Here is a 144,179-nt window from a genome sequence, read left to right on the forward strand (position 1 = left end):
CCATTATGGGAAATCTTAAGCACAGCAAGTAAAAACGTACTGTAAGATGATCAGCAGCCTGCTACACTTAGACCAAAAAGTTTTTTTAAAAAAAGAACAAGGGCATATTTAAACTGAAATTGGATTAATGAGTCAGACTGTGGCTACAGGATTCTAGTTTCATATAGATGTTTCACGTATATATTTGTTTTTATCACACCCTTTTCTGTTCCTAAAAAAAAGTCAGGCTAAACACACAAACAACAACATATTCGTTTCGTCACAATAGTTACCTCATTTCCTCTACCCTTGCCAACTCCTTCTCTTGCTCTTTCAAGGGTGTAATTCAAAGCAAGCTTTGGCCATGAAATATGATCCAGCTTCTGAGTTGGAAAGCAAACATCTCATTCAAAATGCAGCCTTTTGAAAGATTATACTAATTTGCACCCTCTTTTCTATCAGTTTTAATCTCTAGGTATAACTTCCAAAAACAAACAGGTTTGGTAAGTTTTAAAATACAATGAAAGTTAAATACTTTGCAGATTTCATGTATCCTGCTATTGTCAGAGCAAATTTAACTTAATTATAATAATTGTGAAAAATTCAGTTATACAAAAGCCACATTTGTGCTGTTTTCTTGTATGTATCTCTAATTTTGACACATTTTCAAAAGCGAGTTCTCTTGTAGACCATTATTGTTTGTGTGTATATATGTTTGTGTAGAGCAATGACTCAGTTGGCATTCCGTGATTAAAATAATCTTAAATGAAAACAATACAATAGAAGATAATGAGACAGTTTGTGCCACATCCGAGGAAGTTGTTGGTTTTTCAGTTGGCTTTCTGTTTTCTTTATATTCTACATCATTTAGACGCAACAAAATAAAGCTGATTTGTTTTGAAAATATTTGCGAGGATATTGAACATGAATTGTTTTTTGACTGGACTGCCCAGTTCAAAAAGTATCTTCTTAGAACAAATAAAGTAGCTTAAAATTCTTTGATGAAAATAAAATAGAAGCAAGTGAGACTCAAACCACCCTAGAACTTATTTTTATCGTAAGAATTTTAGATAACGGTTTTTCTATCTTTGAGCTTGGGGAAAAGGCAACTGATGTCATTTCAGCACTGACTTAATGCCTGGGGATGAAGGGAATTAGAAGTCCAAAACATCTACAGGATACCAAGTTACCTACTGTATTTCTTCCCAGCTATGATAGAAACATGTATCTTCTGAGCTCAAGGAAGCATGCTGTGCATTTTCCTCTATAGTTTCACAACAGTGTCAGCAGGTAAACTTAGCAGCTTGTATCCTGAAATGGCTGGTAATGTACAAAACAACTCCCTTTATTCATAGAAGAGATTCTAAACCAATGGTGATGTTTACTGCAGAGAAATTCTATCAAGTCAGTCTTACTTTAACACCATTGGTTACCTCAAGAGACTCCAGAATTTCACAATTCAGGGCCTCACAGAAAGTAATTTCACTAGCGAAAGCAACCTATGAACTCAGTTCTATTCCAACTTCTTCTTTCTTTCAGCAGGCATCTTATATGTAAGCCTGCAGATCACATGTGTTTTCTACAGCTTGCAATGTTGCTTTGGAGGGAATGGGTTAGAATGATAGACAGTGTCTTGCTCATGGACCCTGCTTAGAGTGCTGCTGTGGATGTGACATCAGCTTACTCAGCTTGGCTGGTTCTTTCTTGGTATAGCAAAAGGACATGCTTCCACACCCAGGCAAGGCAGTCCAGGAGAATTGCTGCATTACTGATGGAACAGCAATCTCCACAATGTCTTCTTCTCATTGCAAATTTGGGGTGAGGATGTCTCAGTATTAGAAAGTTGATCAGTCCAAGAAAGTGGCTGTACATCTGATACTTTATTGGAGTAATCTTCAGAGGAGGGATTAGAGCCTGTCAGCTTGCTGCTAGTGGCAGAGAGCTATGACAATGACACGAGTAGTAGATGGAGTTGTAGGGTTCTAAAATTTAATTAATTTGATGAGTAGGGCTTTTCTGGAAGTGTCAAGTTGCATATGATTCCGTTTCAGAATACTTTTTAATAATTGGATTAAATTAGTGCTTGATTGTGTGATGCTATTTTCTTCATTTTTGACTTCAATAGTTTTATGAAGTGAGAATGGAGCTTCAGTGTTTTATCTCTGGGATGGTGCCACAAGAATCTCAACTTTATTACATTGTTTGTCTGACAATTAAATACAACTGCTCAGAAGAAAAGAACTTTTACAATGGATATGTTTCTTGCTCAAGGTATGAATATATTATGTGTTGACTTCTTTCCTCTGATGTTCTGAGGACACCAAAGTCTGCAGAGATGGGTTACAAATAATCATGGGTTACAAATAATATCATCCTATAATCATAAACTATTAAATGCTATTTCACAGCATAATTTTCTACATTTTAAAAATAGTTACATAAATTCCAAAATACTATCACAAAAAATGTTCATTGTAAGTTACCTTCAAAGTTCAATTTGCTTAATATTTTTCAAGGTGGAGCCCTTAAAATTACTTTCAGTGCTAGGAACAAAACTTGGCCAAATAAAAACTGATTGTCTTTCACCATGCACCAAATAATTTTTCTTCATTATTTAGCATAATGAAGAAAATATTTAGAAGATAGAAGCCACTTCTATCAAACCTTTCTCATTTTGAGATTAAAACAGTTTGTCTTTTGAATGGTATTGTGTTCTTTCTGAAGACCCAAATTCACAATGTTTGTCTATGGTCAATCACCCTTGGCTTTTCTAAGCAGCCCTCACAGCATGTGAAAATGTAGAAAATTCAGGATATTTTGATTAGGGGCACCTCATCCTTTACACACCACTGTGATTCTTTGGGAAGATCTTATCTGATCACACTTATTCATGTCTTATTTACTGTTATTTTGGTTTTTTCAAGTCAGTTTTTATTATTCATGAACACCCATTATTTCCTGCAGTCTCCTTGACAATATTTTTGGAAGTGATTTGTCTTTGCCTCTTCCTAGGGCTAAGAGGTAACAGCTGTCTGAAAGTTGCACAGCTGGTTTTGTGCTTAAGGCAGGACAAGAAGTCATGCCCTTCTGATTTGTTTCTTTCTGGTGACTTTACCACTACACCCAAACTGGCTATTTATGCCTTAAGTACAACTCCTTAAAATACTGCACTGCATTCCTTTGTGCCCTTTGAAATGAATATAGAGCACTGCTCCTGAATCAATATCACATTTCCAGATTGTTTACAAGCATAGCATGAAGTGTTTCCTTTAATACACAAAGAAGCAGTTTGTGATGAGACTATACGCTGTCTTCTTCTGTGAACTGCTTTGGAATTAACTCTGTTCTAAAGAGTTCCAAACTCTTTGAGCCAGTCTGGTGTAGTGGCACCAGGCTAGAAATTGGGTGGCCGTGAATTTTAGGCTCATCAAAGTTGTTTGAGTGACTTTGGACCAGTCAATTTGTCTCAACCTAGGGACAAGGCAGGGGCAAACCACTTCTAAAAACCTGCCAAGAAAACTAGAGACTGGTCCAGATGGTCACCAGGTGTCAGCACAGATTTTAAGGCACATATTGAATTAGAGGCAAGAGTTGTAAATATACAAAAGGGTGTCATTTTTGTACCAACTTACTCTTAACACTCCTTCTTAGACAATTCTTGTTGCTTCTATCTCTACCAACTTTACAAGGTCCAGTAATAGCTGCCGTTTGCTGATCTTCTGCTTGTTGCAAAGAAGAATTTTTTTGTCCTTTTGTTTTGATGACTGGTTTGTGGGCACAGATGGGCGGTATTTATAAATACATTTTAAAAAATAAACAACAGATTTACCATTAAATAAGGTCTAGCAACTATTACTCAAAGGAAGTGGAGATGCATTATAAAAAGTTAGCTTTGAAGAATTACTAATGGAATAGTAAATTGCTTGGGTTGGTGTGCTGAGAGCACCTTATCATTTTTGCATAGCTTACAAATAGATTTTGTTCTGGGACTTTAAGGTCAGTTCTTCTGGATATAAGTATTACATCTCAATCAGCATTTTCTTCTGTCAATGACATCTGCTACTGATCCTTTTATCCTGGTATGTAAGTTCTATAACCTGAAAGTAAAATGAATTAAATGTACAATAGATTCTATTGTATCTACTCTCACTCCCTGGAAATAACTACAAATCCTTACTAAAAGCGACTGTCATTGATCTTGGCAAATTCATTTATCCCAAACCCTGTTATTGGCCACTGAATCTCAACTATGGTCTATCAATACCTTCAGTGAAAAGACAAGCTGATTGCTACAGTTGGTTTTATGAAAAAAGCATTGTAGGTAATTTCAAAACTAATTAGGTCAGAATAATATACCTATTCTAATTATCTTCAGAACCACAACATTGCTTTGTGATTACTTTGAAGAGAATAAATAATCTAGTGCTGTGCCAACAGTTCCTCGCATTTCTTTCCTTTAATCCGATGTAAAATACATTCTGATGAAACGGTTGACAGACTCAGGCCCTTATTTTAGTTATAAGATGGCCGAGGGATATGTATGAGTGCCCTGCCTTATTATATAACTATTTCTTCAGTGGTCTATAGACTATCTGTAAGCGCAGCAATCACATCCTGCATCATCAAGCAACAATAAAAGAACGTCAAACATTACCAGAAGTAATTCTGAAACATACAGAGAGAAAAAAAGAGAAGCCTATTTTGCAAGGCAAAAAAAGTTTGGGGTTAGACAGTTTTTTGCAAAATGTTTATAATTATTATTCAACAGATGCTCCTGGCAACCATTGACCCTGGCAAAGTCATTCAAAGTTTTGAGTGCTTTAAGCAGAATGTTTTATTCAAAACATTCATGAAAATATCATGTTGCTCAGTTTCTAAATGTACATTTTACAGCAGACTGGCATTAGTACAAGGAAAAAGGCTACTAAGAAGAAGCTGCAGTTTCCATTATAAGGTGTCCCTACTTAAAAACAGGCTGCACCCTTACTATGCAACTGTACAATTTCTATGCATGCTTCCTGGTATCAGGATGCCAATATATTGTTTCATGGCAAAAAGAAAAACACAAGTCCTTAACTTTATTTAAAAAACAGTAAAAAGTTGTTCACAGAACAGTGGTAGTAATCTACTCTTCAAGAGTTTGCAAACAATGCTAGTCCATACTGCACATAAAACCAAAGATCAGTCAGTTCCATCTGAGACAGAAAAGTTTGACTAAGAGGAAATCTTCACCTGAAAAGGCACAGTGGAAACAGGTCTGGATGCTCAACGTATAATAGAAATCATTCACAACAATAGGTGAATATTCCTGGGAACTTTTTTTTTGTTAAGATAACATGTTTGTTCACAAATAATAATAGCAATAGTAATAATCTGTTGATTTGTCTTGGCAATTCTCATACATCAATGATGGTAACAGCATAACAGCTTTGTTCCCATCTGACAGAAATTAGTGGCATGTTCTACAAAGCAAAAGTTAAACATGACCGTATGTATTTATTAAATTCCACAGTGTTTTGACAGATTGCGATTCAAAGGATGCTGACACGCTCACTGAGGGCTTTCAACTCTGCTTCTTCTGGTTCAGGATTTTCATTGTGGTTAGGGCTTTGACCCATAAGGTGTGCTGGATACTGCAAACTATTGTCTCCTGCATATTGTTCCCATCGGGAATCGTCACTTTCATGGGTGATATAACGCTTGCCTATTTTGCATTCAAGTTCCCGTAAATCTAGCCAGGCTTGGTAATCCTGTAAAATGAAATAACAATCTTAATTAATATTCAAAAAACCCACTGAGAATATAAACAATATTGTAAACCCTTCATCTTCTAGTAATAAGAGATACGAACCCTGCCCGCCTTACTTTTTAAATGTTCAGATATAGATTCATCTCAATATGAAGATGGACCATTAGTTCAACTGTTTCAGTTTGCTCTGTGTTCCAGGATTCCTAGGTCACCAAGGCTTGGGGATGGGATTTGAAATCCAATCATGTCAGAGATACCAGTCTGAAGAAAGATGGTGTATCTAAATGGCAACAGTCTTCCAGGATTCTGGCAGTTCTGAACCCAGAACATGTAAAGTATGTGGAGCATTGTAACTTCTTGTAATCTAAGCAACGCTGTATACAATTCAAGTAAAATTACACTTGGACTCTGGAAAGCTCATCATATCTACTGGATCAACCTGGACATAACGCTATTAGTATTTAAACCAGCCCCTTGTTTTTCCCATGTCCAGGTAATTGTGCTAAACTCTTGTGGTAAACTCTTATCTTATCTATAAATTAAAGAAGAGGTAAAAGGCATGAAATTGATAGCATTACCTGCAGCCAGGGGTGGCTTAATGTCTTATCCACACTGTAACGTTTTCTCATTTTAACTTGCAACAAATTATTTATGAGATCAATAGCTAGAGAGAGAGAAAATACAATTTCAGAGAACATGATTCTCTAATATATGCTCGAGGATCATGCAATAACAAAGTCAAAACAGGAAGGCCAAACTAATAATTCCATTTTTGTCATCCATTCTGATCAAATGCTGTAACTTAAATGTATTAAGAAGAGAAGTTCAATTGAATAGAAAGGAGGCAATCATATCAGTCTTATTTTGACATTTTGATTCAATAGTCTAATGGGCAGGACCTTAATATACAATATGCAACTTCTTGTTTTGGCTTTTCTCTATGCAGTTTTCATTGCCAGACAAGCTGTTTGGCTGGAAAACTGTAGGTGGCAAAAAGTGAAATATGGTCTTCTTGTGTGCTGATATATCTATTCTCTACAGACAAATCAATATTATTATGCTAGCATTTGTACCAAATAGGAGATTTCAAAAGATGGTTTTATATATAGAATATGATACTGTAATTCAACATAGGGCTTTTAAAAGTACCTTATTCTCTTAGATATTCCATTCTCTTAAATCAATATTGCAGTGTTTTGGAGTGAGAGGACAGTGACAACTGGAAAAATTCCAATAGACTTTATTGATTACTCATATGATAAAATATTATAAAATGAAAGTGCTAGCACTGTTAAATATATCTTACTTCCATGCATTGTGTAGATTTGGTTCAAAGTAAAGAGCTATCATATATTAGGTATTCTTCTTCAGATATTCACTCTCAACACATACCCATTACAGCTAAAACAACCAATACCAAACCACCTCCAGGGCCATATTATAAATGCTCTCCAACCATCACATGGTTCCTTTTTATATCAGGAAATACATGAAGGTGGCTTGTAATATATTGCTCCCATGAATACTTAGTTCTGGCTGTAAAACTTGTACATCCATATTTAACTTTTAACATAATTTAACTTTTCTTGGTTAAATATAATTTGCTATTCTCAGTAAGAGAATTAACAATGTGTCTTTAGCATAATTTGTCTGCAGCATTATATTAACTTTCCACTTTAGAAGTAATGAAATGGCAAGGAACACTCAGCCATTGTGAGCTTGCTGCATTACATTTTACATTTTTAAAATAGTCATTTCTGTATTCAGTGGATAATCAAGTTTGTCATATACAAGCTGTCAACAACTAATAGAAGCTCCATATGCATATTAGCACATGCAGGAATCTTTAATCAGAATAATTAATTTAATTGGGATAATCAATAATAACTATATTTTTGTGATCATTGGTCATTCATGCCCTGGTCATTTCCTATTGGACTATTGCAATGTGCTTTACGTGGGCTATCCCTAAAAGTTGGGTTATCCAGAAGCTTCAGATGGTGCAGAATGCGGTCATGTGGTCCATAGTGAATGTCTGAAGAAGGGCACATATAACACTCTTGCTCCATGAACTGCACTGGGTGCCAGTTTGCTTCTGAGCCCAATTCAAGATGCTGGTCATCACCTATAAAGCACTATGTTACATATTGAGCATATAAAGTGGTGTTAGGCCCTGCTAAAGTGAGACTAACCTTTAGATGACCCCAACTGTTAACACCAACTGTTTTGGAGGGAAACTTAGAACATTCATATTTGGGCAGGGGTTTTGTGGGCCCAGGGTGTAAAATTACAGGTCTTTGTCTGAAATTCCTCAGTTCCAGTTTAGAGTCAATAAATGTTGTTGTATTATGCTGGTCTGCTTCTTGCCTACTGAAGCCCACTACACAACATACTACATGGCATAGAACCAGGTTACCTACAGAATCAGCCTTGCCCTATCTCATCAGCCTGTTCTCACTCAATCAGGCAGGGAAGATATAATGCAGAACCCATCAGTCAAAGAATTTTTATTGGTAAGATTTAGGAAAAGAGCCTTTTCTGAGCTACTTTATGGAACATCGCAACCTGAGAGAGGAGGGAAACCCCAATCTCTTAGTCTTCTGCAAAGAGGTCAAAACCTGGCTCTGCATATTTGAGGGGTGGGGGTCACAGAAGACCATTCAACTGTGCAGCTGGCTAGTCTCATGAGAACTGCCCCCTCTACCTGTAATAGCAATTCTTAAATGGCTATTTTAGGATTTTTTTTTCTTTTTGATGTTGAATTGTCATTATTCTATAATTCTAAAAGTTTTGAACCTAATTTTTATGTTGTTTTATTTATCGGTTATATTATATTGTACACTACTCAGAATCCCTTTTGAAGGAGATGGGTGGTTTAGAGATATGAAATATAAATAGTAAATAAATAATTGTTGAGATCAATACATTTTTATTGTCTATTCCCATCAAAAGCATCGTAAGGTTTTGAATAAAATACTAATACAATATTTATCAGGACTAGTACATGATTGTAAGAGTTACATTAAACAATGTCATAAAATGCCCAGGGATATGTGTCTACCATTATTATTCTTTTCCTTTTTTATATATAGTATAAGCTTACAAGCTTGAATAATTTTTACTGATTATTCAGAAGCCAGATTAAGTGCATTGACAGCTAAAAAAAATGAGACTGCAACAAATAAGAAACATCCTATAGATGGAAAATGTATGTTGTATTGTGGGCCTATTTTTGATCACTGAAATTATTAAATTACATAATTCTATTTTATTTCTATATAGCCTTTTGTCAACTGACAGGCAATTGGTGCCGCAGTGATTAGAATGCAGTATTGCAGGCTAATTCTGCTCACTTCCAGTAAGTTTGATCCTGACTGGCCCAAAGTTGACTCAGCCTTCTATCCTTCTGAGGTAAAATGAGAACCCAGATTGTTGGGGGCAATATGCTGACTTTATAAACTGCTTAGAGTGCGCTATAAAGCACTATGAAGTGAAATATAACAGTGGTTGCCAACCTGGTGGGGCGCAGCTCACTGGTGGGTTGTGAGAAAATTTTGGTGGTCCACAGAGAAATGCCACCCCAAAACACTCTCCAAAGCAATTAATCCAGGCTGCAGGGAACACAAGGCTGCACTGCCCACATGGCCCGTGGGAACACAAGGCTTGCATTGCTTGCATTAGGAACAACACGAGGTAGTGAGGGGAGGGAGGAAAGAGCAGAGAGGGGAACTTGCCTGGCCACCGGGTTGCTTCTTCTGCTTCTTTCTTCTGCTTTTGGCTGCATGCAAGGAAAGCAGCAAAAGTCTTTCTTTCTCTCCCCAAAACTCTGCCAGAAATGAGTGTTTGGGACCCTGCAAGGCATCCTGCTCCAAGAGGCTGTGCTGGCAAAGACTCATTTCTGGCAGAGTTTGAGGGGAGAGAAAGAAAGACTTCTGCTGCTTTCCTTGCATGCAGCCTGAGAACGGAGCTCAAAAGCAGGCTAGGAATGGGGCTGCCTTAGAGGGGGTGTAAGGGAGAGAGAGAAAGAAAAAGAAAACCAATATCAGTCCCCCCCCCCCCCCCCCCCCCCCTCTAGAAGGTTAGAACAGATCTTTCTTCCTCTCCACCACCAGCAAGCCATGTCAGTCAAAATTCACGTTAGTGGTCCCTAGGATTTAAAATAATGAGTTTGGTGGTCTCTGAGGTCCAAAAGGTTGGCGACCCCTGACATATAAGTTTAAGTGCTATTGTTATTGCTATCAGTAATTGCTAATTCCCACATGTACTTTCTGAAATTCCTAGCTTAACATGTTGAGAGCTGGCTTAACAAATCACACGGTAACTATGAATTATAAGCCTACCTATTTAAGCATGGTACTAGTCCCAGGAAAACTAGATCCTCATGAGCTTAATGTTAATTTCCAGTATAATAAGACCATATATGTTAGTTTTAAAAAGCTGGACTGTTTCATCCCATAATTCAAGAGAGGCATTATATAGACCTGTAACCATCATAGAATTATACAAAAATTATACAAAAATAGTTTTAGTTCAATAACTTTAATGTACTGTGTTTTCCATTTCTACTTTAAGAAGTGTTCCAATTCACTTTTCCTGGAAAATTCTGATTCTTTTCAAATATACCAATAGAGCACTGTCAATGTTACCTAGTTTGGTAATGAAATGTCTGCAAGAAAACCACAAGCTCAGTGAACATAAAGAACTCCACTTTTCAAATGTCTAAGTGTTCCTATTCTACATTACTAGAAGAAGCTATCCTGCTGATACATACTGCAGTGTGTCTCTGAAAATGTACGTAATTTAATGTACATACAGAGAGATTCAAACATGGAAGGATTCCATCTCTGGTCAATGTCTTTGTAATGTTGGCAGTAAGTCAATGTTCACTGGTATGTTTGTTGAAGGTTCAGATTCAGTCTCAAAAAGTTCTTTGGAGAGCAGTCTTAGGAAAAGGTTAAACTACTTTAAGGCATTGCAGACATGTTCTCTTTGTATTCCAGGGCTCTCAGAAACAGTTTTTGTGAAGCAAATAGGAAGTGCCACAAAGCTCTATTCTAATAAATTGATGTAATTCAATGAGACATGATTAAATATTTTCAGTGATAAAGCTAAGTGAGAGTACAGCAGGACAGGACCCTATTAGATCCATTGAAAGGATAAATTGTTATATATCATAAAGTCTCACTCTAGAGGAACTGTACTTCCAGGTACACAAAAGGAAGAAGTCTGCAGTCAAGTAACTTCTTAAATGTTTAGTTTTGATTTCTGATAAAAAGGAAAGAATTCACCCACTTTCTATTTAAAATATAATAAAATCTTAGAATAAATTGAACCTCAGTAACAATATTCTCTTTAATTTTATAACTGTATCTTTTTAATCTTTGGATCTGATTGTGGATAATTGGGATTCTTATTTTTAGATAATAGATATATAATATGTATTGTTGGAAATCATCTATGGAATAGATGATAACATCTATGGAAAGGCAAAATATATTTAATTAATAGATATATAAGTACAATAAATAAACAAATAGAAAAGTAAGTAAGTAAGTAAATACCTTCATGAGAGATTTCCTTCCAGGGATTAGGTGGGTACATAAAAGCAGCATTCTGGATTTGATCATGAATATCCTCATCTTCATTGAATGGAAAAGTACCACTGAGGCTAACATAGATAATGACCCCGACAGACCACATATCAAGTGATCTGTTGTATCCTTTGTTTCTCAGAACTTCAGGAGCAAGATATGCTGGTGTACCCACAAGTGAACGTCGGAATGACTTCTCTCCAATAATCCGTGCAAAACCAAAATCACAAAGCTTCACCTATTTGGTACAAAATTGATGACACAACTCTTATGAAGTAGAGCTATATCCAATATCAGATAAATTAATTTTTACTTATACAATGGGATAACTGATATTCTGATAACTGTCCCCCTCCTTTCCACATACATCCCACTCATTTGTTGTAAAAGATACTCTCATCTACTGGAGAAAAATAGTAGATTTGGTATGATGTCAATTTGGTAATGGACAAAAATAGTTGGGAGCTATAATCCCTATAGTTTTGCTAACTTCAAAAAAAGAGTGATATTATTATGGTTCATTATGGTTCATCACACAGCCAGATGTTCAGACTGGATTTGGCATTTTATCCACCTATCAAGTCTTTCCCAAGGATATGGGACAGGCAAATGTTGATCTTATATAGTTTTTAAGATGTCATCACAGCATGTAAGCTGTTCTGAGTAAAGCTTTTGCAATTGACTGGTGGTGGATTTGTCAAGCCAATGGTGTTCAAGTGGAGTTTTGGGATTGCACCCAAAGAGCCTATTACGATTGGTGCTATCTTTGCTTGCTTTTGCCACAGTCGTTCTATTTCTATTTGCAAGTCTTTATAATCTTCTCAGATTCCTTCTCTTCTGTTCTGCAGTCTCCAGGTATTGTCATATTGACTATCCAGACTTTTTTTGTTTTTCTTATTGACAACTATTAAGTCTGGCATGTTATATGACAGAATGCCTGTCTGTTCAAATTCTAAATGTGGTAGTAGTGGCAGTAGTAGTAGTAGTAGTAGTAGTAGTAGTAGTAGTAGTATTGAAACAACTTAAGTATATTCAAAGCCTTACAATGTAAGCAACAACTGTAGAGCTAGAGAGAAAAGGAAGGAAAGGAATAGTAAATGCAGTTTCTTATAAAATGTGTATGATGTACTAATATCAGGCCACAGATTTCCCTAGCAATATTAACAAACTAGTTTCCTCATATATTTGAAATACAAGTGAAGTTGTACATGAATTTAGTTGATTGCTTTACCCTTCATCCAAGCCCAACAAGCTTTTTTAAAAGAAAGAAGGAAGGAAGGAAAGAAGGAAGGAAGGAAGGAAGGAAGGAAGGAAGGAAGGAAAGAAAGAAAGAAAGAAAGAAAGAAAGAAAGAAAGAAAGAAAGAAAGAAAGAAAGAAAGAAAGAAAGAAAGAAAGAAAGAAAGAAAAGAAAGAAAGAAAAGAAAGAAAGAAAGAAAGAAAGAAAGAAAGAAAGAAAGGCATGTATGTTTTCTAACTTGATTAATTGTTCTTTGTTATTCAAAACTCACATAGATGCATTGCTTTAAAGCTAAGAAAATTATTCCAAGAGAGTATGCTGCTGCTTTATCATCATTGGAAATCAACCAATTGCCACTAGAACTTTGGATTTGGCTACAATCAGGAAAAACATGTTTCATTTATACCCAGTCTCTATATTGGCTATATTGTTTATAGCACAAATTATGTAGATTTAGATACACCAATACATTTCATTTTAGTTACAATCTGGAACTCATCTTCACATAACTTAAAGCTTATATTATAAGAGTCATTGATAATGTCAGAATTCCCCATGATAACTTATATATAGATGCACACAAAGAAAATCTAGAAAATCTCATTTGTGTTCACATACAATTTAATCTTCATCCACATAATTCATATTAAAATCAAGATGCATTGATTTAGATTTTGCAATTTATAGAGGTATAAAGTGATACATTTTACTGATTCCTTAGTTGTGTTATGGGACTACGGTCATGGAAAGCATTATTGGAACAAAGAATTAAATCATACTTTGAGGAGCTCTGCTTCAAGAAAATGAAACATGTTTTCTTACGTTATTTTCTAAAAAAAATAATTTCATATTTCATTGAAAAGCAATTAAAGTTTGAGTGTTATAAATCACTTTCTGTAACTTGTGATTTGTTTTAATAAAGGATTGAACTATATTCCTGCAAAGAAAAATATTCCTACTTGCCTGTGGAAAAGGGTCAGCTGATGCTAGCAATACATTCTCTGGCTTGAGATCACAATGAACAATGTTTTTAAAATGAAGATGCCTCAAAGCAACAAGAATCTGTAAAGAAACAAATTAACTGTTCTGCAACATAGAAAAACCATTCCATGTTTATTTTACATATTAATGTGTTCCTAGAAATGTGATATAACATCAACAAACACAAAGATGGTGATTGGCTTCAGCTGATTTTAAAGGTTTTATGTTATTCCAAATTGGAGCAATAACTTATAAAATGAGAGGAATATAATATTAAGTTTCCATAAAATGTCATCAATGCTCTATTGTTATCACTGACTCTACAAAAACCTTGGCCAGCACGTACTGTCATACTAATTCAGGAAAAAGCAGTTCAACCATTTCTTTGCTTAACCTGAATTGCACTGGAGAATTTGTTCAGTTTGCATTTTAATATCCAATTACCAATTCACACCTTCTGAATCAATATATGAACAATGCCACAGTCATTTTTGGTATTCACACTTCTTAAGAGTTTTACACAGCAATTTCCCAAACAAAAATATGTATACTCGTGAAATACTATAAAAAAAGCTTTTAAAAAAATGTGTCGACGATGCAAAAATGCCTACAAAATGTGTAAATTAGGAGAAACACACATGAAATATCCTCATAGACTTTTTAAAAAAGAAAAGAAACTGCAAACTAATGTAGAAATAGGACAGACCAATTAAGATATGAAAACACTACAAACTAAACAAAGCCAAAATTGGCTTGTACATTCATCCTCTAAATGACTTATTTTATACATAAAGAATTTTTGAAAATATATTTAATATATAGAATTGAATCTCGCACAAAATGAAGTATCATATTTGATGTCTATCCTAATGGACTCTTCTTACCTGGGTAATTAAAAACTTGGTTATCCGCTCTGGCAACCTTCCTTTTTCACTTGACAAAATCATTTCCAACATATCTCCATGGAGTTTCTCCATAACAACAAACACTCTTTCTGGTGTCTCGAACATGCATTCCAGATTTACAACGCCCAGGTGATGCAGATTCTATAATAAGAGATAAACACTTTTAAATGAGCCAATTTGTCTCCATCCAATTACAAGATTTCAGAAAATATTAGGTTATTGTGGAGCCATTCATTTTTCAAGTCCTTTGGCACCAGTGAAAGTGTAACAAGGCGGGAAGAAAATACATTAGGAATACCCAGGATAGCACAAATCTGCTTAGAACTTGTCAAAAATTTGTTCTGACACATCAACATTTTTCTCCAGGTAGAGAACTGGTCTATTTTGTTTAATCAAACTACAGATAGTTCTTGATTTACAACAATTCATTTTGTGACTGTTCAAAGTTACAACAGCACTGAAAAAAGTGATTTATGATTGTTTTTCACATTTACGACCATGGCAGTATCCCCATGGTCACATGCTCAAAATTTGTATGCTTGGCAACTGGCTCATATTCATAACGGTTACAGTGTTTCGGGCTCATGTGATCAACTTTTGCGACCTTCTGACAAGCAAAGTCAATGGGAAAGCCACATTCACTTAACAATGTGTTAATAATTTAACAACTGCAGTGATTCACTTAACAACTGTGGCAAGAAACATTGCAAAGTGGGGCAAACCTCACTTAACAAATATGTAACAGACCAATTGTGGTCATAAGTCAAGGACTACCTATATTTTAAAATTTACAAAGTAATGTTCCTTGCTCTTTAATATTCACTCTGGAGATCTGTAGTGATAAGCATAATTTCCAGTCAAGAACCGGGCCTAAAGACAAGCTAAAATGTGTCTGTGAAGTGAACTATGATGAATTAGGATTGACATTGGGAGAACATGTTCCCCATTTAGCATCCATCACATAAAATTCTATGAATTTGCCATGAGTATATCTGATTTATTAAGATTAACATTTAGAAATAGAGCTTGTCTTTAGCCTCTAGGATGTAAAACTTATGCCATTAGTATCTAACTGTAAAACCACATATATTGCCCCATTTAAGTTTAGTGTTCAAGAACCAGACACAGGAAGGCTGTCTTGCTGTAAACCCTGCTGCTAAAACTGTAGATAATTCTGAACATAAGATGCCATCTGCCTGTGTTGACTCGTTCTCTTCCCCCCCCCACACACACACACTCCCCCCCCTCACAAAAACATTCAACAAGTCCCTCTCTTTTTTAAAATAACTAATATGGGTTAATCTTACATTGTTACATATAGTGGTACAAGTAGAAACAGAACCTTAATATGTACAGATATATATCTGAATTATAATTGTCATAGGTTATCTTACAAATATATATTAACCACTATAAATACTGGTCATTTTGATTTCCAGATTCGTGTATTTAAAAGATTAGAAATTATCTTAAAAAGAGACATTACTTGAGAACTTTATCTGGTAATTCAGCGTAAAATTAGTTCCATAGATTTCTCCTGCTGGAGCCTTTCTCAGTAAGTTTTATTACCCTGCTCTAAATTAAATACATACAGGATATAATTGGTAATTAAATAAAAGATACCTGTAAAATTGCAACCTCATTACGAAGCTGGCTTTCTTGCTTAGTTGGAAATCTCAGTTTGTCAATGATTTTAATTGCTACATCTCTTCCTGTTTTCCGATGTTTTCCTGTTTGATGAAAAATATGCCAATTAACATGATCAGTTCTAAGAAGCAGAAGCTTCTTAAAATTCACCTTTTTCTTTTATTAAAATCTAAGTTTTGCCTTTTATAATGGGAATTTTTGTCATCCAATTAATGGTTAACCCAAAACAGGTTTCCCCAACTAGACCTTGGCATATTCTAGGATTACAATACGCAACAGTCTTAACTACATTTTCCACATCAAATATAAAGATGAAAGGCAATAAATCTCCTTCACATTTAATCCTTTTTAAACATTTCTGATGGGGCAAAAACAGTACAGTACTGATACTAAAACTGTAGATAATTCTGAACATAACATGTCATTTGCCTATAAGGAAAAACTCATTCTTCTCTATTTCTCTCTTTCTCTCTCTCTTTCTCTTGTCTCTCTCTCATACACACACAAAAGAGAATAGGATAAGAACAAACGTTTTGAACTATTCTTTTTTTCTTGCTCTACACAATATTTTTATACACATTTGCAAGAACAAAGGGCTATGAAGCTATCCGAACTACATAACAGAGTTTCATTTGCGAACTCTGCTTCTACATTTTGTAAAATGTCAATAAATTATGAAAACTTGTTTAAAAACTATAGTTTATATAGTCCGTAATTTTGCCACACAAACCAGGGCACTTGATAGAAAATGCCACTAGCCGTAGTCCACTATGCGCACGTTTCCCACAAACTATTACAGAAAAAGAACTAGGTGAACATGAGGCTCTCAAGAGAAGCCAGTTTTGTTCAGAGACTAGCAGCCTGAGTACTTTTTTTAGTTTTAAAAAGGCAGCACAGTAATACTTACAGGGGAGTAGATTTCTCAGAATTCAAATTAAAAAAATTAAAATGCAAAAGAAAGTACTGCAAAGTACTGTAGTTTCAGAATACTAGAATCATAGTGTATCTCAGATCACAAAACTTTGGGCCACTTGCTGAAAATGACTAAATAATTATTCTGTCTTCCATACAATTATCTTTTGCATAACTTCCTATTTATATAACTTAAATTTTAAATTACTAGAAATCCTGCATTTACATTGCATTTTACTTCCCCCAATGTATAGATAAAGAGTCTTACCCCCATAAACAATTCCAAACTGTCCAGATCCTAAAACTTCATCTGGAAATATTTGATATACTGCACTGATATCCTGTGGATACAAATATTTTGTAACTTGAATTGATTTCTTGAAACTTAAAATTTAAAAAAATAGCAAACAAACATGCCACTGAATACCGCACAAAGGGCAGTGCCCTAAATTTTGGTAAAGGAGGTTTAAATCAATTTTGGAGGAGGTTCAATTGTTTTACTCTACACTGCCAAAAGGGGTCCAGATAATTTACCTCCTTCAAAGCTGCTATGTGCTTCTCCATAATCTTCCCCTGTATGGGGAGGTTAGATCCTGGACAAAATTTGTCCAGTATAGTGAGGTCCAGCGAATGTTCCTTGAGGAAGGGATGAACTAAAATCTCAAGAGACAGGGAAACAACCCCCTCACCCAAGGAACAACTCTCACCACTAGAACCCATTCACATGACATCCCCTGATCAGCTTTAATTAGTCAGGAGGGGATGGACTTAAGAGAAAGTGGCCATGCTAGCAGAAATAAGGACTCTGTCCACCTATAGGCCAGCCAGTTCAAAATGTTCCCATATAACAAGTCAAGCCCTAGGCACCTTCTTAGAACATGAAACAAGACTGGTGTCAAAAGCTCAAATGAATTTGAGTGACTTAATTCAATAGAAGCTGAGAAAATTCTTTTGCATAGCTTTGCTGGGGTATTTCTGCAGCCCCTCTACCCAAGATGGTATGTGTCATCTAAAATACTATTTGCAGGTACATAAGAGCAGAGTAGTACTGATGCTTCACTGTTCTTATCACTACAAAGTAGGCCGTAATAGCATCTCTAACCATGTTTAGATGAGTTCATCCCTTGTTGGGCTCAAGGAATGTTCTAGGGCTTCTCCCATTTTATCTTGCCCAGTTCCTCTATAAACCATGGATCCACAAGAGGGGAGAGGTTTGCATAAGTTCAGTCCTATCTAAGGTCTCAACAGCCCTCCTGTTCAAGGTGTCAACCAAGGCCCCAAATGAACTGTGCAGCAGACTGGCAGCCACAATTCCCAACTCCCTTGGAAACATAGTATAAGCCTATGACTATCACAGTAGCCATGAACTTCTGAGCTGCATCAGACCTCATACCTAGAGAGAGCAGATTGATGCCTTCCAAATTTGTAAGTCTACAAGAGGAATTCTACCACCAACCTAGAAATGAAGTCTAGAAACCCAGGCAGGGAGACTGCTGTGCAACAGGAAGGTGGATATAGTAACAGTAAAAACTATAGAAGACTAAGGCAGGAGCTTTCCCTTGTTACATTAATGTCTTCTATAGTTTCTGAAATTAGTGTAACTAAAATACATAAATACATATGTCACCATGAATGGAATTAAGATTTTATTTGAGAATTTCATTTTTTAAACTATTCTCAAATGTAAGTAAAGAAGGGGGGGAAATCATACTGCCACAATAAAATATGAAAATAATTACCACATTTTCTTGGACTTCGCAATTGGATACAGAAATACTTATGGATATATTTCCTAGAAAGAAAAGATCCCATCATTATTTTATAACATATAATATCAAATAAAAGAATATTACAGTACTGTAAACTATAACAGCAAGTAGGCATATATGCATTTGTGAGAACTTGCCACATGCAAAGAAGAAAACAGAAATAAGAGGAAGGAATAATATATCACTTCTATATAACCAAATTAAGTTAGAATTAAATTGTAATGAAAATATATTTAGATTTTTTCTGACTCTGCCCTCTGCCTTCTGCCTTTACTTACCTGATAGCACACTGACTTAAACCTCTGCTACTGGTATGGACTTAACTGCTGAGGTAAAATGCAGAAACTCATTTCATTCTTTGCACTCGTGTATCCACTATACTGTTTAAACCAGGGGTGTCCAACCTTTCACCTTCCCTGGGCCACATTAGAAGATGAAAATTTGGTTTGGGCCACAAATATAATAAATTATTATAAAATTATTATATAATAAAATTATATAATAAATTATAAATTATTTTTATTATTTATTATTAATTATTTATTAAAAATTATTTATTATTATTAATTTTCCGGCCAAATTTTGCGGGGTGGGGAGGGAGGGGGAAGAAAGCTTGCCCACCTCGTGCTTACCTCTCCTCCTGCAAATGGCCCGGCTGGATGCTGCAGGACTGGAAGGCGAGGACCGGGAGGCTCGGTGCAGCAGCAGCAGCGGTGGGGGGCAGAAGCGGCAGGGGCAGAAGCGGCAGCGGGGCAGAAGCGGTGGCGGCGGCGGGGGCAGAAGCAGCGGTGGCGGGGCAGAAGCAGCGGCGGCGGGGGCAGAAGCAGCAAAGGCGGCGCCCGACTTTTCTGTTGCTGCTTGGCGTGGCACTCGCCTCGCCCGCCTCGCGCCTGCCTCTCCTCCTCCTCCTCGCTGGCTCTTGCCAGAAGGTTGGGGTGGGCACTGGGCCACATTACGAGGCGACCTGGGCGCATGCGGCCCGTGGGCCGCGGGTTGGACAAGCCTGGTTTAAACATTAGTTCACAACCCAGCAAACGGTTTCTAATAAATGTCTCTTGTTGTTATGAGATGCTTTAGTGTTGTGGAGATATCAACTGAGCCTTTAACTGGTCTGGGATGTTTTTGTGTTATACATGAATAGGGGTCAGAGACCTCAGACTTACTGTGCAAACTTGGTCCTGAACCAGTGGATGCTCCTTTGGTAATGACAGGCATCAGGGCATGCTGGATTGCCATCTCCCACATTCTTGCCACATCTGGGCCACAACCATTTGTGAGTACGCTGTTATTAACTGAAGGACTTGGTAGGTTTTCAATGTTTTCCCCAACATAATAAACCACATTAGCTGTCATTATTTCAAAGCAGTGGGGATTTGCTTCTTGTGGTAAAAAACTGAAATTTTTTGCAGGTTCCAGGGATAGTATTTCAGACAATGGAATTTCCTGTGAAGAACAGTTATTCATGTTATTCCATGACTTCTTTTCCGAAGTTTGTTTATTTCTTGCAGGACTGTGTTCTGCTTATTTTATATATCTAAATACTGATTTGTTCTCAACTTTTGAGAACTTAGTGAAATCCAGTTCTCAGCTCATGAAGTTCTATCTCTTCTATGATTTTCTGGTCCTTGCATCTTGGCACTCCACCTGGGGAGGAAGCTAAATGTTCTTTACAGGTCATACTTTGAGAATCAAGAACTTAAACTTATCTTCTTCTTAGCAAACTAACTTCTAAATCAGGAGTTCTAAACTGTTTGCCATGATAGCTCCCCTGAATCTTAATGTCACATTTCCTTTAAAAATTCAAATACAAAGTGAACACAAATGAAAAATGAAAACAATACAATGAAACCTTGGGAAAGATAGATTATGGTAAGGTAAAAGTAAAAAGTAAATGTTCCCTGTCCTCTAGGGGGAAGTGCTTATTTCCATTTCTTAGCTAAGGAAGCCCATGTTGTCTGAAGATATTTCCATGGTCACATGGCCAGCATGTCTGCTGAGGTACACAGTACACTATAACCATCCCATTGAAGTGGTACCTATTTATCTGCTTTTATTTGAGTGCTTTGCATGCAGGAGCTGGGGTAAGAACGGGAACTTATCTTGTTATGAGGTACCTGAATCTGGAACTGCCAACAAGCCAGCATCTTAACTGCTAGGTCACCCTGCCCTATAGATTTATTCTAACAACAGACAAATAAGAGATTCTTCACACCTCTTCTGGACATGGTATATATCTCCCTGTGGGAGATATACCTCACAGTTTGCAAAATACTGTTCTAAATAGCAACAGCTCAATCATACCTCAAACACACACCCCTTGTTCCTCACAATCTACATATCCCTAAAGTTTTTTTTTACTTTATTCATTTATTTATCACATTTTTAAACTACCCATCTCCCTCACAGAGGGACTCACAAATATTCTGCTAGAATCCAGATAGTACTTTTAGCCAAAATCATGGTTCATATTAGAATAACTGAAAAGATAATTACAGAGAGCTTTCTTTACCCTTTCTTCTTGGAAAAAAAAGCTCAGAGAAGGGTTAGGTTTAAATATTACCTCCTACATTTTTCATGGCATCTGCCGGTTTAAATATTATAATTATGTTTAGTAATTAAATGATAAATGTTGGCATCAATAGTGATGTATTAGACATTAGGTTTTCACAAATCATTTGATGAGCTGATTTGCTAACTACCCCACTGGAAATGTCTTCTGGGCATGCAGATGCATGTTCAAAAGATCTCAGGAGGACCTGGAACCAGTTGATCTGAGCTTTAAAAGCAGCTGCAGCCGCTTCATGGCTTTGAGAAGCAGATCTAGAGGGATGTTTAATTCATCAGTGAAGGCTCATCAGATAATTTGCACAGGCTTACTAGAAACATTGGAGAAACCTGGTAAGATCAAGTTTAATTCGAGGTTTGGAAACCCACAATTTCCACACTAAGTATATTTAAAAAAAATATTCTTTCTTGCTCAGATTCACACTGGAGCTGTAGTCTGATTCTCCCCAATCACTGTACTGATGGTAAAAGTAAGCCAAGTTTGTTACATGTGAAAGAGAAAAGGGCCTTCCCCACTCCTAGCAACTACTGTAGATAATCTACTTCAGAAGACAACTCTCAGTAATGTTATTAGGCTGAATTTTTTTATGATGTGCCCATCCAGAGCCAATTAGAGTCAGGCAGCATCCAAGCCCAGATAAGTACTGGTAAGTATGTAATTAAACTTTGTCTTAAACTTGAAACCATTTTTACCTTGTAATATTTGCTTTCAGTTTCATTTTGAAACAAAGTGATACATTTGCTGTCCAATCTCCAGTAATGCCGCTTCCTCTGTATGGAAGTAGAAAATTAAAATACTTTAGTTAATAGTAAAGAACACAGCTATAATGAAATGAAATAATGCAATAATGCAGATTTAGACAAATAAATGGTTTGTAGTTAATACAGAGAAGTGCTTCAGAGCATCATTTTATATTGCCTAAAAGAAATGTGTTAAATCCAATTTCTAGTACTTCAAAGCATCATTTTATATTGCCTAAAAGTAATGTGTTAAATCCAATTTCCCTACATGTTTTGTTATGTTATTCTCTGAAGACTGCATTTTCCACTGGGTAACATTTGTCAAATGTGTCTTTCCCTTCTCTTATAAATATCTATCAATAAAATAAATATATATCAATAAAATAAAGTTGGCAAAGTTTAAACTGTACAAAGTTTCTATTTATCATTCCATGTTAATTGATCAGAAACAGACTGATTAACATACATTTTGAGTCAAAAGTGGTATTATATCTGAAATTATATGTGTTAGAAAAAGGATATTTATTAATTTATTTATTAAATTTATATATTGTTTTCCAATTATACACGAGGCACTATTCAAAGCAAGAAACTGGGACCTATCAAATGACACTGCATCAGGCAACCAAGATGTTCTTGACCAGCTGTAGATCGCCGATGGCAGTAGGGGAGGAGAGGGAATGGTTATGTGTTTATCCCATTTGCACAAATGCAGCTTCATGCACTCATCCACTGCTTGCATGGTCCGGTTCCCAACAAGCCGTGGTCTGGTACCAGGCTGTGGCCTGGAAGTTGGGGGTTCCTATTCTTGACTTCATACTAACCAACATAAGCTAATGGAAAGTAACCATGAAATATGTGGTGGAAAATAACTATTTTTATAGATATCAATGAAAAAAGATTACTCAATCTATATATATAAAAACGAAATACCACTCACGCATCATCACACAATCTCCAGAACCATAAAGCCTACAAATTTGAAATTTGGCATGTATGTTCCTCTTAGCTTCTAGATGCTCACTAAGTAAGGATTTTTTGAAAAGACCATCAGAGCATACGTATTTCACATATTATTATTAATACAGTCTGATGCTAAGGAGTTCTAGCCCCCTCCCCACCTGAAAAGAAATCTGTTTCAAATGCAAAACACAAGCAGAGGAGAGGAGTTTCAGTTTCAGTTTCACAGCAGCAACCAGCTTTAGTACAGAACAGTTGAGCTAAGCCACATCCAGGCTCCTTGCTGTCTCCTTCTTGCTCACACAGCAAATATTGTTTCAGTTTCCATGTTTCAGATTCCAAACAGCCCTCAACTCTCACACACTGACAGAACGCTAGCCAGATGAATACCGATGGATGCTGGTAGGCAGAGGTACAATTTTTCCCCTTATTTTCCTCCCCCAAAATTAAGCCCAATCACACAGTTTCATAGTGAAGCACGGGCATAGAGCTAGTACCTTTATAACCAACACTGAAATGAAATGTTACAGCTTAGAAAAAAATAGATGTTATTCCAATACATATAATAGGAAAACTAATTTGTGGGAACACCTGAGTGTCCCTTTGTACACTACCTAAGTTCTCTGAACACCATCCCAGGTTTGCTTTTTGTGTGACTCTTGAAGCACTTTGTATACATGGAAATTAAACTGCAGCATACACAATGTAATCATGAACAATGAAAGACTTCTGCAAAGTACCCTGAATGTTCTTTATTTCAGTGTTAAATAAATGAATAGGTTCAGCTAATTACTTCCTTACCAAACTGTCTTTGCTTGTGTAGTGAACCATCCATCCTTCTTTTATTACTGTACTACTTCTCCTTTTTGCATGTTTGACAGATTGTACCACTCTCATTAATGGGATATTATTGCTTGTTGAAGGGCTTGAAAAAAAAAGAACAGCAAACTGAATAACATTATTTGAATGAAACTTTCAAAGAGAGACAATTTAAAGGGTTATTTGTTCAACTCATGTAATTCTGAACAGCTATTTATTGCAGCATAATAATATCTAGAATCACATTCATTTGTTATATTTATGAACTTACATAGCCACCACAACATAGACATGTCACTAGAAGGTTTTAAAAGGAGCTACATTGCTACCTGTTTTGTATGATCTAATTGAGTTGATTGATCTAGATCACGGGTATCAAACTTGCAGCATCACTGCTGCTGTCACGTGACATTTTGCAAGGTTTTCCCCATTTCCAGAACTGGAGTGGGCGTGGCCTGCGCATGACACATCCAGCCTGTGGGCCACTAGTTTGACATCCTGGATCTAGATCATACATAATTTACCTTATATCTAAATGACACATTCAATTAAATAGAACATTCAAATTATATTATAATAAAACTAACATGGAATTTAGACACATATCATTTGATCTCAGTATGATATTACTTGGAAAAAAAGAACCAAGAAACTCAAGATGGCAAACACATCCAACAGACCTTCCTCCTCCTATTTTCCCCACAACCACCCTGTAAGGTGAGTTGGCCTGAGAAAGTGTGATTGGCCCAAGGTCACCCACCTGGCTTTCATGGCTAAGACAGGACTAGGACTCAGTCTCCAGCTATCCAGCCTGGTGTCATAGCCACTAGATCAAATTGATCTCTCACTAAGCTAAACCTACCTGATCATTCTGTTACTCTCATCATGGTCAAGATCAATGTCCTGCATGTCTCCATTGTCACCTGGATTCACAGTCACCATCTCAGTATCAGCCACCATGGAATCTTCCATTTCATCTAAGAGGCCACTGTTTCTTTCACTGTCATTGTCATCACTTCCCTCTTCCATCACTATATCAGTCTCCGTTCCAGGGCTAAGCAAGTCTGGAATGTTTTTAAAAACTACATTGTTATAGCAGTCCAGAAAAATAGTTCAAGCTGAATTGGCAACATTATCCCACATCACATAAGTAAACCTCATCTCATCTTCAAGTCTCTAAATCTGCTTTGGAGGGCTTTTTATATTTGGAGCAGATTTTGCAGTTGAGGGAAGGAAGAATAAAACTCCCTGGCTCATTGGTGAATACAAATTTAGTCATTGGATGAAGCTAGTTGAACAGAATGTTATATCTAAACAGTATATCTACTGTTATGTCTAAAATAAATGTAGAAAATCAGTAGTGAAATTACATCAAGAATATTCTCTAACTTCTGCAAAAATACTATATTGTACTTGTGACCATACATTAGCATGTTAGCCAATGCAAAGCATTTTTCCTATTAATAAGCAAGAAACAGCACAACTTTTATATACAATGTAGGCATACGTATTGATCCATTTTATCTGTGGGATGAAAAAGCCTGATGAATATAAGGTAAAGATAAATTATTCCATGGACACAAATGTATTGTTTTTGGCAACAATATAGAAATAGTTTGTCATGGTCAAGGACATTGACTGCCTTCAATGATATTTTTCAACTCCTCTGCCTAATATGACACCCTGTATTTTCTTGTACATCTCTCATTTGTCTCTATTTTTTTAGCTTTTTAAGATCGGCTAATATTGGCTTCCATCTGCTATAATCAGATGCATATAGGTGAAAACAACACAAGTGAGGGGAAAGAATGAATAATAAATAGCATGTCGTGTAGATAGATATAACAAGTTTTTAATCTCAGTTTATCTAATTGTATAAATTACAAAATCAGATTAAGCCAAAATCATGACAGAAACAGAAAGGAGAAGAGGGAAAGAAATTATAAAAAAATAAATAAAGACAAAGACATTGGTGAAGTAGCAGATCACCAGGTGTTATTAAGGAGATGGGAGTAAATGATGATTAGTAGAACTATTGACAAAGTTAAACAACATTTTAGCATTTTGCTGTAGCCCACAATGAATAAAATAGAGCTAAGCCTGTAAATATATAAAAATATCCACAGATTACAACAAATATTTTATCAAATCAATGGCAACCTATAAAACTCAAATCTTTATCATATAGTGTCTTATATATTCATTTTCTAAGCATTTTCTTTTTCGCTTTATTCAATATTGAAAACACACTAGGGGGATTTGGCCATTCCTCTAGTATCTTTTTCTGTAAGTTTACATGTTTTGTGCCAGAAAGAAATTGTTCCCTTAATTATCTTTATAATACAGTATTATAATAATACTGTAAGTACCAATACTGTAATCTTGCCTCTCTCTGGAATGAATTTTCAATAAACTTTTTTCTAATCCTTGGCTGATTGCTTAAGGATGGCAAACACCCTCATGCAATTTCCTGAAAGTCATTCTCCTAACAATTACAGAGGCAAATAAGGTTTGCCTACAAATTGATTCATTTGGGGGAGATTCTTCACAGAAAAGGTTGCTTCTAAATACTGAAAGTCTGCACTACTGAAAAAAGTATGTTATAAAGACAACATTGATCAGTTGAGTGGGGATAAGGTGCATGCACAAGGGTGGGCCGCATGTGAAGGGGTGGGGTACATGTGTGGGATAAGGTGTGCATGCGTGGGGGTTATGGAGGTCAGACACGCATGTGCGGGGGTGCAGGGGGTCACATGTGCATGTGCAGGGGCATGGGGGCATGCACGGGGTATGGGCATGCATTGCATTTTGGGGGTGCGTGTGCATGTGTTTTGGACACTTGGTGCCAAAAAGGTTAGCCATCACTGCCTATACCATTTCAGACAAATGGTTCTCCAATCTCTTCTTAAAAACTTCCAGTGTTGGAGCATTCACAACTTCTGGAGGCAAGTTGTTCCATTGATTAATTGTTCTAACTGTCAGGAAATGTCTCCTTAGTTCTAGGTTGCTTCTGTCCTTGACTAGTTTCCTTTCTTTGCTTCTTGTTCTGTCTTCAGGTGCTTTGGAAAATGGGTTGACTCCCTCTTCTTTGTGGTGACCCCTAAAGTATTGGGACACTGCTATGATGTCACTAGTCCTTCTTTTCATTAAACTAGACATACCCAATTCCAACAACTGTTCTTTATATGTTTTAGCCTCCAGTCCCCTAATCATCTTTGTTGCTCTTCTCTGCACTCTTTCTAGAGTCTCAACATCTTTTTCCATCTGTTTTTTTTTCTTCATCTCACTAATAAATAACTGCTGTTTTTTAAATAGTTTTTAGGGTACAGAATACTAATATATTTGATGCAACTTACCTCCATTAATGGCCACTTCTCCAAGGCAATTATTCGGTACTTTTGGTGCACAACGTTTGTGACAGTTGAATCTACAATCTTTTTAAAGAAAAGATGCACAATTTGCACAAATTGCTTGATTATAATGTGACAGTTCCAGATACAAAGAACCTTGTTAAAGTTGGATATGAGACAGTGGTTCTTGACTTAGACAGCAGATCTCAATTCAAGCAAACCAAGGTTTGATGCTATGTGAAAAAGCTGCAAATGAATTCCAGTTATTTTCTCCTCTTCCTGGAATTACTTCCCTGCCAGCTATTCCATGCAGTTCAATCAAGTGACTGTTCCACAGTATAGGATCATATAAAATACACTGTAAGCCTATTTTTAGAAGGCAGTGATAAAGTAGATCCAAATGATGTATGACATTTTACCTCCTAAGAAAGCTTTGCTATATTTGAATCCCAGCAAGAATCCTGCACTAAGAACATCTGAATTCTATTTGTATATTTGTAGCATACTTTTGCATCATATAGTCATAATCCTTTAATATTTTGTATCCTTTATTTCAATTTTTCTACACTGTTACAGAAAGTTGCTATGACGGACACAGTAGAATTTCAGTCTAATTACGAGAAATCTTATTCGTGACTCCTCTACAGCATATGAAAGTTTCATAAGCAACAGACATACATTCAGGGACACATTCAAGCATGAAAGTTAAAATAGCTAACTATCTTTCAGTAACATATTTCTGAAAACTTGTTCAAAAATTCACACCTATTCACTATATGATACACTAAATCATCAATTGTAGAAAAATAATGCCATAATCACACATTTCGTAATGAGTTGCCTGAAAGGCTAAATCTGGTTTGCACGTGTAGTGCCCAACATTAAACTATACTGTACTTCCAAATAGCAATAGCACTTAGATTTATATAGCACATCATAGAGCTTTACAGCACTCTCTGAGTGGTTTACAGAGTCAGCATATTGCCCCAACAATCCGGGTCCTCATTTTACCAACTTCAGAAGGATGGAAGGCTGAGTCAACTTTGAGCCCTGTCAGAATCAAACTATTAGCAGTCAGCAGAGTCAGCCTGCAACACTGCATTTGAACCACTGTGCCATGGCACAGCTCATGGGCAAAATTTGCCCATTGTCATATCTCATACCATGCCACCAAAGTTGAGAAACACTGCATTAGAGTATAATAATTGGGAGAGACATTGGAGATATTTAATGTAAGCTCTGGTATTCCAAGCTAATGATAAGAACAGTTGTATAGTTTAGCATAGCTGCAAACAAATTAATTAAGATTTTGTTCTCCAAAATACATACTATCTTTCAAGCTGACATACTGTTGTCTGTATCCTATCAGTTCAGAAAAATATCAGCATATAACTCAGGACTCAGTAGCAACAAATAAAATATTAAAATGTTTTAAAAATCTTTAAAACAGATGCATTATTATCATGCTTTCAGTTCTAAATTGCTTACCTTTGCACTGTAAGCCTTGTCTAAAAAGTCCTTTAAGTAACTTCTTGCAGTACTGACAAACTGTTGGCCTTGTATATGAGTGAATGACAAAAGTATGAGGCACTTTAACCTTGGAAAGTAAAATCTTGTCAAGCTGAATAGGTCGCCCAATGTGTGATTGTGAATTCAACCTCTTCTCTCTTCCAAGTGAAAAATCAGGTGGTGATTTCTGCTACAATAGGTCAATAAGATACATAAAGTCATTTTAGTATGGAAGGTGTGTGTGTGTGTGTGTGTGTGTGTGTGTGTGTGTGTGTGTGTGTGTGTGTGTCTTTTTAAAAAAAGAGCTTAAACCAATACTCTAGTCTCTCAGGCTCCTTACAGGAATTCCTTTTTGTATTTTCTCCTAAATGCTTTATGGGTAAATAAAGCATTTATAGTGAAGCAGCCCCGAAAAACATCAGAAATGGATTGTCAATTGAGACTTCTGGACATGAAAAATTCTACACTTGACCAAATGAACCTATGTTCAATTTTAGCAATACAATTAATGTTAAATCCTATTAGTTCTCCAGCATATTATATAGTAAATATGAGTGTGTGTGTGTGTGTGTGTGTGTTTATAATACTGTAGAATACATCCATAAGAACACTGCATACTTTTAAATACGGAACAATTATATTCTTAAGTCATTGCTTGGAATTGACCAGATAAGTTGAAAACAAAAACAGACTTAATCTTCGGCTTTGTGCTTCTTGGAGTAATGTGAGCTTGCAGCTGTTTTTTCTTTTAACTGCCAGAAAGAAACTAAAGAAAAAACAGCTGCAAGCTCACATTACTCCAAGAAGCACAAAGCCGAAGACACAAGCCTGAAGATGACGAATGAGATTTCGTCGAAACGTCACCAAAATACTTCCAATTTTACGCGGGAGAAAACCCAAATAACCAAAGATCCACATACAAATACCCGTGAAAACCTCAGAATATATATATATATATAATATATATACATGTAAGTACCCGCGAAAACTTAAGAAAACACACACACACACACACACACACACACACATATATATATATGTAACATTTCTGCATTGTATTTAATTAATCAGTTTGCTTAATCAATAAGAAATATTTAGAATAGTTTCTGAATGTATCCTTATATATTGGGACAGTTCAGTCCAATGTAGTTAATGTGTAATATGCACTGCTTCCTATGTCATTTAAGAAGATTCACATTCAAGTGACTGAGAAACATATATGAGGCAGTTCTAGAATATTCCCTGGCAATGTTTTCTATTAATGAAAAGCAGACAATAGAAGCCCTAAAACTGGAACTAAAGGTTAAAGCATTGTGTCCCATAAGAAAGTAAATAGATGCCTTAATTCTTTCTACAGGTAGTCCTTGACTTACAACCATTCGTTTAATGACCTTTCAAAGTTACGGCAGCACTGAAAAAAGTGACTTTTGACCATTTTTCATACTTATGACTATTGCAGCATCCTCATAGTCATGTGATCAATATCCAGATGCTTGACAACTGGTTCATATTTATGATGACTACAATGTCCCAGGGTCCTGTGATCACCTTTTGTGACCTTCTGACAAGCAAAGTCAATGGAAGAGCAAGATTCACTAAACAACTGTGGTCTTAAGAAAGTTCTCAACATGGGGCAAACAAAACATTTGAGCTCAATTGTCATAAGTCAAAGACTGCCAGCATTCTTTCATCCCCTGAAACTCTAGGAATCTACAGTCAGAAATAATAAACAAAGAACAGTGTAAAGTAAAAAGGTGATTCGGGGCATGCAGGAGTCCTTATGTTCATAAGGAGCTGCAAACAGGTGATACGATTCATGCATTCAATATAATACATTTTGCAGTTGAACCCAAATCAGCACAGAGCCCAAATGTTATATATACATCCCTATTGTTATAAATCAATCTTCTTTTTCTGCAGGGAACAAGCACAATTTCCCAAAAATGAAATACAATTAGTGAGCTAGGAATGTTTCATTAGCATGAAAGGTAGCACTAGGTCTGAAGTTTTCAACACAAAATTATATTATATTGCAGACATATCTGCTAAAGCTCAGGTTTCTTGTATCAAAAGCATAGGGGATTTCTTTTATCCAGTATGTTTTAGTTAGCTACAGTTTTCTTTGGCCCCGCCTCCCCGAATAGCTAGCCAGAATTCCTGACTCGGGAAGCTTGGATTCTGACCAGGAAACAATTGCTCAGATTACACTATGGAAAATACAGAAGCCAGCTGTTTGTCAGGCAATAAGAAAAATGCTCCAATTAATTTGCAGCAAGTAGACTGAGTCTGGGCAATAATATCCTTGAAATACTACAAGAACCTTTTGCAAATACTATGGAGGAGGCATTACAAGTGCCACATTGCCAAATGTTTCAGAAAAAAAATGATTAAATCTAAAATACCCTTTCAGCAGCAAAACTTCACTATGCAGCAGTTCAGCTTTGGCAAACTATAACCAAAGTTGAAAACAAAAATATCCATAGATCTTCCACTTCCAAATACAGGATTGTCTGCCACAAAAGGAATAAAGTTGGTGGAAGCTACTAAATCCAAATAGGCAGCCTTAGGCCTCTGAGCCACCTGTGACCTTCTCATCCCCACTTTTTGGCTCCCAAAGCACTCAGATCAATGCCATAATACAAACTGGCAATTTTTAATTTTGCTCCTTTTCCCCCTCAGAAATAAAACCTTTAAAAAAGTATTGTTAAGCTGTAGATCCATCCTTGACCTAATGTCTTGAAACCTAAATGTTTGAAACTGTCTTATCACCATATACACACCATTGGCTCTGAACTCTGTTCTTTTCTGTTGTCTTCTTGTTTAAAATGAAACAATAGAGAGCTAAACAAGCAACCTTTTGGGTCATGGCAGCTTCACCCACCTCTGAGAAAACATGCTTGGCATAAACAGAGTGTTCTTTTTGGAGCCATAACAAACTCTTCTTGTTCCTTGGGGTTTCAAAGTAATGTTTTAAAATAATACCTTATAGAGTCCTCTTTTATTTGCTAACTATTTGAATTATGTGGTTTTGTTCCTTGGAATTTTCGTTTTGTTAGTGAGTGAGTGACCACATTTCATGAAGGTATACAAAGGATTTCAGTAAATACACACACAGAAAGAGAGAGAGAGAGAGAGAGACGTGATTCTATGTATGAGAGAAAGTTTTACATAGTATATTTATATACACTACGTATAGTATAGTATATTTTTGTTTTGTTTCAAGATATCAAAGTTGAAGTATCATTTGAAACCCCAAAACTTCCCAAACAGTTTTCTCCAAATTTCTATCTCTGTCAATACATCTGCTTTCAAATTTAGATGCTTTCTGTTCACTGCCACTGATCCTATTTGTTTGCAAAACCTCTAATGCCCAAAGCATTTTAACCTTTTTAGCACGGGGCTTCATCTCTCTCTCTCTTTCTCTCTCTCTCTCTCTCTTTTTTTTTTTTTTTGCTTGCATTGCGTTTTCTTCCTTTAAACTTTTTAAAACTAATTTTTATTAAAGAATTTTTTAACAAAGTAAAAAAATAAAGGAAAATAAAGAAAACAATAAAAGGTTAAAAAAGAAAATAGAAAAAGAAAGAAAAATATTATATAATAGCGGCTTCCAATTTTCTTGAGAACAGTTATAGATACATTTAAATTTTGTTCTCTCTCTCTAAAGTTACATCATAATTTCCTTCTTTCCATAAACTATCCCAGTCTCCAAACCCATTAATCACAAAATCATTTTTCTCTCCTTTCAGCTAAAAGGGCATAATATTTTAAACCCCTTTCTCCAAGCACTAGAGGTATAAGCCACTTTTCTATATTGAAACAAGTTTTGTTTCAATTTGATAAATGCGTACATAAAATAATATTTGACAATGAAAATGAAAGTTTTTGATGAATTAGGCTGCAATGTACCACCTCTTAAAATATCAATATTTTCCATTATAAGCCTTGTCTCCTGGGCATTAGCTATGTTATGATACAGCATAATGAAACCTTAACACATTATCCATATCCCTCTTTCTGGCTGATACATGGTAAAAATATACCTTTTCCATTGTGTTCTTAAAATAGCGCAGCATAATGCATCTGGAATTATAGGAAAGTTTCTCAATGTTTCATTTCTGCACTGAGAATATATGTTTTAATCATACCATTATCATTATTACAACTTACAGTTGTACAGAACTAAGGAATCATGATCTATCTGAAGTCTTACATGAAATTTACAGCAAAACTAGAAAGGCCAAATTCCTGATATGTTCTGATTTGACACTTTAAAGAGAGAAGGAGAGGAAAAAAACAAAAACCCACCTCAAAACTGGGGCTTGCAGGAATCTAGAAAATGAAGACCACATTCAGAACAAGGGAAAAAGAAAATGTAGAGCAATATTATTTAGAAAGTAAATATAAAGTTTAGAACAAAAAGTAACAAACTGAAACATGCCTGAAATTATTTAATATGTGCATTTTCATGACACAATTGTTCATTTATAAAATATGTACAGATTCTATAAATTAATTGATCAACAAGTTCAGAATTGCCCCCAATTGCACTCATCTGCCAACAAAGTAAACACATAGATTTCCTCCTTTTCCTTGCTGCCCCTTATAATCAACAAGAAAAGAGAGAGAGAATTGTTTTGTAAAAATTAAATTCTGCTCATACAAAGTTAGATTTGCTATTTTTAAAAAGCTAGGAAATTATAGTTGGGTAATTTAAAGTTTGAACTTTAATACCAAAAATGAACTACTGTAACTTTTCAAAGTTCAAAAGAAAAGAATGGAAGCAGATTAGAGCAGAAGGTTCCACGTGCCTAAAAAAAACCCTAAGGAATGTTTTTGATCCCAAACATGTTTACCTTGCTAGAACAGTTTGATACAAAAGTTTGGAGAATTCTCCCACACTGAAGAAATAAGAAGCAACTAAGATCCCTCACCTACATTTGTAGAAATTATTGTGCTGTTTCTACAATGAGTTTTGTTATGGGATCCCAAAAGCATTTATGCTGGGACACACATGTGAAAAGCCCATCTACACTAAAAAACACACATTCAAATATATTCGTTTACTCAGCCTATTATTCTCAACATTTAGACATTCTGTACCTGGAGTCCTTCATCTACAAGTGTAGACGAAAGTTCAGCAGACATTGTTCTGATATTACCAAGTCCTGTTAATGAAACATTTGATAATCGCCTCTTCCGGACACAACTACAGTTGTTAGGGATTTTAAATGCACATCTCTTGTGATAGTTTAAGCCGCATCCTGAAAAGAACATAAAAATCTATTTCTCCATATTACAATATAATATAATGTATTACAATATGAGTGCAATGAATACTAGAATTTGATAAAAAGACTACTATCTTTTTTAAGTTTGCATTTTTAAATAAGCAGGAAAAGTAAAATGTACACGTTCACCAATATTCCATGGTTTGTTTCTGTAACACAGTCCTTCTCATCAAAGCAAATTTTTATACTCTGGAATATGCTAATGAATCTCTAATATGTGGAGTCCATTTATGCTGTCAAGAGCATGCATTAAACAGCAATTAGATTTGAAAAAGATTCTTCACTTAGGGACGATCTAACACACCTTATATTAATTAGTTTCCCTTGAGCGCAGATATTTTTCTTTCTGAAGTAATCCAAATTCAAAACTATAGTTAGTAAGTAAAATAAATATGCAGCTTTTCAACAACAGCAATAGCACTTAGACTTATATACCTGTCACGCCCTTGTTGGAGTCTAATTCTGAGGCAGAGATTGAGCAGCTGACAGGGAGTGGGAGTGTGGCTCTGGTGGCTGTGGAAGAAACGGGGGAAGGGCACAGTCCAGCTGGGCATTCAGAGGAAGACCCAGGGCCACCCCCTCTTCATCCTAGGGCACGCAGGGAGGAATGGAGAAGGGAACAACGTGGCTTGTGGGAGAGAAAAGGGCCCTGATCCCTTTCATTAGTTGCAGCTGGGAGAATAGGATATAAGAAAGACGTTTGCACACAGCACCTTGCTGGAAGCAAAGCGTGCATTATCTTTGTCAAGGCTTATCTGGGTTTTGGCGTCCTCCCAAATGTGTGTGCTTCATTATCTTTTGGAAGTCTGCAATTTATTATCCTGGCCTGTCATGTTAATTACTTCAGCATGGTTTGTGTTGGTTTTTTTATTTTTAATTTATCTGTACTTTGGGTCCAAACTGCATTTCTTCCCTTTGTAGACTGTTTTTGGAAGAGTTTGATCTCCAGCCGAGGATAACTGGACATTGGGAGCCAAGTTGGAAGCATTAAAGGGACTTTACCTATTTTTGTGAGTTTGTTGCTTTTGCGCCATGCCCCGAGTCATCACAATACCATTTCACAGTGTTTTACATCTCTCTCTAAGTGGTTTATAGAATCAGCATATTGCTGCCAACAATCGGGGTCCTCATTTTACCAATCTCAGATGGATAGAAGGCTGTGTCAATTTTGAGTCCTGTCAGGATCAAACTGCTGGCAGTTGGAAGAGACAGTATTCTAACTACTGCACCATCACAGCTCCTAATATCCTTTTTTTTTCTTTAGTCTTTCTTGGTGCTTTATCAGTGTAGTAAAAAAAATGTTCTGTAGTAGCTGTGGTTATAAAATTGTTTTTACTATCATAGAGCTTTAGTTTCTATGCCAAACCAAAATCTGGCTAACTTACTGATCGCCATCAAAATCTAATCTTCAACCTGTTTCTATGAACTTCTGTGAACCAGCATGAAAAATATTGTTTATGGGAAACCAGCTAACAGGCAAGGTTAGCATATCTCTTACAGAGAGTATCTTTGTCCATTGAAAAGATTGATGAAAAAGATGGGGAGGGATGTCCTTGAAATAAAAGCACTGACCACAGGAAAATATTCCCAAGAAGCAGAAAAATTCTGCAATAACCATGTTGTGTAAACAAGAATTCTCCATACTTTGCAAGCACACAGAAAACAACCTTTTCAATGTATTTTATTATTTGACTTATGTTTGCTACAGGTTCCACAGTGTATGCCATTCAGTGCCCTTGTCCTGAACCTTGTGTGGATAAAACAACTGGAGTTTTCATGACCAAAATTAGAGATGGTTTGGGCATCATAAAAAATACAAAATGGGAACCCTTCTGGAGAAAAATGCACTCATATTTCAATGAAACCCCACTGAGCTTATATGACAGAGTTATTTTTAAAAAATAACAAATAGATTTTAGTACTGAACAATCCTAACTACAGAAGGAAAACATTCAGTAACTTTTTTTATTTAAACGTATTCCTCTTTAAAAGTTTGCCCTTGCAGCTCATTGCTCTCCTTTTCACTACAAATTGCCAGAACTGCTATCAACATTGGTCAGTTTTATAGAGTACACCAGTCAATTAGGATCATGGACATTCCAGAAGTTAAAACAATCCTATGCTTAATTCTGTGTTTCTGGGACTCTTTTTTATTCAGAATTTAAATGAAGTAAATTTTATTTTTTATTTAGAAATAAATGCTTGCTACATATTCTAAAAATGTCTATGACATTTGTAGATAACTGTTTTTGTACTTGTTACAGCAACATTCCTATCTTTAATAGCTAAGTTCAGCAAACAGATACATTATACCTTTTTTATATAAATGATTTGAATTTGTAACATAAGACTATTCTGTTTTAGACCTTTACTGACTTATTTTGAATATACACAAAGAACAGTGACCATTTTTAGAAATGTTGTTATATATAAGTTGCAAGTCATTCTAGTAAAAAGGACTACACTTTTCAAAACATGTTGGGCCAAATAAAATAAAAATGATTGGAACTTGGAATTCCTCACCCTCTCTTTTGTTTATCATCAGAGAAGCCAGGAAAGACTATTGTTTGAAATAAAATCTTGGACAGCTGTTGTATAATTTGATGAAATACAAGGTAGCTTTCTATATTCTTATGGTTTCTCTATGGCAGGCAAAGCCTGAATAGAATGGCAAAGATAGATTGGAAGTAGAACTAGACTGAATTGAGAATAAACTTAATTGCTTGTACTGATTGAGCTAAATTGCATATAGAACAAGTATAGCAAGTTAAAGGATCCAATACTTAGGTCGTGCCCAGGTCGTGTATCCTATTGTACACTTCAAAATTTCACTGTTAGATTTTCTTTTCCTGGTGGGTGTGTGTGTGTGTGTGTGTGTGTGTGTGTGTGTGTGTAATTTGCACTACATTTTGAAGCATGCCAAATATGTAAAGGTAGATCTTTCACTTGCCTTCACATTTTAGTCCTTGACGTACCAGTCCCCACAGCATTTCTCCACAATGGTCACAGAAGGCTGGTGCTCTGTAGGAATGGACAAATAAAGCATGTGGCCGAATCTGAAAGTCTTCAAAGGTTGCAGAAGCTGGTTTATGAAATAAAAGATTATTGAAGATTTTAAAAGATGGTGATTTAAGAGCTACATTTATATTATTACTGTTTATTGCTCCTCTAAACAACTGAATACTTGAGTCATTCTGGCAAAGGAGTATACATTTGAAGACTTTTTTTAAAAAACTGAAATACAAAACAAAGATTTACCATTTCAGGAGGATAATAATAATGAGTGGAGCATGTAGAACAGTTTACTTAGAGTTTCCAAAGTAGTTGTCAAATCGTTCTATAGAAATCTTTTTTTGGGTTATTTTAGCTAAAGATGCTCCTAAACAATATTGTAAATATTAATACTGCCCTCAAATGTATAATCTAAAAGATACAACACCAAAGGAAAACGGAAGAGAAAGACTTAAGAAATCCAAAGCTCATATTTAACAGGGAGGTCTTTTCCCACTCCAACAACAAAGGTATGGCTTCTTCTCATCCTACTTAGTTCTAGAAATTAAGGAATAATCGAGAAATATATGTCCCAATGAAGATGGAAGGATTAAATCATTTTATCCAAAAAGGCTGAAAAAGCAGCATTTTATCCCTGATCTATATGAGGCAAATCGATTCACACAACATAAACTTGCTGGCCTAATGGAATAAATAATGTTTAGGTCAACAACTAAATGGAGGATAGTGTGAATAAATTGAAGGGCTCAGAAAAAAATATTTCTAGGACAACTGCAATACTTTGAGGGGAGTACATTTGAGGGGACATCACTTTGAGGGGAGTACATTTGTTTTGCATCATTTGCATTTGTTTTCTAAGAAGACATCTAACTTTGTGTAAGTTAGACATCTCCTCAGAAAACAAATTCAAACTAGTTACTAACTAAGACAATGTCATTGATGTTAGTATCAGGTTTGTTCCCTATTTATGACAGACACAGATTTCAGAGGATAATTAGGACTGCAGAAAAAACAGTTACTACCTACCTGCCTTCAATCGAGGACCTGTATCCTGCACGAGTCAAAAAGAGGGCTATGAAAATATTTACAGATCCATCACATCCTGGACATAAACTGTTTCAACTCCTTCCCTCAAAACGATGCTATAGAGCACTGCACACCAGAACAACTAGACACAAGGACAATTTTTCCCAAACGCCATCACCCTGCTAAACAAATAATTCCCTCAACACTGTCCAACTATTTACAAAGTCTGCACTCTATTACTATTACTATCTTCTCATCACTCCTTATCACCCATCTCCTCCCACTTGTGACTGTATGATTGTAACTTTGTCGCTTGTATCCTTACAATCTATAGTGACAGTTTCCTAGTATGATTTGATTGCTTATTGTACCCTATGACTATTATTAAGTACCTTATGATTCCTGATTCTTGACGAACGTATCTTTTCTTTTATGTACACTGAGAACATTTGCACCAAGACAAATTACTTGTGTGTCCAATCATACTTGGCCAATAAAGAATTCTATCTATCTTGTACCGATGTACACTAGGCTGCCCTGCCAATATAGGTGGGAGTGTGATAATTCCATGATTAAAGTATTGGGTTTGGTTTGGTTTATATATTTGTGTGCTACCATGATGTATCAAATGTACCATGTAGGGAATGCAGGTGGCCCTCACCTATCATTTGTTGAACAACCATTTGAAGTCACAATGACACTGAAAAAGGAGACCTACAATGGTTCTCACAGGTGCAACCATTACAGCATATCCATCATCACATAATTACCATTTGCAATCCTCACTGCTGACTTCCAACCAGCAAAGTCAATGGGGGAAACTAGCAGGAAGTTGCAAGCTGCAGTCACATGGTGCTACACTTAATGACTCAAAGTGATTCACCTAATGACTGGAAATAACATGAGTTGGGTGTGTACATGATATTTCACTTTCTGAGCACATTGCTTACCAACAGAGTTGCCTGCCCCAATTGTGGTCAATAAGTGAAAACTACCTGTATACTCCAAATATGATCAGGCATAGGAGATTAAGGAGTTTCTTTCTCCTGTGAAGAGAACATCACTTCTAATCAAACAATAGCTTGGGTTTTTTCAAGGGTTTCAACTTTGGTTCTGTGACTATTGTGGCCTTCACCAATTCCAACAGTAATTTCTACTCCTGATATTAGAGATAGCATATTTGAGTTAAGCTATCAAGGACTTGTTTAAGTTTTGTTTTAAAACATGTTTTTGTTATTAAACAATAAGCCATAAACAACTAAAATATGAATGTTTAGTTTCTTCTCTTGATGTACAACTGTGTTCATTTCAACACACGGGATCATTTTTCAGATAATATACGAACATATTAGTTTAGTTTTATGCACCTATGTGTTTTTAACAGGCATTCAAATTAAACTGTTCTGTTCATGATAGGCACACAATCCCATTTATGCTGACTCATAAATAAACATAATAGGAATAACTCCAAATACTGCAGCCTCCATTACTGTAACTATTTTATTATTATACAGCCTTCATCCTATTATTCCAAGTCAGTTGAAGGGGAAATAACTAACATATATTTTATTAAAGCCACTGTTTGTCCAACAAGGCACTCTGCACATTAATTATGGGATTATCACAACTGCTATCCTTGACATAAATTCAGAATGAGTAAACAGACTTGAGGGCTAAACCCAAACAAAAGTGGCAACTCTAAAAAAAAGTTAAATTAATCAAACATGTTTCCTATTACTTTATCCCTTTCTGCACAATCCCATTGTTTAATTAGCAGAATCTAGGTTTTTTTCAGCTGCAACATGTAAAAAATAATAATTACAGTGCATTGGAAGGCATGCAGAGTGCTTCTTTCTCATAAATGAGTAATACACACCAGCATTAAAACAGGATGAAGACCAAAGAAGAATGCTTTTGACATCTATAAATCAGCTTTTGTTACATTTAAAATAATTTGAGCACAAATGATGAATACAAAAAATCATTTAGGTTAACAGTGCAAACCACTAATCCATAAATGTACCTGTAATGCAATTTTACTTGTTACAGGAATAAAAAAAAAAAGTAGTATCACAATCAAAGAAATTCCAGTGGAAACATATCCATGAAATATTATTCAACATAATCCAAGAGCACTGAGAATCACACAAAGATTAATTTCTTATGTTAACTAGTCCTACATATTTTTCTAATACAACCTATGCATTTGACATTTTAACCTAACTTAATTTAACAAAAATGTAGTTCTAAAGTTCCTCAGCAATATTCCAGGGTGAAAATTTAAAAAATAGTTGTCCATACTTGAATATATCCCTTTCAAGGGATGTGCAAAGCTTTAAGTGGACTGCTTTGATTCCATAAAGCTTCCATCAAATTACTTCAGAGAAGCACATTCATAAACAGAAATGTGGACATATGTATACAGTAACATCAGTAAGGCACAAACCTGATCCTACCACTGATGAAGGGTCCCTCTCAGAGGGCTCAACTTTACCAGGTAACAAAGCCATGCCTAGAAAAGTCAATATTCAGCTACACTACCACACAAGGTAAAGTCAGGTATCCTAGAAAAGAAAATGGGAAAATTACAGCATACCTTTTAAACAACTTTTGAAAGGGTTTAGTGTTAAGTTGGGATAGAACTCATTACATTAGTTCAGGATAATTTAGATTCTTTGCTGGGCAATTCAGAGGCTGTTGTACTATCCTTCATATCCCTGCCTGAAAAGAGGTGCAGTCAGAATATTTAAAAAAAACTAAAGAGGAAAACAGGAAGACATCCAGTGCCACATTACAGGGCCAATTTCAACTAACAAATTCACTGTCCTAGCTATTCTCATCCTTCTATATCAAAAGGTTATGCAGTTGTAGGTGCTTTGAGGCTTCCTTATCACAACCTATGGATTTTTTAAAAAAAAAAAACACAGCATTTTAATCCTGAATTATAAATTTAAATAAAGTCCTTCTTAAATCTCTGATCTCTAGTTTAAATCCTATCAGTGTAATTCACATCAGCAAAATGCTAATTCCATAAATCTATCCTCTTTACCAAGGATTAAGCACCATTAAGCTCTTAGAACCCACTTTTGACTAGAAATATATTTAGGATTGCAGTGCAATTGTTTCTTCCCATTCATTTGAATGGTAAACTGCAGTAAATCACTTTTGTGCCTTATTTATGAGTAATTTAGAAGACTTTTCTGCCGAATCATACACTGTGTTTTACTGTAGTCCCCAATTTATTTTATGATTTCTTTTCTTTGAACATTTTTAGTTATTTTACCTTAAGCCTGTGGATAAAACATTAAACTTTAAAAATCTAACCAATACTCCACTATAAAACTAATACACTTGTAATGTTTTATTGAATAATTCCTTTGGAAGGGTTTATGTCACTGAACCTATATACTACTAAAGGTTTCATATTTAGTTGTTTGTAACCTTAAATTGGGTGAAATTGGAAGATGCAGGACAATAATTATTGAACTAAGGAAATCCAAATAAGTTAACTTACAGAATGCTGGAACATGAGTCCCAAGGGAATGAAATTTGGGACACTTGCTGCCTCTTCAATGCCACTGTGCTAATGCTGTTTGCTGTCAGAACTACAGTGGTCAACTATGGTCAGATGATTCTCATTTTCAACATTCCCTGACAGCTTTCCATAAGTAGATAGGGAAGCCAAAAGGAACTTATGTGATGCTTCTTGCCACCTTCCCACTAGCAAATTCAGTGCTTGGGGGAGTAAGTCAATGGGGAACCTGGCAGGGAAGGTCACAAGTTACTTGGGTAAGTCTCCACCATTTGTGTACCATCTGGCAGACCTTCTGTGCTTGCACTGCATCAACTACTTGCACATTCCCTCCCTCCCTCCCCCAACTGACAGCAGCCACTTACTTGCCAGCTGGAAAGGGAAAACAGAAGGAGGAAGGGAGGAACATTTCCAACACTCCCATCCAGCTTCCCACAGGCAAAGTCTATGGGGAAGCCAGCATGAAGTCAGAAATCATTCTCACTCCCAATGCATTTTGCCCACCTATGGTCATTAAGTGTCATGCTCTAGGAGTGTGAGTTAGCTGCAACATGGGCTACTCCAGGCACTTACTTTCCCCCTTCCCAAGCAAACCCTTCTAGGATCTCTGCACCTCTCTAAAGTGTACAACTCAGGAACAAGCAGCAAAACACTGCACTCATCAGCGAAGTATATGACAACAGCTGTGCATATTAAGCAGGTAAAGAATCTAAGCTTCACTGAAACATTATTCCCTTGCTAGAAGCAACTGCAGCATCTGGCTTGCATACCATACCATACCATGACTCAGTATATCCAGTTATTTACACCCTGCCTTGCATTGTAAATCATCTGCTTGACTTTGTACTGTTGACTTGGAATTCTCACCTAAGTCCTTATCTACATCTGACTGCTTTTTTCTGCTTCCTTGCTGTCATAAGCAATTCTTCCTTCTAACATTATGTGGGCTTAGCAACTGGATCTGGTTCCTGAAGAAAAGAAGCAAAGAAAGCCAGGACATCAAATTCTGTTTCATTCTTTAGGTAGAGAAATATCTATGAAATGATGACCCAACAAATCACGGTCTGTCTAGTTTTATCTAAAGAGGATTAGAATATATCATGTATCCTTATTTGAGAAATAATTTTACTATTATATTGACTGCAAACCATTGTATTTCTTATACCATTTTCCTCTATCAATTTCCCTGTCTGAAAAGAGGTAAACTGAAATCAGCCTTGAATTAAGATCATTTTCAACGAAAACTTGCCAAATGTAACTGCCCCACCCTGTTTCTTCTTGTTTCTCTGTGGCTTGGTTGAGTCATAATCTTTTGTTCTGTTCGAAAGGGCATGACCAAGTAAATGGCAAGACATATTGTTGCTAGAGATGTAAGATCTAGGTACTCATAAGTAAATCAGGAGCTCTATAAAATTCTTAAAGCAACCTGTCATCACAAAATATGAGAGGGACAGGGCATTTTAAAGAAAAAAATTATAAATAAAGAAGTTGCAAGTATTCTTGCATGTGAAATACTTCTGGAGATATAAGCACACCTTGTCAACAAAAGTATCTTCTCTTGTTTTCTCTTGCTGGCAATATCCTCTGTATGTGCTAACTCCATGCTCACATGTGCTAACTCCATGCTCACATTACACTAACAATCCATTTCAGTCACTCTCATTGGAATGTACATCCTAATTAGTCACAGCCATCAACCACTATGGTTAAGTTCAGAAATATCAATTGACAATGAATAATCAAGAATAAATGAAGTTCACCACAACTGGCTGTCAGACTTGAAGTAAGATTCCTGGCTTGTCATCCTTCCACAATCTATTAAAAAGGATTAAGCTGCTATGTCAGAATCCAAGATATACAAAGAGCTTTCAACTTGTTGCACATCAATTGTTTTCCCATGACACAATGAACTACAAATCAACAAAATATAGTTTGTAGCTATAAAGTTATTTACCTACAGCTTATGGCTCAGAACATGTAACCTAGACAAATATGGTAAATTGAAGAGACCATATTTAAGTGCATTATCAATAAGCACGCTATATAAACATAGATATCAGAAAAAGACTGGTTACATCACATTCAATTTGATTTTTTTAATATATTCTACAATAAATATGTTTCCACTTTGGAATAATGTTTTTTTTTTTTAAATTAAGGTACAACAACCTATATTCTACTAATTTAGTCACCTTGTCAAAGAATGAAATAAGATTGGTTTTCATTATCTGTTTTTAACAAACTCACACTGACTTCTAGTTGTTACTTTATTTGTTTCTAGATGTTCAGAGATCTATTTTTTTTTATTATCCTTTCTAGTATTTTCCCGGGTATTGATGTCAGGCTGATTGGTCTATAGTTTCTGGGTTTGTTGTTTTTGTTTTCCTTTTTTGAAGAAGGAACCACATCAGCTCTTTTACAGTCCTCAGGGAGTTTCCCCGGTGCTCCAGGATATTTGAAAGATATGGTACAATGGTACAACTCCTTAGGACTCTAGGGTGTAATCCGTCAGATCCCAGTGATTTCTATTAATCAACTTCAGACATGTGTTTTATTTCTAGTCTATCTTTTACAATTATGTTTTTGATAGGTTGATAGTTTTGATAGTTTCTTTTCATGTGAAGACTGAAAGCTCTGCTTTCTATCTACTGCCTGTTACTTCCTTGCCATCTTCTCTCTTTAGTGGACTGACTATTTCCTTGATTTTTTTTCTTGTTATTTGTATGTTGAAAGAAACTTTTTAAAATTATCTTTGACTTTTCTTGCAAGTCTTTGTTCATTCTGAGCCTTGGCTTTGCTGACTTCATCTTTGCAAATTTTGGCTATCTCAGGGGTGTCAAACTCGCGTCATCAAGGTGCCGTCACATGACGTATCACGACTTTCCCCCCTTTGCTAAACTAGGCATGGGCAAGGCCAGTACGTTACACATCTGACCTGCAGGACACGAGTTTGACAGCCCTGGACTATCTGCTGAAATTCTACCTTTCTTATGTGTCCCTCTTTCCATTTTTTTGTACTTATCCTTTTTATCAGAGAGATCTTTGTGCAACCATGCTGGTTTCTTCTTGGATTTCTTGTTTTTCTTTTTCAGTGATATTGTGCTGGACTGGGATTTTATGATCATATATTTCAGAGTTTCCCAAGCTTCTTGAGTTGTTTTCCTTTTAGGATTTTCATCCAAGGAATCTTTCCCAAGCTTTCTCTGAGTTTGTTAAAATTAGTTCTTTTAAAATCTAAGACCCGATATCATTATGTTCTATTACTTGTGTTTGCATTATATTGAATTCCAATATGACAGGGTCACTCTCACCCAAGGTTCCTTCAATTTCAACTCTCTCTTCTCTGTTCATGAGAATCTCATAAATATCATCTAATTAACTGCCAGTTTGCTTTTAGTTTGATTCATAGAGGTTTGACATAAGTATGAATCACAAACTGACACACAGGTAGAATAATTTTAAAAAAATTAACTGTCACCATACGCATACCCTTATATTCAGTCAAAATGTGAATTTGGGTGAATAATTTCTTATTTCTTCTTCTATACAATAATCATTGCTAAATTTTCTCCATATAAGAATAATTACTATATTCTTGGAAGTATAAGGAAGAATGGGTTTTTTAAAAAAGAAATGTACAGAAAAATAACCATATTTTTAGACACCACAGAATAACACCATAGGAAACTTATCAAAAGTAATCCCATATATGATTTGTTGTACCATGACTACATATAGGTTGTAAATGATATGCTTACTAGCCCTAAATGGTAAACTTACTAATCCTAAAAAACTACTATTTTTCATTTCATCATCTCAGACTAATCTGGGATAAGATTTATTCATTAGAGGTCTACACCTTGAACAATTTAGAATTTTCAGCTTACTTCTAGACAGTTATTGGTGCAATGTCATTTCACATGGTCCAATCTAGTACTCAGATGCAGAAAAGGACTAAAAAATCAGTTTCCATCATTGGGTACAAAAAAAAGAGCTCTTATTGGAATTGTGTGCAAAAGCTCAATAACCAGTTTACCTCTAAAGAAAAATGCTGGTATGAAATGTCTCATTTTCTCTCTGATTATATTAAGTTGATATGCAATGATTCCCATGTGCCTTCAAGAATACATCTCTAAAATGTAATTTTATATTGAATCAGTGCTGGTATAAAATTTAAGATTTCGGGTAAAACTATTATATAATAGTTTTCATTTCTTTCAATTATGTGATGCTGTGAATTTCACTGGCAGGTGGGATCAATCTGACTTTTTAAAGAAGTTTTAATCTATTAATGCCTGATGGAACAAACCTGTGAAAATATCTCTGGTGTTCTACTTTTTTACATTATATAAGAAACCTGTAATTTTACACGCCAGGGAAGACATCATCTCAAATTGAATGCCTATTCAAATTTTATAGAACATCATTTTAAATGTACTTTTCCTTTCTGAACAAAAAATAATCAGATGTATGAAGAAACACATGAGTTCTCATCCAACTTTACTAAAATGTGCTACTAACTATAGAGCACACTATTCTTTGTCTCTTCAAAAAAAGAAGATGCTTATCCCTGTGGGATCTGTCAAATTCAGGATATAAAAATCTTTCACATAGTACAATGTTTGGTAGGAAAAGAAAAGATAACCTCTACAACAAAATATGGATCTTTTAAAATAACATATTTTTCATATTATTTGAATGCCTTAATGTCTTGCATCCCATTATGTATCATAAACATAAATAGAACCAATTTTCCTACATTTATTGCTTAAATTTCACTGGACGATATGCTCAAAAATGACTAATCTAGATTTTGACTACATTTCATTATATTGCAAACAATTTTACTCAAAATACAATAATAGATAGATTTATCTGGAAATAACTCAAATGAACTCAAAAGAACTTATGGAGTGGATTGGGCGTTGGTACCTACCTGATACACCCGTTCTCATCGAGCTGCGTAGAGCATCCAGACAGTGGGAGGTGCTCCAGTCTTCACTCTAACAGGCTGAGCTATAATTGAGGAATGCTCCTCCTCCTCCACGTGACTCCTCCACGCATTCCCCAGTTTTACGAAGACGAGAAGACAAAAACTATTCTCTCATGTCAACTATAATACAAGTCTCAACTGCGAACTATATACATCATTGGCCGAAACAGGATTCCCTACCAGATGGACCAATTAGGGTGGGGCTGGATGCTCTACGCAGCTCGACGAGAAAGGGCGTATCAGGTAGGTACCAACGCCCATTCTCCGTAGAGCTGCTGCAAGCATCCAGACAGTGGGACATACCAAAGCATGGCCTGTCCTACGGGAGGGACTCCGTCTGGTCCGGAATCACCTCTGGTTCTCTTGCCACCTGTTGAAGGACTCACCTGCCAAAAGATGCCTCAGCTGAGGCGTAAACATCGATTTTATAGTGGCGTATGAATGGAGATGGAGACGCCCAGGTAGCTGCTCAACATATGTCCTGAATTGATGCCTGAGTAGCCCAGGCAGCCGAGGTGGCCGCACTCCTTGTAGAGTGAGCGGTAATGCCACTAGGGACAGGAAGAGCCTGTGTCATATAGGCCTTGGATGTAGTAGCCCTAATCCAGCGGCCAACGGTAGACGGGGATACCTTGCAGCCCAGCGTCTTTGGCTGAAAAGACAGGAATAAAGACTCTGACTTTCTGATTGACTGTGTACGATAGATGTAGATACGAAGTGCCCTTCGCACATCGAGAGTGTGCCACTGCCTTTCTCTTTCTCGAGAAGGCTTGGGACAAAAATTAGGCAGAACCAATTCCTGAGCTCTGTGAAATGCCGAGTTGACTTTAGGCATAAAGGCGGGATCTGGTCTCAGAACCACCCGATCAGTGTGGAAGACACATACGTCCTTTCTCACGGATAGAGCTGCTATTTCAGATATCCTTCTTGCCGATGTTATCGCCACAAGGAACACCACTTTGAATGTGAGAAACTGAAGTGGCGCCTCCCTGAGAGGCTCGAAAGGAGGTTTAGTTAATTTCATAAGAACTTTATTAAGATCCCAGGTAGGATATCTGTGGATCACCAGGGGGTGCAGATTAGAAGCCCCTCTAAGGAAAGCCCTTATGCGATGATGGTGGGAAAGTGAGTCAGAAGAGCTGCCAGCGACCACCGTGGACAGGGCTGTGACCTGCCTTCTCAGAGTGTTGGGGGAGAGGCCCCTATCTACCCCGACCTGTAGGAAGGCCAGGATTTGTGCAATTGAAGGAGAGAGCAGATCGACGGCCGACTTATGGCACCACTTACAAAAGATGTTCCAGGTTGCGTTATAAATGCGGGTAGTCGAAGGCCGCCTTGCTGCCAGGATGGTATTGATGACCTGGACCGACAGGCCCTCATTTTTTAGCCTTTCCCGCTCAACCTCCAGACGGCTAACTGAAGCCACTGTGGGTCTGGATGTTGAAGAGGTCCCTGGGACAGAGAGATCCTGTCGAGGGGGATCCTCCACGGTGGGGCCACTGACAGATTGCGAAGATCCGCAAACCACGGTCTCCTGGGCCAATACGGGGCTATCAGGAGGACCTCCACCCTTTCGAGTATCAACTTCTGAATCACCTTGGGTATCAACGGTAGGGGGGGAAAGGCGTACAGAAGCCCGGTGGGCCAGGGGCAGCGCAGGGCATCGTGGTTCTCTGCGCCGTCGGCAGGGTAACGAGAGAAGAATCTCGGTGTCTGGGCATTGAGTGGAGATGCGAACAGGTCCACCAAGGGCTGACCGAATATCGCTGCTGCCTCCCTGAACAAGGAGGGGTGCAGGCGCCATTCCGATTGGTCCAGCGTGGCCCTGCTCAGCCAGTCTGCTTGGACATTCGAGACCCCCGAGATGTGTTCCGCCCTGATGGATAAGAGATGCACCTCTGCCCATCGACAAAGCCGCTCGGCCTCCCTCATGAGGCGAATGGAATGAGTGCCCCCTTGACGGTTGATGTGGGCTTTGGTAGTAGTGTTGTCTGTTAAGACCAGAATGTGACGGCCTCGTACCTGAGGGAGGAAGGCGTGCAGAGCTAGATATACTGCGTGAAGCTCCAGCCAGTTGATGCTGTAGCGCCGCTCGGTTGCTGACCAGGTTCCCTGGGCTGAAAGCGACTGCATGTGGGCTCCCCATCCAGAAAGGCTGGCATTTGTTGTGAGAGTGACCCTTTGGGGCTCCTTGAAGAGATGACCTCTGTTGGTAGAGGGTCTTGTCCACCAGAGGAGGGAGGCGAGAACCCTTGGAGGAGCCTTCACCACGAGACCTGAGTTGCTCCTTCCGGAACGTTGGTAAGGCAGGAGGAACCACTGCAAGGATCTGGAATGTAAGCGTGCCCAGGGAATAATTGATATACATGAGACTAACTTTCCAAGCAACTTGGACAAGTCCAGCAACGAGGCCTTTCTAGTCCGTCTAATTGTCCTGATAGCTTTTTGGATACTGCTGAACCTCTCTTGGGAGAGGAAGACCCTCCCTTCAACCGAATCAATCACAGCTCCTAAGTGAGCTATACGGCTGGAAGGGTTAAGCTGGCTCTTCTCCCAGTTAACGAGGAATCCGTGAGCCTGAAGCACTGAGAGGGTGGTCTTAGTGTCACTCTCAGTCTGGTGTCGGGTAGGGGACAGAATAAGAATATCGTCAAGGTAGCAGTGAATGCGGATAGGGAAGTGCCTGAGGTGAGCCGCCAGGGCTGCCAACACCTTGGTGAAGGTCCTCGGGGCCGAGATGAGACCAAAGGGAAGGGCTATGTATTGGAAATGCTGATTGTTGTAGCAAAATCTCAAATATTTGGAATACGAGGGGTGAATGGGTACATGGAGATATGCCTCGGAGAGGTCAATGGATGTAAGCCAGTCTCCCTTCCTGGTACCCTGTAAGATCGACTGAAGTGTATGCATTTTGAACTTGTGACGGATGATAAAATGGGCCTCCAACCCCCGGAATGCTTAGGGACCAAGAAGAGGAGGGAATAGAACCCCCCTCCCCGCTGTGAAAACGGTACAGGCTGGATGGCCTTGATATCAGAAAGATGAGTGATAGCGGCCGCCATGAGAGCCCGCTTAGTCGGGTCTCTGGAAAGGGGAGAAACCATGAAGTGCTCCGGAGGAACAGACTGAAACTGAAGAGGGAGACCAAACCTTACAGTGTCCCTAACCCAGGAATCTGAAGTGGATGAGTCCCATTGGTCGGCAAAATACTTAAGGCGACCGCCAATGGGATAAGAGGCTGAAAGACTACCTGGGACGGTGGGGCGCCTTATTCCCTGCACCCCGGAAGGGTCTCCTGTAGGTGCCTCCCCTTCTATTTCTGTCTCCCAAATTGGCCCGGTCCTGATAGGCCGACCGGAACGTCGGGGAGCTCTGATACCTAGGGGTGAAGGAAGGTTGGAAGGAGGTGCGAAAAGAGCCCCTCCGAAAGGGCTGAGGCCAACTTAGTTTTATTCTTAACATCGGCCTGCCAGTGTCTAAGCCAAAACAGCCTTCCGGTAGTAACGTGCGATGAGATGGCCCTAGATGAAAACTTTACAGAATGGAAAGTGGCATCAGCCGCGAACTCCGCTGCGGCCGTGAGTTTGGCAATGTCCTGATGGGCCCTAGTGTTTGACGGGGGAACATGCTGTTTCAACTGTCTGAGCCACCTGATGGAAGATCAAATGAAAAATGACGCGGCTGTGGCTGACCGGATGGCCCAAGCATCCGACTGGTGTGCTCGCCGCAGCGCCATCTCTGCTCGCTTATCCTCTGGCTTCAGCGCTTCCAGAGTGTCAGTGGGATTGGATGATGATGCTAGCCTCACTATGGGGTCGTCTACCTCAGGCGTGTTTAGCATGGTAGAAAATTCCGGGTCGAGATTAAACAATCTCTTGTCTTGGCTGGAAGGAGCAGAAGGGGGACCCGCAGAGGCCAATTGCCTTGCGACCAAATCGGAAAAAATTGGGGGGGTTGGAATAACCTCAGTTTCGACCGGTTGTCTGTATATCGAATCTTCCGGTCCCCCCCGGGGTCGCTGGAGATGGTTCAGAGGAAGACTGGGAAGTCAGGCCCGAAACATTCTTTGCCTTGAATAGCAAGGACTTAAACAAATGAGGCTTAAACAGGCCTACAAATGCAGGTTGGTCAGGGGAAATGCCCTCGTCCTCTGACATCTCCCCTTCCATGGGGTCTACTTCGAAAAAGGGTTCTGAATATTGTAGAGATCCCCTATCTGAACCTTCCTCTTCCCTGAAGGGTTCAAACCCCATTTCTTCCTCTTCCTGGGCCTCCTCCCCTTCCGGGAAAGGGGCTTCCACTTGGGAAGGTACCTGACCGTGATGTGATGCCGGTCTGGAGAGGGATCTTCCGGACATAGATTCGACCTCGGGCGCCATCATTTGGGAACCTGGTCTGGATAGCTGCTGGATGCCCTCTCCTATTCCTTGCCTGATGGCCAGTTGCATCCACTCTCTAATGCTGTCCGGAATAATGGTTGAGGACGGGTCTTCTGGACGTAGGCCCGCTGCAGTCGGTTTGAAGGTCGCCTCAGGCATGCGAGAGGCCTGGTGACTTCGGGCGGGTGAGCACCTGGAAGGAGAGGGTTGACCTGAAAGGGTTGAGTAGAGGTAGAGGGCGGGGCAGGATTTACAGAATGCGAGTCTTTAGATCGTTTGTCGAACTCCTTCTCCAAGGCCTTATGACACCTTAAGGCATCCATTTGAGAGGCCCTGGAGGAGTCCTTGTCCCTTTTGCGCAAATAGTGCGTCTTTGACTTCGCCTTCAAAGAAGGACCGCTGGGATTGCCTTCTGCCATGACACAAAAAGGATAATAGACAAGAAAAAAAGGGCGGTTGGCACGCCTGAGAGTTCGACCTACAACGTAGGCCGGCTTTCCTATAGTTGGGCCACGTCCCCCTTTTGGATAAAATTTTTTTATTATAATTTATTTTATTATTTTATTTTATTTTATTTTATTTTATTTTATTTTATTTTATTTATTTATTTATTTATTTATTTATTTATTTATTTATTTATTTATTTATTTATTTATTTATTTATTTATTTATTTATTATTTTTTTATTTTTTTTGTGGGCAGAGCCCAAAAGGTGCCAATCAAGTACAAACAAAAAAGGAAGCTTAATAATAATGTGCTTTCAACTTATTGTTACCAAGAAGAAAGGAAATAAATTTAGAGCTAAATCCTAAACATCCAATATACCAAATGAACGCAGAGGCCAGAAAAAGGAAAAGAATAACCAACAAGGGAAAAAAGGTGGGCCTCCTGAGGCAGCCTCCCAACAAAAATGGGAAGTAAGTGCCTGCGTCTCTGGGCGAGCTGCGGAGAAGACAAAAAGCCAACTAGAAGTAAAATTAAAGGGCAACCGGGCACTGAACCACACTACCCTTAAAATCACGGCTCCACACGGCCTGTCGGTCCTGCTATGGGCCTTTAGAAACCTCGCAGCCCGATCGGAATGATAGCAAAAAAATTCAAAATGGCGGCCGGCCACGAGGCGCACCCAAAATGGCCACCGGCCCCGGCGCGACTACCACAGAGACGCACAAACCCTCTAAAGCACACAAACGGCTGGAAAATGACACAAGGGCTGTAAGAAGAAGCTCTCCTTCTTCTAGGCGTTCGTGGGGGGAAGGCGCAATGCAGCGCTATCTACAGCGCGATCTCAAGCCGCTGCTCAGCTGTAGCGCGGCTAGAAAAGCGGCAGAGGAAAGGGAGGGGTGGGGGGGGGCAAAGGGCTCCAAATCCCCCTATTTCCCCCCTTGAGGGGTGAAAAAACGCTCCTAAATTAAATTTGGGACGAAAACTAAATGCGCAGGGGACAAGGAGAAAGGAGAGATCAAACCTGATTTTTAGAGAAGAGAAAAAAACCTGGATCAGCCAAGGAGTAAACGAACAAGCTGCCTGTCTCTAGCGAGGCTGAGCTAAAACTGGGGAACGCGTGGAGGAGTCACGTGGAGGAGGAGGAGTGTTCCTCAATTATAGCTCAGCCTGTTAGAGTGAAGACTGGAGCACCTCCCACTGTCTGGATGCTCGCAGCAGCTCTACGGAGAAACTGTAGGACTGGTTATAGTACAATCACATATTATGTACCAATTAAACTCTTGACTTGTGCAAATTGTGAAAGAAAGGTAATTAGGATTTTTTTTTCTCATGTGGTTCTGCAGCAAGACATTGTCCCTGGTATCCAAACATTTAATCATGTGACAATACTTACCACATCATTTGGTTGAAGAACAATTAAGCAACCCTCTTCAGCCAACTCTCTTTCCCAATATAAAGCCCTCAATGTGTCCCTGTTAGGTTTAGCATTTTAGCCATGATTGTTGGTGAATTTTCCTCATTGCAGCAGTACTCATTAATTAACCATCTTCATATGACTCACCTAATAATTTATTAAACCTGCATGACACCCAACTCCCAATGACTCTTGGTAGCTTACAACTATTAAAGAATTTGCAATAAAATCTACCAAAGATAAAAGATGACAAGCATGGCAGAACAGATGGAATAAAGCAAGTGGTCTCATATGCCTTTGCCAAATGTCTAGGTGAAGAGCCAGGTCTTTGTAACTCTTCTAAACAACATCAGAATCAGAGACATCTAAATCCTGGGAGAATCTTCTTCCAGAGGGCAGGGGTTGCTACATCGAATGTGCACTTTCAAGGTCTTGATAGGTGACATTGTTTAATCAGAAACCCAAGTTACACCAACCCTGTAAGACTGAATTGGCCAGGCATATAGTATGGAAGATAAGCAGTCCTTCAAGAAACCAGGGCTAAGCCACGTCAACAAACACCAATGTGAATTGTACTTGGAAACAAACTGGCAACTAATACAGCTTGCAAAGAAAGGTATGACATAGGCATACTGGGGCATATCCATTGCTGCTCATGCCACTGCATTCTGAATCAATTGAAGCTTCACATGCAGCCCATATAGAGCATGTTGCAGTAGACATTTATATGGAAAGGTTGTTTCTGGATATTTAGCTTCTAATTCTAATTTTAAAAGAAATGATCTTCTCTCACAGAAGAATTGACTTCTAGTTGGCTAAATGTTCTCCCTTGTTAGAATTTTATTTATTTATTTATTTGATTTGTCAATCACTTACAAGATAATAGGTATAAGTATAAACATGAATAAGAATACAGGAAATAGGTATGAATAAATGGGGACAATAGAACAGAGATGGGAGACACGATGGTGCACTTATGCATGCCCCTTACAGACCTCTTAGGAATGGGGTAAGATCAATAATGGATAGTTTGAGATCAAAGGAGTGGGGGTTTGAAGATGTAACAACAGAGTCAGGTAGTCTACTCCAAGCATTGACCACTCTGTTGCTGAAGTCGTATTTTCTGTAACCAAGTTTGAAGTGGTTAACATTGAGTTTGTATCTGTTGTGTGCTCTTGTATTGTTGCGGTTGAAGCTGAAATAGTAATTGACTGGTAGGACACTGAAGCAGATAATTTTGTGTACTATGCTTAAGTCCAACCGTAGGCGGCGTAGTTCAAGCTTGTCCAAGCCCAAAATTTCAAGTCTGGTGATGTAGGGTATTCTGTTGCGAGCAGAGGAATGTAGTACTCATCTCGTGAAATACTTCTGGACTCGCTCAATTGTATTAATGTCCGATATACAGTGTGGATTCCAGAAAGATGAGCTGTATTTGTTATATATGTTAGTTGCTACATGCAGTCACCTCTTTCTGAACTGTTCTTTTCTTTTTAATATGATTGTGCATTTGTTACAGTACATTACAAATAAATCTTTCCAACTTAGGATTTGTATTTTTACTTGTTTTTGCACTGCGGGAAAGGACAGAGTGCCACCTTCTTTCTCTCTTTTACTCCCCCCCATAATTAGTGGACCTTGAATATATTTAAAATATATTTAAAGTTTTCAGGAAAAAGGAATACAAATAAGTATTTTACCTGATAAGACAACTTCAACCAGATCACCCTCTTGAATATCAGCAGCCGACTTCACCAGCTGGAGTATATTTTCAGTAGTTGAGTCATGACGAAAAAGCAGGATTTTATCATACATCCCATAGAAGCCACACTCAGGAAACTGTAAATGGGTAGTATTGAGACTTAATTATACACAATATTAAATATTACTTTTTATTAATAAACCCCCTAAAATTATTATTTTAACCCAGAAAAATCAAAAGTAATGCAGTCATTAGTTGAGATGCTCATAATGAACTGTATCTCTTTCCATAAAGCTGCAGATATAACTTCTACAGTTTCAGATATAGAGATATTTTAGATAGCACAGTTCATATATATTCATCATGAAAACATACTCTTAATTTTTTTTTAAGTGAAAGCACTTTTCCAACCACATATATTACTCATAAAATCCAAAAGTATTTTCTGGGACTATCTCAGATATATATTTGTTCTCTTATACAGTAGAACTTTCAATCTCAGTAGATTATCAAGTCATTTTGATGTATAGTAAAACATATAAGCTGTAGTATTTTGTAAGACAATAGATCCACCTGTTTCTTGACAGCTCTTCATGATTTCAGTGGTTCCAGGCCCTTCTCAATTATTTATCTTTAATATGATGGAATGCATCAAAAGTCATATAAATTTTACTTGCATAGTACAACTTGCTCTTTCCTCTTCTCCACCCTGTATTTTCCAATATGATTCAAATCTGCTGTGGTAATATTCTGGATCATTCCTATGGTAGCACTGAACCATGTTTCCCTTCCATGTACAATCACATCTGCAGAGTCCACCTGATTTTGGCAGGTACAAATTGATGGAAAATAATACAGTCCTTGAAAAATGTTGTTCAATCATATAGAACTATGTTTCTTGCCAACTTAAGAATTTGTAATGTAAAATAGTTAATCATGAATAAGGGGTGCCAATTAGGGAGGGAAATATGTTTGTTGAGTAAAGACAGTTATTTGTTAATTTCATCCCCTATTATTCTACTATCTTTATTTCAGCTGAATAAAGTTGTGCTGATGCTCATACTTTCATACCAAATAAACTTCCATCTAAGAGCTGTTTTGCTTTTCTTCCATAATTTTTCAAAAAATAAATGATAGGTCTTAAAGATTATTTGGGATACTTCCCTATACAGACCAAAAGCATAACGTGGTAAGCTGGCAACTAGTTCAGAGCCAGTTCTACTATGGTAATAACTGTCCTCTGGCAGAAACAGAGTGAACAGATGCAAAGGGAAGAGCTTTCCCTTGTAATTTTTTTCTTCCCAGTTATCTATGAGTCTTCATCCTAAATCCAGAAAGTGGTAAATCACCTTCCCATGCAAAAACAGATATTTCAATATTCATAGAATAACATATGATCTTGAATTTATCCCAAAAGATATCTGTCAAGAAACCTTTGCATCAAAACATTTGTTTAATGTTTTTGTAACAAATAAAAATAAAAATAAAAAAATCTTCCAATTATTCTACATCAAGAATCTGGTAACATTCTAGCCCCAAGTGTCTAATTCTCTCACAATTTCAAATTGCTCTACATAGTACAATATTAGAAAATAAATCAATTATTTTGCCATTTATAAAATTGTGTAAACCATGTGAAAAGTCTGAATATCAAAAATATGACAGTGTGATTTTTGTCATTTAATTCTTTAAAACATATAATTTAATTTTTGGGACTCTAGTTACTATTTTGCTAACCTTTAATCTCAAAAATGGTTTCTCAAAACCTTAGTCATGAAAACAATCTACTTTGGAGTCAATGAATGGAGTCTATAAGCCCAGTCCTACAGGAAATGTTTTAGGATCACGACCAAAAAGAGACTTCAAGGGGCTTGTAATTGGTCTAATGATAAATTAAACACTGTAAAAGCTAATTAGTAAGTGACAGAAGATAATAAACTCCATTTACATTTGATACTGTACATCAAGGGTCTTCAAACTTGGCAAGTTTAAGACTTGTGGACTTCACCTCCCAGAATTCCTGAGCTAACATGACTGGAAGAGGGATTCTGAGAGTTGAAGTCCACAAGTCTTAAAGCTGTCAAGTTTGAAGGTCCCTGCTGTACATCTATCTCTATCAAATTTATATGGCTGCCCTTGTGGCAGAAATTGACTCTGGGCAACATACAACACTCCTGAAAAAACAATCTATGGCGATTTCAATCATCCAGGTCATGGTTCTGAATTAAACAAGCTTCTTGGTTGAGAAACAAAACATTTTCAAAGTGGGGGTGGGGAGAAAATCCAGTTACCTTTTGGAAAAAGGTCTTGAAAAAACAGTAAAAGTAACAACACTGAAGCAGATTCCATTAAGAATTTAAGATTAATTTCCAAGTAATTAGGCCCAGGTATAAAAAAAACCAAACAAAAATGTATAGATCAGTAGACATAACTATATTTACAGAGGCTTAAATATATAAAATGCATTTTGTGAATCTCTGGTCTTCAAAACTGAAATACTGTCTGTGTTGACTCCATTCATGATATGCTATACATAGATTTGATTTCTAAAAATACTAACTTTCAACTTTCAAGAGAGTATATTTTAGCACTGAATACACAATGAAGGTCTTTTAAAATGCAACTGAGAACCTACAAAGTCAAAATGTGACATGAATTCATAGTTTTCATTTTCTTATCCACTGTGTATTACTTGGAGTGTAAATGACCCCTCGGTTTGCATGCACATAGAAAACACATCTCCCTTTTCTAAGAAGGCAGGGAGGCTTTACAAAATGTGTTCTCTCTTTTAAGATAAGTGGTCAATTCTTTTCATGTAGAAGAACATCAGGATTTTCCACCATTATAATTTTATATAGCATTGCTGGGATTTTAGTGATGGTATTCTATACTGCATTCCACCACTCATTTTTATTGTTCAGCTGGCCTTTCAATTTTTCTCTACCTCTCATTTTTCCACCTACCTTAGCTTATTAGTTCCCTGCTGATTTCATTCAGTTTTCTAAAGTTAATTACTCTCATTGAGTTCTGCTGTTGCCCTGTTTTCATGAAAGCTTCATAATTCTCTTCATTCTTCATGCTTTGGTGATATAGTACTTTCTTTGTTTTAAGGTGTTTTCCCCCTGTAAGTTTTAAATTATCTGTTGATTGGTTCTTTTCCTCTCAATTTCCTTCTTCCCTTGGCGTCTTTCAGAGCCAAAGGCTTTCCTTTCACTCTTAGCAGGGCAAAAACCTGCAACCTCTTTTCTTTCAGCCTCTAAATTCTTTCTTTTGGTAGGACAAGGATGAATTTGGCTTGTAAAAGTGAAAAGCTTTTGTTCTTTATAGTGCTGTGGCAAATTTTTGCCACCTACTTTCAGGCAAATCTTTGGTCCTTTAAAATACATTGTTTTCTACTGGCTTTTTTGTAGACAGGGAAAAATTTCTTTTTAAAACATTGCAGAGGTGGCAAGAAAGGTTATTTTTGCACTGTTAAATGCACAAGGTGGCAAAGAAGCCTTTCCTCTCTCACTTTAACACTAAAAATGGCTCAAGTGTGTTTAAAGAACAACAACACTTCACTCCTACAACTTTTTAAGTCAGAATAATACTTCTCAGAGCAATCACATAAAGAGAATTGAACCTGAATATCAACATTGAATCTTCATACTTGGCTCCCATTCTTTAATATCTTGCAATGATCTTGTGATTTCATGTTGTGTCATGAACTGGCGAGTGCAGAAAATATTAACAGAAGTTCTTACCACCAGTAAAACACAAGAAGCAGCTTTAATATAAAAAAAAGATATCCAATCACTGAAGTACAGTACACCTCTCCATTTCCATTGGACATTTCTAAATAAATTATTCTGTTTTCACTTCCCTTTATGCTTTGAGTGAATAATCCAAATATTGCAAATTACCTAAAGCTCCCAGTTCAATTTTCCCCTTTCACTGTGGCATTGTATATTTAAAATGTTGTTTATTCCAGCAGCCTAGCATTGTGTAAGATTATGTAAGAGTTGTTTCATTACAAGATGGGTGACGAATAAATTAAATAAATAAATATTTAATATGCAAATATCTTACTGTATTCCTTTTTTCTGTCTATTAGTTGTTACAAATAGTTATTCCCAGTTCCTAGGAATTCTCAGAAGGTCTAGGATTTGAATGTTAACTTTTATCCTTTCACTTTTTTGCTCCACGTACCTAAGTTAATGAAATATGCCAATTCAGCCCGTCTTTTCAGAAATTATTCTCATCTATTGACCTATTAAAACCTTATGCTTCCTAGTCTTTTCTTTTATTTGCTAAAGGCTGCAACTCTGTCCCTATTTTACTTTGATGCAAGCTTCTGTGAATTTAATGAAAGTTATTTTTCACATAACTTTATTTCAACTCAACTGTCTCTTCTATGTATCTACTTGCTTAATTTTAATTTGTGCTTTTAATGTATCTATTTATCTACCTGTAAACTTTTCTTTAAATTGTGCCCTTTATTCCCTCTGTGTCAGGCTACAGAACTTTTCCCATTCACTCAACTAGAATGAACTTCTGAAAACGTATCAAAACGTATCAAAAAGGAATCCTTTATTGAGATGAGAGAATTCCTGTAGGAGTTCAAAGCAGCATCTGAGGTCTCTCAGGCATACAGGGAGTGTTAGGGATATACCCTAGCAGAATGTGCACAGGAGTCAGGCATTCAGGCGAATATGAGAGAAAGTGTTTTTTAGTTTACACACTCAGTAAAAACGGATACACTGTCTTAGTTGAATAGTTTATTCCATTAAGAGTTTAGCAGGGTCAAACAGTCCAAATATCATTCACTAGTGTTCAGTCAGTTCAGTCCGGAGATTGTTCAATTGCAAAAATCCAGTGTCGAAAAAAAAAGGTCAGTTAACTTACAATGTCAATCCATAAATCAGTCCAGTAAATATCTTCTCACAGTAGATTAGATATGCAGCATTCAAAACTCTTTCCTCCTTTGACGTCAGCAACAGGGAACACGCAGAACAATCAACCATCAATCCAGTAGCAGTCCAGGTTCTCTAGCTCCCTCTTATGGCAGTTTCTCAACCGCACCCAAATTATATCATTTAGAGTTTAAAGTGAACAACACATTTAAACTTTGCTATCATGGTTATTATTTACCCAAACAACGTTAGGTAACTATGGTTATTCCTAACAGATACATAAGGGAGTTTAGAACCCCTCCCCTTATCTCGATGTGTATTTAGTGAAACAAAAGCCACTATGTTAATTCCTCCCCACCCCCTTTTTTTTAAGGAACGATCTTTTTCACAGTTTCCCAGGGCATACCTAGTTTCCCCCCCACACACTTTTTTTTTAGAACGAACTATTCAAGAGATTTCCAAGACACATCCCACTGTGGAATTTTTATGATCTTCTCATTTCCTGGTTGTGCCTCTCAAAGGTGATAGTTCTGGCCATCTGGCTTTTCTCCCTCCATTGTATCATGTGTGGGTTATACAAATTCGATATAAGATTAAATATATTCAGGTTACATTAAGAAAGGATTTCTTTATCAGCCTCCCCCTCCCCTTTTCTTCTTCCACTGAAGAAATGACAGATACACGGATCTGACACTCTGTCCCTTAAATATTAACCTGTGCCCCTTATGCTATTTTGTATGTATGCTTTCATTCTGTCTATCCCTTTCTACCTGGAAAAGTCATTCCCCTGAGAAATTCAGAAAATCCCTTTTTAGCCTTTTTTAAATACAAATATTACAACTTTTTCCCTTGCATTTTGTTCTTTATTAGATTTATCATCCCCTATTAATCATTTATTTTGTTTTTAGCATTACATAAATGTGAAATCCATCTCTTTTTTTCTCAAGTTTTAAAATATTAATTGTAGGATTACAGGCTGGGGCTTCTACATGCCTCATAATTTGGGTATAAAAACAATGATGACAAGCTAATAGAGATGGGAAATAAGCATCCTGTGTATGAGTAACTTGTTTTTATTTGTTTAATTTTAAATGTAATTTTCTTACTCCATTTTTAATCTTTGGCACCAAAACAATTCAAGGATTTAATATTTTCTTCCTTTCAGTTTTAAAAAACTCCTTGATATGTTATTTCTAATTCTGTGATGCTAGGAATCATAAATTGTTTTGCAGTTGCATCTCCATTCAGTTATCCAAATGAAATTCTAAAGTGCTGGCAAGTTCAATACTATACATACAGTATTCAATATCCATGTTTTGATAAAATATTATCACTTATCCAGATACCTAACACCCACACAAATTAAACAAAACCTTTGATTCAGAAAATATGATTGTGGCCGTATCTGATTGAATCAATAGACCATCTGTCATGGCACAATGGTTAAAATGCAGCATTGCAGGCAAACTTTGCCCATAGCTAGGAGTTTACTCAGCCTTCCATCCTTCTGAGGTTGGTAAAATGAGCACCCAGATTGTTGAGGGCAATATGCTGACTCTACAGCACTCACTTAGAGAGCACTATAAAGCACCATGAAGCAGTATATAAGTCTAAGTGCTATTGATATCCACCTCTAGATCCTGTTGCAACAGTGCTCTGTGACATACCTTTCAGGAAAACCTTGTAGAAAATATAGAAGCTCAAAAATAAAAGGTTTCCCTGCTATTTGGGCCCAATTAATATTCTATGATACATTTCCACTGAGTAAAAACCCATTCACCATGATTCTGTTTCTTTTCAAGCCAACTAAACTAAAGGCCAACAACACACTCTTAAATTAATTATGTGCTGTAAGGAACTTGCTGTTCCTCTGCAGAATGTCTTGCCAATCCAATATCCTCATTAGCAATGCCGCCTGAGAAACAACCTTGATGTCCCTGATGCTACTAATGGTCAGCAAGTATTGTCTAAATTATAACTATTTCTGCCCCTGTGTCTGGAAAATAGAAGGCAAGGATAACCATGGGAAAACATTTGTATGCTGATCTCTTTACGTAAGTTTTCACATAAAGCTGGTTCTCTATTCATTCACAACAATTCCAATTCCATTTAGTCTGCCTTAATTTTCAGAAGTTTCAAAGTAATAAATTGGAAGGTTGACAAGTCATTCTGACAGTGGATTTCCAGTCATCCTTTAGTTTCCATGGAAGCCAAAGCACAAGCTTTGTAAAATATTAAACATTTATAAGCAGAACAAACAAACACATCACTTGAAAGCAGAACAAACACGTCACTTGAAAAGACTCAATAGAAAAGGTATGTGTGTGTGTGTTTTCCTTTTAAAGAATTTCAATTAATAGAATAAGATATTATAAATAATGTAATAAAACAGTACAGAAAACAAGACATAATTATATCATCTGATGCTAATAGCAAACTCATTCTTAGGGAGAAAGAGTACACTCTTTCCAATAGTAAATTAAATAATTCTTTAGTATTTATACATTCTTCTGAACTTTGCAATGCAATTTTCTGACAAAAAGTACCTTCAAAAATGTTGATATTAAAGAGAATTGTCATACAAATGTATGTTAGTGAAACTGATATATACAAATACCTTTGTTCGGTAAATTGCTTAGAACATATATCTATTAAGCAAAGTATTAAAAGAAAAAGGCTCATATTAGAAAAAAATAAGTACAATAAGCTTTAAAAGGAGCACAGACAGTGGTGGGATTCAAAAAATTTTACGACTGGTTCTATGTGCGTGGCTTGGTGGACGTGGCAGGGGAAGGATATTGTAAAATCTCCAGTCAGAGGTGGTATTTTCTGGTTCTCCGAACTACTCAAAATTTTCGCTACCGGTTCTTCATAACTGGTCAGAACCTACTGAATACCACCTCTGAGCACAGATAATTTATAATGATTTCAGAGAACTGCAAGTTTGGTACAATGTCTGGGAAACAAGCTTTATGGAGAATAGTAATGTGTATCTTGTAAAGGGGAAGACTGAGAGAAGATCTGCAACTATCTATAAAGGTTTCACATGCAGAAAGGATCTATAACCGGGAAGAAATCACCTCATAGTAAGATCTATTAGGTAGTGGAACAATCTGCCTAGTAGTGGTGGATTACCTCCTCACATGAAGTTTTCAAACAGGGACTAGAGGACTCTCTATCAGGAATGGTTCTCTGAATTAAACTAAATGAACAATAAGGTCATGTGAAAATCATACATTATATGATACCTATCCATATTTCTCAATATTATCCACATGGAAAATTATCAACCGTATGATTTACATAAATGTAAGGTTAGCAGAAGTGCAATGAACAAGAGTAAAATAATGTTGTGAATAGAGGATTAAAGCAATCAGTAAAGTGCTGATTATTTAACAGGACAAGATTGGGAAAACAACAGTGCAAGAAGTGAGAAATTGTTAGCAAATGAGAGGGTTGCAAGTTTTTGAGATAAATTAACAACACCTTTATATTATAGCTGGAGCACTTTGTATGAGTCCAGAGTAGTGTCTGATCCCAGACCATGAAATAAATTTCAGGCGCTGTAACTTAAGGATACAGACAAAATTTATCATACCAAAATAAATAAATAAAAAGTGGCTCCAAGTACCAATTAAAATTTATTTGAGAAAGAAGGCGATCCCACATTCCTAAAAAATATCATATTTTATGATAATAATTATACTTTAGTCATAAATTTTCTCCCATAAATAACATGGGTTGGACTAATAAAGACACCCCATATGGTAGTGCTTGGCTGAACAGAGATGAAGTAACACAGAAGATTGGTTCTAAAAAATCAAAGCCAGTTTTTGTTTCACATGCTTTTTAGAGCTAGGCCACAGGTGATTTACATAGCTAAGGGCCCACAACATTAAGATCGGGACCATACACAAAACAAAGCCATGCTCTCCCTCCAAATAAAGCATAGGAAGACTTCCCTCATAAGTCATTGCAGTCATCAGGTGACCAGATCAAATTTTGAAACCAATTTTTACAATTGTCATAAGTTGAGTCATGCAGTTGTAAGTGTGAATCCAGATTAACCAATGGCAGGTTTGCAATCACAATGTCCACAGGATGCTGCAACAGTCCTAAATGTGAGCTGGTTGCCAAGCACCTGAATTTCAATCTTGTGACCATGGGGGTGGGGAGATGATCATAAGTTCAAATATAGATTTGAACAGATGCTGTCATTAATTTGCATCATGAGGGTTCGAGGAGTATCTGCACTAGAAAAAGACCCAATTGCAATAAAATGTAAGGGTTTCAAAGCACTAATAATCATTAAATCACAGTTTGGCTACCAAATATCAGGCCAAATCCTAGGACAACTGCAGAGGAAACTTTAGGAGCTGTAGAAAATGTTGGGAAAGGAACTGTAAGAGGTACCCAATCACATAGTACCCAGGGAAAAGAGATTACTCGCTCCTGAATTCAACAAAGCCAATATATTATATAGAAGAGATTGAAGAAGAGAGAAGGAAGAAGTTGTTTATTTGATTTTTGAACTCCTCTAATCATGTCATTACTGGTGCATTCAATCTGAACAGACAAATCCTTGCTTCCTGAGAGGATACAATCTACCTATGAGAAAGCAACCCTGAGAAAAAGGAAATAATGTGGCCATCTATATCTCTATTTATAGATCTCTCTATTTCAAGCTTGAAACAGTAGAAAATAGAGTTTAAGAGGAAAAGACCAAAATTACACAGGAGAAATCAATTCGGGAAAGTCTTGAAGAACGGAGAGGTGGCACCATATAAGGGTTCATACAGGCATGTAAAGCAAAATGTATATTATGTTAGTCACCATGTTTGTATTAAAACGTTAGAGGAGTTTTTGTTTTCTTTTTAAACTTTAGATTACATTTAAAAGTCCTTTAATGAACAGCTTTGTAGTAAATATTCTGAAATGAACAGACTTAAGCCTACACATCTGCATTCAGCTGAAACTATTATTCTTAGTTGATTACCAAAAAGAATAGAAGCACATTCTTTTGGTACAATGTAATTCTCTCTCTCTCTTTTTTTTTTTTTACAAAAACAGGACATTTATGCCACATTCTTTTCTGCCCTTCAGTGTTTCCTTGGGGCTCACAAATATTTAAAATTTGTGTTCCTTTTCTTCCCAGGACTATTCATACAATAAAACTGTTGACATATTATATATTCAGTTTGATGGTGGGTGGAAACACAGCCACCCCTAGTCAAATGTCACTGACTTCAGAATAGTTGACAACAAAATACCATTTGTCCTGTTTGTGAATCATGCTATGAATCTTTAAAATTATTTGTAATAAGTAAATTCAGACAGTTAATCTCAAATGAATGGCTGTATTTTAGTATTCACTAATACATACTTCAGCCTAACACCCAAATAGCTTCATTCTGCTGATATTTTACATAATAATTTATGCACTTTATTTAATTGTAATTCATGCTTGTTATGTCTTATTCTTTCTTAAATAAAATTGGGATTGGAGTTAACAAAACTCTGTAACAGAGAAAAATCCCACTCTATATTTCTTGTATGGTTCATTAATCTGAACATAAATGTTAATATGATTAAGGCAAGAGGTTAGTAATTTATATCAAAATGAGTCAGGTACATGCTTTCTTAGCAGGACTTTTGACATCTTAAAATGATCCATTTATGTTCAATTTGGATACAAAAAAACCAGTTCCATCAAATCAGGATGAAAGGAGGCAAGACTATAGCACATATACATGTAGACACAAAATAGCAACCTTGTATAAGTAATTACCTTAATTATGGAATCAATGTATTTATTGCAACATACGGGTATCTCATACCAATACAATAATTTCATTCACTCATTTATTCATTTTGTATTGCTGCCCAGTGCCCACCTCAAAACAAATATTAGTCTGATAATTAGTTGATTATAAACAAATTTTAAAATGTTCTCCCAAATAACATTGTCTAACTAATAATTAGCATCTTGAACTGCACTCATTTTGCTCTAGCAAGCTTTGGAAACATTGCTTTTTAAAATTTTACATACATAGTCATTATTTTGTATGATCAGCCTGAAACAGAAATGCTTGGAGGCAAGCATTCAACTTTTTGTTTGAATTTTGCAAAATTCAATTTTTATACCCAGCCAACTTAAGTATGTGACCCTAAGTGACCCTAATTATAAAATTTAATAAAATTAAATTATAATTAAAACAATGAAAACATCCATAAAATAAATGAATACAACAGCAACTCTGATTATATCCTATATCTTATACATATGTAAGCCTTGCCATTCAGCCTAGTCAAGAAGAATCCATTAGGAACTACCGAAACAACATATATATTTTAACCTTGATGAAATAAACTCACTTTGTATTCATTCCATTACTTTTAAGAATTTTGAATTTTGCTCCCTACAGAATTTCTCACAAGTTGATTTCTTATCATTTTCTCTTTATCACCACTCAGAAACTCCTTCACTAGTTACAAAACTCTTCTCCTTTGTAAATCTAAGAGAAGAAAGCAATCCAAGTCGTTCTTCTGATTTGTTATTTCTGTATCTCCTTTAATTTTCAAGACATCAACTGGTTTAAATCCAGCATGTCATCTTTTACCAAATTATTCTTTTCTAACATATTTAAAATTATATTCAAATCCATATTCAAATCAGCCTCACTCTGTTTAATCCAGTAAAATTGGTTTTTCTCCCATAACTTCATTTGGATCCATTTTTTATAATAGCAGACAATTTTAAGATTAATTTCTGAATGCACTGTTCCCAAATATCCTTGGAATTCTTTCACACCAAAATAATGTTGCTCTATTCTGTATTAATAGGTCTCTACTTCTTTAATTATGCACTTTATTTCTTTCTGGTTCCCTCTTGCCAACCTTCAAAGAACCTTATCACCTTCATTATCCATTCACCAGATCTTCTTTCCAGTGCAGTTGTTGCCTCAGCATCAGTCCATCATTATGCTCCATTACTTTGTCGAAACAGTTTCTTTTCTTATGAGTAGCTACTTGCCTTGCAATTGAGTTAATTTTTGACCACAAAAGCTTTCTGCTGTACATTATCATAATGTAGCAGGCAGGAAATATGTAACCTCATATGTTACATTGCATTTTTTTTTAAGCTAATGCCTTTTCAGGAGGATGTGTGCTTGTTAATCATTATGCCAGCTTAAAATGCTCCACGCATGGTCCTAGGCTTTAACTCACCTTAATTTATCCAGCACACATGTCAGTCCAGAGCAAGTATTTTGAAATAATTGTATCAAATAAAGTCATATCATCTTATAATGTTCTTACTTTCAACTTCACTTCATGATTGTCTGAATACAAAATGGAGCCAGGAGATCTCTGCATCCATCTCTTATGTAAATCTCATTTCTACAGAGTCTGAGCCCATCATAATGACATTCACAACTGCATTCATCATAATGTGGAAGTTTTTTCTTATTTTGTTTTGTTTTGGTTGGTAAGAACTGAGGTTCTTACAATGAACCTAGCCGCTGTAATTTAAAAAGTGTAATTTATAGTCAAGTGTTTAGTTAACAATTATAACATCTATGGGAACCATGATGTTCATTATGTTTTTAATTACTTTAAGAACAAAGTTTTGCAACATCAGAAAATCTTATGAGAGTTCATTGTTCTCATGAGATATCAAGGTTGAGATCACTGAAATCTTTGGTGATGTATTCCATTTCAGGATATTTTAACAAAAAAAGCCTGGTAACTATACCATGACTTAAGATTGCATAATAATAAACCTGATGCTAAAAGATTATTGAGTTCTATTTAGGCATTATTTGTCAATCCATTTATTATGCCTTACTTAAGGGACTATGATTTAACATGAAATGTGAATTCAGCCCTAAATTCCACAAATATTAATTAATGTGAGAGGTTAAACTGGTTAAATAGAATGTTAATGATCTCAAAGATATAACAAGATTGAACAGAACTCCATCTGCATTACTCATGCAAATTCAAGGGAATATAATAGAACTGTTACATAGCCAATATTCAACACACATAACATTTCCCAAAATATGTTTAAAAGATTCAACATGATATAGTCCCACTGTTATATTATTTCCTTGGTCAGAAAAGGTCAGTCACAAACTAGGCAATGCAGTTTTAGTGCCCAAATCAAAACCATGAAAGTCTAAATGCACTATGAATTTTGAATCAGCCTTATTTATATTTATACAAGAGAACCAACAATTCATGACTGGCAAAAAAGAACAAAAGCTATGCTTATAGGAAGAGTATACAATGAGTTAAATTCACACATATCTTTTTTTTAAAGCAATACATTTTCAATCCTGAAATATTAAAAAATAAAATGTTCTGCCAAGAATGAGAAAAGTTCATTTGAGATAATATAAAACATGGAGAAATATGTAAACTTAACAAAAGAACATAGGGTTTTTTTCTCCATTGTGAGAGCACTATAATTTTAGCCAACTAGTAGGTGTTACTTTTGAACAAAATAGAGCTGATAAAGCCATACATTTCTCTGCTATAAATATAACAGTCATTTTTCAAGAAGGCTTCAGAATATCAAGCTCTTTTTAAAGCTTTCAGAAATTTGCATAACGACTCATGCAAATAAAAGGAAAATCATATATTTTAAAAATTAGTCAAATTATAAAATCTGTACTAAGCTTTAATTTTAACATATTTTCAATTTTATGATTCAAAGTTCTAAAGAAATATGCATTTATAAGATACATATAGTATATACATATAAATGCCCAAGTATATACTACCACAATTAGCCTATATTAATCATTCTACACAAGTAGAGCCAAGGCATATCTTTTCAGAATGTAGTGCATCATTTTTCCAATACTGTAAGAGCTCCAGAAAATAACTTAAACTAGTAATTTCAGAGGCAAGACCAAAATATTTTGCTTTATTTAGAATGTCCAAAGTCATTACATGATATTCTTGGCAAGTCATAAGTTCCTTTTTATATTATCCATAGTTTTGCACAAAAAGTGAACTGACCTCTGGATACAGTGAATTGTAATGAGGTATACCTCTACTAGTTTCATTAGAAATGATGAAATAGTTTCATTAAAAATGGTAATTCGAACTGATTTTTCCTGAATATGATAGAAGTGTCATGTTATCACCTATGCTGGTAAAAATACAAATTGGTACTTCTTGATGAGAGATCATTCCAAAGTTTTACAAACAACCTCTATCTTTGTGGTAAGGCAGTTAAACTATGTATTGCCTGATGTCTATATAAGCAACATTAAAAAATAGAAAAGATATGATGCAGTAGAATATTAACTCTACATGTATGATAAGACTTAACTCTACATGTATGATAAGACCATCAGTTTCTGCTGATCAAAAAATGGCAACAAAGACAGAATATAGGGTGTCCCAAAAGTCTTAGTACAATTTATGCTTCAATGTTTTAAAATTGCATTAAAGCTTTGTATAGTCTATATGCATTCTGTATATAAATCCTATTTCTCCTGCTTTAAAAGTATTGACTCCTTCCAATGAAACTCAACCTCTGATAATCATATCAACACAATCATGCAGTGCAGTGATTGCAGTGCAGTGTACAATCATGAAAAAATGTTTAATACTTCTTCCAAAATGTTTTTCAACTTCCTACTCAAGCCTATTCCCCAAGCCTTCCATGGTGACCTCCGATCTAAGTATTCAGTGGAGTGGATATTGCTTAGCTTCAAGCCAAACAAAGTCAGTTACAGTAAGTGTTGGCACCTGCCAAAACCTAATAGAGGTTACATATTTTATGACTGAAGAGGATATTTTCAGCATATTTCTGCTTGGAGCTATCCATGGTCCTGCAACCCCAGTCTGACCCCATCTGCCTGAGTAAGTCAAAGAGGCCTTTGATGAAACTCATCTAATGGAACTTTAAAAAAATGGATGACTTTGTTTTACCAAGCAATTGTTCTTAATATGTTAATCAAAATTCTTTCTTTGTTAAAGAATAAACTCCTGCAATATTGGTAAGCTCTCCCTGCATACCCAAAATCTAGGTCAATGGTTGGAATCAATCTTCCTTTAGACCAGGGGTGTCAAACCTGTGCCTACACGTTGTCGCCACATGACATATCACAACTTTTTTCCCTTCACTAAACTGGGGGTGGACATAGCCAGCCAGTGACGCATCCGGCCCGTGGGCCATGAGTTTGACACCCCTGCTTTAGACTGAATTTCATTTCATTCTATTATATCAAATAAGAAAGTTGTAAATCAAACTTGGGGGAATTGCACTGTCTAATTGTCAGCATTTTGAAGACTGTAAATATCTTCAAGACAGTCTAATATCAATGTCCAAAGGTGATTTTTTTCAAGAGGCAACTGGACTTTCTGGTTTTTATTTGAAGATGTTTAGCTTCTCATCCAAGAAGCTTCTTCATCTCTTGGATGAGAGAGCTTCTTGGATGAGAAATGAAACATCTTCAAAGAAAAATTAGAAAGTCCAGTTGCCTCTTGAAAAAAGCACCGTTGGAACAACCATGATCTGGATGACTGAAAATTTCCATAGACAATCTAAAATCAAGCTATTTAAAGATCTCAGACTTTTGCCATATTCAAGCATAAAAAGATGCTTAAATCCCAGGTAATATGTAGCTCAGAAGATTAAAGTTGCATGAAGTATGCTCAGAAAAAAGGATCAACTAGTGAAATTGTATAAGAATCTATGTCACATATTCAGTTTGCCCAGTGCCAGTCAACAGTTTCAAAGCCATAGTTGGGTTTAATAAAATGTTTAGAAAATATTTCTTAAAGTTGGTCCTTGAGAAATTATTTGTCATAATCCTTAGTGTCTAATCCCTAGAAATAAAAGAAGGTTATTGTCTTGATAATAACCCATCAAAGTTAGCATAATATCACAGCAAAAGAAAATATCATTTAGATGTGATAGTTTTAATATTAAAATGCTGTTGGATTTGCATTAAATATATCAAACCAAACACTATTTAGGCAAGATAAGGTACACAGGCAAATAAAATAATTTGATTCTAAAGAAAGATCAGTTCTATACTATACTTCTCTCGGTATATTTTAATTAAGTTTTAACATGCATGAATTGGTTAAATAAATATTTTATACATTTGGAGATGCAAACTTTGTAATCCACGAAATGTGCATTCAACAGGTGTTCAAAAGCCACTTAAAGCTACTTTCTCAAAATATGCCTGTATAGTTTAACAATATTTATCTTTTATATGGTTGTCAAATACAATGCGTGAAGTGGATATATATTTATATACAGGTGGTCCATAGTTAATGATACTAACTGGGACCAAACTCTTTCATTGTCAGAAAAACCACCTGACCATGCAACTTAGAGAAGGCAATTCCAGCAGACCTTGCTGCCACTGTTAAGCGAGGACAGAGCAGATCATTAAGTGAGGACCTCATGTAACTGCAATTTCCAAATTCCTGCTTGTTTCCCCGTTGATTTTGTTTCTCAGAAGCCAGCAAGGAAGATTGCAATGATCACATGATTTCAGGATGCTGCACCAGCCAAACAGATGCAGACCAGTCATAACTACCACTTGGTTAATGCCTTTATAAGCTTTAAAGGTCACTGGTTGAAGGGGTCATTAAATGGGGACCACTTGTACATAATGTACATTTCAGTGATAATTCTGAACATTTTAATGTGAAATATTTTGTGAACAATTATGTCACAGTAGAATTCTAGATAATTGTATTGCGTATGAAGGAGAAAGAATAAAAAAAAAAAACCTGAAAACAAGAAATGTGCCAAATAATAAAATTACTTTTTTTAATCTGTTCTTTTTGAAATAACTTGCTAAAGGATATTACTAGAGTAGTAATTATTAATCTCTAAATAATTGTATTTATGTTCTTATAGTAGGTAGGTATGAGAATGCAGCTGCCAAATTTTTAGTATCCAAAAAGAACCATAAAGTTGTTTTTTCTTGCACTGTAGCCACAGTAGTGGCACAGATTGATTTTGAAACATATGGCAGTTTTCAAAAATATTTTCAAACACTGCAAGAAAGTCATCCATCTGAAGAAGAGAAAAATTAAAACATTCTACCGGAATAGCATAAATCTCCTAAGCTGCTCTTTATATCCCAACCTTGAATTCTTTAATGTGATATCCCAAAATGGATCTTTGATATTGCAAGGTCCATCTGTATGTCATATAAAGAGCAATCGACATTCCTTTTTATATACATAATAATAGAGCCAAGAAAGCTAAATGAATGAACAGTCTTGGATAAACAATCCCATTTTAAATTGAAACATAATATAGAAAGTTAATCATGATAATTGGGACCAGGTTACCTAAGTGACACATTTGTATTATGTGACCATGCCAAATTATGACAGTTCCAGTTGCCATCATTAGGTGAATTCCTTATGGTCATTAGGTATGCCATCACATGATCACCATCTGTGACATTCTGCTAGCTCCCCATTGACTTTGCTTGTTGGAAGTTGGTAGTGATGATGATCATATGACCGAGGGATTCTCTTACATCATAACTGCAAGCTATTTGCCAAGCATCTGAATCACAATCATGTCACATGGGGGCACTGTGCTGAAGTTATGACAATTGCTTATAAGTGTCCTCATTCAGCACTGTTGTAACTTTGAACAGTAGCTGAACAAGGAGTCAGTTAACAAAGGCTACCTGTACAATACAGTGCAATACAGTACATATACAGCACAACACAATACACACAATAGAATAAAGTAGCGGAACAAAAATAAGGATTAATACTGAACAATATACTTTACATTGGAGTTATAGCATATCTTCCACAGCTCATGGACACACAATCTTCCTTAAGCGATTTCAGCAAAGCAATGAGTAGCTATGGGTTTTCAGGATGCATTTCAATCTGAATATTTTGTGTAATATTGTTATAACTGTAGCAAACATTTATGGGAGTTGGGAACAGGGGTGGGAGCCGACCGGTATAACTACCGGTTCAATGATTTACGTTTTGGTTGGGAGGTAATCTGGAATTTCATAAAATTGTGATTTGATATTACCTGAACAACACATATTATAAAATACTGTATTTGAATGGCAACAACTATATATAGGCAGTAACCTTCTAGTTCATATGCCTACATTAAATTGTTGTTTTTAAATATAATGACCACTCATTCAGTGACCATTCAAACATCAACAGTGCTGAACAGGTGGTAGTTACAACCAATCTTCATACATATATGGATTTGATGTGTGTCCCTGTGGTCATGTGACTGCCATTTATTTGCAACCTTCTGATGTCCTTGCTAAATCTGGTATGATTCACTTAACAGTGAAAATCAGAATATCAGAATTTCTGCTACTAAGCAACATGGTCACATGATGTTGCATTATATTGTCATGTTGCTTAGCAGTAGAAATTCCAGTCCTAATTGCCACTATTAATCACGGACTACCTATAATGATCAACTCATACAATGGAAAGCATGTTGCTTTAAAGAAAGAGATTCTACTCTGAATTTTACTATTGTGGTGTCACAAAGACAAAGAGAAAGGGATGGAATGAGAAGAAGTGAAAAACCTAAACTTATAAAATTTCATAGAATTCTGATCTACTCTATTAGGGGAATTTTCAGAACTGTAAGCTCCCAGCAGGATCATCCACTGTTTGAATGAAGTGAAGTTCTAGTTCATACTCTTTATAAATACCAAATTTAAATTTCCATTATATTATCAAAGTACTATGAACTTATGAAATGGGTTTAAGTGCATAATAGAATCCTAAAATATCTGTAATCATATTATACTTAACAAAACTACATGGTATTATCTTATTTATGGTAGTATTATGTTAGGCAGATTTATAAATGCCAATATTATGTGAAATTATCACCCATTACTTGTAGTTATATAATTTTAATTCTCCTTCTCTCATCTTATATACAAAGTCTATATTTGAAACCTACAGAGATCCACAGATTTCTCAACTCATGTTACCTTACATTCAGAGAAGTATTAGTGATTCCCAGTTGTTCATTAACTGTTAGTATCAGTTGTTTGCATTCATATGTTAACCTTCAGTATCGTAACAATTACCAGTATATTATTATAATTATAAAATACCACCCCTAAATTTACTTCTGTGATTGCAAAGCACTCATTGGCTTTAACCAGGAATGTATTCTAATGAATAGTTTTGGACCAGCATAGAACACAGAATACTGGTATTCAAAACCAATTACTGGCATAGCTAAAAATTACCTAATTGCTAAACATGATTTAATAAAGGATAATTAAGTTCATACTAACCTTCCAAGTTTTAAGTATCATGGTTATCAGCAGTGGGGAATAAATTTGATGACAACTATAATAGAAAAACAAAGTTGAAAGGGATCTTGGAAGTCTTCTAGTCCACCCTTCTGCTCAAGCAGGAAGCCCTATACCATTTTCAGATGAAGGTTGCCCAATTTCTTTGTTAAAATCTCCAATGTTGGAGCACCCATAACTTCTTGAGGCAAGTCATTCCACTGATTGTTTTCACTGTCAGGAAATATCTCCTTGGTTTGACATTTGTTCTATCTTTGATTAGTTTCCATCCATTGCTTCTATCTTAGTGTATACATGGCTAATGATACTTTAGCAGTATTTTGTGCTAAACATCTTTTTATATCTAATACCTCCTCCATATTTTGGTACTATGCTCTGAAGCAGTCAAATCACCTTTTGATTCTTACCTAGATATATAGATACTGTACACTCTGTGTACACCTTTCATTTAGGTCTCCTCATCTTCATATTATACAAAACTTCATTCATTCTCCAAAAGACCTGCATTTGGGGCTATCCAATGATTGTGTACACAGTGCCATTATTAAACAATTAAATGGATCTTTAATTAGGTAAGACTATCAAAGAAGACAACATATTTTGCATAAAAAAACTGTTACATATTAAAAACAGGGACTGTAATGCATGCAAAATAACAGATGTTCTCATAGATATTCTGGGCTTTTCTCAATTTAATCTTGAATGAAAAAGAGAGAGAAAATTTAAATTGTGCTGAATCTTATCCTCCTTTAACTACAGTTACCACAGATAAATGTTCCTAATTTTCCCCATCGCTGTGATTTGAAATGACATAACTGCATATATAGGGAGCCATAGTTATCATCTTAAATAGTCTTACTGTATCTGTAACTATAGGACTTTACTGTAATCATAGGCATCAGGCCTATCACAGCTTGGGAATTTAGAAAGAAAGACCCTTGACTCCAAGAAAGTCTACTAAAGCCAAGTGGTTACAGTATAAGAAAAGCCAGATCTGAATATTCCTATGTAAAGCCAATAGTTTTCCCTTCTCCTAGACCCTTTGACCATTTAGCTAGTGTCCAATAGAGTTCAAATTAGTTGTTTTGGTAACAGTCTTAGAGTTGGTGCCTCTTTGGTGGATGTTAGTGGGTGTGTCCTTTGGTGGGTGTGTCCTTGATCATTCAGCCATAGTCTCTGGTTGCAATTTTTGGTTCCAATCATCCCGTTCTCCGTATCCTCCTCCCCCCCCCACATAATTTATGGAAGACTGCCATCAAAACAAAGTATGGCCATAGCAGTGTAATGACAGATCTGATAATAGGGCTTTATTGTTCATTCAATCTTCTTTTTTTAATTATCCATTTATTATATTTGATTTTAGATATTAGACAAAACAATTCTATTACAATGGTTTTTAATCTTGAAAACATAGAACACACACACAAAAATCAGATTTTTGACAAAATACTTTCAGCTACACAGAAAATAGGACATGTATGGATTTCCAATAACATATTAACATACTGTATTATTCAGAATCTTGCATAATGGTTATCATAATATCAGTGCTAGATGTCATATTTACTTTTTTGCTACTCTAAATAATTTTGAGTAAACTACAGAATAGCAGAAGTTAAAACCTGTTGCATATGCATGCATTAAACCAGGGGTGTCCAAACTTTTTGCAAGGAGGGCCAGATTTGGTGAGGTGAAAATGTGTGGGGGCCTACCATTCAGCCTGACATTCACGGGAACTGCTGTGCAGTGAAGAGGCAAACGCCAGCTGGCAGGGATGAGTGACAGGCTGAGCTGGTGGGGAGGTGAGGCTGCAGTCCACTCGAAATTTGAAAACGGGCCACAATTGGCGCCTGGGCCAGACTTTGGACATGCCTGCATTAAACAATGTATTTGTTGTCCATAAAGGAAAAACAAGATGAAAAAAGTATGTGAGGGAAATTAAGAAATGAAGGCTTATTTTTTTAATCATTATATATAAACTAGGAAATGGCAAGGGATTATTTTCTTGTGAAGAATCTCAATATCTTTCTAAGCATTAAATTAAAAAATAAGATATAAATTTCTCTGAATGCAAATTATGCAATTCTCACTTTTTTATACAGTTACTCTTTTTTTCAAATTAACACTAAAGATTAAATAAACTGCATTGTTGGTGAATTACTCAGATTACTGCTCAATTAATTTTGGTGACAGTTTAGAGTGGCAGATTGTAGATGAAGCAATCAGTATGACAGTCCCTTTTTTAAAAAAATCAATAGGAACTTGAACTTGCTATTGAAAAAGAAAATGACATATCCACAATGCAACCTCAACATTATTAAATGTGTTCCAAGCTCTCATAATTTCTTGTAAATTCTGTTAAATTTGCAAGACAGCTTCACTATACAGCTGCTGCTTTGAAAATACCTGAGTTACTATTGTATCTTTTGAATATCTGTATATACAATACAATCACAACAGAAAAAATATATACAAGGGAAAGAAAACATGAGGTTGTCTGAATGATACTTATTTGCAGTGTGGAAGGCTGAAGTACAAAATTATTGTTTACATTCTTTACATAAAAAGTACATGGTTCAAGAGCTCGGCAGACAAAACAAAAACATGTTTGATCAAAAACAAAAGTTATCTTGAACTTTAGCTTTAATAACTATCAGTTAACACCTACAAAACTTCTTTCACATTTTCACTTTATGAATACTTGTTCCATGTATGTATTGAAGCAAACAACCATAAAAATCAAATCTTTGCCAGCAACTTCCGAAATTACTAATGAAAAAGCAACATTTATTTTGATAAATTTAAATAAGTTTATATTCCAACTTTCTTTGGAAAAGAAAATATAATTTTAGTTGAAACAATATGCAAATAATAATTTTAAAAATGAAGGTGAGAACTTTGAAGCCTTAAAGTAGCAATTATGTTAATATTGATTTAAATAAGGATTGCATGGATGGTGCTGTTACACTTCTAAAATAGCTACATTAAAAAAGGAAACAAGTCAATAGGCAGATTTTATAAATTTGAAAAAGATGACAACATAATACACTTAACATCTCATTTTAAGTTTGCATAATATAAAATTAAATTGAATTACAAATATTAGACTCTTATCCATATGTACATATCATGTTCAGAAATAGTAACCAATTAGAATTTACCCAAATTATTAAGAGATTAATATTAATATGATTAACTTCCCCCAGTTTTCACTAGTTGCATGAAACAGTTGGATCTAGACTTACATTGAAAAAAAACTAAAAGCAGTCCAATGAGACACATAACATAAATGTAGTTTTTCCAAGCCACAAAAATAGTTCCAAGACTGTATCTGCTAAATCAGGGGTCCTCAACCACCGGGCCGTGGACCGGTACCAGTCCGTGGAGCACTCTGTACCGGGCCGCAAAGAAAAAAAAATTAAAAAATGGTGGCTTTCTTCGCCTTCGGTGAATGCTGCTGGGATCGGGGATCAAGGACACAAATGAAAGAAGGGGAGGGAGGAAGCAACCGAAGCCTGTCCTGCTCTCTGGCTCAGCAGCTTCGGTTTCCTCCCGCCTCGTTCCTCCCTCAGTCGCTCTCTCGCTGCTCCACCAGCCCAGGAAAAAACTGCTTCAAAGAAGCCGGGGCGGGGTGGCTTTTCCTGTCGCCGCAGCTCCTCCGAAGTGCCCGTTTACCCCCACCCCACCCGCCCGCGTGCACTTCAATTCAGTGCTCCGTTCTGCCTGCCTGCCTGTCTGGTTGTTTGGGAGCAGCTTCGGCTGAGAATAATAACTATTCGCCTCTTTTTATCAGCCGAAGCTGCTCCGAAATGAAGGCAGGCAGGCAGGCAGGCAGAACGGAGCACTGGGTTGAACCGCGCGCGGGTGGGCAGGGTGGGGGTAAACGGGCGCTTCGGAGGAGCTGTGGCGACAGGAAAAGCCACCCCCCCCGGCTTCTTTGAAGCAGTTTCTTCCTGGGCTGGTGGAGCAGCGAGAGAGCGACTGAGAGAGGAACGAGGCAGACACCTGAGGGAGGGAGGGAGACACCTGAGGGATGGGGCTGAGGGAGGCAGGGCCGAGGCGCTCCCTGAACTTGGTGGTTTGCTGGCAGACGTTTTATTACCCAACTAGGTAACAACATCAGATGTTACCTAGTCAGGTAATGAAATGTCTGCAAGCAAATCACCAAACTCGGATTCTTTCCCCCCCCCTCCCCCGGTCCTTGAAAAAGTGTTTGTGCTTGAAACTGGTCCCTGGTACAAAAAAGGTTGGGGACCACTGTGCTAAATGTTAAATGTTAAGTGGTAATTCAGAGCAGAACGGAACAGAACAGAAGAAAACAGAACAACAAAGTTGGAAGAGACTTTGGAGGTCTTCTAGTCCAGGGGTCTCCAACCTTGGCAACTTTAAGCCTAGCGGACTTCAACCCCCAGAATTCTGGGAGTTGAAGTCCGCTTGGCTTAAAGTTGCCAAGGTTGGAGACCCTGTTCTAGTCCAACCCCCTGATCAGGCAGGAAACCCCTTTACTATTTCAGCCAAATGGTTGTCCAATCTCTTCTTAAAAACTTCCAGTTTTGGAGCATTTCTGGTTACAAGATTAATATTACCAAATCAGAAATAAGCACACACACACACATATAATTTGCAGATGATACAACAGTGGTGGGACTTATCTCCAGGGGTGGGGATGAGTCTGCCTATTGAGATGAGGTGGACCGGTTGCTTCCGTGGTGTGGAGACAATAACTTGGTCCTCAACACCAATAAGACCCAAGAGCTTATGGTGGATTATAGAAGGAACAGATCAGACATCCAGCCCTTGCTTATCAATAGAGACCAAGTGGACCAAGTGGCCAGTTTTAAGTTTCTGGGTATTAACCTAAAAGAGGACCTGACCTGGGATGCCCACATTGCAGCCCTGGTCAAAAGGGCCCAGCAGAAATTACACTACCTGAGACTTCTCAGAAAACAACAACTAAATGAAAAACTGCTCGTGACCTTCTACCGCTGCACCATAGAGAGCGTTTTAACATACTGCACCTCTGTATGGTTTGCCAATTGCACAATGGCAGATAGGAAAGCACTCCAGAGGGTTAATGTCATTGCCCAGATGATCATTAGTTGCCCTGTCCCCTCTTTGGAAGAGCTTTATAGCTCCCGCTGCCTTAAGAAAGCTCAAAACATTCTCAAAGATCCATCTCATCCTGGGAACCCTTTTTTGAACTATTACCATCCGGCAGATGGTACAGAATAATAAAAACAAGGACAAATAGGCTGAAAAACAGCTTCTATCCCAGGGGAGTAGCTTTTTTGAATTCTGCTGTATAGCGCAGTGTTGGTGTGGTATTGGGGTTTCCGGTTCAATGTGTAAAGGGTGATGGATGTGTGTTTGTGTTTATTTTCATGGTCATGGTCATGGTCATGATGTGCACTGAAGATGGTGTTTGATTTCATTGTACGAGGTGCAATGACAATAAAGTAAACTAAACTAATACATATACACACATTCTAATCCTATAATTATGATCTGGAGTTAAACTTTTTATCCTAAGATAAAATTTGACCCAGATAATTCAATGGATATGCCCAAATCATTTTCTTGGGAACAATATGGAAACGCTACAGTCATCCTTCAGGGTTTTTGTCTAATTCCCCTGACCCTAAAAAAAACACACCCAGTTATTAATTAAATTAAGATACTTTACTTTTGATTTAATCAATGTATTCAATCCTAGTTGCCAATTATAAGTGATATTACTAAGTTTTGAAAATAAATTCACTAATATTAAGAGCCTGTTTTACTTTAGATATTTTCCTATTACTATGTAAATTCTTAACTTTAAACTATATTGAAATTTTGTGCTTATTATTTGTTCCAGGTTTTAAAAAAAACAAATTCCAATATTCTGCACAACACATTTATCTACTTGGTTAATATTTATTATTTTGCAATATGTGTAATCCATCCCAATTTCAAATAAGTGTGAGTGGCATGCAACATCAAACAAAACATCAAAAAAAGAAGCCATATAAAATACTGAACCCAGAACAGTATCACAAAGAATAAAAACCTCCAGTAACAAAAAAAGTTTAGCAACAATAATTCAGCTGTTCCCAGCAACTGGGACTAAAACACATTGGAATGCACCTGTATTGTGGGAAGGTGGAATTTGTAGAGAGAATTCAATATGATGGAGCTGTGAAAACTGCCATCTCACCCACACCTTGTAAATCTCACAAAGGAAGTTAACTTTCACCTGAACACACTGGATAGACAAATTAAGTTCCGGCAAGGTGTAACCTGAAGTCTCCCAGATTATTTTCCTATTTACAGAGAGCTACCAGGGTTTTAGATGACACATATATCTTGATCCTTGGCAATGCTAGCTGGACATTTGGCAGTTGAAATCTATAACTGAAATCATCTAGCTTTTAGCCCAAACTTATAGCATATCTTCAATCTGCTATGTTTTAGTAGATAGAGAATTAATCATGTGACCAAATTCAATTATAAAAAAATAGGTTGTATATTAATATGATGCCCCTTTAACTGCTTATTCAAGTTCATTCCACAAGCCTTTTTGTAGATACTCTAAGTAGGAGACACTGTGAACTGATAGGAGAGAATATCTGTAGTTCAGAGTTTATCTCTGGGGTTTATTTCTGAGCTTGATGGTTTATCTCTGAGCTTGATGATTTTCTTGCAGATGTTTTATTTCCAAACCAGGTAACATCATCAGTACAAGAAAACCACCAAGCTCAGAGAGCAGGAAGGACCCAACAAACTGTGAACTGGGTGGAAACTAAAATCCTACTCAGAAATTTACCCACTTGTGCAAGAGCTCCAACAACTGTAGAACAAAGTCTTACTTTTATATTCTATATATTATATTATAATCTTGCTTTTATATTCTCCAGTTTCAAAAATTGGATGACTTGTATTTATCCAAACACTAATAAAATGTTATGTGTGATCATCCAGTATAATACAGCTAGACCTATAATCTTGGAGAGCATTCTGCTACTGCAACATATTCAAGCAATGGTAATTTATAATTGAAGCCCTGATGGCTTCATAGACACAGCTATATTGTTTTCTTGGCAAAAATATAGAAAAGACTTGCCATTGTGTTCTTCCAGGAAAGTTCCATATGTTCCACACTGAAAGGGTGTACATCAAAGAATATAATGGTAACAGTTATAATACGTTTTTCTCCAGGTAAAATCAATAGGATTCCAGTTTGACTCATTTACTCTGAATCCAATCCAGCAGGGTTCATTTCATATTAGCCATTAAACTGTACTGGTTTCAAAGCTGAGCTTGCTTTTTCTGCACTCCATATTTTACAGCATCAATTTTCCAAGAAAATGTCAAATCAAAGCAAGGTCTGTGTCACCTTTTATTTCACCACCAACAAAATCAGCCTTGAAAAATGCTTCAGGTCAGGTTAAAACCATTGACTGCAGCTGTCAAAACTATTCCTTGATTTCATATTAGAGAAACTGTGTATCCAAAAATAAAATCTGACTATAGGAAAATGGTGGGTTTTAAACAATGTGTAAATCAAGTAAGAAACAAAATGTGTGTCGTATCTTTTGAAAACAACTCTTCAGGAAGCAACAGATGAACAAATAAACCTGGAATGCAATCATCTTAAAGCAGTGGTGGTGAACATGTGACTTTCCAATTTTTGCTAAATTGCAGTTTTCATATTTCTTCTCCATTATTCATGTAAGCAAGAACTGCTAGGAGCTATATAGTTCAGTAACATCTGAAGAACCATAGATTCCCATTATGGCTTTAAACAAACAAATATAAAATGAGTACTTATGTTTAATTAACCAAAATAAAAACATATCTGGAAAGAAAGTGGTGTTCATTAAAACAGTGCAGAGAGTATTCATTTGGTTCAGAGAACCAATCAAGAGCTTCAGAAATGCCCAATTCTCTATCATGGGAATATAAATGGGTGTGATTTTTATTGGCATTAATTTTATTGGCATTAATTCAACAGAAATACAGCTTTACAAGAGTATGATACAAATAAAATTTCACAGGAAGTACATTAATTTTTCAACTTGATAATTGACTATGGTAGGAAATGTTCATACCACATTTCTGAGAGGCAAATTAAGGAGGTAAGGATGTATAAACTGAAAGGAAGGAATCTCTTCATGAATCCATGTTTTAGGAGCTGTGGTACAAATATATGGATGAATTTGCTAGTACCATATAAATGATTGCATTATTTCTGGTTTCTAAATTTAAGCAGCACAAAGAACTTGGTGGATTAATGTTCAGGTAGGTGTAAGACAGAAAATATGCAGTTCTTTCAGGCAGATAGACTAGTATAGCAAGGATCAGGTATGTCAAGCCAATGATTAAACAAAGTTCTCTGAAATCCAAGATATATTCACCCATTCAACAATTCATCGTAATCAGAATAATCAATGGAATCCTGATTATTACAGGTCTTTGAGAATGTTTCAGACAGCTTGAAAAATACCACTTGCGATGCATATATAAATTAGAAGATTTAAATAATTTTATCTTCATTCCATTTCTTACTTTGGTCACTTGAAGTTTACTGAAACTTGATTTCTAGAATTCTACCTATGAGATATAAGTCCTCTATTATTTTTAGATATAAAATGTGAACCAACGTACATATTAAAGATTTTGATTCTTAGTTTATTCCATAGTCAGATCTTCAATGACTTATTAAAGAAGCTAAATCAAATTTATACAATATACAAATGAAAGCAACAGTTTTGGCAAAATAAAAAATACATACATTTAGCTTACAAATCAATTAATGATTTTTATCTCTTAAGAAGACCAAACTGTCTGAAGTTTATATTATTGTTTACAGTAATTATCTTCATTTCAATTATGGTAAAATGTGATATACATACATATTTGATATGTCTGTTGAATGATTAATCAGATATTAATTCAGCAATATTACAAAATTAAAAATTTAAATTTATATACCTAAAAATCCCAAATTTTCAACAGAACATAGAACTGAAGACAGTACTGCTAATTCAGGCTATCCACATTTGCAAGTATTAATGATGTGGTGGTATTTGAATCCTGTACATATTATGCACTATACAAATCTTAAAATAGCAGTTCTTATGTGTTACAAGACTGGCCTGTGAATGCAGTAGTTAAAGCACATTGTCTAAGCATCTGGAAAACTAAAATCTCAAAGACCTCTTCTTTCTAAACATATCATTAGATAATAAGGGTAATCTCAAATTTATTTAAAGTCATGGTAGTGAGCTGCATGTAGAAACTTGTATATTTGCTTGTATTATTTAGCAACCTGCAAACATTAGCTGTCAATCTAAAAATCTTTTATTTAAAAGAAAAATGGCTAAAACTATTGAATCATCTTGCATGATTCATTTGACTTTATCATTGTAAAAGTAACATTCTGATTAGTGTTAGACAGTAATCACTTAAGAGTTTTGTTATTTCACCTACAAACTTTTTAGAGATCCTGTTAAGACCTCAGGACATTTGTATACATTGTCTTGTTTACATATCCTATGTTTAGAAACAGCGTACAGGGAGAGATTCAAAAATTATCCTCATGGTGCCTAGAAAGCAACCTGCACCTAAACATCGGCAAGACAAAGGAGATGGTGTTAGACTTCCAGAAGAAGAGAGGAACCCGCCCCATTTTACATCAAGGGGGGCTGTGTGGAGAGAGTTTCCTCCTTTAAATTCCTGAAAGTCTACCTCAGTGAAGATCTTACCTGGAAAATCAACCCAACCCAGGTGGCCAGAAAGGTCCAACAGAGTCTCCACTTCCTTAGGGTCTTGCAAAAGAATAAAGTGGAACAACGACTGATGACCTCCTTTTACCGGTCCACAATAGAAAGTGTCCTCACATATTGCATTATGGTGTGGTATGTTGGCTTGACAGCCGCAGATAGAAAGACATTAAGAGAGTGGTGAGCACCGCACAAAACATCATGAGCTGTTCCCTGATACCACTAGATGACATAGCTAGGGCTCGTTGCCTTAGAAGAGTGAGGAAAATTCTCAGGGACGACTCACATCCTGGTCAGCATTTCTTCACTCTCCTACTATTGAGTAGGAGATATAGAAGCATAGCCAGCTGCACCAACAGGCTGAAGAACAATTTCTACCTGTGGGCTGTCAGACTTCTGAATGGAAAATAACTTCATGTCAACATAGTATGTTAGACTTGCAGGACCGGCGCGTTGTGCAACAAGGTGTAATAAGTGTAATAAGATTGGGACTGAGTTAGGGACTTCTGTCCTCACTGTGAGTTAACAGATAACAGATAACAGATAATCAGAGTTGGAAGGGACCTTGTAGGTCATCTAGTCCAACCCTCCCTCCCAAGCGGGAGACTCTACAGTTGTGTTGGGGGGGGTGCACGAAGGGAGGCTCAGCCAATCTCTTTGTGACAATAAAGTAATAATTAATAATTAGGTCCTATAATATGTCAGTTATGCTGCTCTAACTTATGCAAGTTTTCTGAATGCCAATTAATGCAATTTTTCTTCATGAAACTTTCTCACCAAGTATCTGAATTATGTGCCTTTCTTTTGTGCATTCAACTTCTGGTGAGTGGACACATTCCTGCAGTTTTCTTGGCAACATTTTCAAAAATGCTTCACCACTGCCTTCTTCCTAGAGAGAGGAAGTATGAGTGCCTTGCCTGGCTTCATGAAAAGTATACAAATGTACAGAACACGGTACAGGTAGTCCTCAACTTACAATAGTTCACTTAGTGTCCATTCAAGGTTACAATGGCATTGAAAAAAGTGACTTATGACTATTTTTCAGACTTATGACCTTAGCAGCATCTCTGTGGTCACATGATTTACATTCAGATGCTTGTCAACTGACTCACATTTATGACGGTTGTAGTGTCCCGGGATCATATATCCATGTTTTGCCACATTCTGGCAATATAACTTTTGGGTTCAATTGTGGTCGTAAATTGAGGACCTGTATAATCTTCAGTGGTGAGAGATTCATCCTGCAGTGGATTGATGTGGGCTGATCATTCACAAACATATACAGAGGAAGCATAGAACCTGACTGGTGGTAATCAAAATATTACAAGGTACTTTGGAAATCTTAAAATGCCACATTGGGAATTCTGTTAAAATATTTGGAAGTAAATGGCTTTCCAGCACCATTATTCTACTCTTTCTCCTCTTCATCATCTGTCTTCCTCCATATATTAAACAGGCTTGTAGATATTATAATCTCATATATTGAGAGCTGCAGTTTCCTTCCTTCCATCATATCAATATTAGAGAAAACTTGTAACACCTCTGGGAATGATTCCTGTTGGCAGTGCCATTGAATACCACTGTAGTAATCAATGTTGAAAGTTTTCATGCGATGAAGAATTTTATACCTATTTACAGAAATAAGAGTATAGCATACAAATGATCATATTTTCATGGGAAATTCAAGACTTCCTGAGCATATAAACTCATCCATGCAAAGAATTTAAAAAAAATTTCACCATAACTGCATTGCTGCTGAAATGCCCCAAAGATATGTTCAACAGTCTTTTCACTTTCTAAAAAAGATGTGTTATAATCAACTTCATTTTAATTTCTTTTCTTTCTTTCTTCTTTCCTGCCTGTTCCAAGAGGATTCTGAATAAATCCCTTAAGATGCAGTCCAACAAGAAATGAAGTCTTTTTCCAAATTGCTGAATAGAGACGGAGCAGAATGATTCAGAATGGAGATCTGAACTAAATTTCATGCCCTATGCACCCAATAATATATTGTGCTTACATGTTCAATTATTTGATGTACTTTCCAATATGGATGCCTATGTTTAGTTTATGATTCTACATTCCCTTTAATCCCCCAAAATGTTTTAAACCCAGTGACATAGCACCTCAAACTGAATTTATCATAAACAAATAATGAATAAATAAATAAATAATTTTAATTAAAAAGGTAGCATTTTGTACCAACATTAGAGACATGAGTATATATCTACAAGTTTATCCATTGAGATCAAGGGACCTCTGTCTAGAGCAGTGATGGGGATCTAGATCAATGATGGCTAACCTTTTTGTTGTCATGTGTCAAAAGTGCGTGCGTATGCATGCCTGCACCCATAATGCAATCCATGCATGACCCCCCACGCTCCCCCTGCCCCCTGCGCATGGGCATATGACCCTCCCATGCTCTCCTGCGCATGCACACATGACCCCCCCCATGCTCCCCCAACCCCCTGCTTCCCTGCGCATGTGCATGCATCTTCTGCATACTCCTCGTTCCCTGTGCATGCATGATAGATACTCGAAAATCAGCTGGCTGGTGGGAGGCGTGCGTGCATGTGCAATGGAACTGAGCTAGGCCAACAGCTCATGTGCCAGCAGAGATGGCTCTGCGTGCCACTTCCGGCACGCATGCCATAGGTTCGCCATCATGGATCTAGATCAGGGGTGGGCAAACTACGGCCCGCGGGCCACATCCGGCCCGTTGGTCTGTCCAATCCGGCCCGCCCCTGAAAAACAATCGCTGGGCGTGGTGTATTGCCCTGTGCCGCGTGGCCCCCAAAGCTGCAAAACAGTGCGGAGCGCTCTCGGGGTAGGAAAGAAAAGAACTTTGCAAAGGCCTCGGCTGGGAGTTCGAAATCACCTTCAAGTGCGACCTCTCCGAAGGTGAGTCCCCGCCGATCCCCCCTTTTTTTCTGGGGCTTCCAGGCTTAAACTTTGCAAAGGCAAAGTTTGCAGGCTGGAGCGTCTTCCTGCCAAGGAGTGGGTGGGCGGGCTACTTAAACTTTGCTCGGGCGGCACTTTAAAAGCCTGCTCCCAGCACCCGAGCAACTTCCCAGCAACTTTCGGCTTCCTTTTTCCTCACGGGCGCTCACGCCTGGCCCCGAGCCGCGCGGCGGAGGGGAAACCCGGAGCGCCGCCGGTCGCCTCCTCCAAGCAGCCCGCCTGCCGGGCGGAACCCTTCCGCTCCTCGGCGGGAAGACACTCCCGCCTGCAAACTTTGTCTGTGCTGACCCGGCCCGTCTGTCAAATTTTAAAAGTCAATGTGGCCCCCGAGCCAAAAAGTTTGCCCACCCCTGATCTAGATGGTTGCTGTTGATTAATTAATGCCAATGCATCATTGGCAATGCTGGCTTGATTGTAGTTCAACAAGATCTAGATGGCTTATAAAAGAGCATTGTGCAGAAATTCTCTTTCTTCTGCTGGCATATGATTTCAAGACTTACTGCCAGCAAGAACAAAAATATACTGTTTAACACTCGATATTAATGTAGTTGTAAGTTGAAAACCATTATAATTTTATTAATTTAGCAAATATATGCTTTCAGGGGGATGACAATAAAAATGCAGTTACAAATAACAATCTCACACATGAAAACCCTTTTTTTAACAAACTTTATTTAAAAATATGAATTTTTAGAACTTGTCACTGTTTTAGAATTGATGACAAATCTTCCTCACAATTTAAATAATAAATTTCATAGTAAAAGTCTTACTCCCAAATCTACTTATCATATCATTTTCAACCTTTCTAATTCCTATTGGAGCTTAGAGAGATTGATGGTCATTCTTTGAAAAACTCAGGATTCAAATTTCCCCTACAAATAAAAGTTACAATAAAATGGTTTAGTTCCTTCAGTTTCAGAAGTAACATTTTACAATGAAGAATCCCAGAATATTTGGGTCTGATTCTTGCAAAAGAATAAATGTATTTTATCTATGCTAGTGGCATATAGTTCACAGAACAGCAGGGGCGCCAAAAATCAGGATTAGCTGAGGTCTCCCAGTGAGAACAATTTTCTTATTCATTTTTCTAAACTAATAATTTGTCTGAGGAATGTATTACCAACCTCATGAAGCCTTTACTAACTTGCAAGACTAAAAGACAATGCTCTTTATAAGGGACATTTCAACAAATGGATCTCTACAAAGCCATTATCAGTTAGTATATTATGAGCCATTATTTTTCAAGAGGCTTAAAAGTTGCCTCAGCTGAAACGCTTTGTTACACTTTAGGTTGCTCATACTTAATCCTCTTTAATTTTGCTACATAATCATGTTTTATCTCCTTTGTGAACAAAGGAATACAACAATTATTTCTTCATCAATCTGAGGTATTAAAGAAAGATACATTAAGTAATGCCCACAATTTTATGGTTACAATTCTCTTACTAATTCAAGTTTAACTTATCCAATAATGTTAGATTCTTGTACAGTTACTTAACTAAATATCTAAAATTTCTGCCTTCGTGTTAAAAGTCATTACAGGATTTTTAATTACTTATAAATATTTGGGAGCAGCCACATGAAATTTCCTAATAAAGGGGAACAAAGGGACTCAAATACAGCAAACACAGACTTTGAATGCATACCGGTAATAAAAATATAGCATCTAGAAAAAGGCCTGGTAGCTAAGATAGTGATAGAAGAAGCAAGCTATTGACACAGGCTTCTTCTTAGAATATTTGTAAATTAAACTTTTCTTATATAGTTCTTACATTCAGGGAATAAACAGTAGAAGTCAGCAATGGTATAGTTTAAAAGTAATTGCACTGTATAGCAGGGGTCCCCAACCACCGGTCCACGGACCGGTACCGGTCCGTGGAACAAGTCCTACCGGGCCGCTGGCTTGCTGGCGCCGCCATCTTTTTGATGAAAAAGTGCTTCGGTGAGCTTTTCGGGTAGAAAGCTCACCGGAAGCACGTTTCATCAAAAAGATAAGCGGCCAGCGCTTCGTGAGCTTTTCCGGGTAGAAAGCCATTTCTACCTGGAAAAGCTCATCGAGCGCAGCGCCGCCATCTTTTTGATGAAAAAGTGCTTCCGGTGAGGTCACTGGAAGCACTTTTTCATCAAAAAAAGATCGCGGCGCCCAGCTGATGCCGGTACCGGGCCGCGGCACCCAGCTGATGCCGGTACCGGGCCGCGGCGTAAAAAAGGTTGGGGATCACTGCTGTATAGCATCGCAACCATGCCAAAATAAAAATCCAGAATAAAATCACAGCAGCAACAGAACACTGTGATGACGCATAAATAGTACATAGTCTAGAACAGGGGTGTTAAACTCATGTCGTCATGTATCAGGACTTTTTCCCCCTTTGCTAAACTATGCAGGGGAGGGACCAGCATGTGACGGATCCAGCCCACAGGCCATGAGTTTGACACCTCTGGTCTAGAAAGACTTTATAGTTATGATGGAAGTTCAACATGTAGATGTAAGTCACTGCTTCCTAACTCAATACAAAAATGAAGAGCTATTTCATTAAACACTTTCTATGGAGGTTTACTTTGTTCTCCTTTAGGCAACAGATAAAAAGTTTTCTTCTAAGCCTTTTTTAGCTGAAAGAGGTTTTAACTACCATGGGTTTTTGTTTATCCTTGACCGTATGATTTTTATAGTGAATTTTGAATTTTACAGTTTTAAGTGTATGTTGTTTTGAATAGCTGGAAAGATAAACAAATGCAATAAAATAAAAACAAATGATGTTACAGTTGTTGATATTAAAACAAATGTTGTAAAATTGTTGACATGACAAGGTTATACAATTTACTAAAATCAGCTAGTATATTGTTTCAATTATGTTAACTTTGTTCTGCTGTAATTGCAGAACATCAGCCAACAATATATAATTCTGATTGTTCGTACAAAACTAAAATCAATAGGCATCATACAAATAATGCCATCTCATTACAGAATTGCATACAGATCTGTGTTTTTATTATGATGAACTGAAAAGAATAATGTCTGGTTCAAGAGCTTTTGTGCTTATTTGAATCTCCTGATAGTTCGTCGTGACCCCAACATAGACTTACTTACTAAATAAATATAATTTCTGTGTTATAAAACTCTGTTGTACCAACTTATCTTCAGTATTTTTATTTCCATAATGAGCATTATAAAGCAACATTTGAAAACCAATTTTTAAAAGCCCAAAATGATGTTTAAAAAAACCAGAAGTCTAAGTAGTACATTTGAAATTGTTTTAAGTATATAAAGTAAAAATAACTGTATTGAAAATCCATGATCATATCAAAAAATCCATATTGAAATTGGAACCTTAGTACTTTCAAGTACTGCAAAAAAAAATACTACCACCATAGTATCTATAACATTCAAATCAAACAGCCTTGACATGGGAGGAAAGAAGGAATAGGAGAAAAGCAAGCAAGGGTTCAAAGTAGATCTGAGGAACTAACAAAAGTCAAATAAAATAAACCATATTATTATATATTATGCCACTATGCCAACTAGGCATTTTTCTTCATATACAAAGAAAAATATCTTTGCTTAACTTGGAACTTTCGACTTATGTTGGACTAATTGTATCCAATGCTATTGAAGGGTGACAAAGAGAAATTACAACAAGCTCAAGCATATATGCATGATAAAGCTTCAATAATAAGAACATAATATGGGTCAGGAGGGTGGAGCTGGCGTCGCGACGATACGGCATGCGATTCCGGAGGTCTGAGATCGCTGCCAATATCTTTGCTCCTGGACAGTCCAAGTGGATCTAAACCGTCCCGAAGAGATGGTGAATGTAAAGAGCGCATCCTGTTGATCCCAGGGATATCGCAAAGTCCCTGGTAGATCCAGGAGAAGCTCTTTTTGCCAGTGGCAAAGAGGCAGCCATTAAAGCTGCTGAAGTTGGGACAGCTCCGAAATGAAAGAGAATGGAAAGAGAGAGTGTGCCGGTTTGGTGAGAACTTTTTCTTTATTTTAAGACTTGAAAGGACACCCTAAGGGAAAGAAAGAATCTGTAAAAGTTTTGACAGAAGTGATTAAGCGGCGATTTTAAACAGGAATGTCAAAGTAATATTTTTTTTTTCTCATTGCTGGATTTTCTACACATGATCTTATATTTTCAAACTAGACTGGTTTTTTTCTCTTCTTTTTCTCTATTCTTTACTCCTTTTTGACTTTATAATATTCTAAGCCAGAGACTCCCTTTTAGTTATTTTTTTAAAATATCTTTTTCTTTTTTTAATTAATTCTTATTATATTTTCCTTGGAAAAGGAGGGGGAAAGTGAAAGCTAAAGAAACTTTGTAACACTGCCAACTAGAGGCTTGGAAATATTCTATTTCTCTTTTGACCAGACAAAGCTGAGAAAGAACTGAGACTTTTTTTCAAGGACATTGCCTGTTTGATAAGATAGAGGGGAAGAGCATGGGAGAGTATTATTGCAGGTGCTCTTCTGGGTCTCTATCAACAGCTGGAGTCTGGTGTTGAAGTTTAGGAAAAGAAAAGGAAGTCTTTGGAGAAGAGAATTATAACAAGAGCCTTGGATAATTAAACAAAGTGCAGTGTGCTCTTTTTATTCTTTCTAAGCTGTGCTACCCCTCCTCATCAGTTTACTTTTTTTTATAATAGCTATTTGGATTTTTGTCTCTTTGCAACTTGTCTTTGTTCTTTTTTCTTGTCTTTGGAAGTTAAATTTCTACGCCTGCTTTTTATTTTAAAGGAAAAGCTTTAGTATTAATGTTTCCCTTCCTTCTCTTTTCTTTTTAAGGGAATAGCATTTTTTTCTCTCTCTCCCTTCCTGGTATTTTTATCTTTCCATCTACCTTCCATATTGGTTTGTTTGTTTTTTGGTTTATTTTTATGCATCCTTTTATATCTGAGACCTCTTAATTGGATTAAAGTGTTGAAGAACCTGAAGAATTTTTCCTTTCTTTTTTTAGCCTTTTTCTTCACTTTTTTGCCTTTTTTAGGATTTTACAACTTTTTCTTTTTGTGTGTGTTTATGGTGTGTTTATGGTCTTTTCCTTCATTTTTGAATTTTTACTGTCATCTAACCAACCGATTGGATTAAGGTATATGAAGAAATTTAATGAAAATAAATAAAGATAAGACAAAGATCTTGACAAAGAATATGCTATCAAGACAAAAGGAAGAACTGGCAGACCTATTGAAAATTCAGGTCACGAATAAGATCAAGTACTTGGGGACATACTTGACAGCAAGATGCAGTACACTAAAAGAGAATAATTATATCAAACTTAAACAGCAGATAGCACTAGATTTGGCGAAATGGGAAAATTTACAACTGTCATTAATAGGGAGAATATCAACAATCAAGATGAATATATCACCAAGAATTTTATGTTTGTTTCAAACAATTCCAATTAGGCTTGGGAAAGACTACTTTGAAGATTTAAATAAAATTGTGTTGAAATATATATGGCAAGGTAAGAAAGCGAGAATAAAGTTAAAACTTTTGCAAGATGCTAGAATAAGAGGAGGATTTGGTTTGCCTAACTGGGAGTTGTATTACCAAGCTACAAATTTGATGTGGGTTAAGGAATGGATAATATTAAGAAATACTAGATTGTTGACATTAGAAGGACATAATCTGTTGTTGGGGTGGCATGCTTTTCTATGGTATAAAGGAACTAAAACACAGGGGTACTTTAGAAGACATTATATACGGGAGTCTCTGTGGTTAAACTGGGAGAAGATTAAAAGACAATGTTATTTGAAAATTCCAGTCTGGCTATCGACTATTGAAGCATTTTCTTATCCTATAATATACAAAAAGGAACAAACAGATATGGTGAAATATTGAATGAAAAGGGTGAACTTAAATCTATACAAAAACTAGAGGAACAAGGTATAAAGATGAATTGGTTTTCATATGCGCAAATACATTCAAGGTATAATAAAGATTTTAAAACAGAAGGTTTCTATGATAAACTGACTGACTTAGATAAGATTTTGACAGGTACTGATGAAAAGGTGATTAAAAAATTGTATGGATATTTATTATAAATTAAATTAGAAGAAGAACAAGTTAAAGAAACTATGATTGCTTGGGGGAAGAATTTTGGATATGGGATTGATTTAGAGAAATGGCAAAAATTGTGGTCTCAAAATTATAAAATGACAATGTCAACAGCATATAAAGAAAATTTGTATAAGATGTTTTACAGGTGGCATTTTCCCCCAACAAGAATAGCAAGAATGTTCAAGAATAAATCCGAAAAATGTTGGAAATGTCATCAGACACCTGGCTCATATTACCATATGTGGTGGACTTGTGCGGATGCTAAAAAATACTAGACTAAAATCCACACGTGGTTGGAAAAAATGACAAAAAAAACATATAGATTTGAAACCAGAGATATTTTTATTGGGAATTTTACCTGAAATATATAGTAAAGACTTGAAATACCTGATTGTAAATGTATTAACAGCGGCTAGGATTGTATTTGCTAAAAACTGGAAAAATGAGAAAATACCATCACAGGAGGAAATCATTAAGAAAATATTGGAATGTGCTGAAATGAGTAGATTGACATTTGAAATTAGAGAACAAGATGATAAATAATTTTATAAAATTTGGGATCTATTCTATCAATGGTTAGACAATAAAATATAGTAATGAAATATGTAGACTTTTAGAAAATAATAAATATATAAAGATGTATTCTTTTCTTATTATATCTACAAAATGATTCTAGGATAGATCTGGGATGATAATATGAATTGACATAAAACAAATTAAATAAAATATGATCATTTTGTAAAACATGAATGAATAAAAGGATAGTCAAATGATTGATTAATTATATTAATGATTAATCATATTAATGATTGAAAATACGAGATTATATACAATGTAATTATAATTGAAGACTATGAAATGGAAGCACAAAACAATTTGTAAACCAACCGGCACACTGTATGTACATATATGGAAGATGACTTGATGTTTTTATGTTTTGTTTGTTTGTTTGTTTTAAAAAGCAATAAAAAAATTTTTAAAAATAATAAGAAGAACATAATATGAAGCTCAGAAAAAATCATCTGTCTTTTCAATGGGCAACTCTGAAATGGATTCACAAATGTTTTCTGAATTCAAAAAATGCTTTTATAATGCCCAGGGGTGGGATTCAATTTTTTTAACAACCAGTTCTGTGGGCGTGGCTTAGGTGGTGGGCATGGCTTGGTGGTCATGTGACTGGGTGGACGTGGCTTGGTGGTCATGTTATTGGCTGGATGTGGCCAACTCAATATCACTCACATCAAGGCACACATCTCCTCGCCTGGCCTCTCATGACTGTGGGGATGCTGCAACAGTCGTAAGTGTGAAAAATGGTCATAAGTCACTTTTTTCAGTGCCATTGTAACTTTGAATGGTCACTCCACACAAGCAAAGCACCAGCAAAGGAGGAGAAAATAACTCCAGAGAAGTTCCTGAGACAGGAAGTCAAGTCCTGCCAAGAATGTAAGGCAGTTTCTGTAAACAACACCAGAATGTTTCCTTCCTGCCTTCCTTACAGGATTAGGCCAGTAATTTCTTCTAACAACCAGTTCTCTGTACTGCTTAGAATGTTAACAACCAATTCTAGTGAATAGGTGCGAACTGGTAGAATCCCACCCCTGATAATTCCCCTAAAAAAAATTTGGCAGCTTCATTCCATCATCTGATTATCCTTACTTTTAGTAAATAATAATGTGACTGCAAAACACTAATACAAAAGGTATTTCTTCCAAATAGTCTCTCTGTAACAAGCAGTTCATATTATGGAGTACCAGAACTGCTTTGTATAGAGCAGTGATCCCCAACCTTTTTTATGCTGCGGCCCGGTACGGCACAGCTGGGCGCCATGCCCGGTACGGCATCAGCTGGGCGCCGCCATCTTTTTGATGAAAAAGTGCTTCCGGTGACATCACCGGAAGCACTTTTTCATCAAAGATGGCGGCGCTAGCGCTCGTGAGCTTTTCCGGTAGAAATGGCTTTCTACCTGGAAAAGCTCACGAGCTGAGCGCCGCCATCTTTTGATGAAAAAGTGCTTCCGGTGAGCTTTCTACCCGGAAATACTCACCGGAAGCACTTTTTCATCAAAAAAGATGGTGGCGCCCAGCAACCAGCGGCCCGGTAGGACTTGTTCCGCGGACCGGTACCTGGGGACCCCTGGTATAGAGCAAGATACGCTCATCCTGCTCTGAATAGTTCTGAACCTACCAACTGCATATCTAATTTAGTTATCAAAGTAAATACTCCCTCAAGTTGACTTTAATGTAACTTCCTGGATACAAAACTGCTTTGTTCCAGCATATTTTTGCAATTTGTGGTGTCTCCTACAGCCTGGGATTTCCTAGTAGTTTCACATCCATCTACTAACCAGACTTGATTCTGCAAAGTCAGAGAATTACCTCACTCTATCTAATGGTAGATCCTATCCAAAAATACATTTTTTTTAAAAAAAAGGATATCATTGTTGTTCCCTTCAGTTCTATTAGTCCATAGCAATTTGAGGGAGATATTAAGTTCAATCCTGAAACTGCCAGCTTTTGCTTTCATTTTCCATCTGCTTTTATTTTTTCCCATCTATCTGTAATAAAATCTTTAGGGAATCAAATCTATTTCTCTACGCGGGGACTTCCGGTTTGAAGGGCTTCGGCGACAGACAGGAATCCACGATCGTGCGCAGTTTCTGCCTGGGCTCACCGCTGGAGCACCCTGAGCCGGCTGGTTTCGGGGCTAAGCCACCCCGTAGAGGTGGTGAAGAGGGGGGAGACCGCCAGCAGGGTCGAGGAGAGCCGCATCTCTCCTCCTCAGCTGGCCATTACTCCCTTTCCCGAAGGCGGTAGGAGCGGTGGTCAGAAATGGCCACCTCAAAGAAGAACTCAACCGGAAAAGAACGTGCAGTAGGAAGATAAGAAGTGAAAGTTTTGGCTGACCGGGCTAAGTTGAAAAAGCAACAACTAAGGTACCCTGGAATTTAAATTTCACAAGAAATAACATCGCTCCCAAAGAAGAGTCGGAAGCAGCGAAAGAAAGGGAAAAGGGAAAAGTTTGGCTTTCTCTCTCCTTCCTTATATTGACAACTAAGAGACCTAAATAAGAAATTGGAAAAATCCGCTTTGGCATCAATAGGCAATTAAGCTGAAAATATAACTAAATGCCAAAGGGACAATAAAGATTTCTGGACATTAAAATTTTTTTCTTCTATAAGCAGGAAGGGAGAGAAAAAGAATAAGGGCAGGATCTGGAAGGGAGGAGACTGCCTAGATTTTAAAAGAATCTAAAGTAAAATTTCAATAAGACTTCTAAAAGATACATTTTAACTGAAACTTTGCAACTAAATAGTAACCCCAGGAAGAGAAAGTGGGGAAAAAAAGAAAGAGCAAAAAGAAACAGCTTGCGTGTATTTGGATTACTTGGTGACTTTTGGATTTTTGGTTATTATATTTGAATGACTAAAATCAATCGGGTGGTTGTTTAAAAATTTCTACAATGGCATCACTTTGGGATGAATTGAAAATGGAACTTAAAAAGTACAAAGAAGATGCACAAGAAGGGAAGGGTTCTTTTGGCCTCATTTTTCAATTCTTAGAAATGGAGATTTGGAACTTTGAGAAACAACAAGAAAAGACTGCAAAACAAGAAGACTGGGACAAAGAAGAAGCCATCTTTAATGAACAAGTAACTCTATGTGGGGAAGAAAAAGGAAAGGGGGGAAAGAGGATGGAGAATTTGAGAGTTAAAAAAACAACCAAAGAAAAGAAAAATAATTTGAAAAATAAGTATAATACTGGAAAGAAACAGAAAAGGGGAATACAGAAGAGGGAAACAGAGGTAGAGAGACAAAGGGGTAAAAAGGGGAGAGAGAAGAAGAGAGGGAAGAAGGAAAGGAAAAGAAGTTACAAAGGTCCGGAGCAAGATATAAAGAAACAGGACCTATTTAGAGATAATGGGTGAAAATCTAACTGAAAAAAAGGATTCTGTAAAGGTACATAAGATTGTATTGTTATATTTGTAATAGAAATAACTTTAGAAAATTGGAAACAACATATGATTAGAATGAGGGACAAAATAGTTAGTGTAATTTAGTGAAATGTTTGTGAATAAAGTAAATGAAATAAAATAAATGAGAAAATTGAATTAGGAAGGAATGGGAACATTTTAATTAGAAAGTTTTATAAAATATAAGTGAAGAGGGAGGGAATTAATTATGGAAAGTTTATAATTGTTCCCATAGAAGTATGATATTTAATTGAAAAGTAACGTGAAAAATGTTAAGACTTTAATGAATATTAATATTAATGATAAAATTGCATTGGAATGGAATGTTGTTTTAATTATATACATTTATAATTTTTTCTTTTGCTTTTTTTTTAAAGAATACTGTGTGTAGTTTAAGAATGTACCAAGCAGAATCCAAATGGAAGTTATGTATTATAACTTTAGGGGAAAGATATAAAGGCGTCATACTCCAATCAGTAACTACAGGAGAAATTTTGTTTAATGAGAAAAGATAATAGACAATTGAAATAGGACAGACAAAAAATATAAATATAATGATTTGAATTGAGATGAAATAAATAAAATAAAATCGAGAAGATTAAAAGAGGGGAGAAGCCATGTAGAAAATGTAAAATAGTAATAAGATATGGAATAGAATATAAAAATGAGCATGAACTTGAATTTGTGTCTGTACGAAGAAATGTAACCCGGGACTATGCTGCTTTCAAAAAAGATGTTTTAATTGTATTTCTTTTCTTTTTGTGAAAACTCAAATAAAATTTACAAAAAAAAAAATCTATTTCTCTACGCTAAAAATATTTTGCTTTCACAGTATAAAAAGTATGTATTCTTGCTTATTCCATAAGTTACTACTACTTGCTGTTTTACAGGATTCATTCCCCACTCCTGTCATTGTACTATTTTGCCTTAAAAAATGGATGCTCATTTTTTTCCAAAACTGAAATAGAAAATGGGTACAATCAAAACTGATAATAACCCTAGTTTGAATTCTTTCCACATTCCATTCAATCTATGAAACAAATAAAAACCAAGATTAGTTTGCAGAGTATGATGAGTGCACACACACACACCCTTCAGCTGCAGTTCTCTTTCACATGCATCCATGCATACTAATATCTTAAAATGTGATGCTGGGAATTGGAGACAATTACTTCTACGCTGCAAGGCATTTGTAAGATGTCAGTAATATCAGAGCAAACACCATGACAGTCAGATCCAAAATGTTCACTTCAGCAAATCAAATATTTAGTCACATGAGCTGCAGATGTCAGGGGGGAAAATGGAGTGGGGAGGGCAAGACAATATGCACAGTATGTCTCAGATTGGGCTATTTTTGAAAACTTCAATAGGCGCGCTATCAGTTCATCTTGAAATAAAATAATCAAAAACACAAAAAGCTCTGCTGTTTGCAAGACATCAACTACAAAGTTTGATATATTTATCCAAAGATATAATATTTTAATGTGAATCATCTCATCCTGAAAATGAAGAGCATTAATTTCATACAGGAAGTACTCAACATATGGCCACAATTGAGTCCAAAATTTCTATTGTTAACTGGGTCATTTGTTAAGTGAATTTTGCCCCATTTTACAACCTTTCTTGCCTCTGTTGTTAAGTGAATCAATGCAGATGCTAAGTTAGTAACCCTGTTGCTAAGTGAATCTGGCTTCCCTGTTGACTTTGCTTGTCAGAAGGTTGACAAAGATGATTACATGATCTTGGGACACCACAACGGTCATAAATATGAACCAGTTGCCAAGCATCTGAATTTTGATCACATGATAATGGGGATGCTGGAAAGGTCAGAACTGTGAAAAGTGGTCATAAGTCACTTTTTTCAGTGCCGTTGTAACTCTGAATGGTCACTAAACAAATGGTTGTAAGTTGAGGACTACCTGATGTTCTGACTTGTCTACTGATCAAAGTCACTTCAAAGGGGGATAATTCTTCTATTGCTTGTATTACTAAAACTTTCATAAAACCACTTGCTTTTGCAAGAATCACAGGACATATTACTGTTGTGAGTCACCCACAACTCTGTTTTGATGGGCAGTTATAGAAATCTTTTAAATAAATGAATAAAACATAGGCACTTCAGGGCAATCAACAACACTACTAGATGACAGGTAAGGTTAACCAACCAAGAGGAATAACCATCAAATATACTACTTCTTCCACAATACAAACTTTATTCATTCTGCTGAATTTGTCAGTAGCTTTTTCAAACTTTGATATCAGCAGCAGTATAGATATAGCACCAAGAATTATGGGATATTAGAAAGGAAGAAAGATGTTTTCAGATAATTTTCTGTATGATTATGCATTACGTTATTCATTGAAATAAAAAATACTATTTTTAAAACCTTCAAATAGTGCTATTAGTATTGGTAAGGAGTTGACAGGTTTTCGTGGAAAAACTGCCCATCTGGATACATATTCAGGAAAAGCACAGCAATTTACAAATCATTCAGATAGAGGAATTTACTAATCATCGTTGGATATAGAACAAAAGAAGCTGCCTTACAGTGGGGTTTCTGGATTTGGGGAAAGCTTCAGATCTGCACAATCTCAAGCCATTCTCTTGAGACCATGAAGTTGGAATATCTTCACATAAATATGAGTACTATCTATCTAGCCATTATCACTCCTGGTAGATATTAAGAAAGAAAACTCAAATGCCCTATAGCTCTCAAGCAGCAAAAAACAAATAGCTGAAACTAGACAGAAAACTAATCGATGCTACAGTACATTTAAAATAGGAATTGTTTGTATGGCATTTCTGTATATCCCTATTTTAGTTTAAAAAAAACAACCCTAGCCTTGCAACAATTTACGATTTAGTCTATGAGTTCTTAACACTTGCACAAATCTGCTCATTGGTAATCGAGGGGGGAAAAACCCACAAGATATCCAGTCCTTATATATTATTTGCTGTAATGGAAACACCGAAGTTTATAAGGAGTTGGCTCCTTTCTCTTTCTCCAAAACAAAGGCTCTTCAAAAACACTTCCTAGCCCAAAATGGAACTGCCATCAACACTAGTTTGAATGTTTTGCTTCCTGCAAGCTCACAGCAATAAATTAAGAGCATAGAGCTCCATGCACTTATCCATATAACTTTGAGTATAAACATCATATAGATGAGAAGTAATGAAAACTGACTCAGAATTCTATTTTTAAGGAATCGCTACTGCTAGCAACAGTATAAATTAATGACAACTATTATCTGTTGTTTCCACATTCTTTCTTATAAAGCATTGTCCTTAATTTTTCTCCTAGTCCTCAGAAGAGGAGACTAGGCCTTCTGAATACCAAAGTCCTTGTCTATTAGAAAGAATGCACAATTTCTATTCAGAGAGATGCCATGCAAAGTTGTCATTGCCAAAATAGTTCAGTAGCCTTTTCAGCACAGGTTATATTTAGGGAAATTGTACAAACAGTAAGTGAATATAGCAGCAATGAAAGGATAAGTGGAGGAATCCTGCACACTTTAGTCCAGGAAATCTGCAAAGATTAGAAACTATCTACAGTACAGCAGGCTTGTCTAGAAATCACAATATAGAAACAAGCAGAGAGGTTAAGACATTCATCCACCAGTTTATCTGTTTCCAGCTGAATTAATCAATGTGTGGATTTGTGGGAGTAGCAGAATGTTGGCATTAACAGAAGCTGTACTGAAGGGCAAATAAAAGCAAGATTGCTAATTTTCACATAATGTTGATGAACCTATTATTTATTTCATTTTTCCATTCCCCAATAACTGCCAGTAAAAAGCTTTTCAAAACCAGTAATTACCAGCATGTAGTCCAGCATTAGTTTTTCTTGGGAATTTGCCACTAGAAGGGTACCAGATGGAGAGAACCAGTAAGCTTGCCTAAACTGAACATCTCTTTCACTGCATTATGATGATATCACTAAAGAAACAGGGCAATGATTACTGAAAACAAATGAGTTGAAAATGTGAAAATTCATTTTTCCCCCTAATCTGGCCAACAAGGCTTGTCATGTTTTACTCTTTGTTAATCTTTAACTTGAAGTAGTCATTCTGGTGCTTACAATGACACAGTAAAAAGCTATAATATTTCAAGCTAATAGTCTGCTGTGTATAACATTTACATAGTTGTATGATCATCACTCTACTTGAAGAGATTTTTTCCAGTGTTAAAAAAGTCACTGGTTGACTTTTAAATCCTTTTTAGCTACATTTAGATGATTTGCAACATTTAATGTGATGAAAGAAAATGAATACCTACATATGCAGACACTTCAAACTTTTAAAACATTTTTCAAAAATAACTTCTGGAAAACATAAAAGAATTGTTATTAATCACTACTGTAGTATTTTAAGTATATCAAGCATTTATTCCTACTGTTAAGCTCTTGAGTTTTATATCTACCCATATGCTCTAATAGTTATCAGAATCATAACATGCTTTTGTCGTTCATTGATTCATAGCTTTTAATCTGGATAGCATCCTGGCCTACAATCTATAATCTAGAGATTTCCTGGTCATCTCTCATTTAACCAGAATAGACCCTATCTAAGATCAGTCACAGTCAACTATGCACTGCCATAAGCTATGATCAACTATTGGATTCTACCTATAATAATGGATTCAAGTCTCACTGCAGTTTGGTTGGCACACCCAAATTCCCATTAAAAGCAATCACTGAAGAAGCAACTTCAGTCATGAAACAACTTTGTATGAAATAGGATCTTCTAAGTAGTTCCATGCTGCTAAATAGAAGTAAACACTCTGGATCACTCTTGATTTTTCTTAGGCACATTTCACATAACAGGTAGATTCCCTTTTTCTATCTTTAGATTGGGGTAAGATTCAAACAATTGCCCTGGCTTACATAGATCTTTTAGCAAGTTATAAATTATTTAAGCCATGTAAATTTGCAGTGCAAGTCTACTTCAAAACACAGAATTTCTAACAGCAAACCAGATTCAGAAAAGTAGATTCATTGTCAGGGTGAAAAACACACACACAGAGAGAAAGGGGGGGAGAGGGAAAGGGAGAGAGAGAGAGAGAGAGACCAGGTGTACTGTAACAACTTCGATATCAAGGCTCACTAGACAAGCAGAAATGTACAGTCGTTATGTAAAAGCAGAACCCAAGAACCCAGAAGTCAATCAACACAGTCTGAGCTATAACAGAAAACTATTTCAACACTTAACAGTGCTTGAGTAAAGCCTTAAATACACACTCTCTCAGCTTCTGCCAAGCACAGTTGGTGCCTATCAGACCTAATTACAAGGCCTGGCACTTCAAGCCCATATGCTACTTACAAGCAGAGCTATTCCTGCTACATGCCTCTTCCCACAAATGTGCACTCCTCTTTCTGTAGTTTGCTTCTGTCTAAAGCCATAAGTATTCCCATGAGCTAGGCAATCTGAGATTTAATTATGATTCAAGTTGGTGAATTGGGATCTGCTAAGTGAAATAAACTTTTCAGTAGCTAGAAATTCTTCCCTCTTTTCCTCATATAAGAGGCATCGTAGGCAAGAACCATTAAGAACCAAGCTTTTCGGTTGTCAGGCACTATCACCTAATTTTGCATAATGCTTTGCGTTAGAGATGGATAAAGTTATTCAAATTTGAAAAGTGTAAAGTGAGTCATTTTAGCCACTTCTATTTGTAGAATGGTCAAATAGCCTGTTACAAATTCAATGTTTTCTCATCTAGGGTTTTGTTAGCACCAAACAAAATATTGCAATACATGAACACTATCAAAACTCATAGGACCTTCTCTTGAAATATTAGGGCAGAATTGCTCTGAAATATGCATATTCACACTTTTGGGGAATCCCATGGATGCTATCTGAAAGAATTATGAGTGACATGATACTGGTGGGTGCTACATACTAATCCTTGCTCTTCCAGGATATTTGATGGAAGATGAAACTACCTGATCTCAAGGAAGGCAAGTAAAATCTTCTTGTCGGTTCCTCTTCTATCTCTCTTTCACAAATATACATATGTACACACACCAGTAGTGGGATCCTACCTTAGTCGCTACTGGTTCAGTGGGTAATTGCGCACCCCTAATAAGCTAATCAGCTGAAAGGTTGAAGAACTGAAAAACTAGGAGCAACCCTCCCATGAGCTTTTTGGTCTTTTATCCTCTCAGCTGATTGGAGGCTTGTTTTCCTCCTATCAGCTGATCTGAGGCTTTTTTTTTTTTACTACCGATTCAGCCAAACCAGTCCAAACTGGTCCGAACCGATAGCATACCACCACTGACACACACACACAAAGTTACATAATATAACAGATTAAACATCCTGGTGAATTATGCATTGAAAGGCTAAGGATTTAAACAAGAAAGGAGAAAATTTGTATTCTAAAAATATTATCTAATGTATCATCTGAACGGAAGATAGAATTTCCCATCTCATCAACTAAATTTTAGAAGGAATCTGGATCATGTTGATACATGTAAAACAGGGTGGAGCTTCAATCACAAAAACATAAAGGACACTTTGGCTTTCCTGATCAACCCCATCCCCAGAGACACCACCTTCCTTGGAGCCTTCCTATGCTCTGTCATACTTGTAACCAGAAAAAAACAAAACAAAGAGATATAGAAGAAAGAAAAGCTATGCAATTCCTTGGTAGTACTAGAAAGTGTCTATCTGAAAAAATTAAGGAGATATTTTTAGCACTGAATGAAAATATTATAGAAAAAGTGATGCAAAGTTTTTTATCAACTTAAGTGTCATTACATTGTACACTGCACACATACATACAGTACCTCAATAAACAGAATGGGACAAATCACCATGGCCAACTCCCTGTGGCCAACTCATCATGGCCAACTTGCTGCAGGACAACTCGTCACAGCACAACTCATCACTGGATAATTTAATAATTCAATTTAATTGTTTAAAACAAATAAAAATTATTTTAATTTTTGACATTGACTTTTCATTCTGTTCAGGGGTGGGATTCAAAATTTTTAACAACCGGGTCTGTGGGCATGGCTTAGGTAGTGGGCATGGCTTGGTGGTCATGTGACTGGGTGGACATGGCTTGGTGGTTATTGGCTGGGTGTGGCCAACTCAATATCACTCACATCGAGGCACGCATCTCCTCGCCTGGCCTCTCATGACTGTGGGGATGCTGCAACAGTCATAAGCGTGAAAAATGGTCATAAGTCACTTTTTTCAGTGCCATTGTAACTTTAAATGGTCACTCCACACAAGCAAAGTACCAGCAAAGGAGGGGAAAAAACTCCAGAGAAGCTCCTGAGACAGGAAGTCAAGTCCTGCCAAGAATGTAATAAGGGTTAACGGAGAGGCAGTTTCTGTAAGCAACACAAGAATGTTTCTTTCCTGCCTTCCTTACAGGATTAGATCAGTAATTTCTTCTAACAACTGGTTCTCCGAATGTAATTTCTTCTAACAACTGGTTCTTAGAATGTTAACAACCTGTTCTAGCGAATAGGTGCGAACTGGTAGAATCCCACCCCTGATTCTGTCCCTCATTTTGCATCCTTTTTTTAAAGATTCTATTCCAGCATTTCTTTGATATTAGTGTAACTCTTTTCCCTTAGCGAGTTGTCCCACAGCAAGTTGGCCATGGCAAGTTGTCCTGCAGGGAATTGGCCATTGTGAGTTGGCCATGGCGAGTTGGCTGCAGCGAATTGTCATAGACCCTCAAAAAAATGTGCCAGTTCCATGGCTATTAGTGACTCTCTTTTATGCATGTACAGCAACTCTCAGTATAAATATTAATGCCCTGACACTTCTAAGAACTTCCAGATTCATTTGGTGACTTTTCCCTGATGTGTACCCCACAACAAAAATCCTGTAAAAAATTCAAACAGATTTCACCTTTATCTTCAGTAAAAACCATATACTTTTCCTCATACTCACTTATATGTATAATAAAGAATTTTACATTGTAAGTATATAATAATGGGCATCACAGTCAGGGTAGGCAGAGCAAATGGCTCCATATGGCTCCAATAAAAGTGCCAAATGCACCCTGCTGTCAAGCACTCAAATTCTCAAGCACTGGGGAACTGAAAATAGAATCAGTAGCCTGTCACTAAATATCCAAATGCAAAATCAGTGGAGTGTACCAGGAAGCCAACTAGTAACACCTTGTCCACATGAACAACCAAAGTGTAGGTGTGTAATCACAAACTCGCGTCTCCTGTGGCTTACACATGATGTACATATATTATATACATACCCCAAAAGTTTCCTTTTTCTTCTCATTCATATCTGTTTTCTGCTCCTTGCCAACAACTTAGGCATTAAGGTTAAAGGGTTTACACTCCTTGATTAAATGAAGCATAAAGAAGTGGCATACAACTATGGATAATTGCATCACCATGTTTGTTTTGGTTCATCGAATTCAGGAAGCAGGAGGAAAGCCTGCAGAGCAAGTTAGATAAAGACTCTAGTTGGGATGCAGCCAGATAGCACCCACTCTTTCTTCCCCCCCTCCCCCCTCCCATTCTCTCCTTCCCACACAACAACTCCAATACAAAGGGAAAAGTCTCTTCATTTCTTAGTACAAACTTCACAGGACTTCCTACTTAGTCATCCTTTTTCCTGAAAAGGCAGACAAGACTGTTGCCTCTGGAGCTAAGAAAAAACAACCTTTTCCCTATATAATAAATTAGACATTAAAGCATACTTGGAAGTTTTAGAGATTTTACTTCTTATCTAACAGATGTCAAAGTTAATTTCTTCACTGTAATTCAATAAATTTGACTTGGTTACCTAAACTGATACAGCAGAGCACAAAGTAGAAGGATAATTTAACAGTATCCTTTGCCAGCTTTCCAGAAGTTTTAAAGGAAAAATAATATAATCATGTAGAATGTAAAAATCTAAACAATACCCAATTTTCTGTATAGGTTCTAGGTGAAGCTAAACAAAAATATTTGCTATGGTAGCTTTTTGCTTTTTAATACATTTCTAAACAGAATGAAGACATGAACTTCACCTTTTCTAGTTAATGACAATGACCCCACTTTCCTTTGCAGAGTGGAAAGATATTTTACCTCCAGGCATAAACAGAATTTCGCTGTGATTATTTGATGCATATGGCAGAAATTATTATAATACATATTTTGAATGCAGTCATAATAAATATAATAGCAATAGTACTTAGCACTTAAGATTTATATACTACCCCATAATACTTTACAGCACTCTCTGGATATTTTAGAAGTCAACATATTGCCCCCATCAATTTGGGTCCTCATTTTACTGACCTTGGAAGGATGGAAGGCTGAATCAACTTTGAGCCAGTCAGGATCAAACTCCTGGCAGTGGGCAAAGTCAGCCTGCAATTCTGCATTCTAACCATTGTACCACCACAACTCCAGCTTTATAAGAAATCTCTAGGTCAAATTAACTTTCAACTATTTATATGCTATTTAAATTAATTAGTTGTTTCAGTTTTATAGACAGTAGGGATAGGTAATGACTTGGATTATGGCAGAAAGGATTACATGTTTCTAAAGTTTGAAAATAATTAATGGAGTGGTTTACTTTGTTTACTCTTCAGTGTCCATTCTTTTTTTAAATAAAATGTTGGGCTCACTTAACATAGTTTCCAAGACAGGGTGTCAAACTCAATTTCATTGAGGGCCGCATCAGGGTTGGGTTTGACCTCGGGGGGCAAGGTAGACATGCCCAGGGTAGGCATGGCCAGCTCAGCATCACTTGTTTCAGGGGTACCTGTGATGGCCCAAGCACTCTGCCAGAGAAAACAGGCTCCCAAGCTCCATTTCAGCTGCAATGATCTCCTGCAACCCTCTGCCAGCATGCAGCCCTCCCTAGCTCTGTTTTGCTGGCAGAGACACTGCGGGCTGCTCCTTTGCTGTTTCCAGGGTGGCCCCACGGGCCAGATCTAAGCACTCTGTGGGCCAGATCGGATCTCCAAGCCTTGAGTTTGACACCCCTGTTCTAAGAGATGAATGAAGAAATCATGTTTCTTTCATATAAAAGCTACCAATAATTTCTTAGCATGTGTGTAGAAGTGATTAATACTTCAGTAACAGAATCATAGGAAACTCAATACATATAGTTTGATGCTTTTTCCTTTACAAGTGTAGAATCCACCTGGATACAGGAAGAGAGGAAAGTTTAAAACGTGCAGCAGGACAATTTTTTGAGTTCCCCCTTCTCATTCAGTATATCTTTATATCTGAGCTCCATTTTTGCTGGCCGAGGGCTAGCAAAACAAACTAAAAACAAAACAAAAGGAGAAATGTTTCCCCTTTTGCATTTGAGCATACAAGAAGGGACAGGAAAGAAGAAAGGGAAAGAGGAAAGAAAAAGAAGGGAAGATGGAAAGAGAGCAAAGATGAAAAAATAAGGAGAGAAAAGAAGAAGAAAAGACAATGAAGAGGAAAGGAAAAAGAAGAAAAGGAAGGAAGAAAGGAAGGAAGGAAGGAAGGAAGGAAGGAAGGAAGGAAGGAAGGAAGGAAGGAAGGAAGGAAGGAAGGAAGGAAGGAAGGAAGGAAGGAAGGAAGGAGATTATAATGACAGTAAGTGAGGGTCTCAGGGAAGTTCTGCCTTAGCACTTGGCCAGCACAGGTCTCCCGGATACAAGGGACGTCAAGTTGGCCACACCAACCATGCCCATGCCCCCTGCAACCCTGTGAGGTCAAAGACAACCCTTATGCAGCCCTCAATGAAATCGAGTTTGACACCCCTGATCTAAATCATCAGTAAAAATGTATTTATTTCATATAATTTATAAAGCTGCCCATCTAACACAAGTGACTCTGGGTGACTTACAAAGATTGAACATATAAAAATCCCAACATATAACACCTGGCAACCAAGGATAAACAATAACACCACTCACCAAAAAAACCACATCAGCCACAACAGAGTTCATCTACCTTCCTAGCCCTAATGCCTGGGGAAATAGCCACAGGATGCTTTGTGAGATGCTAACAGGGCTGGGGTCATCTGAATCTCCAGAAGGCTGCTGTTCCACAAGGCAGGCATTGCAATTGATAAGGCATGGCTCCAACACTCATCAATATGTCACTGTTTGATAGAAAGGATCCAGATTTACCCAAGGCCCATCATCCTGCACTCATTACCACTATTCCCACAACACAAAAATCCCTGACATCTTCTTCCCCAGAAAATATAATCACCTTAATGGACCACCAATGTATAAAAGGGAACAATTGCACCTAGGATGGGATGACTTTTTTTTCTTGTTTAAGCTGTGAACCTGATATTTCCTACCCTATGCCAGTTTCCTTCTATTTCTACACAAGCTGCAGTAGAAAAAAATGAAGCATGCTTGTTTGTTTTTAAAAAGGAGACATTGGTTTTTGTCCATGAACCATTTGAATTAATAAATAAACTTTAAAGCCCAATCATTTCCATCTTTATGTGGACTCCTAAGTAAGTGTGGAAAAATTCACAATCTAAGTAATGGAGCAAAACTGACATTAGAGGCAGGTTATGGGCAACTCATCACTACTTAAACCAGATAAAGTCAGATACTAAAAAGCCTATCTAGATGTAAAAGAAAACCCTAAAGTTGAAGGACAGTTGATCCCATCACTCCGTAAGATGCATTTAACTGGATCTGAACCCAATTTTATGGCAAACCTTCCTCATCAATAATGAGTCATCAATAAGGAGATGGAAGGACTGTAAGAGAAGCATATATTTTCATCTCAAAGTTCTAGGATGAAAAAATCTGAACCATCACTGGATGGCTACAAAAAGTTAGTGGTTTCTGCATCTCTTTGGTTTTTTATTTCTTTCTTTTTTTCTTTTCTTTCTTTTTTTTTTGCAGAAAGTACTAACTCTTTACAGCCATAGTCCACTGATCAAGTTCTCCTCTCAAAGTTTATTATGCAAAGAGGTCACCTGAAAATTCCCCCAATTGAAATTCAGCACCAACATTTCTAAAAGGTTCCTATCCACTCTGACATCATATTTTTGTCCTGAACAAAAAACCCTGACATACTTATCCTAATCATTTGCATTAAATTTAATTTGGTACCAAACATAAACGTTTCCTAAGCACCTAAAAGTTCACTGAGCACAATACAGGTGTTAGAAAATAAGACTTTCTTATTTCAGATATGTATACCTGTCATTTTTCCTTCAGTGCCAAAGACGTTTAAGCCTCTGCTATGGTATTTCCCTTAACAAGGAGTCAAAAGTATCTGTAGTGTAGTTAGGGAAGTCTCCAATATAAAAGGGTAAAATCCAAAAGTATTTTTGGCTTCCATTATCAGATTTTTGGTTGCAACAGTTTGAGATTTCTGTCCTTATGCCCATAAGATTTGATATTTTTAGGGCATGCCATTGATTTCTAACAGCTTTTTTGCACTATTCATTATTTCCTAATATGAAGTGCTTTAGTACCTTACCCGATTTCCACATTATAATTTAATTACCAGCCCCTTTTTGTTTCTAAGTACTTACACCTTTCTGTTACTGCTGATGATGTTACCTAGTCTGGTAATGAAATGTCTGCAAGCAAACAACCAAGGTCAGAGATCACTAAGGCCTCCATAGTTCAACCCTGAGCTACATATATTTTTTTCTACAGTATTGACAGGACAGGAATCTGTCACAGGCTATATCTACCTGTTGATTTTGTCAACAATAGCATTCCTTCTTAAACAGGTAGAACGCACACATGTAAGAAAGTATTAGGCAAAACTTTTTTGGACCCTCAGTTGCAAATCCAAGGTTACTTGATTATGAAAGTGGAATAGGGTATTGATTGGGAAAGAGTTCATTTCTTTGCAAATCCCTTTACTTTCTCATTAGAGGTATTTTAAAAATTCCTTCTGGACACTGTATTTTTATCAAGCTTTAATTTCTCATTAATATGGCATCATTATCTTTTCACACACAAATACATAAAAGAAAGACAACAACAAAAAATTCAGTGAACAGGAAGTTGAATCTCGTGAGAAACAAATGGTAGCTGCCTATGGATAAATAGAAATCTAGGAAATAATCAACTGTCATCAGGTGCTACTTTCTGAATCCATTTTATGCATCTGTGAAAATTGGCTGTTTCTTGAACAGCCCATTCCATAACAAGCCAGTTTGTCTATAAAGTATTATAAAATACTTTTTCATATCTTAAAAGACTTTCTGTAAAACCACCAGATTTTTGGAACTGAACTTTACCATATTCAAAGAGGAAGGTGCAATCTCTCCCCAAATTATAGCCTCTGCAATTTTACCACCTTCCAAATTAGCATGGAAACTCCTGGGAACCACAGGAGGCAGATAATAAGTGGCACAAATATGGCACAAATAATAAGTCAGCAGTTCTGAGGTTTGAATTACCCTATTTTCCTCAGTCACATGCATTCATTCATTCCCAGGTTCACCAAATCAATACATGTGTTGATGTACCAAAGAAGGGAAAAAGATAATACCACTCTCAAAGTGAAGGAATGGGGCTAAAGCAGATGATAGGGAAAGTGTGAGAAAGGAGGTCAAAATAACTTTAAAAATGTGGTATAATTGTTGACATTCCTTAGATGAGCAAGCAAAGCTGCAGCAAAATGCACATCTATCCATAAAATACCATGCTGTACATCTTTTCAACATTACAGGCATCGTGCTTGAGGCTGCACTTTTATTCACCATGTGGTGCTCCCCAAATTTGTCACCTCTGTTGCAGGAGAAGATGCCTGGATGTTATGAGAGTTCTGGACATATCCAAAGATTACAACTTTGGGGAAATTTCCAGGATTTGACTTAGCAGAGTTTAGCTGTTGGGTTGCTTTGCAAGATTCACTTTTGTAGGAGCAATACCTCTGCATACTTCTGGGAAATCACACATTTTTTTTAAAAAAATGGATTTATGGAATTCTCTTATTTCAGCCCAGGAGTCTTTTTTTCCGGAATTGGCAGCCGGATTCCATTTGTAAGGTCACAGCCGGCATTCCACATATCCCAGGTCATACCGGCTTGCAGGCATCGGATTGCTTTCCTGAGCTCAGGCTGCCAAGCGTGCCGGCTTGTTTTGCTTTCTGGCTTGCAAAGTGGAAACTTTTATTTCCCCAGCGGGTATAATGCAGGGTCGAGGGATTATTTTGACAGCTGCCAGTGCGCCCCTATCTCTCGTTTTGTTTCCAGCCCCTCCTACTAAACTCTCATTCTTGGACACAGGAGAAGGGGAGGGAGGGAGGGAGGAAGAGAGAGAGAGGGAGGGAGGGAGAGGGGGAGGCGCGGCGGAGCAGTAAAGTTTTGTTTTTTTTGTGTTTTTTTTCGCGCGTGGCAATCAAACTCTGCCGAGAGTCAACAAATACAAGTAGCCACTACGGAAAGTGTAACCCGACCGAGGGAAGAAAGCAGGGAGTTCAGTTGGAAGGAGCAAAGAAAAGACGCATCACAACTTTACATTATATGCTAGTTCGGGGACGTTAGAGTCAAAATGAATTCGCGTTTTATTCCCTAAAACGAATCCCAAGCCTTCCTGAAGCGGTGACTTTCCCCCAGCTATCTTGGGAGACTTTTCCCAAACGAGGCGAGCAAGCGTGGGCCGCGGGGGCTGGGATGGCAGAAGAGGGAGCAGTAAGCTACCTAGCTTGGGAAGGCCAGATGCTGTCTCCTGTACAAGTCTGACGTCTTCCGCTCCCCAAAATTCAAGCCGGGGACGGAGGCTCCTTACCTTTTGGTCGACGATGGAACAAGCCATTTCCCGGACATGGGTCAGGCTAAACTCCCCCGAGGAGTCTTGCAGCAAGAGCACCGGCTCCCGGCTGAGGCCGATCTGAAGGTGGAAGGAGATGCCGCTGCCCCCGCCGCCTCCGGGCTGCGAAGGACTGGGCGGTCGGATGACCGGCGGAGCACTCATCGACAACTTCCCGCAGCGCGAGAGATGTGGCGGAAAGACAGAGAAGAGAGAGAGAGAGAGAGAGAGAGAGAGAAGTGCGGTTTAGGAAGAGTTTGCCAGGATAAGTGCCGTCGATAAAGAAGCGGGGGGAGGCTTTGGCAAACTTCCTTAAGGACGCCGAGCGGAGCTCAAGCCACCCTTGGAGAAGAGGCGAGCCTCGAGGGGAGAGCGCCTCTCTGGCTGCTGCTGCCACCACCGCCGCGTCTCCCAGCGCCCAGTAGCAGAGGAGGAGGCGGCGGCGGCGACTGGGCGGTCAAGCGCGCTTTGCGAGAGAAAGAGGAAGGGCGGGAAAGCAGGCGTAGGCGCCTGAGCCACCACCCGGCGGCCTTGAGCAGCAACAGCCGCTCCGAGGCGCCCGAGTGGCGGGGCACTGACCCAAACCCAAAGAGACGGACCTCCCCTTCGGGTAGCACCGAACAATTCCCTTTGGCGCGCCTTTCCCTTGGCTCTCGCCCCGCCCCGGCTGCGCTCCGCTGGCCGCCGAATTGACTTCCAAGCTGGCCCCGACGCTTTGTCCCTGACAAACGCTCCTGGACGCGACCCTGGCCTAACTTGTGGGCCAGGGCCGGTTGCCGTCGCCTGTGTAGTGGTGAGGTTCTTGTGCGCTGAACAGCAGGTGAAGTTTTAGTCCAACTCTGGCTGGAGAGAAAGAGTCACCTGGGTACTTCTGCTTATTTGATAGCTATGAAAAATAACACAAGCCTGAAAAAAGCAAGTTGGCAACTCTTTCTTCCAACTTTAACTTTGTTAAACTCCCCTAACTCCTCTGCCAAACACCTCTATGTCCTGCCCTGCCTTCTCTAGCTTTTTGCTATCCATCTATCACAGTCTTCCTGTTTTCAGAAAACTCCAACTTAACTCTGGTTTTTCTAGTAATAGTTTTCCTCACCCAGGTGCCTTCCAAAGGGGAGGGGAGCTACAACTTCCATCATCCCCAACGTACATGGCACATTTGCAGAGGCTACCAAGTTGAAAAGGTCTGATCCAGAGAGAGAATGTTACATCCTCCAAGTTCCCTTTGATTCGGTCAGTACCTTCAAAGCCGCCTTCATCCCGGCTGCTAATGGTTCTTCCACAGCTGATGCTCTTGTATTAGTGAAAGGTAACAACAGTTCTTACTAGCCGGGAAGGCCGGAAGAATCTCTGAATCCTCCTGCTTTGTGGCTGCTTCTGAGCCGGGTTACAATTTTCTTGTAAGCAGGAGTGTAAACCTGTCAGCTAATTCCTTCGAGTTGTCTCCCATCCAGCAGAACAGCAGTGAGTAGTGCCATTACCCCCACCAAGAGGCAGCCCCATGCAGAGAAGAAAGAAAGTGTGCTGTCACTACAGAGTTGAGGCTCTAGGCTGTCCCTTATTTCAGCTGCTGCTGCTGCTCCACCTCCCCCTTGATTTGTGACAGGAAAGAAAAAACTAGCAAGAATCCTACCCACCACCTGTCATTTTTCTATTTACCAAACATGAGGTGAGGGGAACATCCTCTCTAGTGATTGTCATTTTCTGAGCAGAAGCCCTTAATCTCAAGGAGGAGGAGGAGTTTGTCTTTCCATCACTGGAACAAATGCAAGCCTCCTTCTGCCTCCATCTTTCAAACAATAAAGGGAGGATAAAACACTGTCATTTGTTTAGCACGCTTACATCCCAGGCTTTCTCTAAAGATTGTTGGAAAGCCTCTGAGGAATATGTTATGGGAGAAAAGATTAGGCAATCATTTGAACTAAACAGGCTTTCAAACTTATTTCAAGAACCTATCTGGTCACACGGTGCGTGTCAATCCGGTCACACAGGTAGTGTCAATCTGAGCTGTGCTGATAGTTATTTGTGAGAAGTATTTTAAGAGAAAGCAAGGGGGAAAACAGGATGTGCTTCATCCAGCCCATCTGACATTTCAAATTGCTCCTGCAAATATTAGATTAAAAATGTGGATACCAAAATATTTTCTATAGATTTAAAATATCTGGAGGAGTTGTGTACATTTTGGTGGGAAGTTTGTAACTGTAGATCATTTTAATGTTTACAATACTTTTCAGTGTTTTAATGTTGTGAGGGCATAACTACTAACTAGGGCATACAAAACATTTGTTAGACCAATATTCAAATACAGCTCATCAGTCTGGAACCCACATCACATATCTGATATTAATACAGTTGGGAAAGTCCAGAAATATTTCACAAGAAGAGTTCTACACCCCACTACTCGTTGCAGAATACATTATGCCACCAGACTTGAAATTCTAGATCTAGAAAACCTAGAACTTCACTGTCTTCTGTCCGATCTAAGTATAGTATATAGAATCATACATTGCAATGTCCTACTGATCAATGAATACTTCAGCTTCAACCATAACAATACAAGAGCACACAATAGATAAAAACTCAAGGTTAACCACACCAAATAGAGTGGTCAATGTCTGGAATACTCTACCTGACTCTGTGGTTTCTTCCCCAAACCTCAAAAACTTTAACCTTAGACTTTCTACTATTGACCTCACCCCTTTCCTAAGAGGTCTGTACATAAGTGCACCAACGTGCCTACCGTCCCTGTCCTATTGTTTATTTTTCTTATATGTATTCATTTCATGTATTCATAACTATGTTTATCCTTATATCTATTATCTTGTAACGATTGACAAATCAAATCAAATAAATAAATAAATAAAAACACTGCACTATACAGTAGAATTCAACAGAGCTACTGCCCTGGGGTGGAAGCTGTTTTTCAGCCTATTTGTCCTTGTTTTTATTATTCTGTACCATCTCCCAGATGGTAATAGTTCAAAAAAAAAAGGGTGCCCAGGATGATATGGATCTTTAACAATGTTTTGAACTTTCTTAAGGCAGCTTAAGAAACATATAAGAAACATTTATAAGAAGTAAATGCAGCCTCCCTCCTTTACATAAACTAAAAACCAGGGGGCAAAAAAATCTAAGGAAGATCAGACTTATAAGTATTTCAGTAGAAAATGTCAGAACTGTAGGTTAGATATAGAATTTGGGAATGAGGCATCTCAGGTGAGGGGGGAATCATAGAAGAATGGAATGACAGACCATTTTTCTCATGCACAAGTGTGGGCTACGCACTGTCATTCAAGTGAACTCTTAAACAACACACAAAAACAATTCAGAAAGTAGATTCCTCTGAAATCATATTCAAAGTATGACATACAAAAGTGATGACACAAATGAGATAGTAGGGATATATGAAGAACATTTTTACCACAAATGTGGAATTCTGATCATTGTTCTTTTTTATCTCTTTCAATTCCATTGACACAATAATGCTTGGAGAGTTTTCATGGTTATTTGTTAATTTATTGGTAAAAAGTCATTTTTTTCCCATTTTAACTGCAATTACAGGAACAATTGAACTGTAGTGATATTAAAAAGCTATGTAGCAAGAGTAAATTACAACTTTTCAGAGTTATGGGTTGTTTTTTGTTGTTTTTTTGCTTCCCAGTTCTTAATATCTAGTCTTTTCTAGACAACATAACAGATGGCTATATATATTATGCAAAAGGTTGAGAATGATACAGTACATCTGTTGCACAATTTATTCATAGGATCTTTGTAGAATCACAGAGTTGGAGAGACCTTAGAGTCATCAATTCTAGCTACCTGTTCCATGCAGGATCCACTAAAGCAACAATGACAGACAACTTTCCCTCTACTTCCCTTTGAAGAACTCTTGAGTATGATTAGGAAGAAACATCCAAGCCCATATATGGCATCTCTTCTCATCAACTTATGTAGACTTCGTGAAAGCAAGTCATTTTTCTTTTAAAAATGAAATTTAGATTATCTTTTCCTGTCCTATAAAGGAGGCTTCACACCAAATGCTGGATCAAAAATATTGATTGGGTTAGATCACAGTATTTATAGTTGTGCTAGTCATGCCACTTGCAAATCTGATTGATAGCTAGTGCTCTTTATTAAAAGATATGTCACTGTTTAAGATCTAATTTGAAACAATTCTGATATCAGGCAAATGACTTTATACAAGACTGTATAAAATGTATACACTTCCATTCCACAAGGACTTGGGTAGTTGATTTCTCTTGATCATTATCAGTATCTAATCACCAATGGTTACTTCAGACATCTTTAGGTGACTTACAGAATGAAAATACACCAAACTAGTGTCAGAACAGCTTGAAGTTCCCACTTTTCAATTTTGAGAATTGTTCTTTCCCTGCTCAAGCTTAGGCAAAATAATAAGACTTTCATTTGCATTCCCTAAATACCAAGTGACAGATGATTGAAAGGATAGTCTAATACACATGTCTAAAATTCAGAAGTTCCTGTTAGTTTTTTTCTGTTAAGCAATTCCCCAGTAAAATTGATGCAACATGTGGCTAACAAATAAGTAATGTTTCCCCACATGAGAGGATATGGACGCACAGCTTAGGATATGTTGTATTATATTGTACTTAGAATATGTTTTCATCAGCTTAGCTGAATTTAGGACATTTGATAGTCATTATTATTCCATAAATATTCTTCTGCCTCCCATTCACCTACAGTTCTCATAATATAGAGTTGATAATCTGTTTTTGCAATCTCTATAAGCCCCAATCAGCATGAACTACCTCCAAAAGGACACATCAAGAACAGTTCCTAAAACTGGGAATAAATCCTTTGGGGGTCGGATAAAAGAAAAGCTACCAGAAGACAATTGAACTTATTGTCCCCTTCAATCAAAAGAACTAGAGATGTGGTTGTTCTAAAACACTTTCACATTTCTCCCAATGCTTTTTCTTCAGACTACCAGCAGGGTTGAGGAGAGCCACATCTCTCCTCCTCAGCTGGCCATTACTCCCTTTCCCGAAGGCGGTTGCAGCAGTGGTCAGAAATGGCCACCTCAAAGAAGAACTCGACCGGAAACAATGTGCAGGAGGAAGATAAGAAGAGAAAGTTTTGGTTGACTGGGTTAAACTGCAAAAGCAACAACATAAGGCAACCCTGGAATTTAAACTATAAAAAAAAATAACTGTTGTAGAGCGGCGGAGATACGAGGCAGACTCGAGCGTTCGTTCAAAAGGCTTTATTTGGTGAATAAAGGGTTGCCGCGGCTTGCCTAGGCTAACAAAGCAGATCAGCTGGCGGCAACAGCTGATGCCGTTTGACAGCTCCTTTTATAGCCGGCTGTCAAACAGCATCAGCCAATGGGAGCGTTTGGCGCTCCCGCCAGACCCGCGGACCAGATTGGGAACTTCAGATAGTTCAGTGGACACAACACTCCTTTCCCCCAGCAAGGAGCATGCGTAGTCTTGTAAATAGGCCGGCCGCCTTCCTGCCGGCAGGATCGCCTGAGCCCGGGGACATCTCCGGCTGGAGCAAAGTCTGTTGCCCCTGGGGGTGCCCAAGGGGCTGCAGGAGTGCCAGTCCGGTCAGTGGAAGCCTGCGGTGGATCAGGTAAGTCCCCTTGTTCGGTTCTCTTTGGGCGCGTTGTTCGGCTGGGGAGGTAGACTGGGTCCGGCTGGGAGCTCTCGGTGCTGGCTGGATCGCTTGGCTGGGAACCGTTGTTGATGGTTGGGTAGACCGGGCCACTCGGCTGGATGTGGGAGTCGTTGGTTGCCCCTTTCCGCCTTTTCCTCAGCTGGTCCACGTGTCTGCGCCACATACGACCGTCGTCCAGGAGGATCCTGTAGGATCTTGGCCCTGCAACTGATATAACCTGTCCAGGTACCCACAACGGGTCCCCTGTATAATTCCTGGCATAGACCAGGTCATGCAGGGCAAAGTCTCTGACAAAACTGTCAGACCCCAAGGGGGTGTCTGGGCTGTAGTGGGGGTGCAGTCTGTCCAAGGTGGTCCTAAGACGCCTGCCCATTAATAATTCAGCTGGTGATTTGTTTGTTGTGGTGCTGGGGGTTGTATGCTGGCTTAGAAGATATCTGGATAATTTGGAGTGCCAGTCTATCTGGCCAAACCTTTCTAATGCTTCTTTTACTGACCTGACTGCCCTTTCAGCCATCCCGTTACTAGCTGGGTGAAATGGGGCTGTGAGAATGTGCCTGATACCCAAGTTGGCAGCGAATACTCCGAACTCACCAGACGTGAACTGGGGGCCATTGTCAGTCACCAATGTGTCAGGGAGGCCATGGGTGACAAAAATTCGGGTCAGGTCTTTAACGATGGTCTGGGTGGTTGTGGAAGGAAGTAGGGCCAGGTCAACCCATTTAGAATAAGAATCTACTAAGACTAGAAAGGTCCGCCCATGTATTGGTCCAGCCAGGTCAATGTGCAAGCAAGACCAAGGCCCCCCAGCACTTTCCCATCTGGCAGGGGTGGCGGCTGATGGGGCTGGCCTGGTAGATTGGCATGGTTGGCACGAGCTTACCCAGCTGGAGATTTGGGCATCCATGCCTGGCCACCACACGTAGCTGCGGGCCAGGGCCTTCATCCTTACGATGCCAGGATGGCCCTCGTGAAGGACCTTTAAAATTGGTTTCTGCAGAGTGGTTAGGATGACCACCCTAGTTCCCCATAACAAACATCCCTGCAGGGATGACAACTCTTGCCTGCGAATCTTGAATGGCATGAAATCAGGAGTGTATTGTGTTTCAGGCCACCCCCTCCCCACCCAGTCCAGAACTTGGGCAATTACCCTGTCTTTTTTGGAGTGCATTGCAATGTCTTCAGCAGTGATGGGTAAATTGAGTTCATTGACTTCAAAAATGGCATGGATGGGTGCGGGGTCTTCAACTGGTATAGGCAGGGGGCAGCGACTAAGGGCATCTGCGTGACACAAGTTTTTGCCTGGGCGATGCACTAATTTGTATGAATAGGCGGCCAGGAACAGGGTCCACCTGGTCATCCTAGGCGACAGGACTTGTGGAGTTTGCTTATCCCCTGACAAAAGACCCAGAAGTGGTTTATGGTCAGTGAAAAGTTCAAAACAGTGACCAAAAAGGAATTCGTGAAACTTTTTAACAGCGGCTACTGCAGCCAAAGCCTCTTTATCAATCTGGCTGTAGTTTCTTTCTGCAGCAGAGAAAGTTCTTGAGAAGAAGGCAATTGGTGCCTCAGAGCCATTTGGGAGCCTGTGGCTAAGAACTGCCCCTATACCAAAGGGGGAAGCATCAGCTGCCAGGACTAGGGGAAGTTGTTGATTAAATTGGACTAAAACTGCATCAGATGTTAGTAAGGACTTGACTGATTTGAAAGCGTGGGCTTCCCTAGGTCCCCAGTGCCAGGGGGATTGTTTATCTAAAAGTCTATGCAAAGGTTCTGCAATAGATGCCTTATGTGGAAGGAATGAAGCATAAAAGTTCAAGAGCCCTAAAAAGGCTTGGAGTTCCATCTTGTTGGATGGTGTGGGTGCCTCGTGGATAGCCCTGACTTTGGACTCAATTGGGTGAATACCAGAGGCATCAATTCTGTAACCAAGAAAATCCACTTGCTTAGTGGCAATGGTGCATTTCTCCCTTTTAAGTTTGAGGCCATGCTGCCTAAACCTGTCTAGGACTGCTCTAACCCTTTGCATAAGTTGAATTTTAGACGTTGCTGAAACCAAAATGTCATCAAAATAAGGGACTACACCTGGGAGCCCTTGAAGAAGTCTCTCCATGAGAGACTGAAAAATGCCTGGGGCCACACTAACGCCAAATTGTAGGTTATTGCATTTGAATGCACCTCTATGGGTGACTATGGTTTGCAATTCAGCTGTCTGTTTATCAACAGGAAACTGTTGGTAGGCTTGGGACATATCAAGCTTGGCAAAAATAGTGCCAGGTTCAAAAGTATGTAAAAGGTGTTGGATTACAGGGACAGGGTATGCGCTGACTTGCAAAAAACGGTTGAGGGACGTCTTGTAATCAGCGCAGATTCTCACGCTGCCATCCTTTTTGAGTGGGGTAACTATGGGGGTCTCCCACTTAGCAAAATCCACTGGTTCTAATACCCCTTGCTTTAACAATTTGTCTAATTCTATGTCCAATTTGGGGCGGATAGCAAAGGGCACTCTGCGTGGCTTGAGGCGAATTGGAGTTGCCTGGGGGTCTAAAGTGAACGAGATAGGGGTACCAGAATAGCAACCCAATTCGTTGTTAAAAACATCAGAATAGTTCCTGAATAGGGTGTCTACTTCAGAGGTTGAAACAGCATGGATACCAGTTATACTAAGGCCAAGGGAAGGGAACCAATCTAGTCCCAACAAACTGGGGAGGGCACCATCAACTACCACTAAAGGCAAATGGCCTTTAAAGCTTTGGAATTGAATTAAAAACTTGCCTTTCCCGAGGACAGGGATGTTCTTGCCCTGGTAGTCCCGTAGGGTCAGGTGGCATTTCTGGAGCTTCTTTTTGGATATTCTGGGGTGAATCTTCTTCAGGGTCTCCCAGGAGATGATTGAGAGTGTTGATCCTGTGTCCACCTCCATTCTGCAAGGTTTACCTTCTAAAAAAAACAAAAATACTTATTTTGTTAGAGTTTTTAGAAATGTGGTCTGAGTGGTAGCAGGTGTAGCAATCTTCCACTTGCCTTTGAAAATTGGAAGTAGACTGAGGCCTCTGAGGAAAAGTTCTCCCTGCTTGGCAGACTCTAGCTAGGTGGCCTTTCCTTTGACAGTTCAGGCAAATAGCATTCCTGAACCTGCAGGATGCCCTAAGGTGGGAACCTCCACAGCTCAGGCAGATGGGTGGTTGCCTGGGGGTGAGGTTGGTCCTTTGCCCAGCTCCTGCTTGGGGGGGCTTTTGCTGTCTAAGGCGGTTAACATCCATTGAGCCTACAGGGTCTTCCTCTAGGGAAACTTCCTCAGAGTGGATAGTGGAGCTTTCTTGCCTGATAGGAGTTCCTTGGATTTCAGCTGCTGACTAAGCAGATAGTTCAGCAGCTTGGGCTTCTTCTATTGCTAAGGCTAATGTTAAGGTTTTTTTTTGGGCTAGCAAGCATCTTTGAAGTCTAAGATCCCTGACCCCACAGACAATCTGATCCAAAAGCATGTCTTCTAAGTAGTCTCTGAACCCACACTGTAAGGCAGCTGATCGCAAAGCTGCCATATATTCGCTAACTGACTCCCCCTCAGCCTGTCTTCTAATTCTGAAGGCATGTCTTCTAGCTATCTGGGAAGGCTTAGGGGAGTAGTGGTTGGAAAGAATCTCCTGGAGCTCTTCCCAAGGGATGGTTCTGACAGAGGGGCTACTAGCGCTGTAGCGGTGTCAAAAACCGCAGCTCCACAATAGCTAAGAAAGTAAGATTTTTTTCCTGTGGTCTGTAGCCTCTGCGAGGTCGATGGCATCTAGGAAGTAGATGAAACGATTCTTGTAGGACTCCCACGTCTCTTCGGCTGGTTTGAAAGGTGGGAATGCTGGGCTGGTGCTCATCTTGAGGTGGCAGTGTCAATCGCCTCAGCTGTTGGAGGTTTCGAAAAATGCGCTCTTAGAAGAGCGTTTTGCGGCTGCGCCTGTCAGGCGGAGTCTGTCTCCTCAGTTGAGGAGGCTTTTAAATTTCGCGCTCGTCAGCGGCTGCGGCTGTCGGCTCTCGGTGGCTCCGCTCTTTTTTAGTGACCAGCTCAGCGATTAGAACGTCAGGTAGCCTCTTATAGTATCCCGCCCTTGTCGCCAGTGTTGTAGAGCGGCGGAGATACGAGGCAGACTCGAGCGTTCGTTCAAAAGGCTTTATTCGGTGAATAAAGGGTTGCCGCGGCTTGCCTAGGCTAACAAGGCAGATCAGCTGGTGGCAACAGCTGATGCCGTTTGACAGCTCCTTTTATAGCCGGCTGTCAAACGGCATCAGCCAATGGGAGCGTTCGGCGCTCCCGCCAGACCCACGGACCAGATTGGGAACTTCAGATAATTCAATGGACACAACAATAACATTGTTCCCAAAGAAGATTTTGAAGCAGCGAAGGAGAGAGGAAAGGGAAAGGATTTGGTTTTTTTTTTTCTTCCTTTCCCTATACTGACAGCTAAGAAACTTAAGCAAAAAATTGAAAAAAAAATCCACTTTGACATCAATAGGCATTTAAGCTGAAAATAAAATTTCAAAGGGATAATAAAGATTTCTGGATACTTAAACGCTTTTAAAAGCAGGAAAGGAAAGGAAAAGAATAAAAGGGCAGGATCTGGAAAAATGGAGGAGACTGCCTGGAATTAAAAGGAATTTACAGTGAAACCTCAACAAGATTCCTAAAAGATACATTTTAACTGAAACTTGGCAACAAAATAATAGAACCCCAGGAAGAGAAAGTGGAAAAAAGAAGCAAGAAGAAATAACTTTGGATTATTTGGTGATCTTTGGATTTTTGGTTATTGCATTTAAAGGACTAAAATCAATTGGGTGGTTGTTTAAAAGTATCTAAAATGGCACCACTTTTAGAAGAACTGAAAATGGAACTTAAAAAGTACAAAGAAGATGCACAAGAAGGGAGAGGTTCTTTTGGCTTCATATTTCAACTCTTAGAAATGAAGATCTGGAACTACTAGAAACAACAAGAAACCCTTGCAGAACAAGAACACTGGGACAAGGAAGGAGCCATCTTTAATGATCAAGTAATTTTATGTGGGGGGAAAAAGGAAAGGGGGGAAAGAGAATGAAAAGTTTAAGATTTGAAAAAACAACCAAAAAAAAAGAATAGTTTGAAAAATAAGTATAATATTAGAAAGCAACAGAAGAGGGGATTACAGAAGAGACAATTAGAAGTAGAGAGACAAGAGGGTAAAAAGGGGAGGGAGAAGAAGAGGGGGGGGAGGAAAAGAAAAGAAGTTATAAAGGACAGAAACAAGATATAGAGAAACAGGGAAAAGGTATAAGAATTGAAAGTATAAGCCTGTTTAGAGATAATGGGTGAAAACTTAATTGTAAAAGGGATTCTGCAGAGGTACATAAGATAGTATTGTTATATTACAAATAGAAATAATTTTAGAAAATATGATTAAAATGATGGATAAAATATTTATCGTAATCTAGTGGAATGTTTGTTAATAAATAAATGAAATAAAGTGAATGAGAGAATTAAATTAGGAAAGGATGGGAACATTTTAACTATTAATGATTTATAAAATATAAGTGAAGAGAAATATGGTGGGGGGGAGAATTAATTATGGAAAGTTTATAAGTGTTCCCAAGGAAGTATGATATTTAATTGAAAAGAAATGTTATACATGTTAAGATTTTAATGAATATTAATGATAGAATTGAATTGGAATGGAATGAGTGATATATATATATATATATATATATATATATATATATATATATATATATATATATATATATATATATATATATATATATATATATATATATATATTTGTTTTCTTAAGTTTTCGGGTACTTACATGTATGGTGTTCGGCTTGGTTGGGTATTTTCCACGTCATTGTAGTTCTTTTAAAGTTGTAGCAACGTTTCAGCAGAATCTCATCTGCCATCATCAGGCTTCTGTATTGTGTCCGTCTGTGAGTCAGACTTTTACAGTGGTTTCAGATTTGAATTTGGGGCAGCCTATTGCTGTGCCAGAATGGTTTTTCTTCATCCTGATTGGTTGGGAGTCTTGGTCTGTGTTTATTGGTCTCGGAGTTTGCTGTGTTCTGCTTGATTGGTGTCTCTAATATCTTCTGTCTGTTTTTGGCTCTTTTTGTATCTTGATTGGCTGGCAGCATTGTGTTGCTTTAATGGAGGTCTTTAGTGCAGCTTGGCTTCGGGTAAATGGACGGCTATCATTAGTTAGGAAGCTGGGTTTCATCTGGGTGCCTGGTTGGGATGTGTTTGAGCTGGAGGTATCAGGGGATCTGTTTGTGCCCAGGTGTTTGCCTGGCTTGTGGTGTGGAGATTTTTTTGTTTGTGAGTGCAGGCTTCCAAATGATTGACAGCCTGGTGGAATCATCTCTTCTATTCATGCTTTCTGGTCTTTTTTCAATCTCTATGGCTTCTCTGATGATTCTGTGATTAGGGTTTTCTATAGTGGCCAGGGTTTTGGTGCCATTGAAGTTGATGCTATGACCTGTGGCTTCCATGTGTTGGACTAGTGAGGAAGTGTGTTCCAGCTTTTTGACTGCATTTTTGTGTTCATCCAGGCGGGTGCTTATTCTTCTATTGGTCTGTCCAATGTATGTGGCCGGGCATGATGCACAGGGGACTTCGTATATGCCTTGGTTTTCCAGGTCAATTTTATCTTTGGGGTTGCTAAGGATGGCTGCTATTTTTCTGTCTGTTTTGAAGGCAGTCCTGATGTGATGTCTGTGTAGTACCTTACTAATTTTGTCTGTAGTACCTCTTATGTAGGGCAGGACAGCTGTTCCATAGGTCTGTTCATCTTCTGGGTCTCTATTATGTTTCAGTGTGTTTTTGTGGATCAAGCTGGTGATTTTGCTTTTGTGGAAGCCGTTAGCTGTCAGTACTTTAGTCAGGGTGCATAGTTCAGTCTTAATGTGTGTCTTGTCTGCCAGGCGTTTGGTTCTGGTAATTAGTGTTTTAGCCACGGAGTTTATCTGTGCTGGGTGGTGGTGGGATTGGGCGTTGAGGTAGCGGTTGGTGTGGGTTTTCTTCTGGTATATGGTGTGTCCTAGTGTGCCATCTGTTTTTTTGTAGATTAGTACATCTAGGAATGGTAGTTGTTTGTTTGTTTCTGTTTCCATGGTGAACTTGATTTTGGGGTGTGCGCTGTTTAGGTGTGTTAGGAAATTGTTTAGGTTTTCTTGTCCATGGGGCCAAATCACGAATGTGTCATCGATGTATCTTAACCATAGTTTGGGTTTGAGGATGGCATTGGCCAGGGCTCTGGATTCGAATTCTTCCATGAACAGGTTTGCAATGACAGGTGACAGTGGTGATCCCATGGGAGCTCCTTCTATTTGTTTGTATCTTTGTCCTTTGTATATGAAATATGTGTTGGTTAAGCAGTGTTCTGTTAGTTCCATGAGGTGTTTAGCTGGTTGGTATTTATTTTTGATGATTTCAAGGGTCTCTTTTATTGGGACTTGAGTGAATAGTGAAACCACGTCAAAACTTACAAGCAGATCTTCTTGCTCCACGTGTAGATCTTTGATCATTTCCAAGAAGTGGTATGAGTTTTTACATGAGAAGCTGCTGTTTCAGCATGGGGCTGTAGCTCTTTTGCTAGGTGTTTAGCTAGGTTTTGTAGTGGTGCTCCTCTGGAGCTGACTATGGGTCTGAGAGGTATGCCTTCTTTGTGTATTTTTGGGAGGCCGTATAGTTTGGGGCATCTGGAAGATTTCTCTCTGGGTATGATCGCGTGTTGGATCTCTTTGCTTATGTGGCTGGTTATAATTTTCTTCTTGGTTAATTTTTCCAGATATGTGGTTGGGTCTGTGTTTATGGGTTTGTATGTGGAGTCTTGGAGTAGGTCTGTCAATTTTGTTTCGTAGTCTTTTCTGTCCATTACTACAGTGGCATTCCCTTTGTCTGCTGGGAGGATGATTATGCTGCTATCTCTTTTCAGGGTTTGTAGTGCTTTGATTTCATTTTTCTGTAAGTTGCTTTTTGGTGGTTTGCTTGTGCATAAGATGTTGGTAACTTGGTGTCTTATTTTATCAGCTTCATCTGTATTTAATTTAGTTAGGCTGGATTCTACTGCACATATGATGGATTCTGTGGGGATTTTTTGGGGTGCTATAGCATAATTGAATCCTTTGGTTAGGACATCTGTTTCTGTTTTGGTGAGTTCTCTGTTGGAAACGTTGTGCACTAATTGTTTCAGGTGTTGTTGTGAGTTGTTGGGGTTTTCTTGTCATGTTCTAATTTCTTTAGTTTTTTCAATAATTTTTCTTGTTTGTAAATGCCTTCAGAATCAGCTCTCCAAGTTGTAAGTTGTTTTATCTTGTCCCAAAGTAGAGGGTGGATTTTGCTGCTCAGTTCCAGGTGTAGTGCTAGCAAATCTTTTGTTTAACTGATCTAATCGGAATCTCTTATTGTGGAGCTCGTTCCTTAGTAAAGCCATTTCAGTTCTTTTCAGGATACGTTTAGTGGCTGCTGTGCTTTGATGAAATGTTAATTTGAAGCAGGTTGGTGTAGTATTGTTGTCTCTGCAGCTGCGTAGGAATTGGAGGTCACATAGTATTCCTGCTCTTTTAATTTCCAGTTTCTCGTAGGTTTTGATCTGGCTGTTTATTTCCTCCCGTAGAGGTTTGATATTTGTTTTCTTAAGTTTTCGCGGGTACTTACATGTATGGTGTTCGGCTTGGTTCGGGTATTTTCCCACGTCATTGTAGTTCTTTTAAAGTTGTAGCAACGTTTCAGCAGAATCTCATCTGCCATCATCAGGCTTCTGTATTGTGTCCGTCTGTGAGTCAGACTTTTACAGTGGTTTCAGATTTGAATTTGGGGCAGCCTATTGCTGTGCCAGAATGGTTTTTCTTCATCCTGATTGGTTGGGAGTCTTGGTCTGTGTTTATTGGTCTCGGAGTTTGCTGTGTTCTGCTTGATTGGTGTCTCTAATATCTTCTGTCTGTTTTTTGGCTCTTTTTGTATCTTGATTGGCTGGCAGCATTGTGTTGCTTTAATGGAGGTCTTTAGTGCAGCTTGGCTTCGGGTAAATGGACGGCTATCATTAGTTAGGAAGCTGGGTTTCATCTGGGTGCCTGGTTGGGATGTGTTTGAGCTGGAGGTATCAGGGGGATCTGTTTGTGCCCAGGTGTTTGCCTGGCTTGTGGTGTGGAGATTTTTTTGTTTGTGAGTGCAGGCTTCCAAATGAACATACATCTGTCCAATGTATGTGGACAAAAATAGATGGCACACTAGGACACACCATATACCAGAAGAAAACCCACACCAACCGCTACCTCAACGCCCAATCCCACCACCACCCAGCACAGATAAACTCCGTGGCTAAAACACTAATTACCAGAACCAAACGCCTGGCAGACAAGACACACATTAAGACTGAACTATGCACCCTGACTAAAGTACTGACAGCTAACGGCTTCCACAAAAGCAAAATCACCAGCTTGATCCACAAAAACACACTGAAACATAATAGAGACCCAGAAGATGAACAGACCTATGGAACAGCTGTCCTGCCCTACATAAGAGGTACTACAGACAAAATTAGTAAGGTACTACACAGACATCACATCAGGACTGCCTTCAAAACAGACAGAAAAATAGCAGCCATCCTTAGCAACCCCAAAGATAAAATTGACCTGGAAAACCAAGGCATATACGAAGTCCCCTGTGCATCATGCCCGGCCACATACATTGGACAGACCAATAGAAGAATAAGCACCCGCCTGGATGAACACAAAAATGCAGTCAAAAAGCTGGAACACACTTCCTCACTAGTCCAACACATGGAAGCCACAGGTCATAGCATCAACTTCAATGGCACCAAAACCCTGGCCACTATAGAAAACCCTAATCACAGAATCATCAGAGAAGCCATAGAGATTGAAAAAGACCAGAAAGCATGAATAGAAGAGATGATTCCACCAGGCTGTCAATCATTTGGAAGCCTGCACTCACAAACAAAAAAATCTCCACACCACAAGCCAGGCAAACACCTGGGCACAAACAGATCCCCCTGATACCTCCAGCTCAAACACATCCCAACCAGGCACCCAGATGAAACCCAGCTTCCTAACTAATGATAGCCGTCCATTTACCCGAAGCCAAGCTGCACTAAAGACCTCCATTAAAGCAACACAATGCTGCCAGCCAATCAAGATACAAAAAGAGCCAAAAACAGACAGAAGATATTAGAGACACCAATCAAGCAGAACACAGCAAACTCCGAGACCAATAAACACAGACCAAGACTCCCAACCAATCAGGATGAAGAAAAACCATTCTGGCACAGCAATAGGCTGCCCCAAATTCAAATCTGAAACCACTGTAAAAGTCTGACTCACAGACGGACACAATACAGAAGCCTGATGATGGCAGATGAGATTCTGCTGAAACGTTGCTACAACTTTAAAAGAACTACAATGACGTGGGAAAATACCCGAACCAAGCCGAACACCATATATATATATATATATATATATATATATATATATATATATATATATATATATATATATATATATATATATATATATATATATGGATCTTTGGTTATAGAAAACAAATATATATGTATGTATGTATGTATATGTATATGTATATGTATATGTATATGTATATGTATATGTATATATGTATGGCGTTCAGCTTTGTTCGGGTATTTTCCCACGTCATTGTAGTTGTGCTTTTAAAGTTGTAGCAACGTTTCGGCAGAATCTCATCTGCCATCATCAGGCTTCTCTCTGTGTGTGTGTGTGTGTGTGTGTGTGTGTGTGTGTGTGTGTGTGTGTGTGTGTGTGTATATATCTCAGAAAACATATATATATATATATATATATATATATATATATATATATATATATATATATATATATATAATCTTTTTTAAGAATATAGTGTGTATTTTAAGAATGTACCAAGCAGAATTCAATTGGAAGTTATGTATTATATTGAATGTTATAATCTTAAAGGTATACATTGAAGCTTAAATAAGAGTTGAATGGATAAAATTAAAAGATATAAAGGTGTCATACTCCAATTAGTAACTACAGGGGAAAATTTGTTTAATGAGAAAAGATAATATGAAATTGAAACAGGACAGACAAAAATATAAATATAATGATTTGAATTGAGATGGGATAATCAAAATAAAGTTGAGAAAATTAAAAGAGGGGAAAAACTATGTAGAAAATGTAAAACAATAATAAGATATGGAATAGAACACAAAAATGAGCATGAAATTGAGTTTGTGTCTATATGAAGAAGTTATAACCCGGGACCATGCTATTTTCAAAAAAAGATGTTTTATTTGTATTATGGTTTTTTTTTGTGAAAACCCAAATAAAATTTTCAAAAAAAAAAAAAAGTCCACTCACAGTTACAGAACAGCAAGAGACTTGATGTAAAACTTGTGCTTTTTCTTTCTTATACCCAAATCTGCAATTATAAATCCAGAAAATTGAGAGCAGAGGAATTTGGGTAAAAAGGACAAATGAGAAATCAACAGCAAGAGAAGTTTACATGCATTTTTTTTTCTGAAAGAAGGTTTTCTTTATGTGCAGTTAGCTTGTCAATGCTGAGAGGTTATTGAAGGACACTTCTGTAACCCTTTCCTTAACACACTGAGAGACAGGCCTTTTTCATTCAATACAGAATCTTTAATGGATTTAGCTTCCTTCAGAGCTATCTTTTAGATTGATTGATCATATCTAAAAATATTGTAATGATTTAGCATTGAGCTTGGACAAAAGAAAGGAATGAAAAGGAGTGTAAGAAATAGGCTGGCCAACAAAAAGAGGAATAGAGATTTGCAGGACTCTAATCACTTTGAAGAAATTTTTGAAATTGGCAATGAACTCTAATTACCAGTCTTGATTTGATCGAAGTAGAAGAGACATGACCCCTGATACATAGTTCTAGTCAAGAACATTGTGGTATACATTTAGTCCTTGACTTACACATTGGAATTTTGGTTGTAAGTAGTGATGGTTGTAAGTTGAGACACCCTCATGTCTGCACCTGGTTGTGCCACCATTTTACAGTGGTCATTAAACAAATTATACAGTCATAAGTCCAAATTATGCAATCATTAAGCAAATCCTGTAAACTCATTTTCGTGGATTTTCTGTCTGAAGCCAGCAGAAAATACCACATGTCATGTGACAACTAGAACTTATTGCAACCAGCTGAGCTGGTTGTCAAGTGCCAGAAATGCAGTAATGTAACCATGGGTTGGGTGGCATGACATCTTATGATGGCTACAAGTGCTTTAAGGACCATTTGGCAGCCTTTCCTGGGCCGCCATAACTTTGAATGATCATTAAACTACTAGAAAAACTAAAAAAACCTAACTAGAAATACTAGAACTACAGTATTTCTAGTTACAGTAAACTTTACTACTGATCATATCATCAACAAAAGTTTACTGTAAATAGAAATACTGCAGTTCTAGTAAAGACCAACATGTTATAAGTAGAAATAGTTCTAGTAAGGGCCATCATAAAGGGTGAGTGTTAAAAAAATTATATGGAGAAAAAGATTTATTTGTTCAACAGGAACAAGCAACTCACTGAAAATTAAGGAAAATTAACGATGTTGAAAATGAGTCCTATCATGAAAAAGATATATCATTTGATAATTTCAGAACAAAGTCCACTTTTGAACCAATAGGCTCAAAAGTAATTATTTTAGTATGTGTTGAAAATCTTGCTCTTCCTGATCATTTTTACTGCTTTGGGGGAGGGGGGATGAGTTAAACATATTATTTGAGAATATAAGTATCAAAATTTATTTTTCGTCATTCTGGATTTAATGTTGCCAGATATATAGTTTGACACTTAGACTCAGATATTATCCTAGCCTTGAATTTGATTTCTAGGGAAAGTTACTGTATTTGAATTGTGATTGTGTTGAAACAGTAAACTGCATTCAGACAAAAGGGTTTGCATTCTAAAGTTCAGGTTTTAATTTTAGCTTTGCTCATCAGCTTATCTTTTAAGAAATGGCAACCATTTTATAAATGACTCCATTATAGTTTTTCAAAATCCTAAATGAGCCTTCAGTGGCAAAACATAAACCATCATCACCACATGTCAAGTATACTACCATGTTTCTCACAAAATAAGGCCGGCCCTTTTTTTTTTTTTGACCCCTGAAAAAATGGGTAGGCCGTCTTTTCGGGGGTGACTTAATTTCCTCCCCCACCTAGAGCGGCCCGTACGCACGTACCTCGCCGCGAGGTCGCTTCTATCAGCCGACGAAAGCTCCCCGAAGGCAGAGTCCCCAGCCGTTTCTGGGCGAGGCGTGGCTGCCCGTGTCTCCTCGCCTTTAGGCAGTCTTTTTTGGGCAACGGAAGCTCCCCAAATGGAGTCCCCAGCTACTTCAATCGGCCGGTAGAAGCGGCCTCGCAGCAAGGAGAGAGTGTGTGTGCCACGCCTCGCCCAAGCGGCTGGGGACTCTGCCTTCAAGGGAGCTTTCATCTGCTGATAGGAGTGGTCTCGCAGCGAGGAGTGTGTGTGTGTGTGCGCTCGCCCCGAGACCACTTCTACCAGCCGATCGAAACGGCTGGTGACTGCATTTGGGGAGCTTCCATCACCCAAAAAAGACTGCCTAAAGGCGAGGGGACACAGGCAGCCCCGCCTCACCCCGAAGCGGCTGGGGAATCTGCCTTCAAGGGAGCTTTCATCTGCCGATGAAAGCGGCCTCGTGGTGAGGGGAGTGTGTATGTGTGTGCGCTCGACCCGAGGCCACTTCTACCGGCTGATCAGTGGCTGGTGACTGCATTTGGGGAGCTTCCATCACCCGAAAAAGACTGCCTAAAGGCGAGGGGACACAGGCAGTCCCACCTCGCCCCGAAGCGGCTGGGGACTCTGCCTTCAAGAGACCTTTTGTCTGCTGATAGAAGCAGCCTCGCGGCGAAGGTGGTGTGTGTGTGTGTGTGTGTGTGTGTGTGTGTGTGTGCTCGCCCTGAGGCCGCTTCTACCAGCCAATTGAAGTGGCTGGTGACTGCACTTGGGAAGCTTCCATCGCCTGAAAGAGACTGCCCTAAAGGTGAGGGGACACAGGTAGCCACGCCATGCCCTGAAGCAGCTGGCTTTCGTCTGCTGATAGCAGCTGGCCTTTCATCTGCCGATAGAAGACTCTGCCTTCAAGAGAGCTTTCATCTGCTGATAGAAGCAGCCTCGAGGCGAAGGGAGTGTGTGTGTGTGTGTGTGTGTGTGTGTGTGTGCGCGTGCTCGCCCTGAGGCCGCTTCTACTGGCCGATCAAAGTGGCTGGTGACTGCATTTGGGAAGCTTCCATCACCCGAAAGAGACTGCCCTAAAGGCGAGGGGACACAGGTAGCCACGCCATGCCCTGAAGCAGCTGGGGACTCTACCTTCAAGGGAGCTTTCGTCTGCCGATAGAAGTGGCCTCGTGGCGAGGGGAGTGTGTGTGTGTGCGTGTGTGTGTGCGCGCGCATGCTCGCCCTGAGGCCGCTTCTACTGGCTGATTGAAGTGGCTGGTGACTGCATTTGGGGAGTTTCCATTGCCCGAAAGAGACTGCCTAAAGGCGAGGGGACATGGGCAGCTACGCCTCGCCCTGAAGCGGCTGGGGACTCTGCCTTCAAGGGAGCTTTCGTCTGCCGATAGAAGCGGCCTCGCGGCGATGGGAGTGTGTATGTGCGCTCGCCCCAAGGCCGCTTCTACCGGCCAATCGAAGCTCCCTTGAAGGCAGAGTCCCCAGCCGCTTCGGGGCGAGGCGTGGCACGCACACACTCCCCTCGCTGCGAGGCCGCTTCTACCGGCCGATTGAAATAGCTGGTGACTGCATTTGGGGAGCTTCCATCTCCCGAAAGAGACTGCCCTAAAGGTGAGGGGACACGGGTAGCCATGCCACACCCTGAAGTGGCTGGGGACTCTGCCTTCAGGGAGCTTCTATCGGCTATCGGGGTATTCTAGCCTAGGCTACCTGCAGGGCACTCCTTAAGGCAAGTTTTCTCCCCATCCCCCCCACCCTTCCCCCGCCCATTTCTCTTCACCTCGTGTAGTTCTAACAAACGATGTGAGAAATGGTGGGGAAAAGCATGGTTTGAATAGGCCTAAATTTTGGGGGCGGGGCTTAATTTCACCTCATGCCTAGAAATCATGCTGGGCCTTCCTATTGGTGGAGGCCGTATTGTTGGAGAAACACAGTAATACAATCAATAAATTTTCATGGGGAAAGAGTAACACAGCACTGCTATAACCCAGACAACCTTTTGTTCAACTCTACAACCAAGAGCTAGACATGAAGAGAGATTTCATCTCAAAAGGGCATAGTGAGTGTCACACCCTCTCTCCAGCATCAAATGTGGATACAAAGCCTGTGTTAAAGATCTTGATTTAATCTTGAGCTATAATATCACAGGAAAAGAGCTTTAAAAGGATACACACACACAAACACACACACACACACACATTATAATAATTTATATTGTTCACTAAGCTTTCATTAGCATCTGCTAACATGGTCAGAGTGTAAAACTCTGGTAGTTTTACAATCTGACGATGTTAGCAGAGGCTAACGAAAGCTTCATGACCAATATAAATTTTTAGTTCCTGAGAGCGGGATGTCTGTCTCTTTTTTCATAGATGATAGATAGATAGATAGATAGATAGATAGATAGATAGATAGATAGATAGATAGATTTTAAAATGGAAGAGGAGGTGGTCAAAGAAACGGTGGTGGTATGGGCAAAAAATGTTGGCCACAATATAGATTTGGAAAATTGGGAAAAAATGTGGGGACTAAATTACAAAATAATCATATCCACAGCATAAAGGGAAAACCTGTATAAAATGTTCTACAGGTGGCACCTACTCCTCGCTAGATTGGCAAAAATGTTTAATTTAAACCCTAATTGTTGGAAGTGCAGGAAAGAAACAGGCACTTATTTTCATATCTGGTGGACATGCCCAGAAGTGAAGAAATACTGGAATACAATCAGACAATGGCTAGAGGAAATTAGAAATCAGAAAAACTGAATTTAATCCAGAATTTTTTTATTAGGTATAATAACACAAAAATGTAGTAAAAAAGATAGGTACATTATATTACATATACTAACAGCTGCGAGGATTTTGTATGCGCTACTTTGGAAGAAGAAAAGGATACCATCAGAGGGCATGGTTATAAAGAAAATAATAGATTATATAGAGATGGACAGGCTAATGTTGAAATTAAGAGACAAAGAGGATTCAATATATTACAGAGCCTGGGATGCCTAGTATGAGTGGTTTAGAAATAAAAAGAAAATAAAATGGCAATTAGGAAAAGAATGAGGAAGTATGTAAATATGTATATATGTTATAGAAAAGATTGAAGTGTAAGACGAAATATATTTCCCCTTTCCTAAGAGGCCTGTAGGTGGCGTGCATAAGCGCACCAACGTGCCTACCGTCCCTGTCCTATTGTTTCTCTTATTCTTTTATTTTTCTTATATGTACCCATTTCATGTATTCACAACTATGTATACATTTATACTTATTATCTTGTAAACAATTGGCAAATCAAATAAATAAATAAATAAATAAATAAATAAATAAATAAAATAAATATTGATTTGTAACAAGAGTAAGATGTAATGGTAATGGAATAAGTAATCATATATTGAAAAGGAAAATGTAAAAGATGTCTTGATGTTGATAACAATGGATATAGTTTTATTTTATGTTTTTAAACTTCAATAAAATATTTTAAAAAATGAAATAAAATGGCTGTTGCTGACAGCAAACAAAAAAGATAGAGAGATAGAGAGATAATATATTTCATTATATATATATATATATATATATATATATATATATATATATATATATATATATATATATATATATATATATATATATATATACACATACACACACCTACACATACACACACCTACACACACACACATATGAATGAAATAAGATAAGGTCACTGAGAAAATAAATGTGCCAATAATCTGATTCAAGTGTTTTGGTCCTCTTCTACCTCAAATGCTTTCCATTTTTCTCAGGTGATTGTCTCCAATTTTCCATCTTAGTGACTTGTTCAGGATTTCACATCAAGTCCACAAAGTATAACGAAGAAAGTCAGATCTTAAAGTGTCAATTTTCTCTGACAAGGCTTAGTATCAAATTGAACCCCTTAGTACTATAATGTCTATCTCTTTCCTGGGCTCTGTTTCTCTCTCTGAAAATCAAAGCAACTTGAAGGAACAAAATCTGCTCTAGATTACAGCATTCCTACTTCTTCATCATACTCCCATGAGTTTTATAAATGCACTGACTGGATTGATGTACCAACTTGGTAGAATATAATGGTTTTGAATACAAATATGATCATAGCTCGTTGCTCTTTACACCTTGACCTTGGAGAAATCAAATTTGTCAATAGGTCTGGTGCTCCTTCCATCAGGATCATCTTTCCCCCAGCATTTTGGATTGTACACATTCATTGCTATATTCAAAGGTCAGTGTTTCCAACCATGTCATATGTTTAAAATGGGCAACTGGTTTCTTCACACCAGCTGTAAGTTACAAAAGTGGAAAGCACATTGATTCTTCTAAAATTAAAAAAATAATAACTACATTAAAGAATCAGCAATCTTTTCACTGGGTATCATCCTGGTTTTTTAAAGCCTGGTTTGTGTTCTACATGAAAAGAAGGGGAACATATTTGTATATGGCTCATCTGAACTTGACAGATTACAATTCCATTCATTGTTAGTATAGTATATATGTGGTAGGGAAAAGGGATTTAGAGTTCACCAATATTTGAAAGTGCAAATGATGAATAATTACATCACCTAAATATTTTTACATCAACAGGCACCAGTTTAGATCTGCAATCCCCCTTTTCCCCTGTTGAGTATGATTATAAAATAAAATCCAATTTTCTATTACACTGCTGCTATCATATTAGCAGACAGATTTAGTTTTACCAGCATTTAATCTTGAGATACCACAGGTATACTCTACTACCTTAGACAATTAAAAAGTAGACCCACTATATTCCACCAAGTAAAATTTGAATATAAACTCCAAAATTTACATTTACTTGGTGAGACTGTGTATTGAATAAATATACATTAGTACAGGTTGTAATATTTGTCCGGATTTTAATCAAGAATCTGCTTCTCAATATTTATTTTCCATTTTTAGTGTTTTAATTCAATATTTTTCCAGCAATACATTTATTTTTTTCCTTTAATATATTTTATACATTGTTATATATAATGGGAATAAAATTTGCAGCTTCCCATTGTAAAAGTATATGACATGTTCATAACAAATCAAATATTTTCTTCTTTTTTTAATATTGGAAGAACTGTATCTGCCATCTACTGGAAAGAGAAGGACAATGCATTCAAGCAAACATCTGCAATCACCCCTCCTTTATTTCTTTAAATATTTGTAATTAATTTATTGTAGCCAGCAATCCAACTGTTTTTAATTACAATGCAGCCTAAAATCTTTATCACTATTGAGATCTTAATGTCTATAGAGATTGAGATCTTAATCATTATTATTGAAATGTAGAAGTATGTATGTACATGGCTTTCATTTTTATATGAGTTCATAGGGCAGTTCAAAAATCATGAAGTAAAAAAAGAATAATAGAAATACAACAGAAGAAAGTAAAAGTACTTGGATTCAATTAAAGCATAATTCACTGTAATTTTAACAACAACAAAAGTTATGTTTGCTACACCAATAGTGTGATAACAGTGACAATAGTGCATGAAAGAACAGTTTCAATGAAAATACAAATAGACAAGCTCCTATATAAGAAAGTCAGTAGTCCTGTGTAGTTTAAATTTACTTACATCTAAATAATTAAGCAACTGAATTACATTTGGGAATATATTGCTCTGGAAACTGAGTTAGGCACTAACTAACAAGTCAGTTTCAGCAAACAAAAAGAGGTAGACTCAATATGTTTTTGATCAGATCCACCGAGGCATTTCTAATTTCCCTTATGTTATTTTGTTCAACTGAAGGTTCAAACCCCTTTTCGTAATTTGAATTCACAAATGATCAACTTTTTCAAGAAAAGTATAAAATATAAAAATCAAGGATTCTTAAACTTTGCAATACAGCTAGTCTTCTACTTACAATCATTCATTTAGTGATCAAAATTACAATGGCACTGAAAAAGTGATGTATGATGATTTTACACACTTACGACTGTCACAGCATCCCTATGGTCATGGGATCAAAATTCAGGCATTTGGCAATTGGCCTGTACCTATGACCACTGCAGTGACTCTGGGTCATGTGATCACTTTTTAAAAATCTTCTGACAAGCGAAGTCAATAGGGAAGCCAGATCCACTTAACAATTGTGTGTTACTAACCTTATAACTGCAGTGATTCACTTAACAACAATGGCAAGAAAGTTTGAAAAATGGACCAACCTCATTTAACCATTGTCTTGTTTGGAAAGGAAAATTTTGGACTGAGTTGTGGTCATAAGTTGAGGACTACCTATACCAGCCCCTCCTTAAAATGATATGTTAAATGAAGTTATGAATTTAATAAAACAAATGATTTATTTGGGGCTAGAGTTAGGCAACAAATAATATACTGCTTATTTTTAACCATTCAAAAGAGACAAAATCAGATTGAGCAATAATATAAACCTATGCTTCAATCAAATACATATGTTTAACTGGAAATTAGAAAATAAAATTTAAATCCATGCTTATAATGGGAGGGAGGAATTTGCTCAATCTAGTAGAATTCCTGAAATCTGGTTTGAACACAGCTATCCACACTCACTAAAGTCAGGTAAAAAAAGAAGCACAGAGGATGTTCCCTATATTTATATTGTCTTTTTAAATGCTGCAGCTTTAAAATACTAGCAAGGTGTAATTATTTTGACATGTTCTTCCAGCACAGCCATATTGAGATAACCAGCCCAGACCTCTTCTCTTCCCTGCCATTATAATTCCTCTGCAGAAGTCAGTCTTGGGTCTCAGATCCTCAGAGCTTTGTATTGAAGGACTGTGTCCTCTAAATCCGAATTTGCCTCTTTTAAAAGGCAAATGCAGTGTACTAAAAACAAAGAGAACATTCAGAATTTACATAGGGCTCTGGAACATCACACTACTTTGCATTCAGCACATTTTGCCTCAAACTGGCAAGACTACTGAGAAAGGAGGTGCAAGAAAAGACTTTGGTGACACTTTGGCATATCTCCATCCGTGGTCCCGTGAACTGTCCCTGCCTAGCATACTGCCATCTAGCTTCCTGAGGATCAACAGCTCAAGTTCATTGGGCAATCCTCCCACATTACATGCAGAACTTGAATAGCAGCACAAGGAGCAACATAAGATCATGTAAAAATCACAAAATTCCAAAGACTCTGTGATTTGTTCCCCAAGTAAAAGTGCACCCAACAAAAGCAATGCACTTCTTTGCCAAGCTTTCATCATTAAAAACCATGGAAATTCCACTAGAACCAATAATAATAATCCCTTCTGTCTAATTTCTTGACGTGGGTTACTCTGAAAAACTAGTCAAAATCAAAACTGGAGAATCAAAACAACTAGTGAGCCTGCATTACATTGAAAAGACATTTCCTATTCTGCTTCAATTGTTTATTAACCGAGCAAAAATGGAGTCCCATTGATTTATCTTAAGTCTTATATTAAATTGTCACAAACTGTCCTTTTTGCCGCATGATCCCATTTTCTTCTATCAACTGCCACCTGAACAATGCTTCTTATATCTTAGCAAAAACATATGTATCTCTTACTATAAAGCCCTATGTATGTGTACATAACACTGAATTGTATCGAGTTCGTTAGAACTCCTTTTTTTATAAAAACCCGTGCTACATTGCAACCTCATGGTGCTATCTTACAGTCAGCATTCAACCATCTATGGGGACCTAGGGTTATGCCACACCATAAGTGGAAAATATACCTGTTTCTAGGGTAGCCTTTTTAATATGTAAAGCTCTTTAGGATATGCAACATAATACAGGAAGTTTACAGAAAGCGAATGCACATTTTATCAGACCACGACCCTTCATCATACCACAACATATTACAAATACAACCCATCTTTATTATTTTTACAAATAACTCAAAGAATAAGCAAATCTAGTTCTATTTCTTCCTCCTGTTTTTCCAACAACAACCCTGTGAGGTGGGTTGGGCTAAGAGAAAATGATTGGCTCAAAGTTACCCAGCCATTTTTCATGCCTAACATGGAACTAGAACACACGGTCACCTGTTTTGTTGCCTGGTGTCTTAACCATTGGACCAAATTGGTTCTCATATGTCTTATCTACCCATAATAAATAATCAAGACACTTCTTTTAACTATTACTGTGGTAACATGATCATCCTACAAGATACAATATTCTAGAAGATGTTGCTTTAAGATCTCAAAAAAGTAAAGACTGGTCAAGAAACCATAGGATTGTGATCAATTGTCTGACAATGGGTAAAAAGTGACTAATAGCAGGTCTTGTTTGTGAATTGGTTACAGGACAAGGTATTATTTTGGGATTTTGGAGAGGAGGGATGAATAAAATAACATCCCTACTGCAGCTTATTATCTTCTGCAGAACAGTCTAAAACAACCTATGATCTAAGTCAATGTTTCTCAATCTAAGCAATATGTGTGAACTTTAACCCCCAAAATACACTGGGATGCTGTCTGGGGGTTTTGGGGGAGTTGAAATCCACATGTCTTAAATTTGGTGAGGTTGGGAAACACTGGTCAAAATGATCGGATAAACAGAAAACAGCAGCTGCAGGCTAAAAACAGCCTTCTGAAGATTCTGCTATCATTTCCAATGGCTAATACACATTCATTTCAAAGAATTTTAAAGACTCTCAGAGCCACTTGGCACAGTAAGGCCCTTTTCCAACAGAGATGCATTATGAAGGGACAAAAAAACAAAAACTTTTCTCTAGTATTTTTTTATTTTTTTAGTATTTTTTTTATTGACCTCACCCCTTTCCTAAGAGGTCTGTAGGGGGCGTGCATAAGTGCATCAATGTGCCTACCGTCCCTGTCCTATTGTTTCTTTTATTTCTTTTATTTTTCTTATATGTATCCATGTATTCATAAGTATGTTTTTACTTATACCTATTATCTTGTAAGCAATTGACAAAAAAAAATAAATAAATAAATAAATAAATAAATAAATAAATAAATAAATAAATAAATAAATAAAATAAATAGTGATTCCCTGCCTCTGGAATGTTTTCCTGCCATATGTTTTAGTTTTCAATTTTATCTTATTTTTCCCCAGAACATTTTGTATCTAGTGTGTTGATTCTTGCATTTTGATGGGATGGTAATCGATTGTCTAGCTAGCAAATTTATTTCATATTTATACTTTACCTTGTGGTGTAAATTACATTGCAGTTCTTTCACTTTTGCTTGTTTGAATTTGCCTGGTGGGTTGGTGGGTTGTTTACTACAAAGAAAACAGTGGAAGCAATTTAACAGACACAGGGAAAGTGATTTTTTAAAAAAGAAAATGCTACACTATATATCTGCTACTACTAGTCCTTGTCCAAAGAGGATATTTTGTGTTTAATCATAAAGTTCAAAGTTTTTGAATATATTCTAGTTTAGCCACCGTTGGAGATTATTTACTTGGGTACTAAACAGCAGGATATGGGTCATGTGGTAGCAGAAAAAGACTGTTTCAGATACAACTTATCATCATCACAAACTATGCACTGTAAAGCCAATAAAAGGCAACCATAAATTAAATGTTCTCTTCATTTATAAACTCTAGTAATATCTTTTTGCTCTGAGAAAACATAAAACTTCAAGCAGGCTAATATTTTTCTGAGTTGCTATGGAATTACACTTTAAAAAAATTGAGCGGCTCTAAGAGACAAGGGTTTTTCATACTGAAGAAATGACACTCCACCTCTATTTTATTGCACATCTGAAGAAAATGTAGACAGCCAGAATCCAAAGTTGCACACGAACTCTCACAGAATCTCTCCAAAACAGAATGAAAAATCATTAATAGTCCAGATTTCAATCTCTCATAGACAGCTCAAGTAACAATAAATGAGTAATTTACTCTCCTGGCTTTGGAAAGCTTACACTTAATGGTTACTAGGGACAAGATAATGGTTCCTTAGTGATTACACCATGTTTTTCTACCACTTTCAAGGCCTTTGCTTTCTGCCCTAATGAAAAGACAGTCTGGAAAAAGGAACCTATTTTTATTAGACAGACTTCACCAAAATAAAATGAACTCTTCTTGGGCTTATGTCATTTAGCAGAACTGGAAAATGGAACAGATTCATATGATGAACCGAAATCATTGACTAATTCCAGAAATGTCTGGAAACTTAGTTTTAAAAAGTTTGGAATTAAATGGCCACTATCCAGTCTTTTCACACTCACAAAATGTTGTTTAGTCATCACAGTGATCAGTTTACTTGTGAGGTATCCTTTCTTCTGCCAAGAGCCTCCCTATGTTGAAATGATCTTCTGAGACTACACTTCAAAAAGGGAGTGGGAAAAATTAAGCTTGCATTGAATTAAAATTCCAATAATTAAACACAGTTAATGTAATTATTCTCTATCCATGTTAATAATTGTATCCTTTTGACATTAAAAATTAAAATATGATAGCATTTTTTGCGGGATCTAGGGTCTCTTTAACAACTTTGGGAACAAGAAATTATGTGTGAATTTTTAAAGAGACCACCCAAATTTATAATAAATCTTATCCTGTTAAGAATCTATTTCACATCCTTAAAAGAATGATATATAGAGATGTAAATATATAAAATAGACAAAGAGATTAATAGCAAACATAAGTAAAGATAATTATTGATTATATATATGAATGGATGATAGAAAATATATGACAAAACTGTATGTCAATGCAAAATGCTGTTGGAAATGTAAATACGATTTGTACTGGTGGAAAACAATAAAAATCATTTATGGAAAAAAAAGAATTTATTTCACAAAGTTTTATAACTATGAAAAAAGACTATATAAAATTACCAAGGAAAATGGTTTAAGAGTAAAAAATTTGAGAACTGATCAGAGACTAAAGGAGCATCTCCTCTGTTAAGGATAAATAAAGAAGGAAGACATTATTTATTTATAATACTAATTGGATATAGTGATGCTGAATGAAAAATTCAGTCATGGACTTCTAATGTAATCTGATATCTGATACTGTTAAAACAGAAACCTTCACAAATTGATAAGTCACAGGAGAGGGGACCCTTGTTGGAAGATTATGGAAGCAACCAAAGACATTTACTATGCCAACAAACCCAGCTTTTGCTTATCAAGAAAAGTAAAGTGGGTTGCATGATTAACAGTTGGCTGGTTCCTTGTTCAACTGTACTCTACTCCTGGGAGGGAGGTGTCAAGATGCTGAGCAAGGCTAGTTAGGGTAAAGAAGATTTAAAGAGGAAAACTATGAAATTGGCAAAGGGAAACATCTTGATGATATTCTGAGCAGCAACTAGGAAGAGCAAAAAAAAAAAAAAAAAAGGTGTGATACCAGTCCAATAAGTTTTGTGGTGGAGGACAAGTTTAGTAGCAATGGGTCAGATTCCATTGTCACTTTTTTTTTTCATCTGAACTAAGGAAATCAGCTTGCTTCCATCCCTTACTGCATGTTCTCTGGCCACATCAGTTTCATGCCAATTAGAATTTGAGCATTGGCAGCTGAACTTGAGAATATTATCTCAAAGAGGAAAAAGCCTACATAATATTGTCCTGTTTTGATATTCCTCAATAATGTAGGTGATCTAAACTATCATCATTATTCTATCTAAAATAATGTGAACATTAAAAATGAGGTTACATTCATGGCTGGAGACTGATTTTTGGGACCAGATAGAATTAGATGCATGCCAGGCTTTCTGACTTCTCGTTTCAACATGGAGAAGAAAGATACAAATAGACAAAATTAAGAAATGGGAGATCGTGAATCAGGAGTATATATTACTAAAAGTTGTGGGAGAAATCATTTTTATAATAGAAGCTACACTAGTCAATAGTTGAACAATTGCTGCTTTTTACACAATTCTGTTTTATATTTCAAGTGATCCAGTATCCAATAAATAAACCCAGATCAAGGAATTGCAAATCCCCAACTGACTTAATCAATGTCAAAAGTATAAAGGATATGGCTTGTGGAATAAGCAAGTAATAGCATATAATATGAGTGCATGGGATTATAGGTTTTTCCAATTATTTCAGAATTCCTTAATTCCTTTTTAATTCTTATTTTACAGTATCACTATTACATAAACAACTATAAATTCATACTCCAGAAAATAAATAATGCATATTTAAGAAATCTAAAACAAAATAAGCACATAAACATATTTTTAAAAATCCAAACTAAACACGTGGCAATATAGCAGCTCAAAAAATTAAACCCTGTTCATAAGAAGGCATATTGTTAAATATTGTGCATATAGTTGAATATGAACAAACATATCCAAAAAAATCAAGGAGACCTTTATTTTATTAGGTTACTTTGGTGCAATTATCAATTTCTCATAGGATGAAACTGATTCAGTGCAAGATTAACAGAGAAGAAAGATTGCTTGACCAAACTTCTTTGAGGGGGGAAAAGAATAGGATGCAAATTATATAAATAAATAACAGTTTCATAAACTGAAGCAGTACCTAAATAAGAAACAGACAATATGTTTCTGCAGATAATAGAACCTAGTTTGCCTTGGTTGGACTTGGAAACTAAGATGAAGCCAAGTTAGCATCAGGAATCTCATGAAGGAATTCAAATGGTAGGTAAGAAAGACAAGCTGTTTTTATGTGGCTTAGCCAGACCACATGAATGGGTTCATGGAGGTATGTCATTGAGACTGGATGTTATGTTTTATGTATTTAATTGTGCATGTGTGTGCACACACACACACACACACATGCATACATACATACACAAACACATATAATTGACAAGAGACTTGTCTACATTTTTAGCACCAACTTATTTATATTTACTTGTGCAAATATAAATATATAATCTATCAGAGTGTGCAGCACATCCAACCAGCACACAAGTAAATAATTCTGCAGGATTCATCTACATAATAAACTTCTTTATATACAATATCATACAGCAGAAGTCAGCATACAAAATCAGGAACACAGAAGCAATATTCACAGGAGCAAGTCTGCACTACTATTACTATTAACCTTCTCATCACTCCCTATCACCCATCCCTTCCTATTTGTGACTGTATGACTGTAACTTTGTCGCTTGTATCCTTACGATCTATATTGACTGTTTCCTAGTATGATTTGATTGCTTATTTTACCCTATGGCTATTATTAAGTGTTGTACCTTATGACTCTTGACTCTTGACAAATGTATCTTTTCTTTTCTGAGAGCATTTGTACCAAGAAAAATTCCTTGTGTGTCCAATCACACTTGGCCAATAAAGAATTCTATTCTATTCTACTCTACTCTACTCTACTCTATTCTACTCTACTCTACTCTACTCTACTCTATTCTATTATAGAGTAGAGAGATACAGAGGCAAAAATTTACAGAGGGGAAAGATCCAAGGACAAACCAATGCTTTTATACAGTCCAGCAAGTCTAAGCCACGTCCAGACTTCAAACTGTCTTTTATGGCCCCATACAAACAAATACTATGTTTCAGTTTCCAAACAGTCCCCATTGGTGACCTGTTACCATGTCTATTCAAACAATCCCCATTGGCTGATCTGTTACCATGTTTTTTCCAGCTCATAATTACTTATCTACTGATATAATCCAACATATACGAGCACAACATCCAATATACAGGTTTTCCAGTACTCCCCATACTTGAGTATTTGGTTTTGTGCATATCAGCATTTGACTGCAATATAATATCATTCCTTTTCACAATAATAACAATAAGCTTAGGAAACAGTGTATGCTAACAATTCATCTAGATATATGAGATGAAGAACAAATACAATTGAGAGTCATAAGTCTTTTTTTTTTTTCAAGCTGCAGTTGCTAAGAATTTCCTGAGAAATAAAAAATCTTTCATGAGTAATGAAATGAGGCTGCAGCCTTTAAGGTCAAATGTCACTATATATTATTATAATTGCAATTTCCCACAAAGACAAAGACAGGGTTGAGATCTGCCAATGCCTATTATGAAGTGTGAATAAATTATATCTTGTCATAAAATGATAGATTTCTGTTAAGTGTCTTCCTTTTTGCTCAGTCTGTAGTGACCCTCATTTTCCCCAGCAATTAACTTTGTTCACTTTGAATATTCAGCAGTGTTGACAAGAATGACATAATAAAACTGGATTTTATAAAAAGGAAAAACATGTCACCTGAGAATCATTATTT

General features: G+C 37.4%; 1 protein-coding gene across 3 annotated transcripts; it reads right to left on the minus strand.

Moving 5' to 3' along the window:
* Nucleotides 1-4,798: 4,798 nt before the first annotated feature.
* On the minus strand, nucleotides 4,799-111,816 carry PRKD1 (protein kinase D1). Of its 3 annotated transcripts, none has more exons than XM_026664531.2 (19): nucleotides 111,148-111,816; nucleotides 54,504-54,642; nucleotides 36,954-37,085; nucleotides 33,816-33,976; nucleotides 33,021-33,044; nucleotides 28,695-28,905; nucleotides 27,213-27,290; nucleotides 24,719-24,920; nucleotides 23,839-23,962; nucleotides 22,030-22,107; nucleotides 19,935-20,214; nucleotides 18,742-18,794; nucleotides 17,271-17,343; nucleotides 16,067-16,173; nucleotides 14,423-14,584; nucleotides 13,521-13,619; nucleotides 11,290-11,557; nucleotides 6,307-6,392; nucleotides 4,799-5,729 (listed from the first exon to the last, which is right to left on the minus strand). In XM_026664531.2, the coding sequence occupies exons 1-19, from the start codon at nucleotides 111,331-111,333 to the stop codon at nucleotides 5,511-5,513; spliced, it is 2,682 nt and encodes an 893-aa protein (XP_026520316.1). In that variant the 5' UTR covers nucleotides 111,334-111,816; the 3' UTR covers nucleotides 4,799-5,510. The 3 variants fall into 3 exon arrangements, with proteins under 3 accessions (XP_026520316.1, XP_087807889.1, XP_087807890.1); XM_087951763.1 differs by having other exon boundaries at nucleotides 28,695-28,902; nucleotides 111,148-111,586; XM_087951764.1 differs by having other exon boundaries at nucleotides 36,954-37,024; nucleotides 111,148-111,299.
* Between the last annotated feature and the right edge of the window lie 32,363 nt (nucleotides 111,817-144,179).

This window comes from Notechis scutatus, chromosome 1 (genome assembly GCF_049901735.1).
Source record: "Notechis scutatus isolate UNSWTSFEM ecotype Mainland chromosome 1, rNotScu1.2, whole genome shotgun sequence".
NCBI lineage: Eukaryota > Metazoa > Chordata > Lepidosauria > Squamata > Elapidae > Notechis > Notechis scutatus.

Excerpts from the sequence above, each read along its gene's own strand:
- PRKD1 (XM_026664531.2), bottom strand. The coding sequence starts at position 111,333 with ATGAGTGCTCCGCCGGTCATCCGACCGCCCAGTCCTTCGCAGCCCGGA. Across the intron at positions 27,291-28,694 it reads ACAAGGCTTACAGTGCAAAG|ATTGTAGATTCAACTGTCAC; the intron begins GTAAGCAATTTA and ends TTCTTTAAAAAG. Across the intron at positions 17,344-18,741 it reads GCGAAGTCCAAGAAAATGTG|GATATCAGTGCAGTATATCA; the intron begins GTAATTATTTTC and ends TTGTATCCACAG.